General features: G+C 42.6%; 4 protein-coding genes, 1 long non-coding RNA gene and 1 pseudogene across 5 annotated transcripts; 3 read left to right on the forward strand and 3 right to left on the reverse strand.

The window, feature by feature from the left end:
• The first annotated feature begins 6,072 nt into the window (after nucleotides 1-6,072).
• psmc4 (proteasome 26S subunit, ATPase 4) lies at nucleotides 6,073-21,454 on the forward strand. Its single transcript, XM_029679863.2, has 10 exons — nucleotides 6,073-6,161; nucleotides 6,944-7,042; nucleotides 11,932-12,118; nucleotides 14,109-14,255; nucleotides 14,412-14,615; nucleotides 14,769-14,936; nucleotides 19,820-19,896; nucleotides 20,140-20,308; nucleotides 20,728-20,783; nucleotides 20,996-21,454. Exons 1-10 carry the CDS (start codon nucleotides 6,126-6,128, stop codon nucleotides 21,107-21,109), a joined length of 1,257 nt encoding a protein of 418 aa, XP_029535723.1. The 5' UTR covers nucleotides 6,073-6,125; the 3' UTR covers nucleotides 21,110-21,454.
• Nucleotides 21,453-22,789, reverse strand: LOC115141166 (uncharacterized). Its single transcript, XR_003865335.2, has 3 exons — nucleotides 22,441-22,789; nucleotides 21,893-22,148; nucleotides 21,453-21,772 (listed from the first exon to the last, which is right to left on the reverse strand). It is a non-coding gene; the product is annotated as an uncharacterized LOC115141166 (long non-coding RNA).
• Nucleotides 22,790-23,122: 333 nt separating this feature from the next.
• si:dkey-199f5.8 (beta-1,4-galactosyltransferase 3) lies at nucleotides 23,123-46,958 on the forward strand. The gene is made up of 7 exons (XM_029679864.2): nucleotides 23,123-23,212; nucleotides 37,333-38,656; nucleotides 39,695-39,930; nucleotides 42,328-42,515; nucleotides 42,742-42,864; nucleotides 43,053-43,157; nucleotides 43,383-46,958. Exons 2-7 carry the CDS (start codon nucleotides 38,368-38,370, stop codon nucleotides 43,618-43,620), a joined length of 1,179 nt encoding a protein of 392 aa, XP_029535724.1. The 5' UTR covers nucleotides 23,123-23,212; nucleotides 37,333-38,367; the 3' UTR covers nucleotides 43,621-46,958.
• Nucleotides 46,959-57,634: 10,676 nt separating this feature from the next.
• LOC115141168 (serine/threonine-protein kinase Nek8-like) lies at nucleotides 57,635-67,667 on the reverse strand (annotated as a pseudogene).
• Nucleotides 67,668-76,755: 9,088 nt separating this feature from the next.
• On the reverse strand, nucleotides 76,756-92,281 carry LOC115141167 (serine/threonine-protein kinase Nek8-like). Its single transcript, XM_029679865.2, has 5 exons — nucleotides 92,213-92,281; nucleotides 85,557-85,702; nucleotides 78,716-78,854; nucleotides 78,419-78,526; nucleotides 76,756-78,232 (listed from the first exon to the last, which is right to left on the reverse strand). Exons 2-5 carry the CDS (start codon nucleotides 85,700-85,702, stop codon nucleotides 77,024-77,026), a joined length of 1,602 nt encoding a protein of 533 aa, XP_029535725.2. The 5' UTR covers nucleotides 92,213-92,281; the 3' UTR covers nucleotides 76,756-77,023.
• A 14,185-nt stretch (nucleotides 92,282-106,466) lies between these two features.
• LOC115141169 (lipolysis-stimulated lipoprotein receptor-like) lies at nucleotides 106,467-115,804 on the forward strand. Its single transcript, XM_029679868.2, is given in 12 exon segments — nucleotides 106,467-106,720; nucleotides 107,945-108,274; nucleotides 108,463-108,582; nucleotides 109,095-109,151; nucleotides 110,486-110,632; nucleotides 111,322-111,525; nucleotides 111,739-111,798; nucleotides 112,115-112,243; nucleotides 112,648-112,987; nucleotides 113,106-113,179; nucleotides 113,182-113,573; nucleotides 114,827-115,804. Coding segments are annotated over 12 exon segments (1,929 nt in total). The 5' UTR covers nucleotides 106,467-106,680; the 3' UTR covers nucleotides 114,863-115,804.
• The last annotated feature ends 412 nt before the right edge of the window (nucleotides 115,805-116,216 follow it).

Genomic DNA, 116,216 nt, shown 5'->3' on the forward strand with positions numbered 1-116,216 from the left:
TAGATTTGTTTAAGCCCACCTAGAAACACCTGATTTATCCCACAGCATTTATGAATAAGCTGGGTATAAAATTATTCTGTTTAAGTCACAAGTAAAAGGCCTTTCGAAAAAGAGGCTGCCATGATTGACTGTGGCCCATATTTAACACGTATTGCTTGTTACAGAAGACTACTGTTGTACATTGAATATCCATTCATCCCTGTTACACCTTTATGTGTTGTCTCTCTATGTCTGTACATAGTGTGAAATGTGGTTTCCCTAAAGTTATTACCCCCTAAACCTGAATCTGAAATTACCTTTAGGATCTTTGGGGTTCTAATCTCCCCGGTGTACATGCACCAAACATCCATAGGCTGGAGCCACCTGGAAGCTCGGTGCATGTACATATAAAGGATAAGAGGATAAGATATATATCTGGATAAGAGCGTCTGCTAAATGACTTAAATGTAAATGTATAAAGAGAACTAAATAGGAAACTCAACAGTGTGTTAGGCCGAGAAACATTATTTAGATGGCTGTTTTATTGTTGTTGAAAGCATGAAATGTACACAATGTGAAGGGACCTTGTTTCTAACACCCTCACCCCACACACACACACACACACACACACACACACACACACACACACACACACACACACACACAGACATTCCTGCTTCATAGATAACAACCCTAAGGGCAATAAAGTAGGGGGTGTGGGGGCCATACTCTTTGAAATGTTCAAACACAGACCCTCCCAGTTCAAATAGGTCCCTACACATCAATCATCATGACTACTTCAATTGAATAGATACAATATATACATAATTTCAGAAACCCTCTAAGGCGTGAGAACAGGAACAGGATGTCGCGACCAGATGCCCAAATATGGGCACTCCCTAGAGCATGTGATCCTGACATAGGGTCATAAATCCTACGTTTGACCCTCCCTCTAAGGCGTGAGAACAGGAACAGGATGTCCTGGCCGGATGCCCAGATATGGGCATGCACACGTCATAAATCATACGTTTGACGTGTGCCGTCTACTTTATTCTCTCTCATGACAGAATTAAAAAGCAATTTTGGACTGACTAATGTAGACATTTTCAAATACATGCAATTTAAAAGTCTTCTATACCGACATTTCAAACGTAAATATTTTGGACATCAGAACAATGTTGAGGGATTCATATAATAGGTAAGATATACAAAACCTTTTTAAATTTATTTTTTTTACCTTTATTTAACTAGGCAAGTCAGTTAAGAACTAATTCTTATTTTCAATGACGGCCTAGGAACAGTGGGTTAACTGCCTGTTCAGGGGCAGAACGACAGATTTGCACTCGGGAATTTGAACTTGCAACGTTTCGGTTACTAGTCCAACCACTAGGCTACCCTGCCGCCCCTTGCAGAAAGCCTATATAACTGACAATCTCTTAGAAAAAAATATGAAATATTGGAACTAAGACCTAAAAATAACTGATATTGGCACAAGATGGAGGGAGTGTTGGAGCATAACAAACAAATTACAGTTAACAAAAACGTAACCTTAATCCAGGATAAAGTAATGTACAGAATTTATTATACATGACAACAACAAAAAATCCCTAAATCTATAGCACAATGGCAGAGTCATGATTTAAGTGTAAAACTAACTGCGACTTGTGGGGGTGCTATAAAGTCCAAAAGTTAAGGGCGAAATTAGAAAGTTGGGTGTCAGAAGGTTTACAATATAAATGTACTTTTAATATGTCTATCCGCAAATTTATAGACATGGTATATGACGGTGCGCTGAGATACCCAATGGGTTGGACTGTACTTTTCTCGTCAATAATTTTGAAAAAACGTTTGCTTAAAAACTGGAAATCAAATGAGCCTCCATTGTTAATACAGTGGATGAATAAAATGCATTATTTTTTCAATATGAAAAAAATATGGGCTACGGAGAGAAATAGAATACTGCAATTTGAGGTCATATGGTATAGAGTCTTACAAGCACTGGAAATTGAAGCAGTGGGAACATGTAGGTCTGAGCATGTGTGACATCATAGATGTTTGTGTGTGTTTGTCTGTTGTCTTTTGTATGGTTTATGTATTTGAAAAATAAAACATTTATCTTCATAACATTAAGTTCTTAACAGTCAAGTCATAACAAATGAAAGCACGACATTTTATTTTTACCTCAGTTGTCATCTTCCTCTTTTTGTCTCAATTCTGCACCCTTTACCCTTAGGCCTGGACTGTGATCCAGCTCATCTAGGTGAGTGTATGGTGTGTTCTGGTTTGTCTGCTCTGCTACGCATAGATCCACCCGATTGCGACGATAGAGGGGGCTACCAACATCCACCAGGTAAGAACGTGGTGCAACTCTCTGCAGGCACGTGCCCAGCCTCCAAAGTCCTGTGTGGTCTCCCGGCAGCGGTTTCATCCTTATCGTTTCACCCACCTCCAGCTCTGGTAGGTCTCGAGCAGTCCGGTCGTAGTAAGCACTTAGAGAGCTGCTTTCTGTGACGCAGTTCGTCCGTGACACCAACAATGGTGCAGGGCTCAAGTAGCTTGTTAGCTACGGGGATGGCAGGCTTCATACACCGGGACAGAAGACGTAGTGCTGGGCTGCTGTCCATGTTTTTGGTGGGTGTGTTCCTCCACTGTACGATCGCTTTCCATGGGTCGTTGCTGTCATGCAAGGCCCTGCTTAACAGGTTTTTTGCAATCTTGACAGCTGACTCTGCCTTGCCATTTGCTTTTGGGTGTCTTGGAGAGGAGGTCACGTGGTCAAACTCCCATTCTGAGACCAAACGCTTGAACTGTGCAGTGAATTGTTGGCCATTGTCCGTGATGACCTTGTCAGGCTGACCTTGCCTTGCAAACTGCGCCTTGCAGCGCTTTATGACCGTCTCTGCAGACAAGTCAGGGAACAGTTAATTTTCCCAAAAGTCAGAGTTGTGATCAACAATGAGAAGATAGTCATTTTGTCTGTGGCTGAATAAGTCCATGCTGACGATTTGCCAGGCCCTTGTGGGCAGTTCGTGTGACATCATGGTTTCTTTTTGCTATTCATGATCATGCTCGTTGCATGTGGTACAGCTGCTGACAAAGTCTTTAATTTCTGCTTGCATGTTTGGCCAGTATAATGTTTCACGAGCCTGGCGGTAGCATGCGTCACCTCCAATGTGACTGGAGTGTATGCGGGTAAGCATCTCTGGACGTAGTGATTTGGGAATAATGACCTTCTGACCTCTGAACAAGATACCCTTTTGCACGCTGATCTCATCTCGAATGGTCCAGTATTCTCTCACTGTGAAAGGTGTCCCCTCTTCCAGGTATGGCCAACCTGCGAGAGCCATGGACTTCAGTGACTGTAGGTGTTTGTCCTTGTCAGTGTGTTGCCTAATCTGGGCTAGGTGGTGATCTGTGACATTTAAGTAGTCTGCCTGATTGATCTGTTGTAGCGAACAGATGGCATGCCACTGATAGGCAGTGCCTCTGCCTGTACATTGTGCTGTTGCCCTGCTCAGTGTGTCGCTGATGTACATCTCTGGTCCTGGCTTGTAGATGACCTTCAGGCTGTAGTTTTGCAGAGTCAAGAGCATGCTTTGATGCCCCTTGGGTGCGTTGTGCAGAGGTTTACTGAATATAGCAATGAGTGGTTTGTGGTCAGTTTCAGCGGTGACCAGTTCTCGACCATATAATAGTGATGGAAGCGCTGGCAGGAGAAGACGATGCTGAGGCACTCTTTCTCAATTTGTGCATAATTTTGTTCGGTGGGAGTGAGCGCTCTCAGGGCAAACGCAACGGGCTGGCCTTCGTGCATAAGGCAGCATCCAAGTCCCCTTTGGCTGGAGTCGCTTTGGATTGTGACAGGCTTTGTGACGTCATAGTAGCGCAACACTGGCATGGATGAAGTCAGAGATTTCATCTCCTGCATTGCGGCCTTGTGTTTGAGTAACCAGTGCCATGGTGTGTCTTTGTCCAGCACCCGGCGCAGAGGCTCACAGACTGCTGATAGGTGTGGCATGAACTTTGCAAGATAGTTTGCAAAGCCAATGAGACATCAGACGGGTTTGGCATGTCGAGGATCGCTCTGACTTTTCTGGGTCCGGCTTTAGCGGGTGGAGCGTGTGGAGACGGTTGGCTTCATCCTGTGGGGAAATTGAGGCCGAAAGGCCAAGAGGAGAAGTCAAGCTTTGGCTTTGTTGGCGAAGAGGCACTATATTACTCTGTGCCCTGTGTAATCCCTTATTCCCCAACCCTGACTGTCTGACCATTACTCCCCAACTGGCTGACTGTATCTAAACATATAATTTTTTATCAGTAAGATGTGGTCTTTTGATATAGTTGATGATTTTTAATACAGTCAGTATTTTTAATACCTATCTTGTTGTCGATACACATCAAATATGAATATTTGCCAATGGTTGACATTGTACTTTATTTATTGATTGCATGTTTGGATTTCTGTGACTTTAAATGTTAATACAATTCATTTGTGACTTTACAAGTTTGCTACCCAATCTTTATTTGTATTATTATTATTATTGTTAATATTACTATTATTTATAATAGAATACATTGGACAGGAACCCGTGAAGGAACATTTTATGTTTGTGCTTTTCGAATAACCAATTTGACTGGGTTCATGCAAGTGAATGATTGAGCTTGCCTGGGAGGAATCCTCACTATCAGTATAATGCAGTTTGGCAGTACGCCTAGAACATTGTTTTGAGAACCAAAAGGGATGTCTCAGTTTCAAGGTCTCAGCTTAGAGAGAATAAGCCTTGTGAGGTATTGGTCAGTCACATGCATGAACCAAAAGTTAATGATGAATTAATCATGAATAATGTAAATCATACAAATATAACTTGTCTCTGTAAGCAAGTATATAAGCAAACTCATGGGACTGCCCCGACAGAGCTCCTGGCAGACTTGTTGCATTAAGTTTGTTGGAACCTCTCATGCTTGCTGATAATAAATAATTATTTAAAATTGACTGTGTCCCCTGTGTTGAATTTCCACAACAAACCTTAAATCCCTACATTCCGAGAAGGTTCTTTAAGGAACCTTTTTAAAAGTTTCCTCAGGGAAAAGGTTCCACTGGTGTTGCAATCTGATGAACCCCTAAAGGTGCCTCCAGGAACCTTTTCATTTTAGAGCCCTCAAACCCAACTCTGGACCTCGAAGCCAGTTCCTCTGCATTGTTTTCATTGTTCCCCTCTAATCAGGGACTGATTTAGACCTGGGACACCAGATGTGTGCAATTAATTATCAGGTATAACAGCAAACCAGAAGGATTCGGACCTCGTAGGGTAATAGTTTAGTACCACTGTTTAGAGTATACTGTTTGCGCAATACATTTTCATAACTAAAATACTAATTCAGGGCCTTTCCGACTGTAGGCAATGCGATTTAAAACAATCCACATCTTATTTATTTCAAAGACACCAATGACCCTCTGTGGCCAAATCATGCTTTCTGGTGTAGTAGCCTAATTAGAAGTATTTTATTTGTTTCTGTATAGACAGGAGTAGGCTAATTAGGCTATATAATTTTGGCAATTTTAATTTAATTGCCTTTATGGGAAGCTTAGCCTATGGGGGACAGTGATCCATCGAAAACAACTGAATGTCGTTGTGATAGATTTGGTATAAAGCATTTTTTTTTCATCTGTGAATAGATTTAATACAAGACAAAAATGAAAAGCAATGCAACAGAGGAAAGGTGCAAACAGACTATGCAGCAGCAGTAGAGTCATACAGCCTATTATAGCTTCCAGCTAACTGTCAGGAAATACACAAACCTCACCTAACCTATTGAACGTCACTGTCAACATAATTTGCCAAACTGTTCTGTACATAAAACTACGATTCTGCTAAAGAGAGCGTGAGCAGTCATTCACCTGCTGTCCATCATATCTATCATTACTATTCATCTTATTCATAGTGATGTGAGGGTGTTTGCTTACTATAAGGTTTAGAAAACAAATTACTCCGAAGAACACAAATCATTGTATTTGTGGAGCAATCTCTCAATTCATTTGCATTTGTTGATAATGCTTGTCCACAGAAACTTCATTACCCATGAATCCCACAAATGTCGCCTGGGTCCTTACGTAGAACGTCCGTACGTCGCATGATAGGGAATTTAACATGGAGGACATTGGAGTAACTGTTGAAAAAATTCAGGTATGATTCATTTAGACTGTGTACATTTTTACCGTTGTTTTTGGTTATACAAAACTTTAAAAAGTACAAACAACTTAAAACGTACTATCTTTAATTTAAAGTGTTCTCTGAATACATTTAATTCGTCCGTCATCCAACTAAACGTGCCAATTCATTCACGGCACTGTAAATGCTCTGTCATGTAAGCTAACATGCTATCTCAACTGGCAGGCTAGGCAACTTTAGCCATTTAGCTAAACGTTTGTATTTTGGTGTAGCTACGTTAGCTGACATCTGCCTTGGCTAATAATTAATAATAAGCCATTTAGAAAAGGCTAACATTACAATAGGCTCTGTCATATCCAATCTAATTTACCGCGCTAGCTATTTAACTACTTCGCTAGTTCTACATTCGGTTGTTATCTGATTTGTTAACTTAGCTAACTAACCTTAGCTGCCGGCCGTTGACTTGTGTTATTCTGTTTGTTGTAGCTTCAAACGTACCAATACTACACTCACAACATGAATAGTTAACGTTACCTACCGCGGCAACGTACTTATCCTTTACGGAACAGCACTGAAACAATGTTGTGGATTGAAATATCTTCCAATCCGTTCCACTCACTTTTTCTATCGGTCATCTTTCACCCATCATTAGGCAAGTAAATTAACAAGCTAGCTAACACCACAAACAGTTAGCTAGTAGCTAACGTTAACATTTGCTACAGCGTTTTCACATGTTTGGGGTTATGCTTACAACGTCGAATTTGTGTAAATGCTTGTGTTGTCTTATGTCTACACAGGACGAAGTGCCTGTCATGCTGAACTCACGACCCCAGACGGGGCTTTCTTTCTTGGCCCCAGAACCAGAAGATCTTGAAGACCTTTACAGCAGATATAAGGTCTGTACTGGGAACAGCTTCTGTCTATGCTTGACTGTTGAGGTCTATTTATGTCAGCACAACAAGAAAAGCACAGATGTTAACTATTTCAGTGCCTAGAGAAAGTATTCACACCCCTTGACTTTTTCCACATTTTGTTGTTACAGCCTGAATTTAAAATGTATTAAATATAATTTTTCTTCTTCTCTGGCCTACACCCAATACCCCGTAATGTCAGTGTAATTATATTTTGAGTTTTTTAAACAAATTAATAAAAAATGAAAAGCTGAAATGTATTGAGTCATGTATTCAACCCCTATGTTATGGCAAGCCTAAATAAGTACAAATGTGCTTAAGTTACATAAGTTGCTTGGACTCTCACTGTGCAATAATGGTGTTTATCAGGAATTCTGAATGACAACCTCATCTCTGTACCTCACACACAATTATCGTTAAGGTCCCTCAGTTGAGCAGTGAATTTCAAACACAGATTCAACCACAAAGACCAGGTAGGATTTACAATGCCTTGCACAGAAGGGCACATATTGTAGATAAACAAATACGGACATTGAATACCTCTTCCAGTAAGGTGAAGTTATTAATTACACTTTAGATGGTGCATCAATACACCCAGCCACTACAAAGATACAGGCGTCCTTCCTAACTCAGTTGCCGGAGAGGAAGGAAACCGCTTAGGGATTTCACCACGAGACCAATGGTGACATTAAAACAGAGTTGAAGGCTGTTTTAACTGAGGAAGGATCAACAATGGTGTTATTACTCCACAATACTAGCCTAATATACAGAGTGAAAACGAGAGCCTGTACAGAATAAAAATACTCCAAAGCAGCATCCTGTTTGCAACAAGGCGTTGAAGTAATACTGCAAAAAATGTGACAAATCAATTACCTTATTCCTGAAAACAAATTTATGTTTGGGGCAAATACAACACAGTACCACTCTGTATTTTCAAGTATAATGATGGCTGCATCATGTTATGGGTATGCTTGTAATCGTGAAGGACTGGGGAGTTTTTCAGGATAAAAAAATACATGGAATGAAGCTAAACACAGGCAAAATCCTAGAGGAAACCTGGTTCAATCTATTTTCCACTAGATACTGGGAGATTAATTCACCTTTCGGCAGGACAATAACCTAAAACACAAGGCCAAATCTACACTGGAGTAGCTTACCAAGAATACAGTGACCAAGTGGCCAAGTTACAGTTTTGACTTAAATATATGGCAAGACCTGAAACGGTTGTCTAGCAATGATTTGACAGAGCTTGAAGAATAAAAAAAGAATTAAAAAAAGGCAAATCTTGCACAATCCAGGTGTGGAAAGCTTTTAGAGACTAACACAGAAAGACTCACAGCTGTAATCACTGCCAAATGTGCTTCTACAAAGTATCAAATCTAATCAAATCAAATTTTATTTGTCACATACACATGGTTAGCAGATGTTAATGCGAGTGTAGCGAAATGCTTGTGCTTCTAGTTCCGACAATGCAGTGATAACCAACAAGTAATCTAACTAACAATTCCAAAACTACTGTCTTATACACAGTGTAAGGGGATAAGGAATATGTACATAAGGATATATGAATGAGTGATGGTACAGAGCAGCATACAGTAGATGGTATCGAGTACAGTATATACATATGAGATGAGTATGTAGACAAAGTAAACAAAGTGGCATAGTTAAAGTGGCTAGTGATACATGTATTACATAAGGATGCAGTCGATGATGTAGAGTACAGTATATACGTATGCATATGAAATGAATAATGTAGGGTAAGTAACATTATATAAGGTAGCATTGTTTAAAGTGGCTAGTGATATATTTACATAATTTCCCATCAATTCCCATTATTAAAGTGGCTGGAGTTGGGTCAGTGTCAATGACAGTGTGTTGGCAGCAGCCACTCAATGTTAGTGGTGGCTGTTTAACAGTCTGATGGCCTTGAGATAGAAGCTGTTTTTCAGTCTCTCGGTCCCAGCTTTGATGCACCTGTACTGACCTCGCCTTCTGGATGATAGCGGGGTGAACAGGCAGTGGTTCGGGTGGTTGATGTCCTTGATGATCTTTATGGCCTTCCTGTAACATCGGGTGGTGTAGGTGTCCTGGCGGGCAGGTAGTTTGCCCCCGGTGATGCGTTGTGCAGACCTCACTACCCTCTGGAGAGCCTTACGGGTTGAGGGCGGAGCAGTTGCCGTACCAGGCGGTGATACAGCCCGCCAGGATGCTCTCGATTGTGCATCTGTAGAAGTTTGTGAGTGCTTTTGGTGACAAGCCGAATTTCTTCAGCCTCCTGAGGTTGAAGAGGCGCTGCTGCCCCTTCTTCACGACGCTGTCAGTGTGAGTGGACCAATTCAGTTTGTCTGTGATGTGTATGCCAAGGAATTTAAAACTTGCTACCCTCTCCACTACTGTTCCATCGATGTGGATAGGGGGGTGTTCCCTCTGCTGTTTCCTGAAGTCCACAATCATCTCCTTAGTTTTGTTGACGTTGAGTGTGAGGTTATTTTCCTGACACCACACTCCGAGGGCCCTCACCTCCTCCCTGTAGGCCGTCTCGTCGTTGTTGGTAATCAAGCCTACCACTGTTGTGTCGTCCGCAAACTTGATGATTGAGTTGGAGGCGTGCGTGGCCACGCAGTCGTGGGTGAACGGGGAGTACAGGAGAGGGCTCAGAACGCACCCTTGTGGGGCCCCCGTGTTGAGGATCAGCGGGGAGGAGATGTTGTTGCCTACCCTCACCACCTGGGGTTGGCCCGTCAGGAAGTCCAGTACCCAGTTGCACAGGGCGGGGTCGAGACCCAGGGTCTCGAGCTTGATGACGAGCTTGGAGGGTACTATGGTGTTGAATGCCGAGCTGTAGTCGATGAACAGCATTCTCACATAGGTATTCCTCTTGTCCAGGTGGGTTAGGGCAGTGTGCAGTGTGGTTGAGATTGCATCGTCTGTGGACCTATTTGGGCGGTAAGCAAATTGGAGTGGGTCTAGGGTGTCAGGTAGGGTGGAGGTGATATGGTCCTTGACTAGTCTCTCAAAGCACTTCATGATGATGGAAGTGAGTGATACGGGGCGGTAGTCATTTAGCTCAGTTACCTTAGCTTTCTTGGGAACAGGAACAATGGTGGCCCTCTTGAAGCATGTGGGAACAGCAGACTGGGATAAGGATTGATCGAATATGTCCGTAAACACACCAGCCAGCTGGTCTGCGCATGCTCTGAGGATGCAGCTGGGGATGCCGTCTGGGCCTGCAGCCTTGCGAGGGTTAACACGTTTAAATGTCTTACTCACCTCAGCTGCAGTGAAGGAGAGACCGCATGTTTTCGTTGCAGGCCGTGTCAGTGGCACTGTATTGTCCTCAAAGCGGGCAAAAGTATTAACTCAATGGTGTGAATACTTACAGAAATATAACATTGACATATTTCATTTTCAATTGGCATTTCATAGCCGATCATTCAGAGTTGGAGACAGCAGGTGCGGTAGAGAGAGAGAGTTGAAAACAGCACGTCCGGTGAATAGGTCAGGGTTCCATAGGCGGAACAGTTGAAACTGGAGCAGCAGCACGACCAGGTGGACTGGGGACAGCAAGGAGTCCTGAGGCATGGACCTAGGGCTCAAGTCAGAGAGAGAGAGCGCATACATACTCAATTCACACAGGACACTGGATAAGACGGGAGAAATACTGCAGATATACGGACTGACCCTAGCCCCCCGACACAAACTATTGCAGCATAAATACTGGAGACTAAGACAGGAGGGGTCGGGAGACACTGTGGCCCCGTCCGACGATGCCCCCGGACAGGGCCAACCAGGAAGGATATAACCCCACCCACTTTGCCGAAGCACAGCCCCCACACCACTAGAGGGATATCTTCAAACCACCAAATTACTATCCTGAGACAAGGACGAGTATAGTCCACAAAGATCTCCCTCACGGCACGGCACGAACCTCGAGGGGTCACCAACACAGACAGGAAGATCACGTCAGTGACTCAAGTGACGCACCCCTCCTAGGGACGGCATGGAAGAGCACCAGTAAGCCAGTGCCTCAGCCCCCGTAATAGTGTTAGAGGCAGAGAATTCCAGTGGAGAGAAGGGAACCGGCCAGGCAGAGACGGCAAGGGCGGTTTGTCGCTCCAGTGCCTTTCCGTTCACCTTGTATTTAAACAAAGCAGCAGCTTCTCTTCCTGTGGTCCAGCAAAATTAAGGCAGTTTATACAATTTAATTTTTTTTACAATACATTCACAGATTTCACAACACACTGTGTGCCTGCAGGCCCCTACTCCACCACTACCACATATCTACAGTACTAAATCCATGTGTATTTTATCGTGTGTGTATGCATGTGCCTGTGCCAATGGTTGTTGCTTCACAGTCCCTGCTGTTCCATAAGATGTTTTTTTTTATCAAAGTTTACTGCTCTATGTAGTACTGTGTGCCTCCCATAGTCTGTTCTGGGTCAGACTACACTCAATCACAGCACCTACTGAAGAGATGAGTCTTCAATAAAGACTTAAAGGTTGAGACCGAGTCTGCGTTTCTCACATGGCTAGGCAGACCATTCCATAAAAATTGAGCTCTATAGGAGAAAGCCCTGCCTCCAGCTCTTATTTGCTTAGAAATTCTAGGGACAATAAGGAGGCCTGCATCTTGTGACCATAGCGTACCTGTAGGTATGTACGGTAGGACCAAATCGGAAAGATAGGTAGGAGCACCCAATGTATTGCTTTGTAGGTTAGCAGTAAAACCTTGAAATCAGCCCTTGCCTTAACAGGAAGCCAGTGTAGAGGCTAGCACTGGAGTAATATGATTTTAAAAAGTTGGTTCACCATGATTCATCAACAAACATACATTCTCCATGACACTGTTCCCACCCTCTCCTTTACTATTGTAGAAGCTGCAGCAGGAGCTAGAGTTTCTGGAGGTGCAGGAGGAGTACATCAAAGATGAACAGAAGAACCTGAAGAAGGAGTTCCTCCACGCCCAGGAGGAGGTGAAGAGGATACAGAGTATCCCCCTGGTCATCGGCCAGTTCCTGGAGGCTGTGGACCAAAACACAGCCATCGTGGGCTCCACCACAGGTACAGTATTTTTACTCTTGTCTGACCTCACATAGATTGTGTAGGTAAGCCTCTGGTTGTTGCCTCCAGAGACTGGAGACTTGAGTCCGAGTCGATATATCGGTCCGATTATTGGCCCTTTTATTGGCACTTTTCTAGTCTATCGGCCCTTCTCTATCGGTTTTGCTGATAGTCCCGCTGCATAGCAATACTGCTGCTATGCCAGCTGCCACTCACTGCCTGAGCCACAAGCACTGCACAATGCTGATGAATGTCTAACTGGAAAAATCAGCAGCAGCAGCGGCAAGCTTGCTCATCCTCTAACAGAAAGGTGCAGTATTGAGAAACAGATTAATTGACACGGTGACCAAAATTGCAGATGCGCTTCCCTGAGACTCTTCAGTTGTGTAAACCCACAGTTTCATCAGCTGTCCGGGTGGCTGGTCTCAGACAATCACGCAGGTGATGAAGCTGGATGTGGAGGTCCTAGGCTGGCATGGTTACACGGGGTCTGCGTTTGTGACGCCGGTTGGACGTACTGCCAAATTCTCAAAAATAGCATTCAAGGCGGCTTATTGTAGAGATATTAACATTAAATTATCTGGAAACAGCTCTTGTGGACATTCCTGCTGTCAGCATGCCAATTTCCCCCTCCCTCAACTTGAGACAGCTGTATAATCAGATTATTGATATTCCACACCAGTCAAGTTGATGGATTATCTTGGCAAAAGATAAATGCTCACTAACAGGGATGTAAACAAATTTGTGCATACTTTTGAGAGAAATAACTTTTTGTGCATATGGAACATTACTGGGGTCTTTTATTTCAGCTGATGATACGTGGGACCAACAGTGTATTTATCATAGTAGCAGTAAACAGCAGCAAGTGATATGAGAGATGTGAAAGGGAGCGGAGTTACAGCCTCGCTCTATCCAAATGTAGCAGTAGAATCACGTTATAACCCACCCATTTCTTGACAGATAGCTAGAATAGCCAATTGAGTTGTTTCAAATTTCGTCCTGAGTTCTTTGGAGAGAATACTTTTCTCCCGATCCCAGAAAATAACAACTTCTATTTTCGTAAACATCCGTGATCACAAAACATAACGTTTCCTTTGTCCCATTTGCATTAAATAGATGTTATTTTATTTTCTCAAACTAACAGCAGTGCCTATATGTCATTCCATACAGGCCTGGTACATTCATGCGAATGTTGTTGATCAGTTGGCTAATATACTCTTAAGTCCAAAATGAAGGGCAAACAAAGTGTCATCTTTAGCGTCAAAGACTCTACTGACCAGCCAAAACAAGCTCAAAAACTCAATGCATGCAAACACTCCTATTGAATATGGATTCACCTGTATTGTGAGTATGCCTATGACATCTTCATTTACCATTCAAATACAATTACCATTATGTTATTTAGTTTGGTCAAAAACAAAGTCAAATTTATTGGTCGGTTTTAAAATTGATGCATTATTGCATACATGGCTGTCTGGGAAATTTTATGATATTGTATATCTGCCTAAAATATTGGTATTTGACCCCTAAAAAAATCCATATTGTTCATTCTCTAATAGCCACACCCATAAGGCGGCACGGTAGCCTAGTGGTTAGAGCGTTGGACTACTAACCGAAAGGTTGCAAGTTCGAATCCCCGAGCTGACAAGGTACAAATCTGTCGTTCTGCCCCTGAACAGGCAGTTAACCCACTGTTCCTAGGCCGTCATTGAAAATAAGAATTTGTTCTTAACTGACTTGCCTAGTAAAATAAAGGTTAAAAAAATAAAAATAAGCACCCATATTTTGCACAGTAACACCAATGCCTCATTCTTACTGTAATGCTAAATATGTGGCTCTAATATTCACTAATGACATTTCCCCCTCTTTCCCTGTGCCACCCTCTTTCTCTACTCTCTGTCCACCCCCTTTTCTGTCTCTGTCTACCCCCTTTTCTGTCTCTGTCCACCCCCTTCTCTGTCTCTGTCACCCCCTTTTCTCCTTGACTCAGGCTCAAACTACTATGTGCGTATCCTAAGCACCATCGACAGAGAGCTGCTGAAGCCCAATGCGTCGGTGGCCCTGCACAAGCACAGCAATGCCCTGGTGGATGTGCTCCCCCCAGAGGCTGACAGCAGCATCATGATGCTCACATCAGGTACACATGCACACTATTCTACCCCCTGGTATACATATCCCTTTGTAATATATATTGCACAGTCATGAGTGGAACAAACATGCATTCATGCGTGCTTACATACATTACATGCATAGTCCACTCATTGATACCATTTTCCTGTATCTCTCCGTGCAGACCAAAAGCCGGATGTGATGTATGCTGACATCGGAGGGATGGATATCCAGAAGCAGGAAGTGAGGGAAGCAGTGGAGCTTCCACTCACACACTTTGAGCTTTACAAACAGATTGGCATTGACCCACCCAGGGGGGTTCTGATGTATGGGCCTCCTGGCTGTGGGAAGACCATGCTAGCCAAGGCTGTGGCTCACCACACAACAGGTAGGCCATTCACCATGTTCACCATTATCTATAGGATGCACAGGTGATTAGAAAATGTCATTTTTTTGTTAGCAAAAAATTGTCATGTTACCATATCAGTATTTGGTTATTGACCAATGCATTTGATTTAATATCTTGGTCTCTCTCTCTCAGCGGCGTTCATCCGCGTGGTAGGCTCCGAGTTTGTGCAGAAGTACCTGGGCGAGGGCCCCCGCATGGTGCGTGACGTCTTCCGGCTGGCCAAGGAAAACGCACCCGCCATCATCTTCATTGATGAGATCGATGCCATCGCTACCAAGCGTTTTGATGCACAGACTGGAGGTATGAGCCATTGTGTACCTTTTAAAATCAGCTGCACAGAATAGGCTATGGAATGGACTGGTCATTGGCTAATCACTAGCATTGCACATAGCAACCAAATCCAATAAGACAAGCAAAATATAGCAGATTTACAGATTGGCATTCCTGATATCAAATGTCTCTACCTGTGATCTTCAGGGTTCTCACAAGGTGCTTAAAGTACTTGAATTTGGTACTCTGAAATTCAAGTACTGGAAAACCTTGAAAATCTGACATTTTGTCAAGTTGGTACTTGAAAAGTACTTGGAATTAAAATGAGAGTAGAGGGCCTCCCGAGTGTCACAACAGTCTGTGATCGGGAATCCCATAGGGCTGCTCACAATTGGCCCAGCGTTGCCTGAGTTAGGGGAGGGTTTGACGGTGGGGGGGTTTACTTTTCTCATCGCGCTCTAGCGACTCTTGGTGGCGGGCCGGGCTCCTGCAGGCTAACCTCAGACGGTGTATCCTCTGACTCGTTGGTGCGGCTGGCTTCTGGGTTAAGTGGGCTGGTGTTAAGAAGCGCAGTTTGGCGGGTTATGCTTCAGAGGACGCATGACTCAACCTTCGCCTCCCGAGCCTTTTGGGGAGTTGCAGCGATGAGACCAGATCAAAATTGGGGAGAAAAGGGGGGTTCAAAAATATATATTTAATTGATAGAACAGATAATGATCAAATGTGTTTATCAAATCAAATGTTATTTGTCACATACACATGGTTAGCAGATGTTAATGCGAGTGTAGCGAAATGTTTGGGCTTCTAGTTCCAACAATGCAGTAATAACCAACGAGTAATCTAACCTAACAATTTCACAACAACTACCTTATACACACAAGTGTAAAGGGATGAAGTATATGTACATAAAGATATATGAATGAGTGATGGAACGGCATAGGCAAGATGCAGTAGATGGGATCGAGTACAGTATATACATATGAGATGAGTAATGTAGGGTATGTAAGCATTATATTAAGTGGCATTGTTTAAAGTGGCTAGTGATACATTTTTTACATACATTTTTCCATTATTAAAATGGCTGGAGTTGAGTCAGTATGTTGGCAGCAGCCACTCAATGTTAGTGGTGGCTGTTTAACAGTCTGATGGCCTTGAGATAGAAGCTGTTTTATCAGTCTCTCGGTCCCTGCTTTGATGCACCTGTACTGACCTCGCCTTCTGGATGATAGCGGGGTGAACAGGCAGTGGCTCGGGTGGTTGTTGTCCTTGATGATCTACAATGTGATTTTCTGGATTTTTTCCCCTAGTTTTGTCTGTCATAGTTGAAGTGTACGTATGATGAAAATTACAGGCCTCTCATCTTTTCAAGTGGGAGAACTTGCACAATTGGTGGCTGACTAAATATTTTTTTGCCCCACTGTAGGTATTCCTGTTGTCCAGATGGGTTAGGGCAGTGTGATTGCGATTGCGTCGTCTGTGGACCTATTGGGGCGGTAAGCATATGGGAGTGGGTCTAGGGTGTCAGGTAGGGTGGAGGTGATATGGTCCTTGACTAGTCTCTCAAAGCACTTCATGATGATGGAAGTGAGTGATACGGGGCGGTAGTCATTTAGCTCAGTTACCTTAGCTTTCTTGGGAACAGGAACAATGGTGGCCCTCTTGAAGCATGTGGGAACAGCAGACTGGGATAAGGATTGATCGAATATGTCCGTAAACACACCAGCCAGCTGGTCTGCGCATGCTCTGAGGATGCAGCTGGGGATGCCGTCTGGGCCTGCAGCCTTGCGAGGGTTAACACGTTTAAATGTTTTACTCACGTCGGCTGCAGTGAAGGAGAGTCCGCAGGTTTTTGCTAGCGGGCCGTGTCAGTGGCACTGTATTGTCCTCAAAGCGAGCAAAGAAGTTGTTTAGTCTGTCTGGGAGCAAGACATCCTGGTCCGCGACGGGGCTGGTTTTCTTTTTGTAATCCGTGATTGACCCTGCCACATACCTCTTGTGTTTTAGCCGTTGAATTGTGACTCTACTTTGTCTCTATACTGATGCTTAGCTTGTTTGATTGCCTTGCGGAGGGAATAGCTACACTGTTTGTATTTGGTCATGTTTCCGGTCACCTTACCCTGGTTAAAAGCAGTGGTTCGCACTTGTAAGTTTTGCGCGAATGCTGCCATCAATCCACGGTTTCTGGTTTTGGAATGTTTTAATAGTTGCTGTGGGTACGACATCGCCAATGCACTTGCTAATCACCTTGCTCACCGAATCAGCGTATTCGTCAATGTTGTTGTTTGACGCAATGCGGAACATATCCCAATCCACGTGATCGAAGCAATCTTGAAGCGTGGAATCAGATTGGTCGGACCAGCGTTGACCGACCTGAGCGCGGGAGCTTCCTGTTTTAGTCTCTGTCTATAGGCTGGGAGCAACAAAATTGAGTCGTGGTCAGCTTTTCCGAAAGGAGGGCGGGGGAGGGCCTTATATGCGTCGCGGAAGTTAGAATAACAATGATCCAGGGTTTTACCAGCCTTGGTAGCACAATCGATATGCTGATAGAATTTAGGGAGTCTTGTTTTCAGATTAGCCTTGTTAAAATCCCCAGCTACAATTAATGCAGCCTCAGGATATGTGGTTTCCAGTTTACATAGAGTCAAATAAAGTTAGTTCAGGGCCATCGATGTGTTTGCTTGGGGGGGAATATATGCGGCTGTGATTATAATCGAAGAGAATTCACTTGGTAGATAATGCAGTCGACATTTGATTGTGAGGAATTCCAAGTCAGGTGAACAGAAGGACTTGATTTCCTGTATGTTGTTATGATCACACCACGTCTCGTTAATCATAAGGCACACCCCCCCCACCCCTCTTCTTACCAGAAAGATGCTTGTTTCTGTTGGCGCAAAGCGTGAAGAAACCAGGTGGCTGTACCGATTCCGATAGCGTGTCTCGAGTGAGCTATGTTTCTGTGAATCAAAGAACGTTAGTCTTTTATGTCTCTCTGAAATGCTACCCTTGCTCGAATTTCATCAACCTTGTTGTCAAGAGACTGGACATTGACGAGTAGTATGCTCGGGAGCGGTGCGCGATGTGCCTGTCTCCAGAGCCTGACCAGAAGACCGCTTCGTCTGCCCCTTTTACGGCGTTGTTGTTTTGGTTCGCCGGCTGGGATCCGATCCATTGTACTGGGTGGTGGGCAAAACAGAGGATCCGCTTCGGGAAAGTCGTATTCCTGGTCGTAATGATGATGAGTTGACATTGCTCTTATATCCAGTAGTTCATCCCGACTGTATGTAATAAAACTTAAGATTGCCTGGGGTACCAATGTAAGAAATAACACGTAGAAAACAAAATACTGCATAGTTTCCTAGAAACGCGAAGCGGCCATCTCTGTCGGTGCCGGAAGTTGGATATGAAAAATATAATAATGTATTGGTCTTGCAAATTAATTTCCAGACAGACTACAGAGTTGTATTTCCTCACATGTTTCACGCTGTGGTTGCCAGGGGAGCTTGCTCATTCCATCCACACTGCCACTCATCCAGTTAGGTACAGAACTGACTGATTAGGCGCCGCCAAACATCACTTCGATGGCTAGAATGCCGGGAAAATGTTGATTCAAGCCGGCCTTTTGTGCATATGGAACATTTCTGTGATCTTTTATTTCAGCTCATGAAACATGGGACCAACACTTTACATGTTGCGTTTTATATATTTTTTCAATATAGTTCACCCACCTTTTTTACCACTACATGGACCCAACCAACTGACACCATTGTAAGGTGCAAAAAATGCGTCAGACTTTGACATTGCGAGCACGGGTAAATCGGCCCTGAAGAGCCACATAAAGGGGGAAAGACAAGTGGCAGCTGTGCTCCTGCTGTTCTGGTGGCCGTTTACTTATCGTTTTTTTCTGACACAGCCCACCCGACCGGCGACCCTAAAGCTGCCAGTCAGAAGCAAGACTCTTTTTCGTAGCTATTAACTAGTAGATTCCCAAAGGCCCAATAAAAAAAGTCATTAAGCTGGAAGTTGGTAGTAATGCGAATAGGAAATGTGTGTTCACCAGTATTCATCTCCCAAAACTCTGCTCATCGGTAGTCAAATGACAAAATCATCAGTACTGACTTGCGTATCTCGTGAAACAATGCGTTATTGAGTAGAACTTGTAAGGTAGTGATGAATACTATGTTTTTTTTTTAGGTTGTGGTGATATACTGCCATTTGGTGGCAACTAGAAACAATTGAGTAGTATGAAATACTACGAATTGATTGTCCTTAAAAATAAACATTAGTGCTTGGAAAAATATTTAAGTCATTGAATTTGACTTGCCACTGTCTGTACGAACCCTGGATCTTATCATGCCAACACACATTTGAGCGGTTTAAATTGCAGTATTTCAATCAAACAATGTTCAAATCGGCCTCAACTAAGCAGGTGAAACATGTTTCTGTAAAGGCCCCCTAGTTGCTGTGAGTGTTAGCTAGGCTATGGTTTATCCTTGGCCCAGATGGAGACACAAGGACACAACAGACCCATGGTCCGTCAGCTTATCAAGTTGAGCAATGGGGAAATAAATAACCTTCATATTTTTGTGTGGCCAAGTGATTTGTTTTGACTGCCACCACCATAGAGTTAGGGTTTTTAAGGACAGGGTAGTTGCAGATAACTTCAGGTTAGAGTTGGGAATCGGAATTTACCTTCAAAACAGAACAACCTGTAACGATGTCGGTAAATGTCATCATTGTTTAAAGCATCCAGGCAAACAGATTCACAGAGATCTACAATAGAGACACACTTGGTTGTGGCCTTATTATCTTGAGTGGGATTGATTATTAGGACTGAAAACAAGACCAAGCAGTTAATGGTGTGGTTGAACCCTGACATTGATAATCCCTCATTGTATTCTCTCCTTCCCAAACAGCGGACAGGGAGGTGCAGAGGATTCTGCTGGAGCTTCTCAACCAAATGGACGGCTTTGACCAGACCGTCAACGTCAAGGTGAGCAAAGTGTGAGAGCGCTATGGGCTTTGCCTCCGTGACATACTGTCTCTAGGGCTTATTGTATGTTGTATTCTGATTAATGCAGCTAACCTGTAACCTTGTGTGTCACATTGAGAATATGTAAAAAAGCTAAACCTATACAGTGAGTGATGTACTACTATGGGTCTTAAAGCCTCTGGTTAAGCCTTTGTCATATGACGTCCTGCCTCTGTCTGATCCACCTGTTTGATCTGTTGTCAGGTGATCATGGCCACTAACAGGGCCGACACCCTGGACCCCGCCCTCCTGCGCCCAGGCCGTCTGGACAGAAAGATTGAGTTTCCCCTACCTGACCGCCGGCAGAAACGCCTGGTCTTCTCCACCATCACCAGCAAGATGAACCTCTCGGAGGAGGTGGACCTGGAGGACTGTATCCTTATTATGCCCTACCTACAACAGTCTCTCATGACGTGTGTGTGTGTTAATGGGTGCAGGTGTGCATTGTATTAACTTTCTATCAATGTGTCAAGAAAAACCTAGCGGCATCATGCAATATTTTCCTTCTCAGATCAAGGCACAGGAGCACAAATCCTTTTCTGTGTCCGGTTCATTGTGTGCTGTAAGTTTTCATTAAATATTTACTTCCTTGAATACAGCTCTGATCTGGAACAATATTCTCAATTAAAAGTCAAATGAACCATGACTTTTAGTACTCTACCTGAATGCCTTCTTTGTATAGTCTAATGCACTTTCCCATAACGTCCCTTGGTTGCTAAGTAACCGAAAGAACACTACATTGTTCAGTGTCGTATGCGTTTGTATTTGCGGTTGTCCTTAACCAGTGTGTAGATGTGGCCAGACCAGACAAGATCTCCGGAGCAGACATCAACTCTATCTGCCAGGAGGTGAGTGGCACCCCGTACTGTTGGGAAGAATTCTTCCATGGGGGGTCAACCTACTCTAAAAGACCCAATGTCAAAGAGTAGCAAGTTATTGCGTTCACTAACTCTTGTTCCAAAGATAACTAAATATCCTCTGTTACATCACCTGTTGTCGTTGTGAGAAGTGGAAAGGCTCTGATAAATGTGCTTATAATTCTTTCATTCCTCTCACTCAGGCTGGCATGCTGGCTGTCCGTGAAAATAGGTACATCGTCCTGGCCAAGGACTTTGAGAAGGCCTACAAGACTGTTATCAAGAAGGATGAGCAGGAGCATGAGTTCTACAAGTAGAAAGTAACCCCACCCCCACTTCTCCATAAAAAAAAGAAAAAGGCATTTAGACACATTTTGTGACTTGTGTGTGTTTGTACTACCTTGTCCGTTTGTGGTTTCACAGACTCTAACATTGACCTTGGACTGAATTTTGCTTAATTTACTAAAGGGCCATTGTCAACTCAGGGGCTGTGATTCCAAACTTGAACACACACATAGTGAATGGAGGGTCTTTTTATGTGCTCTGCAGGTTCTTAAGTATGACTGTAGCTAGTATAATGGCATAGAGTTTGTACCTGTAATGTACTCACTGATAAAACAGTACTCTAAAAATAAGTTTTCCATAAAAATGTAAGAAAAGTATGCATAGTCTGTCTTTATTTTTCACACGGACAGAAATATATTGGTTTAAAGTCTAATGATGTGACAAGACACACATTCTAACATGCCCAGGGTCACCTGCAGTGGTAGCCATACATTTGATAGATAAACTGACTGTTGGTCATAGATCCTCTACTCTCGCTTGGCGTTCCGTTCCTAGTCAGTCTAGACAGGCAGGCACCACTGATGCGGGGTCCTCCGTAAGAGGGGACATGGTGGCTTCTCTCCCTCCCTCTTTCCCTCTCGCTCTCTGGGTCTGCCCATGAGTCAAAGCAGTTCAGCCTCAGGTTGAAGTTCAGCCTTACACCACAAGGGGAGAAAGGCTTTCTGTTAGTCAAGCTCTCTGGAGATAGACATTTACTATCAATGGTAAGATTTTGGTTTAGATAGTAAAAGTATATCAAATGGAATAGTACCCACTTGTGTCCCAATGGGAAACTGTTGGGCAGGTGGTCAGTGACTGGGTCAAAGTAGTTGGTGTAGAGGGGCATGGTTGCAGACTCCAGGTCCTGTGACAGCTTGGTGAAGATTGGTCCCAGATCATGGTTTGGTAGCATCCTTTGACCAGGGCAGAGACTGCACCACATTGCTGATACTACAGCATCCAAGGTGGACTGGGGCTTCCAGGGATGGAATGGAGGAAGGTGAGGTGGAAGCTTGGACATTCTGAAGAAAGCTTTGGACAACCAAATTAAAATTTGTCTGTGATCACTAATGGCCATAACTATTTTTCCATGAACATACAGTTTGAGGATCAATCCATCACCTTAGTGGCATGTAGTTATTTGTCAGAAATATATTTAGCTTTAGATACGTTATTGATCATGAAAAAGCAATTCAGTTTGGTAACCGCTTCATTGCTTTTGTTTAACTGCTGCCAGTGGACCAGTAACTTAACCTACATTTAACAACTACCCAGTCCCATAACTTTGAATACTGAAGTACCGTGGAAAAAAATAATTCCTTACCTTTTAAATACGATGTTTTGTTGAAATATGGCAAAAAGTCAGTACTTTGGCTTTGACTGCAATTTGTTTACACTTGATTGTCAACAGAGATGAGTGATGCACCATTCTAGAATCTAGAACACATCTATTACAATAGAATACTTTGTCTCCCAGCTTGGATGTACCATTTGGTAAAAAATCGATACTTACAAGTACAATTATTACATTAAAGCACAACTCAGAACGTGTACGAAAGATACAGTAGTAGGTCTAAATAAACAAGTAATTTGTATAACACAATTTCTGTCATTTATCTTTGCCATGTCTCATCGACTCAAGCATATCGTGTTTTCCTCGTTCTATGTTCAGTAAGACATAACACAAAAGAATGGTTATGTCACTGGGTACTCAACGTCACCCCATTCAATTGTATTGCGGGTGCATTCATTCCTGTGAAACCAAACTAGCAAGTTGTGCTGAAATTCAGGATATGCATACAGCACGAAGAGGGTGGACGTGCGCTAAACTAACTCTTAAAGTCTCTGCCGACCATACTATTCATTACTGCAAGCAACAGCAAACATCTGTGTACATCACTTCCTGTACTAATTCTACATGTGAAGTGCGGCTGAAGAAACTGCATTTCAACTCCGAAACGGAACCCTGGTGCAACTCGAATTGTGAAAGTGATGTTTAACAATGCCGTTGCCTGGAATAAATTAGTAAAGGAACCATTGCGCTATCCCCGAACAACAGGATTGGATTGGTAAACACAATTTCCTGCATTTAGTTGGTAAGCTGGCCACAGTTTGTGTATCTAGCTAATAATGCTAACTAGATAGCCAGCTAACGTTACGTTAACAAATCATGCCAGTGTATGAAATAAGTTAGCTAGTCGTTAGCAAGCTAGCAAAGTAGAATGAAATGGAGTTAGCGTTAGTTTGCTGTATTTTACAGCTTGTTTCTCCGTCACAGTTGCTAGTTGGTGCGTAGCTAACGTTGTCTATCTAAAATGTTAAGTATTTATTGTGGCCGCTTTAACAATAGTTGTTTAGGCAAGGCTCGAGCCCAGGTAAGTTAGCTACACCAGAAATGGTGGAGTCTTTGGTTACATCATCATGACTCGTACAAAATCTAAAGTAAGACTTGAATGGTCTAATGTAAAAACTGATTAGTCTACTGGACACCATAGTGTGTGTGTCTCTGTCTGTAGGGTACATGCTATTGTTGCATCTGTTCATGTCCGTGACCAAGTAAGGAATTCTTATTCCAAGGGAATAGCTGGGTAATTTCCTTTATTTAACCAGGCAAGTCAGTTAAGAACAAGTTCTTATTTACAATGACGGATTTAGCAAATACGTTATGGTCAGATTTTAAAGAATGTTTTATTTTATTAAACACACTTTAAGTTAAGACTAAAACATGTCTGGATTTTAAGTCAACTGAAAACTATATACATATGTGCATAAGCCATTTGCTACCTCTTAAAAAAAATGTTTACACAAAATATTCTAAGTATTTTGTCATTACCACCGCGACAAGCAAATTATATTAACGTTTTTTCAAAAGTGTGTGTGCGTGCTTGGTTACTATGTAACGTTATATGAATAGTGACAAGCGGAGCACATGGAGGGAAATTCACATTTTGATGCCGGGAAATTATAGAAAAATAGAGGGAAATATGACTTGAGAATATATTTTTATTGAATGTCATTACCAAGTAGTCTATAATTTAAGCAAATTATGTAGTCCTTTTTATTTTATGTATTTAGGATACATTGTATGTTAGCTATTCAACTGGAGTTAGCATGCTAGAATCCCTGCTATTTATGTAAAAATGTCATTACCACCACATAATGAACTGTGATGTTCAGGAAAGCATGTGGTGGTAATGACAAGGTATTAGTTCATACATGTTTACTAACCTTAAGACCTGAAAATACATATTACATATGATCATAATTTAAGTTGAAATTGGACACGTTTGCTAAATTAGACCATTATATTTTGTATTGTGTTAGGATGATTGAGGGATTTTGATGTCTATTTATGTGACTTAATATGGTTATTACTGACTAATGATTTATTCCATGAGATGTCCCCTAAATCAACCAAGGAGAGGACAAGGACATACACTATATATACATAAAAGTATGTGGACATCCCTTAAAAATAGTGGATTTTGCTATGTCAGCCGCACCCGTTGCTGAAAGGTGTATAAAATTGAGCACACAGCTATGCAATCTCCATGGACAAACATTGAAAGTAGAATGGCCCTTACTGAAGAGCTCAACAACTTTCAATGTGGCATAGTCAAAGGATGCAACCATTTCCAACAATTCAGTTCATCATATTTATGCCCAGCTATAGCAGCACTGGTCAACTGTAAGTGCTGTTATTGTGAAGTGGAAAGATCAAGGAGCAACAACGGCTCAACCGCAAAGTGGTAGGTCACACAATTTCACAGAATGGGACCGCCGATTGCCGAAGCTTGTAAAAATTGTCTGTCCTCGGTTGTAACACTCATTACTGGGTTCCATACTGCCTCTGGAAGCAATGTCAGCACAATAACTGTTTGTCGGGAGCTTGATGAAATGGGTTTCCGTGGCAGAGCAGCGGTGTAAAGAGTGGTGTAAAGCTCGCCGCCATTGGACACTGGAGCAGTGGGAACACGTTCTCTGGAGTGATGAATCATGCCTCACCTTCTGGCATTCCGACAGACGAATCTGGCGGATGCTTGAAACGATACCTGCCCCATGCATAGTGCCAACTTCAAAGTTTGGTGGAGGAGGAATAATGGTCTTGGGCTGTTTTTCATGGATCGGGCTAGACCCCTTAGTTCCAGTGAAGGGAAATCTTAACACTCCAGCATACAATGACATTCTACACAATTTTGTGCTTCCAACATTGTGGCAACAGTTTGGAGAAGGCCCTTTCCTGTTTCAGCATGACAATACCCCCGTGCACAAAGCGAGGTCCATATAGAAAGGGTTATTTTGAGATTGGTGTGGAAGAACTTGACTGGCCTTCAGAGCCCTGACCTCAACCCCATCAAACACCTTTTGGGATGAATCGGAACAATATATCTTCAACAAAATTAAACATGTACAACTGTGACATTTAAAATGTTTAATGGCATTTTTCATGAAATGCCACCAGTGTCATTACTGTTACAGTACATATGAGGCAAAGATGTATTAATTAGAATTGATATAGATTACTTTTGCCATATGTGAACCTTATATGCTTGATCATTCCTAAAATGTAAAATATTACGATTTTGATGTGGTAAATACATCTTTCTGAGTATCATCAAGGCCTATATGGACATTTAGACATGACAATGATAAATACATGTAATCAACTTCTAAATGGTGAAAAACTCATTTTATTTTGAAATGTTATATAAACCCTTAGGCACAATTTCTGTAATTTTCTTTAACTAAAATAGCACATTTTTTTGATGTGCTGGTAATGACATTAACCCTCGGGTATTTGTGGAAACCAATAAATATGTTTATTCTTTAAATGGTATGGTCTCAGCCACTATTAGATCTTGTTTCCAGATAGTGAAGAAAATATTCAGAGATAAAAAGCAGTTGGTTTCATTTAAAAAACATTTAACATCCAAAAGTGCCCGTATTTACAAAATCAACCAGCTATGATGGAAGACTTGTATACTCAAGGTTTAGGAGTGTCCTGTGTACAGTTATATATTCATCTAGCAGCCCCTCTGCAAACAGGATTAGGAGGGTGTGAATGTAACTTAAACAACAGTGGTTTGTGTAATCGAGTCTTTTTGCGTTCTATATTTGCCCAGCCATGGCCGTTCGCCATCTGTTGAAGGTGTACACCTGTTCTGTAATCCGTTTGCTTTGGGCAGCATCATTTGAGCTGGGCAAACCTTCCTCCCTACTCTCCTCTCTGTTTTTAAATAGTTACCAGAGTGAGGAAAAATAGCCACAAAGACCTCGTCACAAGAGCTGGCAGGTTGACTGAGTGGATTCTGGCTCTAACATTAGACCACAGTGTTTATGGGATAAGAGCCTGACCTTACCAACGCAGACGTCTGCTGAACAGCTAGATCCTATTTTCTGTCACAGGGTTTCCAAACTTGGTCCTGCCCTAGCACTACACAGCTGATTTCAAATAACCAACGCATCACTCATTGATTATTTGAATCAGCTGTGTAGTGCTAGGGCAAAACCCAAAACGTGCACCTATGGGGGACCCCAAGACCGAGTTTTTGAAATCCTGTTCTGGTGCGTTCAGTTCGCTTGAACGTTTGCTACGTCGCATAACTGTTTGTACTGAACGACACGTTTCCCCAAAACGTTCTTGAACAGACATTGAGGTACGTTTGCTCCTGTTTTGGAGGGTGTGATTTGAAGCAATAAGTTGTGTATTTAAAGGACAGTGGCCATGCTGCCCTTTTCCTGAACCCACAACCCAACCCCTCCCTGTTTTTCAACTGGTTGTTCAGTACAGCACCGTTTATGACCAATTTAATGTTCCAGAATGTAAAAAACGTACTGAGCTCTGGTCTGTACAGACATGCATGCAATGTGATACTTGGAGGTGTCTCTCCGTTTGTGGATGAGACTGCAATGACATGCTTCACCCATTTGGGCTTTGATGCCTACAGTTTCATGCTAAACATGCAAACACATGCATTACACAAGCAGCCAACCAGTGTGATCATTCAATTAATTTCAACAGGTATATGACACCTTTTTTTAAAGGGACCCTTCAGTATTTTGGCAACGAAGCCCTTCATCTACTTCCCCAGAGTCAGATGGATACCATTTTTAAGTCTGATGCAGAGGCATCCAGTATTTAAATTTTTTAACCTTTTATTTAACTAGGCAAGTCAGTTAAGAACAAATTCTTATTTTCAATGATGGCCTAGAAACAGTGGGTTAACTGCCTGTTCAGGGGCAGAATGACAGATTTGTACCTTGTCAGCTCGGGGATTTGAACTTGCAACCTTTCGGTTACTAGTCCAACGCAACCTTTCGGCTACCCACTAGGCTACTCTGCCACTCAGTATGAAGGAAGTTGGAGGTAGTTTTGTGAGCTAATGCTAACTAGCGGAAGCGCAATGACAAAGTCTATGGTATCTTCTAGTATGCTAGCAGTTACCATAGACTTCCAGTCATTGCACTAACCGTAGTTAGCAATTGTGCTAATGCTAGTTAGCAACTTTCCAACTGAACACAGAGCCATAGAAATGGTATCCATAAATTCATGGGACTCTGGGGAAGTAGATAAAAGGCTATCCCTTTAAAGTCTGAAGTGTACTTGCCCATTAGCCAAGTAAGGAGTAGGCTATTGGCTGCCTGTCAGATATGATCACTTGCATGCAGAAATGAAATATTATGTCTTTTATGTGAACATAATGAAAGAACCACACATTTTTATGTTGTGTGGTTTTCAGTATAAACTGTCACATGCCCAATGGAACAACCACAGAGCAGGTTCAACTTGCACGACTACTCAGTTCACTTGCCCCAGGTGATAAGGCAACCTGTTATGTCAGTTCCTGTTGATTCTTGTGGCTGTTTCATTAGTGTTAGCCTTCCTATTTGTTGGATCCATTGCTGACCCTGCTCCCTTTCTGTCCAACCAGGGCAAGACGTTACATTTTGCCCCAACACAATCTAACAATGATGTTGAATCTGTCCCAGGCTGCCATCTATTTGTTTTCTGCCCAGAACTCTGGAATGATAGTAGCGGTGGAAAGGCAACACATTCGCCGTTCATGTGTCTGTGTGACTCTTAGTGCTGTTTTTGTTATATGTTTACGTGGTTATCCTCAGTTTTTTCTGGTTGGTCCCTATGGTTGTCATTGCTTAGCTACTGAGCCCCTATGGTTGTCATTGCTTAGCTACTGAGCCGTGCAGCTTGTCATCACGGTTGCAATGAGGGCTGTCCCAGAGGTGTGTGGTGTGCTCGAGCCACAAATGAACTCTGCACTATGGAAACTACTCAAACTAGTAACTACCCAAGCAGCAGCAAACGGTGAAGGAGAACCAGAAGAAGCTATAGAGATTTTTTTATTCTCTTTAGCAGTGAGCCTGTCCCAGTGGACTCAGACCTGAGGGAGCAGCTAAAGAGACATGTACCAGCTGCACTGACAATGAATGGCCAGTGTGTTGCCGTGGGTTGCTATGACAAGGGCGCTAGCCCTCATTAATATGCTGACACTTTTTCACACTGTGTATGCTAATGTTTTAATTGCCTGGACCTGTTTAGTTGGAAGAGCTAGCTACTGTAACTTTGGATTTAATTTTTTTTAGAATATAGGCTTGGCCTTTATAAATTAAGTGGTTATTCAAGTATAAACCGTTTTCCCTCGTCTTGGCAGTCAAGTAAAGATAATGCTGTTGTCACGAAGCACATTTTTCTGGTGCATATTGATGCTCAGGGCAGTGCAAACTAAGCTGGTCTGGCTCAAGCCTCTTTTCTTATGTTGATACCACAGACTCTGGGAAGGAGCCTACGTTTTCTCATGTCCTAGGCTAGCCTATATCACAATGGTCATATCACATCCTCAGGAGTCAGGAACCATCCTCAAGGATTTCAGTTGAGTTTAGTAATTGAATACGGATAGCTTGTTGTGTCGTCACCTTACACCTGAGAGTGGCAGTGAGCCGACGGGGGAGAGCTGTTTCTTCTACTCTTTCCCCTCACATGGTTTCTGTTAGCTTTGTTCAGACCAGTAACTTCATCAGACAGGCTTGACAGGTATAGTATTTGTGGCAGTTTGCTTGGTAATGGAACGCTGGCGGCAGGTGATATGTTGGTACGGTTCTTTTAACAATCTGAGGTGAAACGTTGCAGAAGTCTACATGACTCTCAGTGGAGCCTATCTTCAGTGCCGAGAACTGAATAATTCTGAATAGAGTGCAAGGATTTGATGGCCTTTTCTGCCCAAGTTCCAAAGCTATATTGGAGCAGATTTGCAGACTACAGAGAACACAAGGTTAAAGCTGGAGAGCACAATCTTGCACAGCTGATGTATGAATGTATCGATAGATGGATGACTATAGTACGCATTCCCCTAATCAGCCGAAAATGGCATCTCTCCTCACCCTTCTCTTTGTGTCTGGCATCCCGCTCTGCTCCGGCGGGTTAAGGCTTTGATTCACAGGCGGCAGACTCTAACGCAAGGCCTATCAACTGTTTCTACCCCATCCTCTTCCTCCCACTCTTACACCCCTGCTGCTGCTCTGCAGCTCTCCTTTGGGACAGATGCACACCAGATGTTTTCAAGTACTTGGCTACATATTTCCACTTTCCTCCACTCTCTTCTCCTAATGCTCTGCCTGTCTTAGTTTTTGCTGGGGGGGGGGCGTGTCGTCGTCCTATATTTCCCAGCAGTCTGTTGAGCTGGCTGACTGCGCCCCTCCCCGGGACTGCCTGTCTCTCAGTGGGTCCCCTGTGCCTGACCGGCTGGCTGCCTGGCTATGAGCCACGCATGCGTGGGATCCTGAATAACCAGCCACACTGACAGATTTCTATATACATTTCGCATACTTTTCGCTCTCCCTTTGCCCCCCTTTCCCACCTCCCCATTTCTCTCTCTTCCCTCGGCCCCCTCGCTGACTACTATTCTCGCATCCATTCCAGTGTGTGCGAGTATGCATGTGTACATACAGTATACATGTAATATTTATGGCTCCAGGCAGAAAAGGATTGTCCCATATCTGACCTGTACTCTTTCATAGCTGCCATCACTCAGCCTAAAGCGTGTGCTGCACAGTCTGAAGAGGGGCGATGTGAGGAGGTGAAAGAACACCGGAGGGAAGATGTTTGTTTTGGCTGACTCGGGCCTGCATGAGCTTGTCATGCCAGTTCTACCTCTTTGACTTTCAAATGTCGAGACTCGAGAGGGAATGTAGCCTGGATTGAACGCTGGTGAGACGAGGGGAAAAAACGAAACTAGCCAATTGCCATGGGCCTACTCTCTGCTTCCTCTTTCCCTCTCCTCTTGTCATTCTCAGATTCCCTCACATAACATCACATAGCCTAAGGAACAGGGGCATCTAAATCAAGTCACTGGCTCTTTTTATATGCATGCTAAGAAGGCAAGGCCCTGGCTTTGTCAAGAGAGGTGCCATCTGCCAAGTTGTTCTTCTACACTATATCCCAGGCAGCAACCCTATATCCCATTTCAAGTCGGTACAGCCCCCGAGAGCCTTAACCGGGATGGAATGATACTATACAGACCCTGTTGATCAGCTGATTTTATTCATGTAAACACCTGTGAAACTGCAGTAGACATTGGACATACGGTGGTATAGTATGCATTTAAACCATAGTAAATGAATGGTATCATGTTTGTTCTAAGGATATAGCCACTACACCTATATGGTTGCTGTCTATATGATGCTGCTGGCCACTTATTTGAGAGGACTGACCTGAGAAGTTCAACCTTTCATCTGCTCATATTTCCAGTTGCAAAAACAATAACTCTTCTTCCTCTCCTCACTCCCTCTTTCTAGCTCTCTTCTTCCAGTCCAGTATCTCCTCATTTTGCAGACTCCTTTTGTGCTCGCACCCTCATGTCTTTCCATTTCTCTCTGTATTTAATGAACTTGTTTCCTCTGAGTATGAGGTGACTTGACTGGGGATTAAGGAGTATTGAAGCTGAAAAGGCGGGGTAAGGGGGCGAGCTGTTGAAACTGATGTGCTCACAGTTTCAGATCACACACACTCCCATATCAGGGTTTCCGTTATGAAAATGTGGCGCCGGACATTTTGACCAGCAGCACGTTAATTTACCAGAAATTTGAGAAATGTACCAAACCCATATGCATTAACCTGATTAGGGCGACCACCCACGGTGCTCAGAATGACATTCATATTTAGAATATGGTAATATTAATAATAATCTTAACAGAGAATATTAATTGAGGATGCAAGGACGTGTGTCCTTACCGTGCAATTTGAAGATGTTAGAATAACTGTCCACATTTACTTTTCCTCAGCCAATGAGATGAGAAACGAACAGAACGTTCTGCTGCCTGCAACATCCTCCAGCATGACCGGTTTGGCGGTAGGTCAGTCATGGTGTGGGGTGGCATTTCTTTGGGGGGCCGCACAGCCCCCCATGTGCTCGCCAGAGGTAGCCTGACTGCCATTAGGTACCGAGATGAGATCCTCAGACCCCTTGTGAGACCATATGCTGGTGCGATTGGCCCTGGGTTCCTCCTAATGCAAGACCATGCTAGACCTCATGTGGCTGGGAGTGTGTCAGCAGTTCCTGCAAGAGGAAGGCATTGATGCTATGGACTGGCCCGCCCGTTCCCCAGACCGGAATCCAATTGAGCACATCTGGGACATCATGTCTCGCTCCATCCACCAACGCCACGTTGCACCACAGACTGTCCAGGAGTTGGCGGATGCTTTAGTCCAGGTCTGGGAGGAGATCCCTCAGGAGACCATCCGCCACCTCATCAGGAGCATGCCCAGGCATTGTAGGGAGGTCATACAGGCACGTGGAGGCCACACACACTACTGATCCTCATTTGGACTTGTTTTAAGGACATTACATCAAAGTTGGATCAGCCTGTAGTGTGGTTTTCCACTTTTAATTTTGAGTATGACTCCAAATCCAGACCTCCATGGGTTGATAAATTTGATTTCCATTGATCATTTCTGTGTGATTTTGTTGTCAGCACATTAAACTATATAAAGAAAAAAGTATTTAATAAGAATATTTCATTCATTCAGATCTAGGATGTGTTATTTTAGTGTTTCCTTTATTTTTTTGAGCAGTGTATAAATATGACATCCATCTAAACTGGAGGATTTACCAAAAACTTAAGTGGCAGTGACCCAACAATGAGAGTGAATATGCACGGTGCACACTCACCGGGGATATGGCTGATGCTCTCCACTGGTCCCAATAAGATTAGGCTATGGGTCTACTGTTGTTCGCTCAACTAAAAAACAGCTTCGTCTTTTCATTGTCTTTACAGCATTAGCCATTTGCTTTCTACACTATTTTCCCTCAATTTGTATTTTGAAATATTGTGATATCCCTGGCTGGGCTCCTACCTTTCACTGACTGTCGCAACTCAACAATCATTTTTCCTTTTAGTTAGCACATTTTTCATACTTTTTTGAAACTCCGCATTGTTGGTTAAGGGCACGTGAGTAATCATTTCAATGAAGATGAAGTCCTACACCTGCTGTATTTGGATCATATGATGAAACATTTGATCTGAAATGATCTATTTGGTATTTGCAGCACGCACTGCCCAAATTGGGCGGGCTGCCTTCCGACTGTAGGCAATGCGATTTTAAAACGACCTACAAATGTTTTTTTAAGGCTCGGTTCAGCTAATGATCCTCTGTGGCCAAATCATACTTTAGTAGCCTATTTTGAATTATTTTATTTCTGGAGAGGAGTATGGTTCTAAGGCTACATAATTTTGGCAATTAAATGTATTTATTTTAGGAAAGCTTAGCTTCCCCTAGACTTATGGATGTGCTGCCTTTTGATATAGGCTCAATCTACCATCCACCATAGTACAAAAGTTGACCTATTTCATTGGTCAGCTTGTCGAAAGAAATAGCCCAAACAGACTCTGGGACAGTTGTGGGATGATGGATCCTAAATCCTAGACTACATAGAACAATGTTAAAAAGTAATGAATCTAATGCAACGGATGAGAACGTTTTAGTTTTAAAAATTTGATAAACCTATCCCCCCCCACCCCACCTTAACATTATTAGTGCAGCAATGCACACAAGACAACGTGCGATTGTGCATTTGGCTACCAGACAATGAAACAAGGTTGATGACCAATAGCACATGAGAGAAATAGGCTACTAGTTTCAATGGCATGTGGATGTCTGTATAAAATAATTGCCTCCACGGATATGGTCAGATTTTGTCTAGGCTACTTTAAAGCAAGCTAAAACATGCCTGATATGTAGTAAAACGTTCAGGATTCAAGCAATTACGGTGCATTCGGAAAGGATTCAGACCCCTTTACACTTTGACACATTTTATAATATTACAGCCTTATTCAATTTTTTTTTACATTGTTTCCCCCCTCTCAATCTACACACAATACCCCATAATGACAAAGCAAAAACATTTTTAAAAATTAAAAAATTGCAAATGTGTTACATTACTGAAATATGACTACATCAGACCCTTTACTCAGTACTTTGTTGAAGCACCTTTTGGTAGTGATTAGTCTTGGGTTTGACACTACACGCTTGGCACACCTGTATTTGGGGAGTTTCTCCCATTCTTCTCTGCAGATCTTCTCAAGCTCTGTCAGGTTGGATGGAGAGCATCACTGTACAGCTAAATTATTTTCAGGTTTCTCCAGGATGTTTGATTGGGTTCAAGTCCGGGCTCTGGCTGGACATTCAGAGACTTGTCCCGAAGCCACTCCTGCGTTGTCTTGGCTGTGTGCTTAGGGTCGTTGTCCTGTTGGAAGGTGAACCTTCGCCCCACTCTTTCTGTACTTTGCGCTGTTCATCTGTCCCTCGACGCTGACTAGTCTCCCAGTCCCTGCTGCTGAAAAACATCCCCACAGCATGATGCTGCCACCACCATGCTTCACCATAGGGATGGTGCCAGGTTTCCTCCAGACGTGACGCTTGGCTTTCAGCCCAAAGAGTTCAATCTTGGTTTCATCAGACCAGAGAATCTTGCTTATCATGGTCTGCGAGTCTTTTAGATGCCTTTTGGTAAACTCCAAGCGGGCTGTCATTTGCCCTTTTCACTGCTTCTGTCTGGCCACTACCATAAAGGCCTGATTGGTGGAGTTCTTCAGAGGAGCTCTGTCAGTGACCATTGGGTTCTTGGCCACCTACCTGACCATGGCCCTTCTCCCATGATTGCTCGGTTTGTTCGGGCGGCCATCTCTAGGAAGTGTTTCTTGGTGATTCCAAACTTCTTCCATTTAAGAATGATGGAGGCCACAGTGTTCTTGGGGACCTTCAATGCTGCAGACTTTTTGACCTGTGGATGGACAAATCCTTCGACCTCATGGCTTAGGTTTTGCACTGACAACTGAGACCTTCTATAAATGTGTGCCTTTCCAAATCATGTCCAATCAATTGAATTTACCACAGGTGGAAACAGGATGCACCTGAGCTCAATTTCGAGTCTCAAAGTAAAGGGTCTGAATACGGATGTAAATAAGTTATTATATATTTTGCAAACATTTTTAAAATCCTGTTTTCACTTTGTCATTTATGGGGTATTGTGTGAAATTAGGGGGGGGGGGGGATTCCATTTGTTTTATTTTTTATAATGCTGTAATAGAATTTGGAAAAAGTCGAGGGGTCTGAACTTTCCGAATGCACTGTAAGTAGCTATACATTTTCAAAATACATACTGCCTCCAGCTCATTGCATAGTGGTGCGTGATGCGCTGATGAAGCCTGCCTTCCGTTGCCTATGCATTTGATTATCATCTTTTTTTTACGCCCCCCCACTCCCGGTCAAACGTTTTAGAACACCTACTCATTCAACAGTTTTTGTACTTTATTTTTTACTATTTTCTAATAGTGTATAATAACAGTAGTGAATAATAGTGAAGACATCAACTATGGAATGGCACATATGGAATCATGTAGTAACCAAAAAATATATACATATATTTGATGTTCTTCAAATAGCCACCCTGTGCCTTGACAGCTTTATACACTCTGGGCATTCTCTCAACCAGCTTGATGAGGTAGTCCCCTGCAATGCATTTCAGTTAACAGGTGTGCCTTAAGTTGTGGAATTTATTTCCTTAATGCATTTGAGCCAATCAGTTGTTGTGACAAGGTTTGGGGGTGTATACAGAAGATGGCCCTATTTGGTAAAAGACCAAGTTCATATCATGGCAACAGCTCATATAAGCAAAGAGAAATGACAGTCCATCGTTACTTTAAGACATGAAGGTCAGTCAATACGGACAATTTCAAGTACTTCAAGAAGTGCAGTTGCAAAAACCAAGCGCTATGATGAAACTGGCTCTCATGAGGACCGCCACAGGAATGGAAGACCAAGAGTTACCTCTGCTGCAGAGGATAAGTTCATTAGATTTACCAGCCTCAGAAATTGCAGCCCTAATAAATGCTTCAGAGTTCAAGTAACACACCCATCTCAACATCAACTGTTCAGAGGAGACTGCTTGAAACGGTTCTTCATGGTTGAATTGCAGCTAAGAGACCATTACTAAAGGATACCAAAAGAAAGAGACTTGCTTGGGCCAAGAAACATGATCAATGGACATTAGACCGGTGGAAATCTGTCCTTTTGGTCTGATGAGTCCAAATTGGAGTAATTGGAGGTTTCAACCGCCATGTCTTTGTGAGACGTGGTGGGGGTGAACGGATGATCACTGCATGTGTGGTTTCCACCATGAAGCATGGAGGTGTAGGTGTGGTGGTGCTTTGCTCGTGACAGTCTGATTTATTTAGAATTCAAGGCACATTTAACCAGCATGGCTACCACAGTATTCTGCAGTGATATGCCATCCCATCTGGTTTGAGCTATCATTTGTTTTTCAACAGGACAATGACACATGACACAAAACACGCCTCCCAGGCTGTAAGGGCTATTTTATCAAGGAGAGTGATGGAGTGCTTCATCAGATGACCTGGCCTCCACAATTTCCCTACCTAAACCAAATTGAGATGGTTTGGAATTGAGTCGGACCGCAGAGTGAAGGAAAAGCAGCCATAAAGTGCTCAGCATATGTGGGAACTCCTTGAAGAATGTTGTGAAGCTGGTTGAGAGAATGCCAAGAGTGTGCAAAGCTGACATCAAGGCAAAAGGTGGCTACTTTGAAGAATCTCAAATATAAAATAGATTTAGATTCGTTTAACACTTTTTTTTGGTTAATACATGATTCTATATGTGTTCATAGTTTTGATGTCTTCACTATTATTCTACAATGTACTTTTTTTTTATCCATTGAATGAGTAGGTGTTCTAAAACTTGACCGTGTGTGTATAAAATATATATTTTTAATTGTGGCCAAAAACTATTTAACAGGTTGCATTAAGACATTTTGTGCAATGATTGGGCTTAAAAGTGCTACTTAACAGATTTTCCACTAAAAGGCTGTATCTGTATGTTGTGCGTATGATACAATTTAATTCTACGAATTATGAAAGTTAACCCATAGACCAATAAACATGACTGGTCAAATGTTTTACCATCAATGAATAGGCTAATAGAATAGGGGGGGGGGGGGTACGACGACAATTCAGTAATTTAATTGATCAGTGTTTCAATTTATTATTATTTTTTATTACGGCCAAAAGCCAGCTATCAGAAACCCTGTTACATATATCATTATTATACACACACACACACTCTTGTCCGTTGACTCTCATCCTGTTTTCTGTATCTCTCTACCATTCTGCCAATCCCCGGGCTCTCCATGTGGGATTAGGATTAGAGTTAGTCTGAGGCTGGCGTCTTTAATGAGCACTAATTGATCCATGAGTGCCGGCGTGTCGGGTATTCTCCAACGGCCATCGCAAGGACGGAGGATTACGTGAGCACAAGTAGCAGGACCGTTTAACGACCCACGATCGTTCTATGGTCTATCTGAGGAGGTAGTCGTAGTAGTAGTACCTAGCGCTAGAACAACCACTGCTTTTTAACTTGATTCCCTTCAGTTTCTATGAGCTTGTTTCTTTCCGCTCCTCGGTTGCTTTCAGTGGTCTGTCGACGAAGGCGTCCGTATTGGAGCCCCTGTTATGCCTGAGTCCTCCTGGCTCTGTTTAGCTGAAAACAAACAAACTGTTTTGTTCCGGCTGTGCATCATTTGTGCTAAACAGTTAGTCTAGTTGGGAAAGATGCAAGCAGCAAGAATGGATTGTTTATAGGATTTAAATCGTAACTTCTTAACCACCTACCTCTCTCATTGTCTTTCAGAGCACCATTCTCGTGATTTGGTCTGAGCCCCTGTCTGTCAGGCCCGGTGGACCCCTTCCCCTTGGAAGTGTCTTTCAGCCCAGTGTGTCAATCAGAATGGGACAATAGTCGCAGTCGCCATCGGACCTCCCCCTTTCTCTCTTTGCTCTCTGTCTGCCCCGTCCCCACACCCTTCACTTAACACTCGCACATATATATATATACACATACACACACACAGACCCAGCCAGACCCTGACCACTCCTCCCACTGTACTGGTTTTGGTCCACTCCCTCTTCCTACCGCTCTAGGCAGCCAGCCTTGTCAAGCCAAACGAAACCATAATCCTCTGTAAAAGATAGGCAGCTTTATAGGCCTCTATCCTCCCTTTGTTGGTGGCTTTTTGTTTAGAGGGCCCCCATGAGAGTAGCGGCTAGAGAACACAAGGCAGCACAACAGCACCCAGTCAGCCGTTTTACTGGAAACAAACGAGCTGTGGTGGTGGTTGGGACACTGATGGAATTCTAATAGCATGATGTTGGGCTGGCATAGCCACCACACGCCATCAATGAACCAGAGGGCCACCAGCAGACTTTGGAGATTGACACATCTCAACTTGTGGTGGGACAAGAGGTTGAAATAAAAACATTTTTATTCAGGATATTTTTTTGCCTCCTTTTTTTTGCTTCTCCAGTGATCAGCTAAACCAAAGTGCCTTTCTTGGTTTCTCACTGTGCTTTTACTATAAACTTGATCTAACTTCATATTACACTCTAATATCTGAAAATAATATCTAAGAAACATTTCAAGGATTTTTCACTTTTCATTCATACACCTCCATACCCATTGCCTGTTGCACGTCATATCATACAGTTGCACAGTACCGACAGTGCACACGTGTTTACAGTAAAAACATACACCCCCGTACCAACTTGACAATCCCATCCTATTTCACCCAACCACAGCGTTCCTCTAGTGTAGGTTGCTAAGACTAACGAAGCCAAACATATCACCAAACCGCTCTCCAAGGTCCTTTGTTGTGACACAGCCGGTGACATGGCGACGTGGCTACAGTCAAAATGGCGCTACCTGTTCATGTTTCTGGGTGTTCAGCTGGTTGTCATGGCGCTGCTGTCCCGTGAGGGCTACCACAAGCGAGTGTCATACTTCATCAGGATTTTCCGCAAGCTGGAGACCACTGCGACGGGGACGTTCGGTGCCGGCTCTCTCCACGCAAGCAATCACACGGGCGGTGACGTCTACGCCAACTTGTCCCTCCTGGCCAAGGCCCACCACGGCCGGGGCGAGGACATGCCCTACTGCCCCAAGACGTCTCCCCTGATAGGTGAGTTCACACACACAAGTCAACTTGTCCCTCCTGATGGCAGCCCCATCTTATTTCTCTTGAGTTCACCAGCCACTGTCTTCATTTGTCCAGCCCTCCCCCTGTATCTCTTACTTCATTCCCTCTTCAGAATGAAGGGAATGTTTTTAATTTTTTTTATAATGTACGCCAGAACAATACTTTCTCGTAAAAATAGTGGCTCAGATACTTGATTAGTGTGCCAGAAAACCTAATGTGAAATGTGGGCAGTCAGTAGCCTCGGTTGGTTTGTTGTGGAAGAGAATTTCCAAATAATTCCACTGTCCCTGCTAGTTAGCTACTGATCCGACCAGGTTGGGTGGGTAGTGGGCTTGCCAAATCCTAGTTGGAGAATTCTGTATTTCCTGCTTATTCTGTTGTGATTCCGGGAGGCCTTCAACTAGGATTTCTGGGATAGTTACCAGAATTTTGAGTAGACATGATATGGTGGAACCTTGGCTTCACCTATACAGTCAGGTTTGGATCAATGTTCAATGATTGCCCCGGATTAGAGAAGGAAGGATGTGATTTGACTTTGAGATCATTCAAACTGAGCTGAGACTTGGTGGCGGCTGACCCAACAGGAGAGTTTGTTGTACGCTTCCACTAGAGGGACTGAATATACTTGTGTTCAAATGGTCAGTTTACCTTGTGTCCAACTTCCTACTTTTTTTCATTGAAAAAAAAAAAGTGACAAACTTCAAAGCACAGCCTACGCTCCCCTAAGTATTTATTTGGACAGTGAAGCTAAAACTTTCTTTGTCTCTACTGAAGCATTTTGGATTGGAGATGCAATGTTTTTGAGACGACAGAACAGCATGGATAAAAGGGGGCACGCTGCATTCTGTGCTGTCGCCTCATGTAAAAGTTTTGCTCTCGAATCCAAAACATCCTGTTAGAACGAGCGTACTAGTATGGACAACTTACTGATTTTTTATTCATTGGTGTGTGTTATGATATAGGTATAGCAATAAAATGCTGTTTTGACATCTGGCTTCCTCACCCCGTTTCTCTTTTCAGGTGGACCAATCCACGTCATCTTCCCCTCCGGGTTGACACTGGCCCAAGTGGCGCGGAAGAATCCTTTGGTGGTCCGCGGGGGGCGCTACAGGCCGCCTGATTGTGAGGCGCGGCACCGCACCGCCATAATAATTCCCCACAGAAACCGGGAGCACCACCTGAAGTTCCTCCTCTACTACCTTCACCCATTTCTACAGCGACAGCAGCTCAACTACGGCATCTACGTCATCCACCAGGTGAAATGCATATGTGCAGCCACACACACTTTCAGAAGGTTCATTTTTAAAGGGGCAGTCTTCAGTTGCTACATACATTTTTAGGTGTATAAATGAAGATGTACCCATTTGATTCTTGAACAATATAACTTATAAATACCTGACGAGCTTAGTTCAACTGTCACACTCCATGAGAACTGAAAATATAAGCTTGTTTTACTCTAATGTTTGTAAACAAAGTAAATGTAAACAAACACTGTTTAGCCTCAAAACATGGTTAAAACTATGTCATGAATGGTCAGTCCTTGCATCCATACCTCTATGAATTGGAGTGGTTACACACTTCACCAGCCCCATCCTTCAGCCTTTTACCGAAATGGGTTTGTGAAAAACACTATTGTTTCAACTGCTGATTGCTGTTTTTAAAGACAACATGAATGTTATCAATTGTTTGTGCAATCTGTAACACAGCCTATCCGTATGAAGATGTTCTTTACACTTCTTACAATTGACCAAAAAACATTCAATTGGACTACCTTCTAGCTGTAGTGGTGAGGCCAAGTATACATTCAGCCTAGATCAAAACCACCCTCTGGTGTCCTAACCATGGAATCACACACAGCCTTGTGGTTGAAAGATGCTCTAATTTTGTGAATATTATTAAACCATTTGAGTATGCTGTACTATTGTATCGATTTACAGGTGATCCGTTGTACTGTAAATGATCAGACTATTGATTTCATTGTATGTAGACGACACAATTCATTTCCATGTTGAATAGTTGCAGGTGACTAGGGTCTGGTTTCAATGATGGACTCTTCTGGCATAGGCATTGAATTACTAGTTCCTCTATGTCGATAAGGGAAAAATATATGTACTTCCGGACACTCCCCCCAACAAATCACGAGGCAGACATGCCAGAGCGCTGTATATCATTAATGGATAATTTCACTGCTCTCAGGGCAGGTCTGCCGGATTTGACAAGAGGAAGTGACTTTTCATAGCAGGTTAGGAGCATTATTAACGTAACAGGTTAGCTAAAACGTAAAAATTGTCTCTGACGTGACTTGAAAATATGTAGCTACAACCAGCCCTGAGACCAGTCTTGGTTTCCACTAATGCGATTCAAAACCAAAGTTTGCAGGCAAAACCTTTTGCAGTGGTTTTATTCAGGCAGATAAAGTAGTAACCTAGGCAGTGACGTAGTTCCTCTATGCCAACAGAGACATTGTAACAAGACCTGTGTTGCCTAGGGTTGGCTTTACGAGACCACTAACGGAGAGTAAACTGCATTAAAAAAAACATTATTGTTGTATGGACACTATGTCATTGTGTTGTGGAGACCCCTTCAATGTGAATTCGCCTATTTCAGCCACACCCATTGCTGACAGATGAAATAATATCGAGCACACAGCCATGCAATCTCCATAGACAAACATTGGCAGTAGAATTGCCTGTACTGAAGAGCACAGTGACTTTCAATGTGGCACCGTCATAGGATGCCACCTTTCCAACAAATCAGTTCATCTATAGAGCAGTGGAAACGCGGTCTCTGGAGTGATGAATCACTCTTCACTATCTGGCAGTACGATGGACGAATCTGGGTTTGGCGGATGCTACCTGACCCCTAATGCATAGTGCCAACTGTAAAGTTTGGTGGGGGAGGAATAATGGTCTGGGGATGTTTTTCATGGTTTGGGCTAGGCCCCTTAGTTCCAGTGAAGGGAATTCTTAATTGGCAACAGTTTGGGGAAGGCCTTTTCCTGTTTCAGCATGACAATGCCCCTGTGCAAAAAACAAGGTCCATACAGAGATGGTTTGTTGAAATCCGTGTGGAAGAACTTGACTGGCCTGCACAGAGCCTTGACCTCAAACCCATCAAACACCTTTGGAATGAATTGGAATGTTGACTGCGAGCCAGACCTTAATCGCCCAATATCAGTGCCCGACCTAACTAATGCTCTTGTGGCTGAATGGAAGGAAGTCCCCGCAGTAATGTTCCAACATCTAGAGGAAAGCCTTCCCAGAAGAGTGGAGGCTTTTATAGCAGCAAAGGGATGACCAACTCCATATTAATGCCCATGATTTTGGAATGTTTGACAAGCAGGTGTCCACATACTTTTTGCCATGTATATCTTTATCTAGCTATCGTTCTGCTGAGACGAGCTTTTAAATGGATAGTCATTAGCTCAATGACTGGAAGTCTATGGGAACAGCTAGCATGTCATTGCGCTACCACTTGCAGCATGCTACCCTTGCCACCGCTGCTAAAAAAAAATCCTAGGGGAAATACTGAACATTCATATTGAATAACCTATTGTTATTTGTATAGAAACCATGTCAAGATTGAATATTTTTTTGGTTGTTGCTGGCGTAAGGGTCTCTAAAAATAAATAACTGTCTGTTGTCCCTCTTTAGGCTGGTAACTACACATTTAACCGGGCCAAGCTGATGAACGTTGGGTTCCGAGAGGCCATGCGGGAGGAGGACTGGGACTGCCTGTTCTTCCATGATGTGGACCTCATCCCTGAGGACGACCGCAACACCTACATGTGCGACGCCAACCCCAAGCACACCGCCATCGCCATGGACAAGTTTGGATACAAGTCAGTCTTTTCTCTTTATTTTGGCTTCTTTTTCCCCTCGTGGTTTATTAGTTCCTCTTTTGACTGTAAGTCTCTCTTGGATTTTCACAAGTTTATTCAACACAATGTATTCCATTTGAATTGTGAATACTCTAGTTCTTTCATTGTGTGGCTTCACTAATTTCTGATTTCACTTGTTCCTTATCTGATCCTTCATTTTTGTTTGAATCTGCTGTCATTCTCCTAGGCTGCCATACAAGATGTATTTCGGAGGGGTGTCAGCGTTGTCTCCACTGCACTACCTGAAGATGAACGGCTTCCCCAACAACTACTGGGGCTGGGGAGGAGAGGACGATGACATTGGAGTCAGGTGAGAGGGGGTCCTTGGGTGTTTTGGGGGTGGAACATTGAGCCAATTCATTGAGCTATGGACCCATTGTGGTTTGTTCTGTCAAAATGACAAAATGATACAATTTAAAGACACTGAATAACCCTATTATTAATAATTGATAAGAACTAAATTAAAACTCCTTTCCGATCCCTCTCTCCCATTCTCAGAGTATCCCTAGGAGGGATGTTCATCTCTCGTCCATCGGTGAAGGTGGGCCGATACAAGATGATCAAACACAAGCTGGACAAGGGAAACGACGTGAACCCCAGGAGGTATGGTACAGGACTGACACACACGTGTGTGCATTGCATGCATGTGTTTGTGTATGGCTGGGGTCCATTCAGTAGGGTGACAAGTTCAGATTATTTTAAATAGAATGTGCTGCCTATCTGTACATTTCCATCTGCTACCTCTGAATGTTGCCCTCTGTCGAATAAGACCGAGGTCTGTTGAATAAACCCATAGTCCATCACTAACCTCTCCCTGCCTCCCCCTAGGTTCAACATGCTGGCTAAGACGCGTCAGACGTGGAAGCTGGACGGCATGAACACGGTGGAGTATGAGGTGCTGTCACGTGACTACTTCCCCCTCTACACCAACATCACTGTGCACATCGGCACAGAGGCAGGCCTGCATGCCACGGCTCCGTCCCCCAAGATCCTTGCCAAAGCCCCAGCAAAGCCGCCGGTCGAAGCTCCCGCCAAACCTCTAACCAAGCTCCAACAGAACCACTGACTTGGACCAACTTTACCCACTCCACTCCCATCCCCCACCCTCCTGCCGCCGACTCTCCCCTCCTAACTTATGCCTGGGAGCAGGGATGTGACAGAGGGGCCCTGGGCCCTTAAAGCGCTCCTTTCTTTGCCTTCACCCTTCAACTGAACCTCATATCAATGCCTATAGGTGGCAGGTAGCCTAGTAGTTAGAGCGTTGGGCCAGTAACCGAAAGGTTGCTAGATCGAATCCCCGAGCTGACAAGGTAAAAATCTGTTGTTCTGCCCCTGATCAAGACAGTTAACCCATCAGCCGTCATTGTAAATAAGAATTAGTTCTTAACTGACTTCCAGTCGGGAGAGGTGGGTGGCTCCCCCTATTGGACTAGAAGCCATGCCTTTTTCTTCTGTTCCTTCCTCTGATCTGATCAGCATTCTCAACTGAAACTTTATCAATAGTATAGCAGACTTTGAACTTGAAGACCAATGCTCTCCACTGCCTAGATAGAATCTGTGGGCCGAGGCTTTGTCTGTCTGAATGAATTACTGTAGCATTCTCCACCCTAGTTCTGATTTTCCAGCTATATCTCACCACTCCACTGACTTTGACTCTATGAAAGGGACTTATGGTAGAGGAGAGGAAAAAAGACGGACTCTATGAGTTTATATCGCTGCCGAAAACCCCCGTTGCCTTAGAACACCTGTCTTGTTCTATTTTTCCTTTTTAGTAGAACTTCAGGTCGAGAGTTATGAATGGAACCGGTTTCTAGTGATAGATAGCGAGATTAGGGGATAGAATAAATAAATGAAAAAACATTTTATGCTACTGATATTGCAATGGCATATGGGTCTTTCTGCCAATTAGGTGCCTTTTTTGAGTAGTGTAAAACTTGATTTCACCCAATTTTAACAATCTGCCATAAAGAGCACGTGTTCAAAACACGTTTTCCCATCTTGAGGTTAAATAAAATAAATGACCATTGTAAGTGCCAAATAAAGTAACAGGGTTGACCGTAACAGGGTTAAATCAGCCATAAATCCCCTTGTGACAGAGGAAATGGAAGTTTGTTGTGTGTGTGCAACAGGGAGGGGCAATTTAATGCAAATTAAATTGTTCAAACATTTCTAGCCTGTCTATTTATGGGTAACAGGGTAGACGTGTTATGTTCAACCGGCTCTGTTTTCCACAAAAAAACACCAGAAAATTGCCAAAAAGAGTAGAACCAGCTCACCTGCTTGTACGCCATGATTTGACTAGAGAAATATTTACAAAGGAATTTCACCATATTAAAATGAGAGTTCAGTTTGTTTTTAGTTTCTTTTTTTTTTTTTTTTTTACTTTAAAATGAATCACTAATCACATGAAATAATGAACTCTTCAGAAATTACTTTGTCAAAGCAACAAAATAACTAGGGCTTTCAAATTAAGTGGGTTAAAATCTTCCTAGGAGTCACAGGATGCTTAGAGGGAAATGTCAAAATGCTGAATTTTGGCAGTTTAAATGGTCTTTATAAATCTGATTTAATATGAATAAAAGGTTCCATGTGGTCAGTATTAAAGGGCACTTCACTTAATATAACAGGCTTTTAATATTTGTAACTGGCACTAATTTCGGAACGACCCATATGTGACTTTTTTTACAGTTTAATATTATACGAAGTGAAGCTGCTCTCCTGAATATTGACAGGGGTATGTGCTGTTTGCAGTTAGCATGGTAGTCACCTCCTGGGCCCAATCTTCATAAATCGTCTGAGTAGGAGTGCAGATCTAGGATCAGGTTCTCTGTGTTCATATCAAATTCATTATGACCTTAAAGGCAACCATGATCCTAGATCAGAACACCTAGTCTGAGGCACATGCACAATACAGGCCCTGAATATCAGGCTGGTTTATTGAAGGATTTTCTCACAGTAGGTTCACAGTTCGGGCACAGCTTTTTGGTATGGTTGGGTTTCATCTTATCGCTACAATCAGAATGTGTCTTTTCTCCAGTTATCTCCTTCAATCCCTAGATTGCATTGATGTGGGGTTGCATTTTGCCTTGTGTCAAATAGAATAGGTGCGGGTAAAATGGTCAATGCACTACCTTCAGGTGGGCTGGCTATATTCACATCAGAATGGTGGTTTGTCTTTTCCATTTGTGTTTTATGTTATTGTTCATTACCTTATGGAGCTTTTATGTTGGTTTCCTATGATTGTCAATGTAGCTTAAAACTGAGGGATTCAAGTCCTAGTGGACTCTCCATAGTCAGAGACTTGGGATCTATCTCCATACTCTAAATTGGCTGAAAGGTTTGAAAACTATGAACTTTGTCCATGGATGACCAGAAACCACTATAACTAATTAGGTCTATAAACGGAATCAGGCACTGGTAAGTGACATGAGAACTGATGCCTGTAGACTGTGTAGTACACTCATTGGTTGTACTGATTCTGCTGAACCACTGATTTAAAGATTGATATAGGTACACTGGGTTAGCATTTACAGCATTACCCCACTAGCCATTCTTTCATTTTGTGCTGTCTAAAATCTGTCACCCCTAGAATTCCCCAGTGCAATGTCCTCCTCACTGCATGGCTTGTCCTCTGACTTTCCTCTTTGCACACCGTCTCGACCCCATGACCAATATGATTGTTTAATCTAGATCCCTACTGGGAATTGAACCTCTGTGTGTGCATCACATAGAGGACTCGTGCCACTTGGCTGAAACCAAAGATGGCTTAGAGAGAAAGCATTGGACGCCTGATAGTTGTGCTGGCGGATGCATGCTGACATGGGAATAGATGGGATTCCACTTACTCCGGGTATGCTGAGTTTTGTGTGTGTGTGTGTGCTACTATCTGATCTAGGAATCTCTGGGATGACCTTCTTCACTATGTAGGCTGTCTTTACCTTTTCTACTCCATATGAAGCCTGATTATGCATGATACACAGACCCTGTATAAGATGAGTGGGATGTACAGAGAACCACACACAGGCCACCACAGCAGGACTTCACATTTGAGTTTCCTGAAGCATGCTAAAAGCGTATGCTTGTGTAGTGATTCGTAAGACATATGCTACATGCACCATGTACTTATTTAACACTTCATGCAGTGGTTTATTATGTCATATCATGTCTATTTGTACTCTTCAGTTTGCTTCAGTTGATGTATAACTTGACTTTTACTCCATTATGATGTGGATATGCTGTCCAGGGTGACTGCGCCAGGAGATGGAGCTCACCGCAGGGCATTGAAAATGTAACAAGGACAATGTGATACTGTATTTCTGATTTAATTCCTCCTCTCTGAATGAAGTCTGCACAGTCCAGAGTGGCCTTATACAACGATTAATAAACAAAAAGATTAGTCAAACACTGGTGAAGTGGATAAACTGAGTGTGTTACCATTTCTGTTGCTGAACATGGCTCTGGTTAACTGTCTTGCAAGAGGCCATTTTGTACACTATTGTAAATAGTCTGGCTAACACAGCTCTCGGTCACAGCTCTTCGCTGTGTAGTCACGTGGGTCGCGTCAGCCAGGCTAGTTGTAAAGAGGATATAACACAATCTATTTGTGGAAAGTGACTTATTCTTAAGAGTAATAACTTCTTGTCATAAATTATACAAAACAAATGCTTTTTACAAGGGCAACAGGGTTAGAGATTCATGATGTACAGAGTCAAATCTATGACATGGTGCTAAAGATGCAACTGATTTAAGAGGAATAAGATTCCCAGAACGGATAGTTTTTTTCACTCCAATTGCCTCTGTACACTGTCACCTAACCAGATGTGCAACATTGTAGCCATACTGTAACATGATGTAGCATTAGAAGAAGTGATAGTACTTTCAAGATCATCCCTAAATCCTTACTCAACTTTATCTCACTCCAAGGTTTCCTGCTTGCCAATGCAAGAAAGCATTTATTGTTGAATTATTTTCTTTTGTCTACTGTAGTGGTAAATTGTCACTTTTGGATCCGTATCGTTTCACTGGACATTAGAATGATTAGATTCCTTAATCCCACCTCCCAAATATAATATTCGCCCCCTCTCCATAAACATGTCAGATTAAGGGGAGTGGCCCACCCTCTGGAGAAGCAGTCAAATCACTATTTCACAAACACTCATAACCTTCTTATGACTTGTTAAACATCACATCCTCAAACTTCACTACCCTCCCTCCTTTAGTCGTCACCTCGTTCTGCTCTAACTGAACAGCGTTGCATATATCCAGATTATATACCTGTCCCAAACAGTAGCCCCCCCCCATCTAAAATATAAACACATACCTAGATAGGTGTTGTCATGGATACTGATACAAAGGGTGGCTCAGAATCGCTCTGTTCAAGCCAGTCCTTAGCTTCTGCCACTTGTCAAGAATTATCCACCACTGCTCACTGATAGGCTACATTCTAATCTGAGGGAGGCAATAGGGCAAGGGGTTGGTTTGAGACTCACCCTTTGTTCCCACCCCTAGACACCTCTTTTAGATCTGAAAGGATAATATGGATGTGTACACGATATGGTCATGGCTCCAGGAAGGTGGCATTTCCCATCTTATTAGCTATCCATACATAGGGAAAAGGTCTGCTTCTGGTCAGGGGTCTGTAAAGACTGAATGGGTACACAGTGGATTGGATGCACACACGCACAAGTGGTTTGATCAACATTTAAATAGATGAATTGATTATCATATGGCATGAATATGTAATGATCCTTCTCCAAGATAATGAATGAGGACCTTTCACCAAAATAAGCAGGATGAAACAAAAACTGAAACTAACAGTAACATCCCTCCCCTTTTCTGTTGGCAATTGTAAAGTCACTGGATAAAAAACTGGATGAGCTCATTTAGAGTTTCCTATCAACGGGACCTGAAAACGGTAATATCCTATATTTCTCAGAGTCGTGGCTGAACGAGGACATGGACAATATACATCTCACTGGTTTTTCATTGTCAAGACCAGAGAGCAGACCCGGGCAAGATGGCAGGAGGCTGGGTAGTGTCTGTTAACAACAGCTGGTTCGAAATCTGTAATGTTATGAAAGTCAAGTTTTTGCTCGCCTGAGTTAGAATACCTCATGATTAATCTGCAGACCATACTTTTTAAGAAGCGACCCACATGTACAAATTCTACAGTTTGCTATAGAAGACTATAGTACTTATGATAGAATACGATAATAAACTAATATACAGTACAATACTATACTACACACTGTAGTATCCCTCAATCATGTGTAGTACTTACTATAGAATGCTGTAGAATACTATATCAAATACTGCAGTACTTACTATAAAAGCACTGTATTCAATTCTACAGTAATGTCTGCAAAAACACTACACTTTTTCAACTACAGTATTTAATTTGCATATACACTGCCAATTCCCCTCCCCCATATCGCAATTTGTGCCACCCATATGTGAGAAACCAACATACGAAGTAGAGATGATATATTGTGTTCCCTACAGTTTATATAAAAGAGCAGAAGTGCTGAACAATCTGTTTAGACCCCAGTCCTACATAGCTACAGATTATAGAAAAGGTGTTTTTACTATTTCTGCTGAAGGTTTCCTGAAGCAGAAAGCCTCCACTTCTACAGTGCCTTGGGAAAGAATTCAGACCCCTTGACTTTTTCCACATTTTGTTAAGTTACGGCCTTATTCTAAAATGTATTTAAAAAAAATCCTCAGCAGGGTTCACACAATACCCCATAATGACAAAGTGTAAACAGGTTTTTTAACGTTTTTACAAAAGTATTAAAAAATTAAAAACCGATACATACAGTTGAAGTCAGAAGTTTACATACAACTTAGCCAAATACATTTAACCTCAGTTTTTCACAATTCTTGACATTCAGTCCAATTAAAAATTCCCTGTCTTAGGTCAGTTAGGATCACCACTTTATTTTAAGAATGTGAAATGTCAGAATAATAGTAGAGTGATTTATTTCAGCTTTTATTTCTTTCATCACATTCCCAGTGGGTCAGAAGTTTACATATACTCAATTAGTATTTGGTAGCATTGCCTTTAAATTGTTTAACTTGGGTCAAACGTTTTGGGTAGCTTTCCACAAGCTCCCCACAATAAGTTGGGTGAATTTTGGCCAATTCCTCCAGGTTTGTAGGCCTCCTTGCTCGCACACACTTTGTCAGTTCTCCCCACGGATTTTCTATGGGATTGAGGTCAGGGCTTTGTGATGACCTCTCCAAGACCTTGACTTTGTTGTCCTTAAGCCATTTTGCCACAACTTTGATGGCATCTATTTTGTGAAGTGCACCAGTCCCTCCTGCAGCAAAGCACTCCCACAACATGATGCTGCCACCCCGTGCTTCATGATTGGGATGGTGTTCTTCGGCTTGCAAGCCTCCCCTTTTTTCCGCCAAACATAACGATGGTCATTATGGCCAAACGGTTCTATTTTTGTTTCATCAGACCAGAGGACATTTTTCCAGAAAGTACGATCTTTGTCCCCATGTGCAGTTGCAAACTGTAGTCTGGCAATTTTTATGGTGGTTTTGGAGCAGTGGCTTCTTCCTTGCTGAGCGGCCTTGCAGGTTATGTCGATATAGGACTCGTTTTACTGTGGATATAGCTACTTTTGTGCCTGTTTCCTCCAGCATCTTCACAAGGTCCTTTGCTGTTGTTCTGGGATTGATTTGCACTTTTCGCACCAAATTACATTAATCTCTAGGAGACAGAACACGTCTCCTTCCTGAGCGGTATGACGGCTGCGTGGTTCAATGGTGTTTATACTTGCGTACTATTGTTTGTACAGATGAACGTGGTACCTTCAGGCGTTTGGAAATTGCTCCCAAGGATGAACCAGACTTGTGGAGGTCTACAATTTTTTTCTGAGGTCTTGGCTGATTTCTTTTGATTTTCACATGACGTCAAGCAAAGAGGCACTGAGTTTGAAGGTAGGCCTTGAAATACATCCTTAGGTACTCCTCCAATTGACTCAATTATGCCAATTAGCCTATCAGAATCTTCTAAAGCCATGACATGAAACTATTTAATCAATTTTAGAGTAAAAAAGTCAAGGGATCTGAATACTTTCCGAAGGCACCATATGTCAAAGATAATAAAACAAAAACAGTATAGTAAATATTACATTAATGTCTGAAAAACTGTCCAGTTAATACTACAGTCCACAAAAACACTCCAGTAAACATTAGTGTATTACAGTCCGCAAAAACCCTACAGTAAATATTAAAGTATACTACAATCCACAAAAACACTACATTCATTACGGTAGTATATACTAGTTTCCTTTTAGTATAGTTATTGAAGAATTTTTAAAATAATGGGAAAATATCGTACAATCCAGGTGTGCAAACCCCATGAAGACTTACCCCAAAAGACACTCAGCTGTAATCACCTCCAAAGGTGCTTCTACAAAGTATTGACTCAGGGGTGTGAATAATTATGTAAATGAGATTTTTCTGTATTTCATTTTCAACAAATTTGCTAACATTTCTAAAAACATATTTTCATTTTCTCATTCTGGGATATTGTGTGTAGATGGGTGAGAAACTATATATTTAATACATTTTGAATTCAGACTGTAACATAACAAAATATTGAGTGGGATGAGTCAAGTAGGATGAATACTTTCTGAAGGCAGTGTGTGTGCCTGTGTGTATGTTTGTATGTATGTACAGTGAGGCAAAAAGTATTTAGTCAGCCACCAATTGTGCAAGTTCTCCCACTTAAAAAGATGAGAGAGGCCTGTAATTTTCATCATGGGTACACTTCAACTATGACAGACAAAATGTGAAAAAAACATCCAGAAAATCACATTGTATGATTTTTTAATGAATTTATTTGCAAATTCTGGTGGAAAATAAGTATTTGGTCAATAACAAAAGTTTATCTCAATACTTTGTTATATTCCCTTTGTTGGCAATGACAGAGGTCAAACGTTTTCTGTAAGTCTTCACAAGGTTTTCACACACTGTTGCTGGTATTTTGGCCCATTCCTCCATGCAGATCTCCTCTAGAGCAGTGATGTTTTGGGGCTGTTGCTGGGCAACACAAACTTTCAACTCCCTCCAAAGATTTGCTATGGGGTTGAGATCTGGAGACTGGCTAGAACACTCCAGGACCATGAAATGCTTCTTACGAAGCCACTCATTCGTTGCCCGGGCGGTGTGTTTGGGATCATTGTCATGCTGAAAGACCCAGCCACGTTTCATCTTCAATGCCCTTGCTGATGGAAGGAGGTTTTCACTCAAAATCTCTCAATACATGGCCCCATTCATTCTTTCCTTTACACGGATCAGTCTTCCTGATCCCTTTGCAGAAAAACAGCCCCAAAGCATGATGTTTCCACCCCCATGCTTCACAGTAGGTATGGTGTTCTTTGGATGCAACTCAGCATTCTTTGTCCTCCAAACACGACGAGTTGAGTTTTTACCAAAAAGTTATATTTTGGTTTCATCTGACCATATGACATTCTCCCAATCTTCTTCTGGATCATCCAAATGCTCTCTAGCAAACTTCAGACGGGCCTGGACATGTACTGGCTTAAGCAGGGGGACACGTCTGGCACTGCAGGATTTGAGTCCCTGGCGGCGTAGTGTGTTACTGATGGTAGGCGTTGTTACTTTGGTCCCAGCTCTCTGCAGGTCATTCACTAGGTCCCCCCGTGTGGTTCTGGGATTTTTGCTCACCGTTCTTGTGATAATTTTGACCCCACGGGGCGAGATCTTGCGTGGAGCCCCAGATCGAGGGAGATTATCAGTGGACTTGTATGTCTTCCATTTCCTAATAATTGCTCCCACAGTTGATTTCTTCAAACCAAGCTGCTTACCTATTGCAGATTCAGTCTTCCCAGCCTGGTGCAGGTCTACAATTTTGTTTCTGGTGTCCTTTGACAGCTCTTTGGTCTTGGCCATAGTGGAGTTTGGAGTGTGACTGTTTGAGGTTGTGGACAGGTGTCTTTTATACTGATAACAAGTTCAAACAGGTGCCATTAATACAGGTAACGAGTGGAGGACAGAGGAGCCTTACAGGTCTGTGAGAGCCAGAAATCTTGCTTGTTTGTAGGTGACCAAATACTTATTTTCCACCATAATTTGCAAATAAATTCATTTAAAATCCTACAATGTGATTTTCTGGATTTTTCCCCCTCATTTGGTCTGTCATAGTTGAAGTGTACCTATGATGAAAATTACAGGCCTCTCTCATCTTTTTAAGTGGGAGAACTTGCACAATAGGTGGCTGACTAAATACTTTTTTGCCCCACTGTATGTATGTGTATATGACTAAAAGTATTTGGACACCTGTCATCGAACTTCTCATTCCATAATCATGGGCATTAATATGGAGTTGGTCCCCCTTTTGCTGCTAAAACATCTTTCACAACAGCCTCAACTCTTCTGGGAAGGCTTTCCTCTAGATGTTAGAACATTGCTGTGGGGACTTCCTTTCAATCAGCCACAAGAGCATTAGTGAGATGGGCACTGATGTTGGGCAATTAGACCTGGCTGGCAGTCTGCGTTCAATTCATTCCAAAGGTATTCGATGGGTTTGAGGTCAGGGCTCTGAGCAGACCAGTCAAGTTCTTCCACGCCGATCGCAACAAACCATTTCTGTATGGACTTCACTTTGTGCACAGGGGCATTGTGATGCTGAAACAGAAAAGGGCCTTCCCCAAACTGTTGCCAGAAAGTTGGAAGCACAGAATCGTCTAGAATGTCATTGTATGCTGTAGCGTTAAGATTTCCCTTCACTGAAAATAAGGGGCGTAGCCCAAACCATGAAAAACAGCCCCAGGCCATTATTCCACCTACACCAAACTGTACATTTGGCACTATACATTGGGGCAGGTAGCGTTTTCCTGGCATCCATCAAACCCAAGTTTGTCAGTGAAGCTGATGCTAAGCGACAGGACTATATCGCTAGCATAGACTGGAATATGTTCCAGGATTCATAAGATAACATTGAGGAATTTACCACATCAGTCACCAGGTTCATTAATAAGTGTGTCAATGACATCATCCCCACAGTGACTGTACATACAAACCCCAACCAGCAAAAATAGATTACAAGCAACATCCGCACTGAGCTAAAGGCACTAATCCGGACGCTTATAAGAAATCCCGCTATGACCTCCGATGAGCCATCAAACAGGTAAAGCGTCAATATAGGACTAAGATCGAATCCTACTATGCCAGATCTGACATTAGACAGATGCCCACAGGTCCTCAAAATGTTCTACAACTGAAACATTGAGTGCATCTTGACTGGCTACATCACGGCTTTGTATGGCAACTGCAAGGCACCCAACTGGAAGGCGCTACAGAGGGCGGTGAGTACGGCCCAGTACATGACTGGGGCTGAGCTCCCTGCCAGCCATACCAGACTGTGTCAGAGGAATGCCCCAAAAATTGTAAGACTCCAGCCGCCCAAGCCATAGACTGCTCTCTCTGTTACTGCAAACTAGTGGTACCAGTATACCAAGTCTGGAACCAACAGGACCCTGAACAGCTTCTAACCCCAAGCCCAAAGACTGCTAAACAAGGCGGCTTAATAGCTAATCAAATGGCTACCCAGACTACTTGCATTGACCCCTTTTGCACTAACTCTCTTGCATTGATTCTATGCACACACACGCTGGACTCTACCCACACAATCACACATACTTACACTACCACCCCAACACACACAAACACACTAAATACGCCCACACACGCATACTGATGACACACACACACACACAAATAACAAAAGACCAAGTCCATATTATGGCAAGAACTGCTCAATAAGCAAAGAGAACCAACAGTCCATCATTACTTTAAGACGTGACGGTAAGTCAATACGGAACATTTGAACATTTCTTCAAGTGCAGTCGCAAAAACCATCAGGCACTATGATGAAACCGGCTCTCATGAGGACTGCCACAGGAATGGAAGACTCCTCTGCTGCAGAGGATAAGATAAGTTCATCAGGGTTAACTGCACCTCAGAACTTGCAGCCCAAATAAATGTTTCACAGAGTTCAAGTAACAGACACATCTTAACATCAACTGTTCAGAGGAGACTACTTGAACCAGGCCTTCATGGTCGATTGCTGCAAAGAAACCACTACTATATGACACCAATAAGAAAAAGATACTTTCTTTGGCCAAGAAACACGAGCAATGGACATTAGACCGGTGGAAATCTGTCCTTTGGTCTGATGAGTCCAAATTTGAGATTTTTGTTTCCAACTGCCGTGTCTGGTACTGTACTTACTCTGACACTTCAACACATATATACACACACACATATGCACACTCACACATAATACGTACACACATTTGCCACACACACTTACACACTCTATCCTGTTGCCTAGTCACTTTACACCTACCTATATGTGCATATCTACCTCAATTTCCTCGTACCCCTGCACATCGCCTCGGAACTGGTACGCAATGTATATATCCAAGCTATCATTGCTCATTTTGTATTTATTTCTCATGTTAATATTTTTCTCATGTTAATATTTTTTCTATAATCATTTTAATTGTTTTATTGTATTCTGAATTGAAGGGAAGGGCTCGTAAGTAAGACTTTCACAGTTAGTCTACACCTGTTGTTTACGAAGCGTATGACAATTTAAAATTTATTTGGTTAGATTTGTATTAGATGAGAGGAATGTATAGAAAACCACACATAGACCACTATGAATTCACATTTGAAAATGCTGAAACATGCTATAGTGTTTGTGTACTAATTAATTAGACATACGCTATACGCACCAGTGGAGTCTCTTCAGAGGAAGGAGAGGACCATCCTCCTCAGTGAATTTCAGAAAATGTTTAATAGTGGAACATTAAAGTTGTTATTTTTAGATAAAAGTTTACTAAATATATTCACGTCACCAAATAATTGATTAAAACACTGTTTGAGAATGAAGGCCTACAGTAGCCTCAACAGCACTCTCTGGGGTAGCACCATGGTATAGCCGGAGGACAGCTAGTTTCCATCCTCCTCTGTACATTGACTTCAATACAAAACCTAGGAGGCTCATGGTTTTTAGCCCCTTCCAAAGATGACAACTTCTGGAGGACGTTCTCCAACATATCAGAGCTCTTGCAGCATAAACTGACATGTCCACCCAATCAAAGGATCAGAGAATAAGTATAGTACTGAATCTATAAGCTACAGCTAGCACTGCAGTGCATACAATGTGGTGAGTAGTTGACACAGAGAGAGAATGACAATAGTTGACCAGTTAACAAAATAATTTTGTCAAAAATGAAGGAAAAGCAAGAGAGTAATATATATTTTTCCCACTTTCACTTACTTAGCTAGTGAATACAGCTAGCTAGTTTAGCCTACTCAAACACCCGTGTCAAACAGAGAGGAATGCTATGTTAGTTAGCTGGCTATGGCTATCCAACACTGGATTGATTTATTGTCACCGGGCCCATCGGTGTAACTACTAAACTGCTTGCTGTACTGCATGATTGTAGTGGGTTTCTAACACGTTAGTTCTAGTAGCTACGTTGACTATGACGTTAGCTAATATGGTGACACAACGATGTAGGCTGTGTATAGGGGTTAGTGATTATGGTATGAAGGTTTAACTTGGAAATATTATTTTGCCTGGTCACAATGAAGTCCGCAAGCAAAGGAAAAAGTTGAGAGGAAGAGAGTGCGTAGGTGCGAGATAGAATCATACAATGAGCAAAGTGATCATGCCGTTTGTATGTGGCGGATATGAAAGTGAACCGTGTTTGCTGGTGATCAGGGGTGTATTCATTTCGCCGATTCTTAAACGGAAGCAAATGGAACAACATTTGAATAAAAATACCTGAATTTGTCCATTAGAAACTCTAGTTTGAAACTGTTTGGACTTATGATTACACCCTCGATCACCTAGATGCATGCAAGAGTGTGCAAGGTGGTATTGAATGTGTCACTTTCTGTCACCTTGATTAAACAAAATGTTCTCTCGGCCTGTGTGCACCTATATTGTAAACTAGTATTCATAGTCTAAGTTGTAGCAACCTTCATGATGGCTATAGGGAATATTTGATTATCATGTAGTAGCCTAAACCTATTGATATTACATTGAGCTGGGTGAATGGAATATGAATGACAGTCATTCAATATGCTGCCTGCACCAGAAGATGGAGCTCACCACAATGCATTGTCAAGGACAATGTGATACTGTATTTCTGATTTAAATGATCCTCTCTCAATGAAGTCTGCACAGTCTAGACTGGCCTTAATACAGTGATTAATACAAAAAAAAATTATTACTCAAACACCTGTGTTGAAGTTCCTTCTGACGGGATGAAGTGGATGAACTGTGAGTGGGATACCCTGTCTGGAGCTGAACACAGCTTTGGTTGACAAAGTCTTGAAAAGAGGCCATTTTGTACACTTTGTTGTTGTGGTGGTGGTTAATTTCCTTACTATCAAATGAGGAGAGACAAACTTATCACCCAAGTCAGAGTTATACTTAAACTAAAACTTTAACCACTTATAAATAAGGGAGCAGGTCAATACAACACACACATATAAAGTGAATAGATTAAGTGCTCTACGATAATGATGGCTGGTCGACGAATCACCCTCAGATGATTCGTTGAGAGCCCCGAGACAAAAGTAGAAAGGTATTTTATAGCGAAGATACACCCCTTTCAACCTACATGACGAACAACAGATATATAGAATGGGTCACAAGGTTAAGATCTGTATGAAAGATACCTAGAATACATAGCAGTCAGTATCTGCTGTGTCAACAGTTTTCGTTGTATAGAGAGTCTGGCCCTCCGACTCCAAACTAGAACCATCTCTCCCTGGTACGGTAAAGAACAGAAACATTAACTCGTGCTCTGGAATGCTCTTTAGGTTTTATCACCCAAAAGACATGGTAAATCTCCTGTCAGTGTTATCTCCCAGAGGTACATCCTCAGTAGAACACACACACACAATAGTTAAGAATACTCTACTCTGTTGCATAAAACAACCATTTGATGCAATAAAAGTATTATAACATAATCTTGCAATTTTTCCACCATATTGTAAAGAGGATATAACACAGCATATATTTGTGAAAAGATGACTTTAATTCTTAATTGTAAGCTAAATGTAAGATCTCTTGTCTTAGAAGATACAAAAATGTTTTTTACTATGTTCACAGTCAAATGAATGATATCAAGCTAAAGATAAAACTGATTTGCAAGAGGGATGAGATTTCAGAAACATTCACAGATAGTTATTTGACTCCAGTTTCCTCTGCAAACTGGCACCTAACCAGATGTGCAACATTGTAGCAATACTGTAGAGTGATATAGTCCTTCAACATCATTCATGAATCCTTACTCAACCTCAGGTTTCCTTCTTAATAGTGCAATACAACTTTTATTGTTGTTGCTCTGGAGAAGCAGAGGCAAATCAACTCCCTACTATTTCACAAACTGTCAATAACCTACTTACGACTTCTTGTTAAACTTCCCATCCTCAAACTTGACTATCCTCCCTCCTTCAGTCTCCACCTCCTTTTGCTCCCAAGTCTCCACTTTCCCATTCCTTTGCTCATAACGGCGGATACGCACCCCGCCTGTTGTTGCGAGTGGGCATGGGAGATCCCTCGACGCCTCTTTGTAGAGAAGCTGTTTCATGACATTTTGATTGGGTTGATGGAACCAGAGTATTACCATGGTCTACCTTTTGGAAGGGGAGTTGGTGAGTTCTTGACCTCAGGCTTTGGCAAGGCTGCTCGCTCCCATCTTGACGGGGAAGATGAACGCTGTACGGGTTGTGGTTGCAGTGTCGCCTTGACCTCAAACTTCAACTCAGTCTTTGGCAAGGCTGCACGCTCCCATCTCGATGGAGAAGGTGCTCGCACAGGAGCTCGCACTAGCGTCTTGACCTCAGGCTTTGGAGAAGCTGTACGCTCCCATCTCGATGGAGAAGGTGCTCGCACAGGAGCTCGCACTAGCGTCTTGACCTCAGGCTTTGGAGAAGCTGTACGCTCCCATCTCGATGGAGAAGGTGCTCGCACAGGAGCCCGCACCTGCGTCTTGACCTCAGGCTTTGGAGAAGCTGTACGCTCCCATCTCGATGGAGAAGGCGCTCGCACAGGAGCTTGCCCTAGCGTCTTGGCCTCGGCCTTTGGAGAAGCTGTACGCTCCCATCTCGATGGAGAAGGCGCTCGCGCAGGAGGCCCCACTAGCGTCTTGGCCTCAGACCTTGGTAAAGCATTGCGCTCAAATCTCGATGGAGATGGTGAACGCTGTACAGGAGCTTGAGGACGTGGCAAGGTGACTTTTACCTGAGTGTGAGGAAAGGGTGTCAGAAGATGTCCTCTTTTTTCCCCCCCGGTGTTGCCGCCACCGCTATCTATCCCTGCCCTTTGTATCTCCGGCATGATTCCGGCCATGGTGGCCCGCACTGTGGGGTCTCTCTGCACCATCCTACAGACAGCGTTACAGTACTGCTGGCCTTGGAGACTGAGGATCTCCTGGATCTTAGTTGGACAGACACTGGGGGTGTACAGCCTGACTCTGGCATAAAGTTCGGTAATGATTTTACCCATAGCCCACACATCCGAGCGCTGATCTCTCTGGCCCCTCCTCTGCAGGACCTCAGGTGGAGAGTAGGCCTCATTGCCCATATCCATGGCAGAATTTAGGCCATTGCGGAAGAATTTGGCAAGTCCCATATCAATGATCACAGCTCTGTGAGAATCATGCTCTACCTGGAAGAGATCATTTGAGAGGGGTGGAGAAATATAGTTTTATATCTAGTCTATTTATTTACAGTGATAATGTGATAGTGATAAATAACAGATGGACAACTGCTTCTAAAGTCTTGCATCATTAATAACGAACATCAGAACAACAAAAACAACTTTATTGCCTTTCTCACCATGATGTTCTCGGGCTTGAGGTCCTGATGGACGATATCTTTGCTGTGTAGGTGAAGCAGTCCTTCACACATGCCTGTGATGATGGTGGCCTTTATAGATGGAGTCAACTGTGGGGAATAAAGGCTTTGATTATCAACCGATGAGCTAACTTGCAAATAGAAATGTTTTAATAAAGTTGGGAAGGCCCCCTGAAAATCCTGTAGGCATAGATACTTGTTAAATCAGATATTTCAGACAAACATTTTGCTATGTGAACTTTCATCAACACTGTCACATGTGTGTTTGGTGGCAGCAGTGGGATCCATAGGCCTACCTGTATTTTAGATTTTTGTGATTTGAAGATGGTTGTCTCCAGTTCCTCTCCAAAGATGAACTCCATGGGGATGATCCACTTAGAGTCCTTGAGTGTTGGATTACCCAGAAGCTTCACTATGTTAGGATGAATTGCCTTTCTGGTGTCCCAGGTCACAGAGGGGGTGTGAAAGAAAACGGAGAGAAAGGTTTATGAGAGGCATTGGACTACAGCAAAACCAAGCACTTCTGTAATGCACTTTTCATCAGCACCCTCATCAACACCATCTCTGACGTCATCACCTTTTAGCAACATACCATGATAGCACAGTGTCTGTCACACTCACTTGTATACTTGACACTCTCTCTCCAGGTCTCTCCTATTGATTAAGTGTTGTGGCACCTTCTTGATTGCAGCCCAGGTGTCATTGTACTTCTCCTGGTATACCTTCCCAAAGCTGCCAGCAGCAAGAGTTTTGGTGGAGTACGCCATCTAGGGGTTTGGTGGGGAGTGGGCAGTGAGGTCAAGATCCAATAGAAATGTTAAACATTGTGACCAAAAACAACAAAAGCATTCACCTCTGCATAACATTTTATCGTATTACTATTGTTAGGGTAAGTAGCGGTAAGTACACCCTACAGAGTCACTTCTCTCAAAGTTACAAAGGGAGAATTCCAAACAGAAAATGATAATGAAGTGGGAGAGAAGGGTGTGCATGTTGACTACAAATTAATGCAAATTGTGCTGAAACTGTAGAACAGAGGAATTCTACGGACAGTTTATCATATAGTAAGGTGGAAAATCTGTTGAAAATCATACTGGTATTCTAATCCATAAAAAAACAACCAACTCTGAGGCATTCCTAAATCCCTGTTAGCACTATTTATGCCAGCACAGTCAAATGTTGTCAAACTCTACATGGGAACAAAAAAGTCACATGCTGTGTTATGTGTCGTTGGCATAGTAGCAATACAGTGCCTTTGGAAAGTATTCAGACCCCTTGACTTTTTCCACATTTTGTTACATTACAGCCTTATTCTAAAATGGATTAAACAAATACAAAATCCTCAGCAATCTACACACAATACCCCATACTGACAAAGTGAAAACAGGTTTGGAGAAATCTTTGCAAATGTATAAAAAATAAATACCTTATTTACATAAGTATTCAGACCCTTTGCTATGAGACTTGAAATTGAGCTCAGGTGCATCCTGTTTTCATCAATCATCCTTGAGATGTTTCTACAACTTGATTGGAGTCCACCTGTGGTAAATTCAATTGATTGGACATGATTTGGAAAGGTACACACCTGACTATAAGTTGGCATTGCATGTCAGAGCAAAAACCAAGCCATGAGGTCAAAGGAATTGTCCGTAGAACTCAGAGACAGGCATGTTTTGAGTCACAGTTCTGTGGAAGGGTACCAAAACATTCCTAAAGCATTGAAGGTCCCAAAGAACACAGTGGCCTCCATCATTCTTAAATGGAAGACGTTTGGAACCACCAAGACTCGCCGCCCGGCCAAACTGAGCAACTGGGGGAGAAGGGCCTTGGTCAGAGAGGTGACCAAGAACCTGATGGTCACTCTGACAGAGCTCCAGAGTTCCTCTGTGGAGATGGGAGAACCTTCCAGAAGGACAACCATCTCTGCAACAGGCCTTTATGGTAGAGTGGCCAGACGGAGGCCACTCCTCAGAAAAAGGAACTTGACAGCCCGCATGGAGTTTGCCAAAAGGCAACCTAAAGACTCTCAGACCATGAGAAACAAGATTTTCTGGTCTGATGAAACCATGATTGAACTCTTTGGCCTGAATGCCAAGCAAGGAAACCTGGCACCATCCCTACAGTGAAGCATGATGGTGGTAGCATCATGCTGTGGGGATGTTATTCAAGGGCAGGGACTGGGTGACTAGTCAGGATCGAGGGAAAGATGAACAGAGCAAAGTAAAGAGAGATCCTTGATGAAAACCTACTCCAGAGCACTCAGGACCTCAGACAGGGGTGAAGGTTCACTTTCCAACAGAACAATGACCCTAAGCACGCAGCCAAGACAATGCAAGAATGGTTTCGGTACAACTCGCTGAATGTCCTTGAGTGGTCCAACCAGAACCCGGACTTGAACCTGATCGAACATCTCTGGAGAGACCTAAAAATAGCTGTGCAGCAACACTCTGCATACAACCTGACAGAGCCTGAGAGGATCTGCAGAGAAGAATGGGAAAAATTCCCCAAATACAGGTGTGCCAAGCTTGTAGCGTCATACCCAAGAATACTCAAGGCTGTAATCGCTGCCAAACGTGCTTCAACAAAGTACTGACTAAAGGGTCTGAATACTTACACTACCATTCAAAATGTTGGGGTCAATTAGAAATGTCCTTGTTTTTGAAAGAAAAGCTGCATTTTTTGTCCATTGAAATAACACTAAGTTGACCAGAAATACAGTGTAGACATTGTTAATGTTGTAAATGACTATTGTAGCTGGAAACAGCTGATTTTCTATTTTCTATATCTACATAGGTGTGCAGAGGCCCATTATCAGCATCCATCACTCCTGTGTTCCAATGGCACCTTGTGTTAGCTAATCCAAGTTTAGCATTTTAAAAGGCTAATTGATCATTAGAAAACCCTTTTTCAATTATGTTAGCATAGCTGAAAACTGTTGTCCTGATTAAAGAAGCAATAAAACTGGCCTTCTTTAGACTAGTTGAGTATCTGGAGCATCAGCATTTGTGGGGTCGATTACAGGATCAAAATGTCCAGAAACAAATAACTTTCTTCTGAAACTCATCAGTCTATTCTTGTTCTGACAAATGAAGGCTATTCCATGCGAGAAATTGCCAAGAAACTGAAGATCTCGTACAATGATGTGTCCTACTCCCTTCACAGAACAGCGCAAACTGGCTCTAACCAGAATAGAAAGAGGAGTGGGAGGCCCCTGTGCACAACTGAGCAAGAGGACAAGTACATTAGAGTATCTAGTTTGAGAAACAGATGATTCACAAGTCCCCAACTGGCAGCTTCATTAAATAGTACACGCAAAACACCAGTCTCAACGTCAACAGTGAAGAGGCGACTCCGGGATGCTGACCTTCTATTATTTGTGGCTGAATGGCAGCAAGTCCACGCAGCAATGTTTCAACATCTAGTGGAAAGCCTTCCCAGAAGAGTGGAGGTTGTTATAGCAGCAAAGGGGGTACTAACTCCATGTTAATGCCCATGATTTTGGAACCTTTCAGTGACCATTTGTGGCCTGCCATCAGATATAATGTGGCCCCTACTTCTGTTCTCAACACTACAATGATTTTTTTTTAAATCATGTTGGGAATGACAACATATTACAATAATGAATTCAGAGCTTATGCTACAGTATTCAAACAAAGAGGTAATTGTTCAACTATGAACATGCAGAATCTGAAAATGCCATTTATTTCCCGCAATGTGCAGTTTTCCTAACATTAGCTTTTACAGAAATGGCCACATTTGGCAAATTACATTGACACCTCTAAAATAGAGCAATAACTTGTTCAACCCTCTTTACATGACATACATTTCATTCAGTGGAGGCTGCTGAGGGGAAGACGGCTCATAATAATGGCTTGAACGGAGTGAATGGAATGACATGTGTTTGATGTACTTGATACCCTTCCCCCATTCCACTTCAGCCATTACCACAAACCTGTCCTCCCCAATTAAGATGCCACTAACCTGAGTTCATTGGATACTGATACAACACACAAAATCTCATTTGTTCTATTTTACAAAAGCAACGTTGATTAACTTCATGCTTGTTATACATGGGAAATAAATATCCTAAACCTAACCAGCTAGACAGTGTTATCCGCATGCTAAAACTGGGGAGAGAGGGAGGAGAGAATTCACTTTCTGTTTCGTCTGCTGTTGGCTTGATAGCGTTCACGCAAATGTTTTTCCACATGTTATTGCTGAAATAAGATTGTAATTGTGTCAATATGTTGTGAATATTTTGGAGGAAAAACCCCCCAGCCGTTTTCCATAACTAAGTGAAATGAAGTGCCACATGGTGTGTACCAGGTTACCATGTACAGTAGGCTACAGGCAATATGTTCCTCTACTGTGTGAGTCATAACAATTACCATTTTTATATGCGGGTCGCATAAACTGTAAACTAATAAATCATTTTTCAAGTAGGAACCCATTTATTTTAGTTAAATTAATATACAGCACCAACTACATTAATGTCAGATAAGGTCCATTATCTGCTACCCGGAATTTAAGATCAAATCCTATTAAATTATCCTTATCTCTGTCAGTTTAGTTCAGGTATGGCTGCTGTCTTGCTGTGTCAGGTGTAAACATAAAATTACACAGCTGGGTGTTTTTTTTTTTTTACCTCTCCTCTGTGCGACCACTAAAGTAATCATGCTCCTTTCTCGGGAAATGACAGAGAATGTGGTCAGTCTGTCATACACAGAGAAAGTGTGCGAGGCATATACTATTGTTGCAGTGGCGATTTTAGCATGTAAATCTTGGTGGGGCAAACTCCCCAAAATCATTTTAGATGGATGCCAGCAAAGCCACTACACAACTAAACAATACATTAATTGGACTATAACGGTGACAAACGGTGCCCACATTGTTAGGGCCTACATAAAGATGTCCTAACTGCAGTCCCAACACCTTATCACCGCTACACATGGCTATCAGCGGAGCCTTGACTGGCAGAGAAACAGTTCATTCAACCTCATTCACTGCTTTTTTTAAAAACATACCTGATATGGATGACTTGCAATATGGTTTCTACTGACAATTGAGATGTACACGCTATGGCATAAGGGGATGAAGAGTGGATAAGAGGCCGTCTGTAATTTCGATTAAGACATTAATGAGCGAGCCTGGCCAGACGTTGTCAATATAACTATTTGTTCAGCACTTTTGAAATGTACAGCACCAGATTTCAGAACATGAACCATTCTTACAGTATTATCCCTGTACACCAAGTCAGAACCGTAGGATAAATAAAGGGGGCATATAAGCAGACAATGAAAGCTCTTACAATGTTCAATGATAACATTTATCAAAAAACAGGTTAAAGGCTACATGTGCACCACCAAGTCAGAACATTAGGCTAAATTATGAGGGGAACAGGGACCAAATTATTAGGGTGAGGCACATGGGCTACTAACAGCTTACTACACAACATACACTTAGTATTACTTTCTTAGCTACAGTATACATATCTCCCTGGCATATAACATAATTTATGTAGCAGATTACAAGACATTTTTTAATTTACGTTCTTGTGCTAACTTGAAGTGGAAGGTGGCACGGCGGTCCTTCGTGGGTAAATTTTGTCATAAACTTTGTCATCAAAGTCTGGCATTCTATGGATTTCAAGACAACTGGAGAAAAAATGTTGAATCATGCCGTTAGTGATCTTCAGGTTGAAACTTGAGTTCCCGACTTGGAAATCCGAGTTGGATGACCATTCAAAACTAATTTTCTCAGTCGGAGCCCATTTTTTCAGAGTTCCCAGTTGTCTTGATCTCTGGATTGACAGCATAGCCAATGTTGACTGTTTATCCTTTTAAGCTTGGAAAATAAGCCATTAAACCCAGACTTGGACCACACATCCACTCCACTGAATAGAAGGCTAGTGATTGCTTTGCAATGCTTGCCGTTAGCTACTGATTCCTTCCAAACTACTCAATGTTGAATTTGCGATTTCAAAGTTGTTGTGTAATGTTTATGTCAAATGGCCAATAAGCACCGATACGTTTTATCTATAATGTCTCTTCATAATTGATACATAATGATAGCTTTGAAAGTATGATGTTGACATGATCAGTCCAAAGCTACTGTAGATATAACGGGATTTGATGTAATTTTATCTGGCCAATGACCTTATAAGAATATTTTGAAGATAAATACACCATGCAGAGGATGAGAGGACTAAAACTAGAGTACTAATGGTCAATAGGGAATTGTAAATAGGAGTTGGGTTTCAGTTCAACAGCTGTTTAGAATCTGTGGCATGCCACTCCTGAACGCTACGTGTGCGACGTTCTGTACATTGAGTCTGGGGCAGGATACTTGTTATTTGGCTATTGTCCCAGTTGTACTGCAAGGACTTCTGATTGGTCAACCCCAGGCTAGGGTGGTGGGGGGGTGGGGGGTTATAAATGGCATCCTGTTCCTTTGTTCTGTGGAGAAAAGCTGAGGACAAGGGAGACTGAACATCTATCACTCAACATAACATCTATGATTTGTCCTTCTCAAATAAACCTATTTTTCTCCGTTTGTGTTATTGAAGAATAACATCAACTGCTAACAACCTTGACCTTTCTTGGATAGCCACTTATAATATAACTCTATGGCAGCACCCAAGGGGCTTGAATTTTCCAGCTCTCCCCGTAGATTTTGCGGTAACGTAGTGTACCCATGAGTGACAGAACACTGAGCCAATCACGACGCAACTAGAGAACATTACCAACCCGTACTCGCCTTATTTTCCGCTAGCTGCCCCACCACCACTGAAAGCACTGAGCTAAGCTGAAACACCTGCATTTTGGAGCTGCCTTACTCAAGAAAGCAAAAAAGAGACCATGTTTGTATGTGGCTTTATTAACTCAGTGATTTTTATTTTTTTACATTGTTTGCAAACTGATATGTGACATGGATTAATGCCAAAATAACATGCAAAACAGGTAATTTTGCTAAACAGGTGGGGCTCAAAACAGATGGTCCTCTGCGGTAAGTACACCCTACAGAGTCAATTATCACAAAGTTACAAAGACAAAGAGAGAATTCCAAACAAAAGATGATAATGAAGTGGGTGAGAAGGGTGTGTCTGTTGACTACAAACTAAAGCAAACAGTGTTGCAACTGTAGATCAGAAGAATTACACATACAGTTTCACACATAGTAAGGTGGACGTTCTGTTGAAAATCTAACCTGGTATTCTAAACCATTCAAAACCAACCAACTCTAATTGAGGAATTCCCAGATCCCTGATAGTACAGTACCCTATTTATGCCAGCACAGTCAAATGTTGACAAACTACAAAGTCACAAAAAAGTCACATGCTGTGTTGTGAGTCAACCATTTGTCATTCATTGGCATAGTGTCACGTTCATTATAATGATTGGACCAAGGCGCAGCATGCTTAGAGTTCCACATATTTTAATAAACGGAAACCGAAACTCAAGCAAAAACAATAAAGCACAAACAAAATGTGAAGCTACTGGTGTGCACACAGGCAACTAACTGTAGACAAGATCCCACAAACACAATGAGGAGAATGGCTACCTAAATATGATCCCCAATCAGAGACGATAAACAGCTGTCTCTGATTGGGAACCATACCAGGCCAACATAAAACATGAATCACCTAGATGACCCACCTTAGTCAATATCACGCCCCAACCAACAGAGAATAAACAGCTCTCTATGGTCAGGGCGTGACACATAGTATCAATATAGATTAGACACAGAGACACAGAAAGATACAGAGCAATAGTCACAGCAAGAAAAAGCAAGAGTAAGAATTCGAAATGTAAAAGTCAGAGATGATGAATAGGAGCAAAGCTGTCTGAGGGAGAGACATTAGTATATCAAGAGAGGTAGATACCTTTCAGTGACCATTCGTGGCCTGCCATCAGACATAATTGGTCCCCTAATTCCCAATACTCAAATTATATGAAAATATTTGATGTTGGGAATGACAACACATTAGAATAATAAACACTGCCTCTAACAAAGAATATTTCTAGTTTAAACCCATGTGGCTATATTAGTTAAATTAATATACAGCACCAGATGTCCATTATCTGCTACCTGGACTTTAAGATAAAATTCTATTAAAATATCCTTACCTCAACCTCTGTCAGTTTAGTTCAGGAACGGCTGCTGTCTTGGTGCGTCAGGTTTAAACATAAGAGAATACCGCTGTCTGTGTTTTTTACGTTTCCTCTGCCCCACCCCTAAAGTAGTCACGCCCATTTCTTTGGAAATGACGGAGAATGTGGTCTGTCATTCATAGAGAAAATGTGCCAGGCGCATGTTTGTATAGGATGCATGGGGAGTGAGTACATCTGTTTTGTACCGACAAAACTGTGGTTATATGTAGAAGCCAGACAACAAAGTTCAAATTAAGCGTCTATAATCGATAAATGGAGTTGCGCAGCGGTCTAAGGCACTGCATCTCAGTGCTAGAGACGTGACTACAGACACCCTGGTTCGAATCCAGGCTGTATAACAACCGGCTGTGATTGGAAGTCCCATAAGGCGGCGCACAATTGGCCCAGCGTCGTCCGGGTTTGGCCGGTGTAGGCCGTCACTATAAATAAGAATTTGTTCTTAACTGACATGCCTAGTTAAATAAAGGTTCAATTAAAGAAATGTTAATAATTCTCCCAGAGCAAAAGACAAGGAACAACTTGGAGATGCAAATGAGAGTAATAAACAGTTAAAGATATCCAGGAAAACATGCTCACCAAAACAAACTAACTGCTACAATCTGTTGTCAAACTTTGGAACTATCCAAGTCAACATGGGGGAAAGGAGATCAAAATCCAAGGCCAGTCCATTTGATTCGTCCAGGACCTATCTGCTAGGCTGAGAAAAAAAACACAAGCGATACATTCTGTTTCAACAGTCAAGGAGGAAAAAGAGGAAGAGGGAATCAAATCTCAACCCCCGCTTCCCGGCAGTACTGTAGGTATGGAAGGGAACGCAAAGGATGGAATTCACAAGCGCATATGAAGCCCTAATCAAGCTACAAGAAACCTTCCCAGTTGGAAGGGAGCACCCTGCTCTGAGAAGAAGTCGTAAGAAATAACGATGAGCGCATCAGGCTACATACAGTGATGTCTTAGACCAGCTTATTGTAAGTTGAGACAATATCATTTTCTCCTCCCCCAAATTCAATCTATACTTTACTTTCCCCAAATAACTGTTCTTCTCTATGAAGTAACGATAGAAGTAGCCAATGCCATGGACTACATGGACACTGAAAAGACAATTCAAAGGGGGAAATATAGCATGTGTCAATAACTGTTCTATGGATGAGTGTGTGTGTGTGTGTGTGTGTGTGTGTGTGTGTGTGTGTGTGTGTGTGTGTGTGTGTGTGTGTGTGTGTGTGTGTGTGTGTGTGTGTGTTTGTGTATATGAATGGACAGATTTGGGAAGAGTGTGGGATGGTGAATATGAATATGTGTAGGAGGATGGGAGAGAATGGGTGTGCGGATGCAAGCTTCCTTGTATGACTCTACAAGCTTGGCACACCTGTATTTGGAAAGTTTTTCCAATTCTTCTTTGCAGATCTTCTCATGCTCTGTCAGGTTGGATGGGGAGCGTTGCTGCACAGGTATTTTCGATCTGGTTCAAGTCCCGGCTTTGGCTGGGCCACTCAAGTACATTCAGAGACTTGTCCCGAAGCCACTCCTGCGTTGTCTTGGCTGTGTGCTTAGGGTCATTGTTCCATTGGAAGGTAAAACCTTTGACCCAGTCTGAGGTCCTGAGAGCTTTAGAGCAGGTTTTCATCAAGGATCTCTCTGTATTTTGCTCCCTTCATCTTTGCCTCAATCCTGACTAGTCTCCCAATCCCTGCTGCTGAAAAACATCCCCACAGCCACCACCATGCTTCGACGTAGGGATGGTGTCAGGTTTCCTCCAGACGTGACGCTTGGCAATCAGGCCAAAAAGTTCAATCTTGGTTTCATCAGGCCAGATAATCTTGTTTCTCATGGTCGAGAGTCTTTAGGTGCCTTTTGGCAAACTCCAAGCGGGTTGTCATGTGATTATTACTGAAAAGTGGCTTCCGTCTGGCCACTCTACCATAAAGAGCAGTGGTTCCCAAACCTTTTTCAGTCCCGTACCCCTTCAAATATTCAACCTCCAGCTGCGTACCCCCTCTAGCACCATAGTCAGCGCACTCTCAAATGTTTTTGCCATCATTGTAAGCCTGCCACACACACAATATACAATACATTTATTAAACATAAGAATGAGTGTGAGTTTTTGTCACAACCTGGCTCGTGGGAAGTGACAAAGAGCTCTTATAGGATCAGAGCACAAATAATAATATAATAATAATCAATCATTTTGCTCTTTATTTTAGCCATCTAACATATTAAACTTTATTTGTTCATTGAAAATTGTGACGAACTCACCACAGGTTAATGAGAAGGGTGTGCTTGAAAGGATGCACATAACTCTGCAATCTTGGGTTGTATTAGAGAGAGCCTCAGTCTTAAATCATTTCCCACACTCAAGCTGTGCCTGTATTTAGTTTTCATGCTAGTGAGGGTGGAGAATCCACTCTCACATAGGTACGTGATTGCAAAGGGCATCAGTGTCTTAACAGCGTCTTTTACCAAGGCAGGATACTCTGAGCGTAACCCAATCCAGAAAACCAATTTTACATTTTCACAGAACCGCTTGTTGCAATTTCGATGAGGCTCTCTTGTGGCAAATTTCGATGAGGCTCTCTTGTTCAGATATTGGTAAGTGGACTGGAAGCAGGGCAGGAAAGGGATAACAAATCCAGTTGTTTGAGTTAACCGTTTTGGGAAAGTACTTGCATAATTGCGCATCCAACTCACTCTGGTGCTTCGCTATATCACATTTGACATTGCCCATAAGCTTGAGTTCATTTGCACACAAGAAATCATACAATGATGGAAAGACCTGTGTGTTGTCCTTGTTATTGCAGACCGAGAAGAGCTCCAACTTCTTAATCTTAGCCTCAATTTTGTCCCGCACATTGAATATAGTTGCAGAGAGTCCCTGTAATCCTAGATTCAGATCATTCTGGCGAGAAAAAACATCACTTAGATAGGTCAGTTGTGTGAGAAACTCGTCATCATGCAAGCGGTCAGACAAGTGAAAATGATGGTCAGCAAAGAAAACTTTAAGCTTGTCTCTCAATTTAAAAAAACATGTCAATACTTTGCCACTTGATTAACAGCAAACTTCTATATGTTGTAAAAGTGTTAAATGGTCGCTACCCATATCATTGCATAGTGCAGAAAATACATGAGAGTTCAGGGGCCTTGCTTTAACAAAGTTAACCATTTTCACTGTAGTGTCCAAAATGTTGTTCAAGCTGTTAGGCATTCCCTTGGCAGTAAGAGCCTCTCGGTGGATGCTGCAGTGTACCCAAGTGGTGTCGGGATCAACTGCTTGCACACGTGTTACTACTCCACTATGTCTCCCTGACACGGCTTTTGCGCCATCAGTACAGATACCAACACATCTTGACCACCAAAGTCCATTTGATGTCACAAAGCTGTCCAGTACTTTAAAAAGATCCTCTCCTGTTGTTCTGGTTTCCAGTGGTTTGCAGAAGAGGATGCCTTCCTTAATTGACCCCCCATAAACGTAACAGACATATACCAGGAGCTGTGCCAGGCCCGCCACGTCTGTTGACTCATCCAGCTGTAACACATCGAATTCACTGGCTTGTATGCGAAGCAGTAATTGTTTCAAAACATCTGCTGCCATGTCACTGATGCGTCGTGAAACTGTTGTTTGATGAAGATAGTCTATATTTTTTGGGGAGCCTTTTCCCCAGCATTGTCCCAGCCATATCCGTGGCAGCAGGAAGAATTAAGTCCTCCACAATAGTATGGGGCTTGCCTGTCCTAGCCACTCGGTAGCTCACCATATAAGACGCTTCTAGCCCCTTCTTATTAATGGTATCTGTTGCTTTTATACATGTCTTACTTCTCGAAAGTCATCTTAATTCTCGCTCCAAAATGTTTTGTTTCTAAATGTCTGCGCAAGAGTGAATGTTTCATCGAGTTGTGATAGTACTTTTTGATAGTACACACTGTAACATGCTGAGGAAAGGCACTACTCCCAATATAAGTGAACCCCAAAATCAATATAGTTCTCATCATATTTGCGTCTCTTCGGTGGTCCAACGTCCCTGTCTGTTGTTCGGTGCTTTCCCGGGTAAGGGGGCAGTAGCTCTTTGGCTGCTTCGGATTCACAACTGTCAGTGTCCATGCTAGCTGGGCTAACAACAAATATAGAATTACTGATGCTAGCACTTCATGTGCTCGTAGAAGCAGAACAACTTGTGTTGTCGACAGGTGCAGGTGTAGTACTGCCGGTAGTAGCAGTACTACCAGTAGAGCTGACATGTGTCTCTATGGACGTGGGTCTTACTTTTTAAAATTATTTATGCATTTTCGAGCAAACAGGAATGAGCAGCAGCTACGTTTGGCTACATACGGACCATTAATGGAATTCCCGCGAGAGAGTAACAGTTAATGTGATTGGTTGTTAATTATTTGTCTAAGCTACCCGTATTTGACATTGTGTTGTTATTTTGCTGAACACTAGATGGTTTAATTGTATTTTTGGCAGTGAAACGAGGCTACTCATGTGAGAAAAAAGCTCACCCAAATGTATAGCCCCGTTGGAAAATATGAATGGTCTTAAAAATAAATAAAAATGTTGATCACATTTTTATTTGGCGTACCCCCGACAGCATTGCACATATCCCTGTTGTTACCTGGTCTATAATAACTAGAATAATATCTATTCTGATCAAAAATATAAACGCAACAATTTCAAAGATTTTACTAAGTTACAGTTCATATGAGGAAATTAGTCCATTGCAATAAACCCAGTACCCCGGTTTGGGATACCTGGCGTAGAGGATATGGAACCGCTATCAGGTGTGCTGTTTAGAATGGTGCTTTATCATGTGCGCTGTTTATAATGGTGTTTTTCTGCAAATTACATTTTGAGTTATGCACCCAGTGCACATGGGTCTGGTAAATTTCTCAAATGGCCAGTAAATGTTATCCGGTGCCACATTTTCCTCACGGAAACCCTGGACCATATGTACATACCCCAAACAGAAGCCATGGATTACAGGCAACATCCGCACTGAGCTAAAGGCTAGAGCTGCTGCTTTCAAAGACCATAACACTAATCAGGACTCTTATAAGAAATCCTGCTACGACGTCCAACGAACCATCAAACAGGTAAAGTGTTGATACAGGACTAAGATCGCATTCTACTTTTCCGGCTCTGATGCTCGACGGATACGACGGAAACTCAGTCACGAGCTGCCCAGCGACGCAAGCCTACCAGAGGAGTGAAATGCCTTCTAATGCTTGCTTCGAGGCAAGCAACACTGAACCATGCATGAGAGTACTAGCTGTTCTGTGTGATCTCGCTCTCCGTAGCCTATAAGAGTAAGACCATTAACCTTTCTAGCGCAGGCGTTCCGCTAGCAGAACCCCTCAACAACATTCCACTGAAAAGGCAGTGATCAAAATTCTAAAATATTTTTTCGAAAATGTAACTTTCACACATTAACAAGATGAGGTGAAGGTTGGCCTTGAAATTCATCCACAGGTACACCTCCAATTGACTCAAATGATGTAAGTTAGCCTATCAGAGGCTTCTAAAGCCATGACATCATTTTCTGGAATTTCCAAGCTGTTTAAAGGCACAGCCAACTTAGTGTATGTAAACGTCTGACCCACTGGAATTGTGATACAGTGAATTACAAGTGAAATAATCTGTCTGTAAACTGTTGGAAAAATTACTTGTGTCATTGGTTGAAAAACAAGTTTTAATGACTCCAACCTAAGTGTATGTAAACTTCCGACTTCAACTGGCACTACATCCATTTCCTCATACCCCTCCCTGCACATCACGTGTATGACAAAACATATATTTTTACTACTCTAATTCAGTTGGTAACCAGTTTATAATAGCAATAAGGCACCTCAGGGGTTTGTGGTATATGGCCAATATACCATGGCTAAGTGCTATATCCAGGCAACCCTTAGCCGTAGTATATTGGCCATATAACACACCCCCTCAGGGCTTTTTGCTTAAATATACTGTATCTACAGCACCAGAGTTGCTCCTGAAAACACTGTTGCCTTAGAAACCCTGTCTTGTTCTATTTGTCCTTTCACTTTACTTTTGATTAAACTTCATGTCGAGATTTATGAATGGAACCGGTTTCTAGTGATAGCAAGACTAGTTGATAGAATAAATACATGAAAAACCTCTTTCAGCCACTGATAATGCAGTAGCATATGGGTCGTTCCACCAATTACATTGCCTTCAGAAAGTATTCATACCCCTTGATTTATTCCACATTTTTGTGTTACAGCCTGAATTTAAAAAGGATTCAATTGAGATTTGCTACTGGCCTACACACAATACCCCATGTCAAAGTGGAATTATGTTTTTTGAAATGTTTACAAATTAATTAAAAATTAAAAGCTGAAATGTCTTGAGTCAATAAGTATTCAAGCCCTTTGTTATGGCAAGCCTAAATAGCGTCAAATAACGTGAGAAAGAAACATTGGATGTCTGATAGCTGTGCATGTGGTTGCATGCTGACAATAGGGATAGATGGGCTTCCACTGACTGCAGGTATGTTGAGTTTTGTGTGTGCGCTACTATCTGATCCAGGAATCTCGTGGATGACCTGCTTCACTATGTAGTCTATGTCTTTACCTTTTCTACTCCATATGAAGCCTGATTATGCATGACACAGAGACCCTGTATTAGATGAGTGGGATGTACAGAGATCCACACACAGACCACCACAGCAGGACTTCACATTTGAGTTTCCTGAAGCATGCTAAAGCGTATGCTTGTGTAGTGATTCGTAAGACGTATGCTACATGTACTGTACAGTATGTACCTTTTATCACTTCATGCCATGGTTTATTATCATATCGTGATGTCGTATTATCATGTCTGTATGTGCGCTCTTTGGCTTCAGTCGATGTTGAACTTGACTTTCACTCCATTATGATGTGGATATAATGTCCAGGGTGCCTGCGCCAGAAGATGGAGCTCACTGACAATGTGATACTTCTGATTTAATTTTTCTTCTCTCAATGAAGCCTGCACAGTCCAGAGTGACTTTATACAATGATTGATTCACAAAATGATTACTCAAACACCATTGAAGTTCCTTCTGACGGGATGAAGTGGATGAACTGTGTGGGACACTGTTTCTGTTGCTGAACACAGCTCTGGTTAACAGTCTTGCAAAAGGTTATTTTGAACACTGTTGTTGTAAAGAGGATAACACAGTCATTTTCATAAATATATGCTTTAATTCTTAAGAGTAAAAAAAATGTAACAACTTTTTGTCTTAGATGATACAAAACAAATGCTTATTATTATAGTACCAGTCAAAAGTTTGGACAACTTACTCATTCAATGGTTTTTACATTTTTTTAAACTATTTTCTAGAATAACAGTGAAGACATCAAAACTATGAAATAACACATATGGAATCATGTAGGAACCAAAAAAGTGTTAAACAAACAAAATCTATTTTTTATTTGAGATTCTTCAAAGTAGCTGCACTTTGCCTTGATGACAGCTTTTCACACTTGGCATTCTCTCAACCAGCTTCATGAGGTAGTCACTTGGAAAGCATTTCAGTTAACAGGTGTGCTTTGTTAAAATGCAGGAAAGAAATTCCACAAATTAATGCGTTTGAGCAGTTGTGTTGTGACACGGTAGGTGTGGTATATTTGGTAAAATGACCAAGTCCATATTACTGAAGGAACAGTTCAAATAAGCAAAGAGAAAGGACAGTCCATCATTACTTTAAGACATAAAGGTCAGTCAATTCGGAACATTTCAAGAACTTTGAAAGGTTCTTCATGTGCAGTCAGTCGCAAAAACCATCAAGCGCAATGATGAAACTGGCTCGCAGGAAAGGAAGACTCAGAGTTATCTCTGCTTCAGAGGATAAGTTCATCAGAGTTAACTGCACCTCAGATTGCAGCCCAAATAAATGCTTCACAGAGTTCAAGTAACAGACACATCTCAACATCAACTGTTCAGAGGAGACTGTGTGAATCAGGCCTTCATGGTCAAATTCCTGCAAAGAAACCATTACTAAAGGACACCAATAAGAAGAAGGGACTTGCTTGGGCCAAGAAACACGAGCAATGGACATTAGACTGGTGGAAATCTGTCCTTGGTCTAACAAGTCCAAATTTTAGACTTTTGGTTCCAACCGTCATGTCGTTGTAAGATGCAGAGTAGGTGAACTGATGATCTCTGCATGTGTAGTTCCCGCTGTGAAGCATGGAGGAGGAGGTGTGATGGTGTGTGGGGGTGCTTTGCTGGTGACACTGTCTGTGATTTATTTGGAATTCAAGGCACACTTAACCCGCATGGCTACCACAGCATTCTGCAGCAATACACCACCCCATCTGGTTAGCAATTAGCGGGACTATCATTTGTTTTTCAACAGGACAATGACCCGACACACCTCCAGGCTGTGTAAGGGCTATTTGAGCAAGAAGGAGGAGAGCGATGGAGTGCTACATCAGATGACCTGGCCTCCACAATCACCCGACCTCAACCAAATTGAGATGGATTGGGATGAGTTAGACCGCAGAGTGAAGGTAAAGCAACCAACAAGTACTCAGCATGTGTGGGAACTCCTTCAAGACTGTTGGAAAAGCATTCCAGGTGAATCTGGTTGAGAGAATGCCAAAGCTGTCATCAAGGCAAAGGGTGGCTACTTTGAAGAATCTCAAATATAAAATAGATTTTGATTTGTTTAACACTTTTTTGGTTGTTACATGATTCTATATGTGTTATTTCAAAGTATTGATGTCTTCACTATTATTCCTCAATGTAGAACATAGTAAATAGAAAAGATAAACCCTTGAATGAGTTGGAGTGCCCAAACTTTTGACTGGTACTGTATGTACACAGTCAAATGTATGATATAGAACTAAAGAATCAACTGATTTGCAACAAGGATGAGATTCCCAAAACAAAAAGTTTTCAAAAACATTCACAGATAGTTATTTGACTCCATGTGCCTCTGTACACTGTCACCTAACCAGTTGTGCAACATTGTAGCCATACTGTAACATGATGTAGCATTAGAAGAAGTGATAGTACTTTCAAGATCATCCCTAAATCCTTACTCAACCTTAACTCACTCAAAGGTTTCCTTCTTACCAGTGCAAGAAAACTTTTGTTGTTAATAGTCTTTTTCGGGGGGGGGGGGGGGGGGTCTCAAGTTGTGGGATATTGTGCCACTTTGTTTTTAGGCACAGTACATCTGGTATAGTTTCACTGGATGTTAGAATTCTTACATTAGTTTGTCCCATCTCCCAAATATACTCTTCCCCTTCTCCATAAAAATGTCAGACTTTTACAATGAAGGCTATAAGGGGAGTGACCAGAGTCAAATCAACTCCCAACTATTTCAGAAGCAGAGTCAAATCAACTCGCAACTATTTCACAACCTCTCAATAACCTACTTATGACTTGTTGTTAAACATCACATCCTCAAACTTGACTATCCTCCCTCCTTCAGTCTCCACCTCCTTTTGCTCCCAAGACTCCACTTCCCCATTCCTTTGCTCATAACGGCGGATTCGCACCTTGCCCGTTGTTGGGAGTGGGCATGGGAGACCCTTCAAGGCCTCTTCGTAGAGAAGCTGTTTCATGATATCTTGACTGGGTTGAACCATGCCTGATGGAACCAGTGCATTACCCTGGTCTACCTTTGGAAGGGGAGATGATGAGTTCTTGACTTCAGGATTTGGAGAGGCTGCACGCTCCCATCTTGACGGGGAAGATGAACGCTGTACGGGTTGTGGTTGCAGTGTCGCCTTGACCTCAGTCTTTGGCAAGGCTGCACGCTCCCACCTTGACGGGGAAGGTGAACGCTGTACGGGTTGTGGTTGCAGTGTCGCCTTGACCTCAGTCTTTGGCAAGGCTGCACGCTCCCACCTTGATGGGGAAGGTGAACGCTGTACGGGTTGTGGTTGCAGTGTCGCCTTGACCTCAGTCTTTGGCAAGGCTGCACGCTCCCACCTTGACGGGGAAGGTGAACGCTGTATGGGTTGTGGTTGCAGTGTTGTCTTGACCTCAGTCTTGACCTCAGTCTTTGGCAAGGCTGCACGCTCCCATATCGATGGAGAAGGTGCTCGCACAGGAGCTCGCACTAGCGTCTTGACCTCAGGCCTTGGTGAGGCTGCGCACTCAGCTCTTGATAGAGGGAGTGATTGCTGTACAGGAGCTTGAGGACGTGGCGATGTGACTTTTATCTCAGTGTAAGGAAAGGGTGTCGGAAGATGTCCTCTTTGTTGTTCCTCGGTGTTGCCACCTCCCACTGCCTTTCGTATATCTGGCATGATCCCGGCCATGGTGGCTCGCACTGTGGGGTCACTCTGCACCATCCTACAGACAGCGTTACAGTACTGCTGTCCTTGGAGACTGAGGATTTCATGGATCTTAGCCGGACAGACACTGGGGGTGTGCAGCCTGACTCTGGCACAGAGTTCAGCAATGATTTTACCCATAGCCCACACGTCCGAACGCTGGTCTCGGTGGCCCCGCCTCTGCAGGACCTCAGGTGGAGAGTAGGCCTCGTTGCCCATATCCACGGCAGAATTTAGGCCATTGCGGAAGAATTTGGCCAGTCCCATATCAATGATCACAGCTCTGTGAGTGTCATGCTCTACCTGGAAGAGATCATTTGAAAGGGATGGAAAAATATAGTTTTATATCTAATCGAAGCATTTAGCGTGATAATGCTAAATAATTTAGCGTCCTTTATTCCCAATAACAGATTAACTACTGCTTCGGAAGTCTTGCATAATTAATGAAGAACATTAAAACAACAAAAACCATTATAATGCCTGTCTCACCATGATGTTCTCAGGCTTGAGGTCTTGATGGACGATATCTTTGCTGTGTAGGTGAAGCAGTCCTTCACACATGCCTGTGATGATGGTGGCCTTTATAGATGGAGTTAACTGTGGGAGATCAAAGGCTTTCATTACCAACTGATGAGTTAACTTGCACTTTTTTGTGATAATGTTTGGAACACCCCCTGAAAATCCTGTAGGCTTAGATATTTATTTATCAAATATGAGTTTTTCTGTGAACTTCATCAACACTGTCACATGTGTGTTTGGTGGCAGCAGTGGGATCCATAGACCTACCTGTATTTTAGATTTTTGTGATTTGAAGATGGTTGTCTCCAGTTCCTCTCCAAAGATGAACTCCATGGGGATGATCCACTTAGAGTCCTTGAGTGTTGGATTACCCAGAAGCTTCACTATGTTAGGATGAATCGCTTTACTGGAGTCCCAGATCACAGACAAAGTGTGAAAGAAAATGGGGAGAAAGAGTTGAGGGCATTGGAGTCTACAGACAGCACAACTAATCACTTCTGTAGTGACCTTCATCAGCACCATCTCTCCTATAGCAAAGCAAAGTCCAAGAAGAGACCATCTTTTCCCCCTTTGTTTCTCCTAGACACAAATTATATCTCTTTAACACCAAAATGAGACTAAGAGCATTTTCTTACATTTCAAAATGTCTACTTAACCTCTACAGGATCGGTTGGTCCCCGCGGATGGTTGAGCTAATGTAGGCTAATGCGATTAGCATAAGGTTGTAAGTAACAAGAACATTTCCCAGGACATAGACATATCTGATATTGGCAGAAAGCTTAAATTCTTGTTAATCTAACGGCACAGTCCAATTTACAGCAGCTGTTACAGTGAAAGAATTCCATGCTATAGTTCGAGGAGAGTGCACAGTTAGGAACTTATTAATAAACCATTTAGGCACATTTGGGCAGTCTTGGTACCAAATTTTGAACATAAATGAAATGGTTCATTGGATCAGTCTAAAACTTTGCACATACATTGCTGCCATGTATTGGGCTGGAATAATACATAATGGCCTTTCTCTCGGGTGGCTACTTTGAAGAATCTCAAATCTAAAATACATTTTGATTTGTTTAACACTTTTTTGCTTACTACATGATTTCATGTGTTATTTCATGGTTTTGATGTCTTCACCCTTATTCTACAATGTAGAAAATAGTACAAATAAAGAAAAACCCTTGAATGAGTAGGTGTGTCCAAACTTTTGACTGGTATTGTCTATCTTTTTTTCTATTCATTATGATCACAATATTAAATGTGGCAACTTTTGTTTAATCTAAACCCTCTTTCTGTCATTGTGTTTCTGTCAGACATTCCAGATACAGCGCTGGGCTGTTGACCGGCTGTCTCCTCCTCAGTGGGGGCATACAACATTTACATTTACATTTAAGTCATTTAGCAGACGCTCTTATCCAGAGCGACTTACAAATTGGTGCATTCACCTTATGACATCCAGTGGAACAGTAGTGCATCTAAATCTTTTAAGGGGGGTGAGAGGGATTACTTTATCCTATCCTAGGTATTCCTTAAAGAGGTGGGGTTTCAGGTGTCTCCGGAAGGTGGTGATTGACTCCGCTGTCCTGGCGTCGTGAGGGAGTTTGTTCCACCATTGGGGGGCCAGAGCAGCGAACAGTTTTGACTGGGCTGAGCGGGAACTGTACTTCCTCAGTGGTAGGGAGGCGAGCAGGCCAGAGGTGGATGAACGCAGTGCCCTTGTTTGGGTGTAGGGCCTGATCAGAGCCTGGAGGTACTGAGGTGCCGTTCCCCTCACAGCTCCGTAGGCAAGCACCATGGTCTTGTAGCGGATGCGAGCTTCAACTGGAAGCCAGTGGAGAGAGCGGAGGAGCGGGGTGACGTGAGAGAACTTGGGAAGGTTGAACACCAGACGGGCTGCGGCGTTCTGGATGAGTTGTAGGGGTTTAATGGCACAGGCAGGGAGCCCAGCCAACAGCGAGTTGCAGTAATCCAGACGGGAGATGACAAGTGCCTGGATTAGGACCTGCGCCGCTTCCTGTGTGAGGCAGGGTCGTACTCTGCGGATGTTGTAGAGCATGAACCTACAGGAACGGGCCACCGCCTTGATGTTAGTTGAGAACGACAGGGTGTTGTCCAGGATCACGCCAAGGTTCTTAGCGCTCTGGGAGGAGGACACAATGGAGTTGTCAACCGTGATGGCGAGATCATGGAACGGGCAGTCCTTCCCGGGAGGAAGAGCAGCTCCGTCTTGCCGAGGTTCAGCTTGAGGTGGTGATCCGTCATCCACACTGATATGTCTGCCAGACATGCAGAGATGCGATTCGCCACCTGGTCATCAGAAGGGGGAAAGGAGAAGATTAATTGTGTGTCGTCTGCATAGCAATGATAGGAGAGACCATGTGAGGTTATGACAGAGCCAAGTGACTTGGTGTATAGCGAGAATAGGAGAGGGCCTAGAACAGAGCCCTGGGGGACACCAGTGGTGAGAGCACGTGGTGTGGAGACGGATTCTCGCCACGCCACCTGGTAGGAGCGACCTGTCAGGTAGGACGCAATCCAAGCGTGGGCCGCGCCGGAGATGCCCAACTCGGAGAGGGTGGAGAGGAGGATCTGATGGTTCACAGTATCGAAGGCAGCCGATAGGTCTAGAAGGATGAGAGCAGAGGAGAGAGAGTTAGCTTTAGCAGTGCGGAGCGCCTCCGTGATACAGAGAAGAGAAGTCTCAGTTGAATGACTAGTCTTGAAACCTGACTGATTTGGATCAAGAAGGTCATTCTGAGAGAGATAGCGGGAGAGCTGGCCAAGGACGGCACGTTCAAGAGTTTTGGAGAGAAAAGAAAGAAGGGATACTGGTCTGTAATTGATGACATCGGAGGGATCGAGTGTAGGTTTTTTCAGAAGGGGTGCAACTCTCACTCTCTTGAAGACGGAAGGGACGTAGCCAGCGGTCAGGGATGAGTTGATGAGCGAGGTGAGGTAAGGGAGAAGGTCTCCGGAAATGGTCTGGAGAAGAGAGGAGGGGATAGGGTCAAGCGGGCAGGTTGTTGGGCGGCCGGCCGTCACAAGACGCGAGATTTCATCTGGAGAGAGAGGGGAGAAAGAGGTCAGAGCACAGGGTAGGGCAGTGTGAGCAGAACCAGCGGTGTCGTTTGACTTAGCAAACGAGGATCGGATGTCGTCGACCTTCTTTTCAAAATGGTTGACGAAGTCATCTGCAGAGAGGGAGGAGGGGGGGGAGGAGGATTCAGGAGGGAGGAGAAGGTTGCAAAGAGCTTCCTAGGGTTAGAGGCAGATGCTTGGAATTTAGAGTGGTAGAAAGTGGCTTTAGCAGCAGAGAGAGAAGAGGAAAATGTAGAGAGGAGGGAGTGAAAGGATGTCAGGTCCGCAGGGAGGCGAGTTTTCCTCCATTTCCGCTCGGCTGCCCGGAGCCCTGTTCTGTGAGCTCGCAATGAGTCGTCGAGCCACGGAGCGGGAGGGGAGGACCGAGCCGGCCTGGAGGATAGGGGACATAGAGAGTCAAAGGATGCAGAAAGGGAGGAGAGGAGGGTTGAGGAGGCAGAATCAGGAGATAGGTTGGAGAAGGTTTGAGCAGAGGGAAGAGATGATAGGATGGAAGAGGAGAGAGTAGCGGGGGAGAGAGAGCGAAGGTTGGGACGGCGCGATACCATCCGAGTAGGGGCAGTGTGGGAAGTGTTGGATGAGAGCGAGAGGGAAAAGGATACAAGGTAGTGGTCGGAGACTTGGAGGGGAGTTGCAATGAGGTTAGTGGAAGAACAGCATCTAGTAAAGATGAGGTCGAGCGTATTTCCTGCCTTGTGAGTAGGGGGAAGGTGAGAGGGTGAGGTCAAAAGAGGAGAGGAGTGGAAAGAAGGAGGCAGAGAGGAATGAGTCAAAGGTAGACGTGGGGAGGTTAAAGTCGCCCAGAACTGTGAGAGGTGAGCCGTCCTCAGGAAAGGAGCTTATCAAGGCATCAAGCTCATTGATGAACTCTCCGAGGGAACCTGGAGGGCGATAAATGATAAGGATGTTAAGCTTGAAAGGGCTGGTAACTGTGACAGCATGGAATTCAAAGGAGGCGATAGACAGATGGGTAAGGGGAGAAAGAGAGAATGACCACTTGGGAGAGATGAGGATCCCGGTGCCACCACCCCGCTGACCAGAAGCTCTCGGGGTGTGCGAGAACACGTGGGCAGACGAAGAGAGAGCAGTAGGAGTAGCAGTGTTGTCTGTGGTGATCCATGTTTCCGTCAGTGCCAAGAAGTCGAGGGACTGGAGGGTGGCATAGGCTGAGATGAACTCTGCCTTGTTGGCCGCAGATCGGCAGTTCCAGAGACTACCGGAGACCTGGAACTCCACGTGGGTCGTGCGCGCTGGGACCACCAGATTAGGGTGGCGCGGCCACGCGGTGTGGAGCGTTTGTATGGTCTGTGCAGAGAGGAGAGAACAGGGATAGACAGACACATAGTTGACAGGCTACACAAGAGGCTACGCTAATGCAAAGGAGATTGGAATGACAAGTGGACTACACGTCTCGAATGTTCAGAAAGTTAAGCTTACGTAGCAAGAATCTTATTGACTAAAATGATTAAAATGATACAGTACTGCTGAAGTAGGCTAGCTGGCAGAGGCTGCGTTGTTGACTATGTAGGCTAGCTGGCAGTGGCTGCGTTGTTGACACTACACTAATCAAGTCGTTCCGTTGAGTGTAATAGTTTCTACTGTGCTGCTATTCGGGGCTAGCTGGCTAGCTAGCAGTGTTGATTACGTTACGTTGCGTTAAAAGAACGACAATAGCTGGCTAGCTAACCTAGGAAATCGCTCTAGACTACACAATTATCTTTGATACAAAGACGGCTATGTAGCTAGCTATGTAGCTAGCTACGATCAAACAAATCAAGCCGTTGTACTGTAATGAAATGAAATGAAAAATGTGATACTACCTGTGGAGCGAAGCGAAATGCGACCGGATTGTTGAGTGCGGAAGTTCTGTTCGGTAGACGTTGGCTAGCTGTTGGCTAGCTAGCAGTGTCTCCTACGTTAAGGACGACAAATAGCTGGCTAGCTAACCTCGGTAAATTAAGATAATCACTCTAAAACTACACACTCTAAACTACACAATTATCTTGGATACGAAGACAGCAAAGACAACTATGTAGCTAGCTAACACTACACTAATCAAGTCGTTCAGTTGAGTGTAATAGTTGTGCTGCTAATCGGTAGACGGTGGACTAGCTAACGGTGGACGTTAGCTAGCTGGCTAGCTGCAGGGCAGTGTAGACTGCGTTAGGACGACGAAATACGATAATTACGCAATTATCTATGATACAAAGACGGCTATGTAGCTAGCTAAGAAGAAATTGCTAAGATTAGACAAATCAAACCGTTGTACTGTAATGAAATGTAATACTACCTGCGGACCGAGTGCAGATGCGACCGCTCGCTCCAACCCGGGATAAAGATCCCCTTTATCTGGAGGACCCCCATGCACCTTCTGAAGACCCCTATCACAGGGGTCACCCACCTACTGCACCCTTCCGTCCTAACAAGCCCCCTGCTCTACCCCGCATATCCTAACGCTGAAGGGGCTGAACAGCACATGGCACAGCACCCTGAAATGCCTTCTCCACCCCTTGCAACCCAGGCCGACAGGGACAGAGAGTGGGACAGCGACTCAGGTGGGATCGTCTCTAGAAGGTGATCTTACCAGGAGGCCAACTCTTCCTCTAAGTATTCCCGCCACTCAGAGCGAGGGGAAAGGGTCTACAGATGAGTCAGCTTGGGCTACAGAGACCACGGCAGACCCTGTAACCACTACTCACACAACCACAGCAGCTACCACAGGCATATATTTGTGCTATTTGTGAATAGCGTGAAGTAAAATTCGGAGTTATATTGATACGAGATGTGAATATCAGTGACAAAAAGGCTTTGCAGTGGTATCGTGATACTTTCACACACATTGTTTTGTGGGTAATATTTTGGCATCGGGACAACCCCAATAGTGATGTGGCAAAAAATATATACAGTTACATATCAGGATATTATCTTTGACACTATATTGAATCATTATGAAAATGCCACAATATTATTTTTTTGCGCTAGTTGGCTGTACCTGCACAAAAAGGGATTCAATTTGTTTTCGGCATTTATTTCTATGACGGATCAAAACTTCTCTTCTCATGGCTCACTCGTCTCACTGTAGCAGACGTATGGTCATGTTTGGAACATTGAATCACAATAAACGCTGTGTTAAGAAGCAGTGCGGCTTGGTTGGGTTGTGTTTTGGAGGACGCATGGCTTTCGACCTTCCTCTCTCCCGAGCCCATACTGGAGTTGTAGCGATGAGACAAACTAGTAGCTACTAAAAAACAAAACAATTGGATACCATGAAATTGGGGAGTAAACAGGGTAAAAAAAAGAAAGATATACTGTATCACAAGTAAAAGTATAAATAATTTCAATTTAGCAAACCAGATGGCACCGTTTTCTTGTATTTTTTATTTACAGAAAGTCACCTGCACAACATTCAGACATCATGTGTGTTTAGGGAGTCCGCCAGATCAGAGGTAGTAGGGATGACCAGGGATGTTAGGTTGATAAGTGCGTAAATCCCTTACTGCTAAGCATTCAAAATATAACGAGCACTTTTGGGTGTCAAGGAAAATGTATGGAGTAAAAAGTACAATATTTTCTTAAGGAATGTAGTGAAGTAAAAGTAGTCAAAAATATAAATAGTACCCCAAAAAACTACTTAAGTAGTACTGTAAAGTGTTTTTACTTAAGTACTTTACATCACTGTGTATATATCTCCTTGATGCTCAAAAAGGCTTTTCTGGCGCAATAAATGAGACATTAATGAGCTCATGTGGAGACAATGATAAGATCTCATCTATTTCTCATGCTTCTCAAATGGAAGTCTCAATTCAAGCTCATTTGTCTCCTGAAGATTTCAAGAATGAATTATCTTAGGAGAAACCGTTCATATATAAGGGATCACTAAATTATACAAAATTGAGATTTCCCATTTTTCTTCAGAGATGAAAAAAAGACCACTGATCAAAATACTTTCCCTCTGGGCTGATATCACCCTTTTAGCAACATACCATGATAGCACATTGTCTGTCATACTCACTTGTATACTTGACACTCTCTCTCCAGGTCTCTCCTATTGATTAAGTGTTGTGGCACCTTCTTGATTGCAGCCCAGTTGTCATTGTATTTCTCCTTGTATACCTTCCCAAACGAGCCAGCAGCAAGAGTTTTGGTGGAGTATGCCATCTAGGGGTTTGGTGGGGAGTGGGCAGTGAGGTCAAGATCAGAAATTAGAAAAATGTTGACCAAAAAACGACTAAAGCATTCACCTCTACATAACATTTGTTATAGTACTGGTGTTAGGGTAAGTAACTGTAAGTACACCCTACAGAGTCAATTCTATCAAAGTTACAAAGACAAAGAGAGAATTCCAAGATTATAATGGAGTGGGAGAGAAGGATGTGTCTGACTAGGAACTAAAGCAAACAGTGTTGCAACTGTCCAAAATAGTAGGCTGTTTGAGTATGTGAAAAAGTCAAGTTTAATAGTAAGCAACATTTTGAAAATCGATTATACTTTAAATGCCTAGATGTCATACTCATTTGGGCTTTGACAAATCAATTAGATATGGGCATGGTGGAAAAATAACCCAAATGTCATACTTGAGTAAAAGTAAAGATAACTTAATTTAATAGAAAATGTCTCAAGTAAAAGTGAAAGTTACACAGTGAAATACTACTTCAGCAAAAGTCTAAAAGTATTTGGTTTTAAATTCACTTGTTTCAAAAGTAAATACCAATGCTAAAATATACTTAAGTATCAAAAGTTCAAGTATAAATCATTTCAAATGACTGATATTAAGCAAACCAACCAGTACAATTTTCCTGTATTTATTTTATGGATAGCCAGGAGCACACTCCAACACTTATACATATTTGGCAAACAAAGCATGTGTGTTTAGTGAGTCCACCAGATCAGAGGCAGTAGGGATGACCAGGATGTTCTGTTCCTGTCTTGTCAAGCATTGAAAATGTAACGAGTACTTTTGGGTGTCAGGGAACATGCATGGAGTAAAAAGTACATTATTTTCTTTAGGAATCTAGTGTAAGTAAAAGTTGTCAAAAATAGAAATAGTAAAATAAAGTAAAAATACCGCAAATAACTACTTAAGTAGTACTTTAAAGTATTTTTTTTACTTACTTAGGCTACTTTACACCATTGTATATATGGGAATGCCCTAGCGAAATCAACAAATAGCGAGGAAACAGCGCAGTCGCACATGAGGCATTGTCAGTATTACAAAATATGTTTTAATATGTGCATTTGTGAAAATCGAGTATGGTTTATATACAATCCACTCTTTTCCACAATGCATTGGAAGAGGTGGGCTGCCAGTGATAGGTCCTAGTTCTCTTCAGGTAGCCAAACAACAAAACTAGGATACCTAATTGTGAAGATGCCAAAAAGCAAAGCCTCTGTGGTAGTGTTCAAATGTAGGCAAAGTAGTTTTTGTTCTCCTTAAAATGATCACTGTATTGCATCGTAGGTTACATCTTTGAAAACAGAAGCTTTATCTTTTATTAATTTTTAAATCCAAAAAGTGGATTTCTGTTTTCTCACTGAAAAGTTTTTATTTTTCTCTTGACCTTCCTCAGAGCTCTTTCTGAATGTGTCTGCACCGGGGACTCAGCATGATGTCATTATTGATGTCATCGTTAAATCAGGCCTTTTGATTTTGAACATATGGATTGTTTTAGTTTTGTAGGCTAGACTACCTATTTATTTACTTTATTGATCAAGCCTTAGCAGTCCTTCTGATCTTGTTCCCAATGATAAGTGCTTTTGTTAATTATGTTGCTGTCCAGTGATTCTGAATTTGCGATGCACCTGACTATCCACGTTTTTCTGTGCAATAGCCTTTTGATTTGAACATTTGAAATGTTTTGATGTGTGTACTAGGTTACTTGGTTTCACTAATAAATATGTTGAAATGGAACCAAATGATATTTTTCTGTCTTCAGTCCTTTCTAAATAGGATAGATGCTATATGGGCTACGGGGTCGAATGCGATAGTCAGCCTATAACTAGCAGAGGAGGCTTATAACTCCACTCCTATTCAGAGTTTACAGAAATTAATCAAATTGGAAATTATATAAAATAGCTATTATCAGGCTGGTTAAAGCATGCATGTCTGTTGAATTTGGAAAAATCTACCCGCACTCGGTCCCACCCCACCTACTCAGCCAATCAGGAGTCACTACTACACTGTGGCGGTGGCATATGGCATACTTTTTACTAAATGGTATGTACTAAATAGCATGCAACGATGAGTACAAAGTATGCAGTTTAAGCACAGCTGAAGTCAGAAATGTACATACACCTTAGCCAAATACATTTACACTCAGTTTTTCACAATTCTTGACATTTAATCATAGTAAAAATTCCCTGTCTTAGGTCAGGATCACCACTTTACTTAAATGATGTGAAATGTCAGAATAATAGTAAAGAAAATGATTTATTTCAGCTTTTATTTCTTTCATCACATTCCCAGTGGGTCAGACGTTTACATACACTCAATTACTATTTGGTAGCATTGCCTTTAAATTGTTTAACTTGGGTCAAATGTTTCAGGTAGCCTTCCACAAGCTTCCTACAATAAGTTTGGTGAATTTTGGCCCATTCCTCCTGACAGAGCTGGTGTAACTGAGTTAGATTTGTAGGCCTCCTTGCTCGCACATGCTTTTTCAGTTCTGCCCACAAAAGTTCTATAGGATTGAGGTCAGGGCTTTGTGATGGCCACTCCAATACCTTGACTTTGTTGTCGGTAAGCCATTTTGCCACAACTTTGAAGTATGCTTGGTGTCATTGTCCATTTGGAAGACCCATTTGCGACCAAGCTTTAACTTCCTGACTGATGTCTTGAGATGTTGCTTCAATATATCCACATAATTTCCTATCCTCATGATGCCATCTATTTTGTGATGTGCACCAGTCCCTCCTGCAGCAAAGCCCCCCCACAACATGATGCTGCCACCTCCATGCTTCACAGTGGGATGGTGTTCTTCGGCTTGCAAGCCTCCCCCTTTTTCCTCCAAACATAACGATGGTCATTACGGCCAAACAGTTCTATTTTTGTTTCATCAGACCAGAGGACATTTCTCCAAAAAGTACCATCTTTGTCCCCATGTGCAGTTGCAAACCGTAGTCTGTCTTTTTTATTGCGGTTTTGGAGTAGTGGCTTCTTCCTTGCTGAGCGGCCTTTCAGGTTATGTCGATATAGGACTTGTTTTACTGTGGATATAGACACTTTTGTACCCGTTTCCTCCACAGCATCTTCACAAGGTCCTTTGCTGTTGCTCTGCGATTGATTTGAAGTTTTCGCACCAAAGTACATTCATATCTAGGAGACAGAACGCATCTCCTTCCAGAGTGATATGACGGCTGTGTGGTCCTATGGTGTTTATACTTGCGTACTATTGTTTGTACAGATGAATGTGGTACCTTCAGGTGTTTGGAAATGTGTAGACTTGTGGAGGTCTACACATTTTTTTCTGACGTCTTGGCTGATTTCTTTTGATTTTCCCATGATGTCAAGCAAAGAGGCACTGACGTTGAAGGTAGGCCTTGAAATACATCCACAGGTTCACCTCCAATTGACTCAAATGATGTCAATTAGCCTATCAGAGGCTTCTAAAGCCATGATGATGTTTTCTGGACTTTTCCAAGCTGTTTAAAGGCACAGTCAACTTAGTGTATGTAAACTTCTGACCCACTGGAATTGTGATACAGTGAATGGTAAGTGAAATAATCTGTCTGTAAACAATTGTTGGAAAAATTACTTGTGTCATGGACAAAGTAGATGTCCTAACCGACTTTCCAAAACTATAGATTGTTAACAAGAAATTTGTGGAGTGGTTGAAAAATTAGTTTATGACTCCAACCTAAGTGTATGTCAACTTCCGACCTCAACTGTATGTAGTATGGGTATCTGGACAATTTCAGTTTCTCATATAGTAAGGTGGAAATTCGGTTAATTCTAAACTGGTATTCTAATCCATTCAAAATCAACCAACTATAATTGAGGCACTCCCAGATAGAGCAGTACCCTATTTATGCCAGCTGGGTAAAATTGTCAAACACGTTATTTCATACTCTACACAGGAACAAAAAGTCACATCCTGTGTTGTGTACCATCCATTTGTCATTCATTGGCATAGTAACAATATACACTGAGTGTACAAAACGGCTCTTTTCATGACAGACTGACCAGGTGAAAGCTATGATCTCAAGGTCGACTGTTAAATCCACTTCAAATCAGTGTAGATGAAGGGGAAGAGACAGGTTAAAGAATGATTTTTTTTTTGCATTGACACAAATGAGACATGGATTGTGTATGTGTGCCATTCAGACAGTGAATGGGCAAGATAAAATATGAAAGTGCCTTTGAAAGGGGTATGTTAGTAGGTGCCAGGTGCACCGGTTTGAGTGGTGTCAAGAACTGCAATGCTGCTGGGTTTTGCACACTCAACAGTTTCCCGTGTGTATCAAGAACGGTCCACCACCCAAAGGACATCCACAACTGTGGAAAGTATTGGAGTCAACATGGGACACCATCCCTGTGGAACGCATTTGACACATTGTAGAGTCCATGCCCCGACGAATTAAGGCTGTTCTGAGGGCAAAAGGGGGTAAAACTCAGTAGGAAGGTGTTCCTAATGTTTTGTACACTCAGTGTAGATTATGATGTATAGGAGCAAAGCTGTCTGAGGGACATACATCAAGATAGGTAAATACCTTTTAGTTACCATTTGTGGCCTGCCATGAAATACAGTATATTTTGGTCCCTATTTCTGTTCCCAACACTACAATTATTTGAAAAGATCTTATCTTGGGAGTGACCACACATTACAATAATGAATTCATAGCTCATGCTATTCAAGCAAAGAGGGAATTTCTAAACTATGAGCATGTACAGTGCCTTTAGAAGGTATTCACACTCCTTAACTTTTTGTTGTGTTACAGCCTCAAATTTCACCCATCTACACACAATAGCCCATAATGACAAAGTGAAAACATGTTATTTTTTAATTTTGCAAATGTATTGAAAATGAAATACAGAAATACGCATCTCTAAGTATTCACACCCCGGAGACAATTCTTTGTAGAATAACATTTGACAGTGATTACAGCTGTACGTCTTTCTGGGTAAGTCTCTAAGAGCTTTCCACACCTGCATTGTGCAACATTTGCCCATTAATCTTTTCAAAATTCTTCAAGCTCTGCCAAATTGGTTGTTGATCATTTCTAGACAACCATTTTAAGGTCTTGCCATAGAATTGCAAATAGATTTAAGTCAAATCTGTAACTCAGCCACTCAGGAACATTCACTGTCTTCTTGGTAAGCAACTCCAGTGTATATCTGGCCTTGTGTTTTAGGTTATTGTCCTGCTGAAAGGTGAATGACTCTCCCAGTGTCTGGTGGAAAATAGATTGAACCAGGTTTTCCTCTAGAATTTTGCCTGTGCTTAGCTCCATTCCGTTTCTTTTTTTATCCTGAAAAACTCCACAGTCCTTAAGCATACACATAACATGATGCAGCCATCACTATGCTTGAAAATATGTACTCAGTATTGTGTTGTATTGGATTTGCCCCAAACAAAATGTTAATTGCTTTGCCACATATTTTGCGATATTACTTTAGTGATTTGTTGCAAACAGGATGCATGTCTTGGAATATGTTTTATTCTGTACAGGCTTCCTTCTTTTAACTCCATCAATTAGGTTAATATTGTGAAGGAACTAAAATGTTGTTGATCCATCCTCAGTCATGTTCCCCTATTATAGCCATTGTTTTAAAGTCACCATTGGCCTCATGGTGAAATCTCTGAGCGGTTTCCTTCCTCTCCAGCAATTGAGTTAGGAAGGATGCCTGCATCTTTGTAGTGACTGGGAATATTGATACACCATCCAAAGTGTAATTAATAACTTCACCATGCTCAAAGGGATATTCATTGTCTGTTGTTTAAAAAATAAAAAAAACAATAGGTGCCCTTCTTTGCGAGGCATTGGAAAACTTTCAGGGTCTTTGTGGTTGAATCTGTTTTGGAAATTCACTGCTTCACTGAGGAAACTTTCAGATAATTGTATGTGTGGGGTACAGAGATGAGGTCATTCAAAAATCATGTTAAACAATATTATTGCACACATAGTGAGTCAATGCAACTTATGTGACTTAAGCACATTTTTACTCCTGAACATAATTGAATAGTTATTGACTCAAGACATTTGAGCTTTTCATTTTTTTATCAATTGCAAAAATGTCAAAAAACATAAATCCACATTGACATTATGGAGTATTGTACGTAGGACAGTGAAAAAAAATCTAAATGAATCTATTTCAAATCCTGGCTGTAACACAACAACATTTTGCAAAAGTCAAGCGGTGAGAATACTTTCTAAAGGCACTGTAAAGTATGCAGAATATGAAAATGATTTCCCCCCCACCAATGTGCAGCTCTCCTGACATTGCCTTTACACAAATGGCCACATTGGGCAAATAACGCTGACACCTCTAGAAACCGGATATAGATGTGTTTTTAATGCCTCATGATAGGCAATAACATTTGCAATCCTCTCTAGTAGATACTTACATTTAATTGGACATTGATACAACACGCAACATTTCCTTAATGCTTGTTATAAATGGGAAGTTAATCAAATACAGTTTATATCATCTTAAAATAAAAGGATCCTTACCTATAACGCCGTTTGTTTAGCTCAGGAATGGCTGCTGTCTTGCTGTGTCAGGTCTAAACATGAGAGAACACAGTTGTCTGTGTTTTTTACCTCTCCTCTGCCCCACCCCTAAAGTAGTCACGCCCCTTTATCTGGTGTCATGCTGTGATGAAACTGTAGGACAGCTTGCAAGGAAAGACATGTCCAAATAATGAACTAATTGCTCGTACCTGTTCCTGCTTGCTAAACTCTGCCCGGGACTCTGAGAAACTGATATAAGGCAGAGCCGAGAGCGCATGGAGGTCTTGGCGGGGGAGCTGGTGCTTTGATGTATATTGGGCTCTTTAACCCTTGCAAGTTTCCACAGTTTAAGTTTCGAGCTTTTTATGCCACGTGCACAAGTACAGTGAAATGCCTTTCTTGCAAGCTCCAAACCCAGCAATGTAGTTAGTAATCAATATCAATGTAGCACAAAAACATTTAATATGGTAGAAAAACACACAATAAATAAAAATAATAAATGAAAACAACTGGAGAAAGTAAGAAGCTATATACAGTTGAAGTCGGAAGTTTACATACACTTAGGTTGGAGTCATTAAAAGTTGTTTTTCAACCACTCCACAAATTTCTTGTTAACAAGCTATAGTTTTGGCAAGTCAGTTAGGACATCTACTTTGTGCATGACACAAGTCATTTTTCCAAAACAAAACGTTGGTTGTAGCACTAAGCTACTCTGCTCAACCCAGTTCGTGTCCCACCTCTCGGGTGGTCCGCCAGATGTATTATAATACATAGAGAAAGTGTGCCAGGAGTTGAGCCATGGATTCAAATGCGACATGATCAGCTGAATGTTTTTATGGGACAAAAATGTTACATGATTCAGTTATTGACCATCCTAATGCTGCTGCTCTATAATACATACACTGCTGGGTTCTGTTCTTCACCCAATTAGGGGTATCTCTTGGTATCCCTTCATTAGTGCACATGACAACACTTTATGACTGCAATGAGCCTTTATTGTTATGTGCAGCCTAACGGACAGCCTAACTTGAAGAGTGACTAATAATCAGTGCCATCAGAAAGTATACAGACCGCTTGATTTTTTCCCACATTTTGTTGTGTTACAGGCTGAATTGTAAAATGATTCAATTTAGATGTTTTTGCCACTGGCCTATACACAATAACCCATCATGTCAAAGTGGAATTATGTTTTCGATGTTTTCTTTCTTCAAATTGATAAAAAAAAGAAAAGCTGAATTGTCTTGGGTCAATAAGTATTCGACCCCTTTGTTATGACAAGCCAAAATAAGTTCAGGAGTAAAAATGTGCTTAACAAGTCACATAATAAGTTGCATGGACGCACTCTTGTGCGTAATAGCAGTGTTTTACATTATTTTACAATGACTGCCTCATCTCTGTACCCCACACATACAATTAACTTTATGGTGACTCATTCGAGTAGTGAATTTGAAACACAGATTCAACCACAAAGACCAGGGAGGGTTTCCAAAGCTTCGCAAAGAAGGGCACCTATGGGTAAAAAAAAAAAAAAGCAGACATTGAATATATCCCTTTAAGCATTAAGTTATTAATTACAATTTGAATGGTGTATCAATACACCCAGTTACTACAAAGATACAGGAGTCCTTCCTAACTTTCTAGAGAGGAAGGAAACGGCTCAGGGATTTCACAATGAGGAAAATGGTGACTTTAAAACAGTTACAGAGTTTAATTGCTGTGATAGTTTTCTCCTGAGGATGGATCAACAACATTGTATTAACTCCACATTACTAACCTAATTGACAGAGTGAAAGCAGATAGCCTGTATAATACAAATATTCCAAAACATGCATCCTGTTTGCAACAAGGCACTAAAGTAATACTGCAAAAACAAATTGCAAAGCATTTAACTTTGTCCTGAATACATGTTATGATTGGGGCAAATCGAAACTCTCAATATGTTCAAGCATATTGGTGGCTGTGTCATGTTATGGGTATGCTTGTAATTGTTAAGGACTGGGGATTTTTTCTGGATAAAAAATAAACAGAATAGAGCTAAACACAGGTAAAATCCTAGAGGAAAACCTGGTTCAGTCTGCTTTCCACCAGACAGACACTGGAAGATGAATTCACATTTCAGCAGGCCAGGCACGACTCCAACACCATCATTACGTTTGCCAATGACACAACAGTGGTAGGCCTGATCACCGACAACGATGACACAGCCTATAGGGAGGAGGTCAGAGACGTGGCTGTGTGGTACCAGGATAACAACCTCAATGTGATTAAGCCAAAGGAGATGATTGTGAACTACAGGAAAAGGACGACCGAGCACACCCCCATTCTCATCGACAGGGCTGTAGTGGAGCAGGTTGAGAGCTTCAAGTTCCTTGGTCCACATCACCAACAAACTATCATGGTCCAAACACACCAAGACAGCCGTGAAGAGGGCACAAAGCCTATTCCCCCTCAGGAGACTGAAAAGACTTGTCATGGGTCCTCAGCTCCTAACATTTTTTTTTTTACAGTTGCACCATCGAGAGCATCCTGACTGGTTGCATCACTGCCTGGTATGGTATGGGAACTGCTCGGCCTCCAGCTGCAAGGTACTACAGAGGGTAGTGTGTACGGCCCAGTACATCACTGGGGCAAAGCTTCCTGCCATCCAGGGCCTCTATACCAGGTGGTGTCAGAGGAAAACCAAGGGTCCAAGGGTCGTTCAGCTTGTCCATGTAGAAGAACCCTTTATGGTTCCAGGTAGAACCTTTTCACCTAACAAAGTTTAGCAGCCTTTATTCCTTGCCCCTGTAGAAGAGCCCTTTACAACTGCTTTTCTATATGAAATACAGCTGTATTTGTAGGCTAATCTGAATAGACCTATTATGCCCATGTACATTTGAAACACCAGGAGGAGGAGATGTTTATCAAATTTCAATCAAGTTAAATAACTCTTTATATAAGGATCAAACAATCTCCCCCCCCCTCACACACACACACACACACACATCAGAGTCAAATACTTTCTGTGACACACATCAGAGTCAAATACTTTCTGTGACACACATCAGAGTCAAATACTTTCTGTGACACACATCAGAGTCAAATACTTTCTGTGACACACATCAGAGTCAAATACTTTCTGTGGCACACATCAGAGTCTAATACTTTCTGCAGAACAAACTTCATGTCAGGATAGGCAACCGAAATGAATAATTCATGTATGCATGTTCTGGTATGTTATATTAAACACATAGGAGGGAGAAAAATGTTGGCAAGCAATTTCAGAACACTATAGCTGAATTATTATCCATACACTTTCAAAAATACTAGTCGAATAAGACATGGGAGAGATGACGAATTTTGGCAAAGAGATTTATTTATAGACTAATACAAAATCAGTAGCGGATTTAGGTACGGGCAACATGGGTAGCCACCCAGGGCGGCATCTTGCCAGCGGAGGCACGGGGCGCCCTCTGGTGCGGGCGTGGAAGGGGGGGTTAAAAGCGAGAACCGCCACATACACTTGGAACAAATAGCCAAACTAAGATCAGTGAAATGTAGGCTAAACTGACAACGGAGTGAAGAGCAGAAATTCTGGCAGGGGGGAGATTTTCGCCACAACATCTGTATTGTCCGGTCCCGCATGTCTATTTCCTTGAAAGTAGGTTAAAGCATACTGTAGGCTGTACCTGACAATTGACACGTACTGGGCTCACTCAAACTTCGCAACAATGCGTATTATTATTATCACAAAGCTGACTAAGTCTACATTCAAATATGTCATCTAACTTAACTTGTATGATTTTAATGTTCATTATCGTGCTCGGAATAGCCTATACGGCCTGCTAAGCTATTTCTGAACTTTGTAGACATGTTGCACGCAGAAGCCCGATAATTTTCCTCCGATAATACTGTCACAGAGGAAAGGTGAAAACTAACCCCATAAAGTTAGCATAGTCTTTGATAATGCTATCTAGAGTAGCCTATTCTAGCCTACAAAATTGGATTGAAGTTTAGACCTTTTCAAAGCGGAGGTCTCGGTCTCCATCGAATAGCCTAAACAGTTTTTTTTTTTAGGCTTCGCATGATAAACCGAGGTCATAAAATAATACGTTTATGGTGTTTTTCATTAAAATAAAATGGTCTATGAACTTGGGTGCCAGTCAGAATTGCAATGAATATTATTATGCTAATTAGGGTGTATCAATAATGGTATAGCCTGGGGCTCCCAGAAAGCCTGAAAAAAAATCAATAGCCTGATAGATTAATCAATTACGGAATCCAATATTGGGGAGATATCATTCCATTCCGAAACAATTTGGCAGCTAAGCGAAATCTTGAATAAATGATGAATAGTTTGCAAAGCCAAAACGGAACATTAAAAAATGTAGCCCGTGCAGAATAGCCTGTATTTCTTGGGGTATGCCTATATTAATTTTAACCTGCCTTAAACTCGTAGTTTTAATACGACTTAAAGTTTGATTCTATCAAATTTGATAAGATTAATGATTCATTCAGCTTAAACATTATCCTATTTAGTGTGTGTAATTGGTTAAATATAAGCTATTATAGTAGGACTTTGTATTTATATTATGCTGTGCTATTTCTCTTGGCCTGTTCTTTAAAAAGAAAGAAAATCAGATAAGGCGCGTGTAATTCCAATAACGCGTGACATAGACTTTTACAATCCCAATAGTTAGTCGCCTAAATAAAAAAGCCTTGTCCTCAGACATCACAAGGTCCATGACGCAATTCATACCCTAGAAAAACGTAGCGTTTTATTTTGCTTGCGGTTATTTGGCAGTAGATTATTAACGTGGTAGCATTTAACGGCTGATTAATTTAACTAGGCCTACATCATATTCTCCAGGCCCCAATTTACGTTTTCCCAATGTGAAGAGAATGATTCAGAATTACTGTTTTTATTTACCCCACAGGTGGATCATTGCAGCATGTTCAGGATAGTAGTTAGTTGTAGACTTACCCAATCTTGTGTGTGTGTGTGTGTGTGTGTGTGTGTGTGTGTCTGCACACGTTTGCTTAGATCATGGATTGGCATTGACCATGGCAGGTTAACCCGGAATATTCATTTATTAAATGTCTTTGTATAGGTGTGCTGGTTTCTTAGCAGATATGCAGCACAGCATCTGGACTGATCATTACCCTGAGAAAACATCACTTAACAAGTTGAGAGCAACAGCTTTGTAAGGCCTATCCCTGGCAAAACAGAGAATAAAATAACTCAGCTACAGGACACCAGCAGTGCCTGTTACTTGTGCTAATCTACTCGTGCAAGTGTCTGAAAGCCCTGAGGATCATCAAGTTATCTGGTCATAATAATAAGAATGGTCAAGTGGATGATTTCTCCACTCACGAGACTGACCAGAGATCCACCCACCCAGTTGGTGTCTCTATAGTGGTGAAGAAAATGTATGAGTCTCAGGGGATCACCCCCCCCTGATACCTCTCTGATGGCACCTCACGTTAGCAAACCCATGTCTGCCATTGAACCAGAGACCAACCCTGGAAAAGATGCTGAGGTAGTCCATCCCGACCATCATACAATGAGGCTCTGGATCTAGCTCTGGTACCAAAGACAAACCCAGCAATAATGGATGGTGCAACAGGGTACAAGAGAGATGCAAAATGGACCATTGTTACCAACAGAAGAGATGAAGAGTCTCCAAATCTTAAATCTAACATGGCTCAAGGTCAGGAGGAACCCAAAGGCCCCCCACATCCTGTCACCCAGGGTGTGAGTGAATAAGCTCCTCGTCAACGAAATAAAACAACATTTTACAGAAGAAGAGGGGCTGGGATGGAGCATGTGAAATATACTGGTATTTATTTTTCTTTTAACTTGCATTGTTATGTGTTTTCTGTAGCAGTGTGCAGTGGTGTAAAGTACTTATGTAAAAATATGTACTAGTACTACTAAAGTCATTTTTTATGGTATCTGTTCTTTACTATTTATATTTCTGACAACTTTTACTTTACTACATTTCTAAAGAAAATAATCTACATTTTACTACATATATTTTCCCGGACACCCAAAGGTACTCGTTACATTTTGAATGCTTAGCAGGACAGGAAAATGGTGTAATTCACGCACTTATCAACCAAACATCTCTGGTCATCCCTATTGCCTCTGATCTGACAGACTCACTAAACACAAATGCTTCAATTGTAAATTACGTCTGAGTGTTGGAGTGTGTCCCTGGTAATCTGTAAATAAATAAAAAGCAAGAAAATTGTGCTGTCTGGTTTGCTTAATGTAAGGAATTTGAAATAATTTGTGCTTTTACTTTTGATACTTAAGTATGTTTAAAACCAAATACTTTTACTCAAGTAGTATTTTACTGGTTGACTTTCACTTGAGTCATTTTCTATTAAGGTATCTTTACTTTTACTCAAGTATGACAATTGGGTACTTTTTCCACCATTGGCGGTGCGTGGGGTAAAATCACTGGGGAAGCCAAGCCATGTATTGTGATAATTGTGTTGTTTGCTCTATAACCTGTTAGTTCATATGCCTTGCGACAGTGATATATAGGCCTAAGGCCGAGACAATTAGAAGACAGTGGCAGAATAAATTCAACCACACCTTTGTTTCGTCACAAAACCAGAGTGCAACATCTGTCCGGTGAAGTCCACATAGCAAGCATATTGCATGTAACAAACAGTTACATGACCTACAGCATGGTAAAGCAAATGAACGTTTCCAAAATGTTCTGACCACTAAAACAACTATTGATTTAGAACCACGGAGAGTTACTGCAAATTGCAAAGAAAACAGGAGCTGCCTCCACTCTTCCAGCACTATTTCAACTTCAAACTCATCAAACCACCTATGCTTAGTCTAATACAGTGACAACAAAAAGATACCAAAAACAATTTAGTCCAATCAATGTAAGCTAAATATCATGTGGCTGTCCATGGTTCTGATTTCTCTGTGTGTGTGTGTGTGTGTGTCCGAAGGTGCGCGTTCGTGCAAGTAGAAAAATACTTGTTGACTCACCCTACTTGTAGAGAAACACCAATGCCATCCTCCTCTCTTTCATGTTGAAACAGTATCACTCTGTCATGCAGTACACTGTGTTTGCAGTACTTCTGAAATCAATAACTATTTGACTATTTGAAAGCACCTATTTGAACAAAATAGGTGCATTTGGTACTTGTTAAAACAATTAAAACAAAAATGAACCTCAATTTCCTGTGTTTCCAGTGTTTCTCCAGTTCTTAATCATCAGTGCACTAATTCAAGACTGCTGGTGAGCTCTGGCTTTTTGTCAATGTTTGCTCTTTAAACGTTTTGAGAATTTTTTTGCAATGAAAAGCTCGATACATTCTGATATGTGTTTAAATTGATAGAGTCATGTCTTTACAGTCATGTAAAGAGCTCTACTTGACTGACACACATGCAGGAAGTGGAACACTCTCAGGAACACTCCTGTAAGTGAGGCTGTGTGATCAGTTTAAACCAGTAGAGGGATTTTCTCTCTCCCTATGTCTCTTTCCTTCTCTCTCTCTCCCACTCTGTGTGAGATGTGTATTGCTTTAAACAACTAATCAACCACGGATGTTTAGTTGTGTGGCTTTTAACTATTATTTTTGGATCAACCAATAAAAATGTAATGGAGATTAAAAAAAGTTAAATCCATCTAAACTCAGTAAAAAAAGAAACGTCCTCTCACTGACAACTGCAACAACTACATTCAGCAAATGTAACATGTGTAAATATTTGTATGAACATAACAAGATTCAACAACAGACATTAACTGAACAGGTTCCACAGACATGTGACTAATAGAAATGGAATAATGTGTCCCTGAACAAAGGTGGTGTCAAAATCAAAAGTAACAGTCAGTATCTGGTGTGGCCACCAGCTGCATTGCATCTCCTCCTCATGGACTGCACCAGATTTGCCAGTTCTTGCTGTGAGATGTTACCCCACTTTTCCACCAAGGCACCTGCAAGTTCCCGGACATTTCTAGCCCTCACCCTCCGATCCAACAGGTCCCAGACGTGCTCAATGGGATTGAGATCCGAGCTCTTCGCTGGCCATGGCAGAACACTGACATTCCTGTCTTGCAGGAAATAAAGCAGAGAATGAGCAGTATGGCTGGTGGCATTGTCATGCTGGAGAGTCATGTTAGGACGAGCCTGCAGGAAGGGTACCACACGAGGGAGGAGGATGTTTTCCCTGTAACGCACAGCATTGAGATTGCCTGCAATGACAACAAGCTCAGTCCGATGATGCTGTGACACACCGCCCCAGACCATGACGGACCCTCCACCTCCAAATTGATCCCACTCCACAGAGTACAGGCCTCGGTGTAACGCTCATTCCTTCGACGATAAACGTGAATCCGACCAATCTGAGACAAAACCGCGACTCGTCAGGGAAGATAACTTTTTGCCAGTCCTGTCTGGTCCAGCGACGGTGGGTTTGTGCTCATAGGCGACGTTGTTGCCGGTGATGTCTGGTGAGGACCTGCCTTACAACAGGCCTACAAGCCCTCAGTCCAGCCTCTCTCAGCCTATTGCGAACAGTCTGAGCACTGATGGAGGGATCGTGCGTCTTGGTGTAATTCGGGCAGTTGTTGTTGCCATCCTGTACCTGTCCCGCAGGTGTGATGTTCGGATGTACCGATCCTGTGCAGGTGTTGTTACACGTGGTCTGACACTGTGAGGACGATCAGCTGTCCATCCTGTCTCCCTGTAGCTCTGTCTTAGGCCTCTCACAGTACGGACATTGCAATTTATTGCCCTGGCCACATTTGCAGTCCTCATGCCTCCTTGCAGCATGCCTAAGGTACGTTCACGCAGATGAGCAGGGACCCTGGGCATCTTTCTTTTGATGTTTTTCAGAGTCAGTAGAAAGGCCTATTTAATGTCATAAGTTTTCATAACTGTGACCTTAATTGCCTAACGTCTGTAAGCTGTTAGTGTCTTAACGACCGTTCCACAGGTGCATGTTCATTAATTGTTTATGGCTTAATGAAGATCTGTGTAATTATTTGGATTTTTACGAATGATCTTTGAATGACAGGGTCCTGAAAAAGGGACATATCTTTTTTTTGCTGAGTTTATATGATCAAGCTGCTCAGGAAAATGTAATATTCCAAATGTGTTAATTTTCCTACTTGCTGCCTTTGTGTTCATCCATGCCTCCTTTTTGTGTTATCTCAGGAAGTTGTTCAGCCTGCAATGACGACGGATGTGCAAAAGTGCAGACAATATATGGATCGAATGACACCCTATTGTATCAGAGAAGTAACCCCATGGAAAACCTCACAAGTTGTTCCACCACCTCTGCACCACCTCCTCAGAGTCGGAGATGCATTGTGTGTCTTGCTGATACCAGAGCTATGGTCCTCTTTTGCTCAGAGAGCGGGGAAGCAGCTGGGCCACTCGACTGGGAGGTTGATGGCATCCGATTGAAAAACATCTCTATGGTTGGTAAGTATAACATATGGCTGAAATAGGACTTAATAGTGAATTAAAGCAATTTGACAAAACAGATTTTGATATACCATTCAACCGTCAGGATGGGAAATCTATCTTCAAAGTTGTATATTGTCTTATGTTTTTAAAATGTGATTTGTTATTCTATAAATAAGTCATTCAAATACCCTTCCCTCGATTGATGTTTATAATCATGAACTGTTTTAATGACAGACTGCCCTGCCATGAAGACTGTCCCTCGTACAATAGGTAACTGCCTTGCTGATCTTCTATCTGGAATTTTATTCCTCATCATGTCTTCTCTACTTTTGGTGGCCTTAACTTCATGTTGTTTTGCAATTATAATATTGACAAAGTTCCAGTGAAACTTTCTGCTTTTCATCGGCAGGTTTTCTTGTCATGGTCCTTAATTTATAAACACAATTTTTCTCCACACAGATATTATATATGGAATGATCGGGATATATTGTATAAAAATACTTCTTTGTTTTTAGAATATTGGTTCTGAAATAATATCAAATCAAATCAAATTTATTTTCAAATCAAATGTATTTATATAGCCCTTCGTACATCAGCTGATATCTCAAAGTGCTGTACAGAAACCCAGCCTAAAACCCCAAACAGCAAACAATGCAGGTGTAAAAGCACGGTGGCTAGGAAAAACTCCCTAGAAAGGCCAAAACCTAGGAAGAAACCTAGAGAGGAACCAGGCTATGTGGGGTGGCCAGTCCTCTTCTGGCTGTGCCGGGTAGAGATTATAACAGAACATGACCAAGATGTTCAAATGTTCATAAATGACCAGCATGGTCGAATAATAATAAGGCAGAACAGTTGAAACTGGAGCAGCAGCACAGTCAGGTGGACTGGGGACAGCAAGGAGTCATCATGTCAGGTAGTCCTGGGGCACGGTCCTAGGGCTCAGGTCCTCCGAGAGAGAAAGAAAGAAAGAGAGAATTAGAGAGAGCATATGTGGGGTGGCCAGTCCTCTTCTGGCTGTGCCGGGTGGAGATTATAACAGAACGTGGCCAAGATGTTCAAATGTTCATAAATGACCAGCATGGTTGAATAATAGTAAGGCAGAACAGTTGAAACTGGAGCAGCAGCATGCCCAGGTGGACTGGGGACAGCAAGGAGTCATCATGTCAGGTAGTCCTGGGACATGGTCCTAGGGCCTAGGCCAGTTGAAACTGGAGCAGCAGCATGGCCAGGTGGACTGGGGACAGCAAGGAGTCATCATGTCAGGTAGTCCTGGGACATGGTCCTAGGGCCTAGGCCAGTTGAAACTGGAGCAGCAGCATGGCCAGGTGGACTGGGGACAGCAAGGAGTCATCATGTCAGGTAGTCCTGGGGCATGGTCCTAGGGCTCAGGTCCTCCGAGAGAGAGAAAGAAAGAGAGAAGGAGAGAATTAGAGAACGCACACTTAGATTCACACAGGACACCGAATAGGACAGGAGAAGTACTCCAGATATAACAAACTGACCCTAGCCCCCCGACACATAAACTAATGCAGCATAAATACTGGAGGCTGAGACAGGAGGGGTCAGGAGACACTGTGGCCCCATCCGAGGACACCCCGGACAGGGCCAAACAGGAAGGATATAACCCCACCCACTTTGCCAAAGCACAGCCCCCACACCACTAGAGGGATATCTTCAACCACCAACTTACCATCCTGAGACAAGGCCGAGTATAGCCCACAAAGATCTCCGCCACGGCACAACCCAAGGGGGGCGCCAACCCAGACAGGCCGACCACAACAGTGAATCAACCCACCCAGGTGACGCACCCCCAGGGACGGCATGAGAGAGCCCCAGTAAGCCAGTGACTCAGCCCCGTAACAGGGTAGAGGCAGAGAATCCCAGTGGAAAGAGGGGAATCGGCCAGGCAGAGACAGCAAGGGCGGTTCGTTGCTCCAGAGCCTTTCCGTTCACCTTCCCACTCCTGGGCCAGACTACACTCAATCATATGACCCACTGAAGAGATGAGTCTTCAGTAAAGACTTAAAGGTTGAGACCGAGTTTGCGTCTCTGACATGGGTAGGCAGACCGTTCCATAAAAATGGAGCTCTATAGGAGAAAGCCCTGCCTCCAGCTGTTTGCTTAGAAATTCTAGGGACAATTAGGAGGCCTGCGTCTTGTGACCGTAGCGTACGTGTAGGTATGTACGGCAGGACCAAATCAGAGAGATAGGTAGGAGCAAGCCCATGTAATGCTTTGTAGGTTAGCAGTAAAACCTTGAAATCAGCCCTTGCTTTGACAGGAAGCCAGTGTAGAGAGGCTAGCACTGGAGTAATATGATCAAATTTTTTGGTTCTAGTCAGGATTCTAGCAGCCGTATTCAGCACTAACTGAAGTTTATTTAGTGCTTTATCCGGGTAGCCGGAAAATAGAGCATTGCAGTAGTCTAACCTAGAAGTGACAAAAGCATGGATTAATTTTTCTGCATCATTTTTGGACAGAAAGTTTCTGATTTTTGCAATGTTACGTAGATGGAAAAAAGCTGTCCTCGAAATGGTCTTGATATGTTCTTCAAAAGAGAGATCAGGGTCCAGAGTAACGCCGAGGTCCTTCACAGTTTTATTTGAGACGACTGTACAACCATTAAGATTAATTGTCAGATTCAACAGAAGATCTCTTTGTTTCTTGGGACCTAGAACAAGCATCTCTGTTTTGTCCGAGTTTAATAGTAGAAAGTTTGCAGCCATCCACTTCCTTATGTCTGAAACACATGCTTCTAGCGAGGGCAATTTTGGGGCTTCACCATGTTTCATTGAAATGTACAGCTGTGTGTCATCCGCATAGCAGTGAAATATCCTATTGGTGAGCCAACTGGTAAATGCAGAGAGTCTTTTACTCAGTTATAAGGAATTCCTATCACTTTACAAGGTCCCTGTAACACCTAAAGATGTTGCAATTGTTTTAGAGGCCATTCCCTCAGGTGTTGCTCTGTTATTCAGGAACGTGTCAAGACCTAACTCTCAGAGCCTACCTTCTATTGACCATGTTGACACATCAGTAGGAAAGATTGGTTTCTCTTTTGGTCCATGCAACAACAGAGCGATACGAACCTTGTTTCAGCAGGATGTTGTATCTATACCTTATGTCATGCCTTATTGGAATGGATTTATTGATAATATCTGTTGGAAAAAGTTTGGATTTTGCCACACACATACCCACTTGTTAACAAAATGAAGGAAGTTTCCTTTAAAATTATTCCTAAATTTTATCCTGCCAACCACTATATGAAGTAGTTTAAGGAAAACATCAACTCAAATTGCTCCTTTTGTAATGACCACCCAGAAACAGTGTTGAATCTTTTTTGGCATTGTATTCATGTAAGAAAACTGTGGCAAGACATCAGTAGATTTATAATTGAACACATTTATGAAGATTTTACACTATTGTGGAGAGATGTACTGCTTGGATTCTTTACATACAATAGAAATAAGCTGAAACATTTTTATGTACTTAATTTTATTATTCTTTTGGCCAAATTTCATATACACAAATGTAAATTTACAAACAAAAAAACAGATTTTCTTACCCTACAAAAATAAATTGAACTGTATTTTAAGACAGTGAAATACTCCTAACAAAAAAGCTGTATATATGTCCCATAAAAGTGTATGTATGTCCCTTAAGATCCTTGTGTAATTGTAATGTGATATTGTACCCCCTAGCTCGATTGTCCATTGTATATAATCTATATATACTCGTGTTCCCTCATGTACTTTCTGTATTGATTTGTTGTTAATAAAAAATAAAAATAACTGCCTTGCTGATTAACTGTCAGCTTGGGGATTCGATATGAGGATGGTTTGTTGATAAGCAATATACCCTATGCGTGAAATGCCAGTAAAGCATTTGTGGGCTTCAATTATTAAGCCATAATGCCCGAGGAGGGTGATCAATATTCCGCGGCTAAGGGCTGTTCTTAGTCACAATGCAACGCGGAGTGCCTGGACCCAGCCTTTAGCCGTGGTATATTAGCCATATACCAACTTATTGCTATTATAAACTGTAGAGCAGTAAAAATACATATTTTGTCACACCCATGGTATATGGTCTGATATACCATGGTTGTCAGCCAATCAGCATTCAGGGATCGAACCACCCAGTTTATTTCTATTTGAGTTGGTTTCTGTTTGAGTTTGATTTGTGGACTTCCAAGTATTTCATTTTCCTTGAAGAAAGTTTGTTTTACATGGTTTTCACTCTGAATGTCCTTGGCGATGGTATCCTACAAGTTTCACATAATTTTGATTGGGATTCCTGAAACCACTTCATACAGATTCTTACATCAGTGTTTTAACAGATGTTTACCTATCCCACTGTTCCCGGGCGCCGAAGACGGAGATGTCGATTATGGCAGCCCCGCACCTCTCTGATTCAGAGGGGTTGGGTTAAATGCGGAAGACACATATCAGTTGAACGTATTCAGTTGTACACTGACTAGGTATCCCCCTTTCCCTCAAAACAGTGTTTTACTAGGCCAGAAGCTTGAGATCGCAACATTTCTAATGCTTAGTATTGATGGGGAATAAGAACTAGTTTCGAGCTGGGCAATACCAACTATCACTCCCGGTAGTTTGAAGTGGAACGGGTGTATCCCAGGTCACGTTCAAATGTACATTATCAATGCAGAGGGCGATAAACTGTAATTGGTTAAAAAAAAGTATTCATGTTTTTTTTTCTCAACCCAATTCACATTCAAATCTTAGGGGTGGCCAATGGAAACTAGTTTACAACGGCCACCCCTAGGATTCACATCGAACGTCCCCCTGTTGTGCCAGAGGCTTGGCAGTCTCACCTGTCAGGTCCGCCTCCTACTCGCATACCTACACCGCGAGACAAAATGTCGGAAGTAGGCCTATCTAGTTAAGAAAAAAAACAATACATGGTTGCGGTTCTACAAGGTTTCGAATGGCTTTTATGCAGGTCTTGAATTCATTACTATACATAGTTTTTTAAATTGAGGCTTTTAAATTGAAACTAAAATTATATTCACTTCGGATCGAAAAATGTTCCTGACTTTCGTCGTGACCGTCCTTATGGCAACAGGTAGGGAGAGGAAATGGAATGTTTTTCAAGGCAGGGTCGGCCCAATTTAATCAATAAGTTTGTTACTGATGTGCGTATTTATTCATACTCCTTATTTTAAACAGTTTATATGATCTAATGTTGACTTATTTTGATGTCGAATTCGTAGGCTAAAGTAGCCTTGGGCTCGAATGTTTTTGTTATCGTAAGAGGTAACCTGGATCTCTGGAGTTCGTTGTTTTATCAGGTGTTGGCCACCAAATGGTTAAATCTGTATTCACTTGAACGTTTATAAATGCTAGTCATCTGTTGGCTTCATGACGTGCCCGAAATACTATGTTTATGTATTTTTTACAGTTCTGTGTAGGCTTTATAGAATCATCACCTATAAGAAATATTGAGTGTTTTTCCTAAAGAAAGAGAATAGCCCTATGTATTCAGATAATGGGTGATTTATTAGTTAACTCACAGATTTCCAGTATATTTACATGTCAGAATATAATACATTAAGGATTACTAGAGACTTTCATTTTTAAGCCGGAATCATAGTCAAAGCCTTTAAAAAAAGGCTTTACTTTCAGATCAAGTATTCATCATATCATTGCTATTTTTTTTGTCTCCTGACATTTTTTTGTACTCAAACATGGCCTGGAATAAGATGAAGGGGTGTAATTCCACAGGAATGCTGCCTTTTTGACAATTGAAGAACAGTGAAGCAATCTTAGCAAGTTGAAGTTTCTGATGGAGCCAAGTAACAGCATCTAATATGTTCATGCCAAATGCCCATGTCTGCCTTATACATTTGATACAATTTGACCCCCTATGAAATGTAGAATTCAGTCAAAGCTGAACTATGACATCATCTCACTGAGTCTAGGGCTATGCTATTACTCAAATGTGGAGTTTTGTTGATGAAACATGCCCAGCTGAAGGTCTTGGTGACTCATTGCATCTACTCTCTATGATACCAGTCTTTAGTTATGAAATACCTTTGTGAATGTCACTTACAGACTGGTCAACTTCCTGCCACACCCAGAGTGCCTTAAATCTCACTCAAACAGAGCTGCTGAATTACAAACTAAGTTAGAAAATGTAACAATTAATGTACTCACAAGAAAAGTTAGCTGCCTTCAGTTAACAACAAACACTTTCTTGCGCACTGTTATGGGTGGTGAAGATATCGACCTCTACCTGCATGCATTGAGACAAACTATCCTCTTTAAAGACCCCCTATTCTCTCTCCAGGCTCCACTATGGCCATCTCTGTCCAGTGTCCTGTCAAGAGGTATGTGGTCATCCTGTTCCAGCCGGTCACGCTCACCTGCAACTTCCAGACGTCTTCCACGCAGCCGCCCGTCATCACTTGGAGGTACAAGTCCTACTGCAGGGACCCCATCCAGGCAGCCCTGAACCCCAGCAGTGCTGACAACATCCTGTCCCAGAACAACCCTAACTACAACGCCAACATTGAGTGTGCCGACAACTTGCGGACGGTGCGCATCGTGGCCTCCAAGCAGGGCAGTGCTGTTACTCTGGGCCTGGAGTACCAGGGGCGCAAAGTCAGCATCTTGAACAGTGAGTTTGGCTTTGAGTGATTTCAAATGTAATGTGTGTGTGGGGGGGCGGGCAAGCGCACCGGTGTGTGTATATGTGCCTGTCTCTCTCTGTCTGCGTGTTACTTCCATTACAAGACTCCTATACCACAAGGAGTCTTGTCTGTTGCCAGTGTCCCCTCATCAAACCCACCCTACTTGTCTCTTTAGACGCAGACCTGAACCTTGCCCAAACGGCGTGGGGAGACAGCGGCGTGTACGTGTGCTCTGTGGTGTCTTCTCAGGATCTGACAGGAAACAGCGAGGACTACACAGAGCTCATAGTGCTGGGTGAGTGGCTCCTATCCTCACAGACCATTTTTAGAGCTCCCCTGACCTGTTGTCATCTATCCACCCTTCCACCACCACCCCTCCATCTCTCTACCAAGTCCTATTCTACTGCTCCTCACTCCTCATTTTCTCTGTGCTAGTTTCCCCTTAGTTCGCTTGGGTTTATTTGATGAGTTAGCTGGACACCGTGTGGAGCAACACAACATCTGATAGCAGTAGCAATCAAATGTAAAAGATCTTGAAAAGCCAAGTCCAATTTTCAGGCAGTTCCACAATTTCCAAATTTGCTATTTGATTCCTGGTTGTGCTTAATGAGACTGCTCAGTGACGTTTATTCGGAAGGATCCATGGCTTCTATTTTGAAGTGATTCGTGAATCATGGACCACTTAGCAGGGACTTCCAAGAAGGACAAGTTGTTGTGAGGGAGACTCAAGAGGGCAAAGGTGTAGTCATTTATTAGAAATATATAGTTGGGGCTTTTAAAATAATTGTGGCTTTCTTTCTTTCACAGAGAGAAAGTCAAATACCACTGATCTCCTGCCTGAGATTGACTTACTGGTTATGGAAGGTACTTTCCAATTTGCCCCTTATAATCAGTAGAGCCTAACCCTAGCCTAAGAGCCCTGTTTTTTAAGATATGTCAACTATGCCACTGTTTTATGTTCAGTTTCCGGTGAATAACATTTGGCCTGAACCCACAGCTTTGAATGGGACAACATATGGTCAGGGTGGTTAGAAAATGTAGTCTGAGAAGCAGGCCTCCCTTGAGAAAGGCTGACAAAAACTAAAGTTTTGCTGGTTTACTTTATCAAGCCTGGTTTACTTTAACAAGCTTGTTGATGTTTTTATCAAGGTAGTTCGTGCAACGATTTTGGCTGTACTAAATCAAGCCTTGGTCAATTTTTAAACATTACAACACCTTCAATGTCTCTACCTTTTAGTATGAGGAGCCACATTGCTTAACATCTCAAAGTAATGCTCAACAGACAGCTAAAAAGATTTAACCCCCCCACCTCTTTACAATTATCTTGTTTTGACTTGTCCTTGCATGGAAAGTCCCCTCACAACAACTTAAAAAACTGATTGTTAACCCTTGAAATATACAATTAGTTGGTTGCGTTGATTAAAAAGTGATATTCAACTCTAACTTGCTTTTTCTCTCCTTCATGGTCGAGACTGCAAAACTCTCAGCAGAACATAACTATAGCCCTAAAGGCTGTGACATTGTTGCAATATGAGGCCACTCAGCACATAGCTCTGGTCTGTTTTGTGTCTGCTCAAACCGCAAATGAACTCCTTTTCAGTCAGACTGCAGCCTATGACATTTATAGGCGATGTGTGGTTGAAGTGAGTATGTCCTCTTTCACTATATTGGCATATAATTGTTTTTCTTTCCCGTGCAGCTAGCTCCCTCATCTGACAGAATGACTCACGTGAAATCTGGTTTCTCTGATGTCTGAAATGAACCACTCGTGTAGATGCTCCAATGTTTACTGCTTGTCATTGTGACTTTTCACCCAATGCATACTGTAGCTTTTGCATACTAGACTGACCATTGGACTAGCCAAGCTACAGGTTATAATACAAATGTTTATTTTTCTATACAAGGGCTCTGTTCTCAAGTGTTCTTGATAGACTTGTAAATTGTCATTTTCTGGTCCACATTTTTGAAGAAATTAGTGTTTGTCAAGTTGGTTATTTAAACAGTAGAAGTGTTCCACTTCTCTGGTTTAAACAGAGCCAAGGGAAACCTAGAACTGCCTGAACAAGTGCTATGTGAATACAGAAACGTTAACATTCAACCACGCTGATAGTCACCCAGAGAACACAGAGATGTTTCATTTTGACTGAATGGCACACACATTAGCTTGCCCATACATCTCTACTCTTCTCTGTCTACAGACTGGTTGTTGGTGGTACTGGTAGTGTTTGGCTTCCTGCTGCTGTTGCTCCTCATAGCGATCTGCTGGTGCCAGTGCTGCCCCCACACCTGCTGCTGCTACATCAGCTGCCCCTGCTGCCCTGAGAAATGCTGCTGCCCACGGGCACGTAAGTACCACTCTCCACCGCTCTGTAGAAAACCCCTGCCACCACCAGCCCTACATGTTCCTCTTCCACTGGGCACAGAGCATCCTGCTTCCATGCCACCTTCACATTAGTATGCCCATTCCATTCAACCAAACTCCCTTTTCTCATTCAGTTTCACTTTGCCAGTTTGTGACCCTGGCACTGTTTACCTTTCATTTGCCATTCTCATGTACATGTTATTTATACAGTATGTGCTGCTACTCTTATCTTCTCGGGACTCCCAAGTGGCGCAGCGGTCTAAGGCACTGCATCTCAGTGCTAAAGGTGTCACTACGGACCCTGGTTTGATTCCAGGCTGTATCACAACCGGCTGTGATTGGGAGTCCCGTAGGGCGGCGCACAATTACTGTTAGGGTTTGGCCATGGTAGGCCGTCATTGTAAATAATAATTAGTTCAGAACTGACTTGACTAGTTAAATAAAGGTTAAATAAAAATAAATACAATACAGTTCATAGAAAGACATAAGGTTTTGCTCACAACACACTAGTTGTATTGAATTTCATCATGACTTACAATTAAACACATTTTAACAGACCAATAAAGTAAACCCCGGCAAATGAAGTGAGGCCTCCAGAATATGCATTTACAGTATGCGACCTAACTACTGCATTAATGTGTCGCAACACTGAACTGACTCCTCTCAATTCAGTATACGAAGCAGGCAAGGCGGTGAAGTCGGGCATCCCCAGCCACTACGCCCCCACGCTCTATGCTCCCAGCATGTACCCCCAGCCACCCTATGGAGGGGGCATGCAACAGCCCGGCATACCCATGCTGCCCCTGCCCCAGGGAATGGGCGGCCCCCCACTGCACCCCAACGGCTACGGACGGGAGTACGACAGAGCCAGCTCAGGTGACTTTACAGCCCCTCTCCAGTTTAAAGTGACAATTAGCTAGATAAAATCAAGGTCTTGATGTGTGACTTTCGTTTCTCAGTTTTGTTTGGACTGATGCTCCTCTTGCTCTCAGATCTCACTACTGCACGTTTTCGCATCAATGGGGTTTTCAACGCTGGTGTGAGGAACATTTTGGTTGATAAATCTCTGTTTTTGTTTTCTGTTTGTAGTTGGACAAGGCTCCCAGGTGCCTTTGCTGCATGACCAGGACAGTGGCGCAGGAGACCAAAGTGAGTAGTCAAAATGGTTACTACAAAATCCTCAGTCTGTTTGATTATTTGTGATAATACATAAGTCTAACCAGACCTATAGCTCAGCCCCGAAAGCATCTTGGGGGGGCTGAGAAATGTCAGCATATTTCATCTTGTCACTAGGGTTGGGCTCAGTACCATTTCCATTCAGTCAATTCACAAAGTAAACTGAAATTCCCATTCCAATTTTCCTCATTGCTTTTCAAAGGAATTTTAGTTTACTTCCTGAATTGAAATGGAATTGAGACCAACCCTGCTTGTCACAATGTCTCATGATTTACTCCCTCCTCCTCAGCTCGGAGTGGCTACCGTATCCAGGTGGACCCAGATGGGAACGCAACGCGGGCCATCTACTACATGGAGAGACAGCTAGCCAACCTGGACCCCACACGGTCTGGTGATGCCGGTGGGAAGTACAACCGCTGTGAGTCTTACATCTACACATAAACACACCCAGGTCAACTGTACTGTACTGTGGAGTTTTGGGCCTGTAATCACAAAGAGCCTCAGCGTAGGAGTGCTGTTCTAGGATCAGTTGAAACTTTTAGACCATAGGAGACGCTTTTTGAATATGGTCCCTAGGCTCGTCTCTTAATCAATGTTGTGTTTTGTGGTTGTTGTTCAATTGAAAGGGTCAAGTTTTCGTTCATTTCACATGGAGCCTTCAACGGGCTTCATCAACTTTAATGTGTTGTAATGTCCTTTGATAGGGCTTTTTAACTCTGACTCGTGCTTGATCTATGTCTGTCTTTCTTGAGCGTTTCCCCATCCTCTTCCTTTTTCTTTCTGCTCTCCACCCATTTTTCTCTCTCTGTCGCTCTCTCTCAGTGGATGGGGGGATGAGCGAGGTGAGCTCCCTACACGATGACCCCCGGGTCCGTGGTGGCGGCCGCTCCCAGGCCCCGCCCCTCGCCACCGTGTACGACCAGGATGAGGCCATGAGCACCATCAGCAGCGTGTCCGCGCATGGCCAGCGGGGGCGTGACGACTACCAGCGGCGAGGAGGTGGGCCCTCCCCCCACATGGGGGCCCAGGGACGCGCTCGCTCCATGGACAATCTGGATGACATCGCCCGCCGAGACCGCTACCCCAGAGACCCCCGGGATCCCCGCGACGACTACCCTCCCCAACGCCGTGACGGAGGAGGAGGAGCCAGAGATCGCAGAGGGTGAGGCTCTTATTTGGTGCCTCTCTCACTCTTTCTCCTTCTAGTGCATGAGCCTTACCTCTCAGAGGTCAAATCTGGGGAAGATAATGATTCGACCCACTGTTTTTTCTCCTCTCAGCTCGGATGATGACTTTAGCAGCCGCGGAGGCTACGACCGCGGCCGTAACTTTGACGACCGCAGACGGCGCGAGCCCTCCCTGACGACCGTCGCCGCGGAGGCAGCCCGGTCAGCGGTCTCCAGGGGAGACGTAGCCGTGATGACCTGATGGCCATCGAACGTGATCGGGAGCGTGGTGGCGGCCGTGGCGGTGGGCGGGACGCCTACGATGATAGCTTTCTGCGGGAAGCCATGGAGAAGAAGCGTCTAGGTGAGCAGCAGAGGGCGAGGAGCCGCGAGCGCCTGGACAGCGACAGCGAGCGCTCGGACCGAGGCAGGGCCCCCCGCGGACCCCCTCCACTCCCCATGTCCCCGCCCTCCGCCTACCCCGTCCGTCGCTACGATGACAACTACCCAGCCCCTCCCCCGCCCCCCTACATTAGTGATGACGAGAGCTTGACGTCCTGCAAGAAGAGCAACCTGCGCAAGGTCAGTCATCAGAGTTTTGCATATGGACATTGAGCATTCAGGGTGCCACTCAAGGCCATTGCCAAAATGCCTCATTGATTGTTTCATTCATAGAACTACTTTCATCAACATAGTTAAAGGGATACTTCGGGATTTTGGCAATGAAGCCCTTTATCTACTTCCCCAGATTCAGATAAACGAGTGGATGCCCTTTTTTTTATGTCTCTGCGTGCAGCTTGAAGAGAAAGATAGCATGCTGTTCCCATAGCATTTCAGTCATTGCGCTAACGCTAGTTAGCATTTGCTCGCGAAAATACCACAAACTTCGTTCATACAGGATGTCGAGACATAAAAATGTTATCCACGAGTTTTACCTAAACATCAGACTGTTACCATGGTTATTCCATGGATAATCAGTCAAAGAAGTCACTGTGAAAAGACGCAATAGTCTCTACACACCAGAATGTTGACTAAATTGGTTGTCCGTGCTTTTGGTCCTTTTGCCGGAAGGTAGTGGAGATCAAATGTCCACAGTAAAGTATTGTTTCTCCAACTTTTTGCGGCGCCGGTAGGTTTATGTCGCATGTATTTTCCATTTCCTGATGCAGTTCACGTGATGCACAATATGTAAAGAATAGTCGAATGTAACCGAACGTTGTCGACTGAAGTCCATTCCCTCACAATCATTTGGAAGTGCTTGTGAAATCTGCTAGCTGATTGCGTGCGATAACGTTCGGTCTCTGCTTCGGTTTAGCTCGGCCATTGTTGACATATTGTGCAAGTAGCGTGCGAATTGCATCATAATTGAAACTACAAACCGATATACAGACCAGCATAGTGAAAGTCGGGTTAATAACAATACTCTGGGTATTTTGTGTCAGATTAAGGTAAAGTACGTTCAAATAAAGTTTATTCAGCATTCTTACTTGGGATGGGACTGTTCACAAAAGGGAGTCTATATGTTAGAGACGAGAGAAGAGTCTTCCACTCGGATTTGTAGAGGCTACAACGAGTTCCTCTGACTCTGGGGAGGTAGATAAAGGGCTTCATTGCCAAAATCCCCAAGTATCCCTTTAATGCCAGTTACAAAATAGTATAATCATATTCAGCAGAACAAACAAACAAATATCCAGATCCTAGTTTTGCCAGAATTGTGGTGGTATGTTTTAGCAGGTTTTTAGCTTGTTGTCTCTAGATTGATAGTAATGCTTTATAGTACAGTATCAGGCCAACTCATCGTTCTGTTTGTTTCAACTCTCTTTCTTTTCTGACAGAATGGAGCCGTGAGTCGGGAGAGTCTGGTGGTGTGAGACGTTCAGTATCCCCCAGCGTAACTGTTCTGTCCCGTAACACAATGACCAATTGTCTATGTAAATAGTACTAATGTTGCAAACTTGCTACCGTGATTTTATATTCGATGCCTAAACTAAGATATCAAAATTTGACGGTGCAAATATATGTACAAATGACCTTATTGGGGTAATTTAGTAATTGATTGCTTCATATTTACTGAAAACATTGTCAGCCTTATGTCCTCTCAATTCATTTGAATGTACAGAATAGCTCTAACTGAAGTGCTAAGTGTAGCGTGTGGTTGAACATACCGAGGACTTAATTAAAGTAGACTATGCTGGAATGGCAGTAGCCAAAGTAAACCAAAAAGGGGTTTTCCATTCACTCTTTTTAACCATTCATTTTCACTTTACAGTCAATGTGAGTATGAATGTGAGTAACCCGGAGCTTTAAGTTTCTAAAGCAAGTATTAATTTTAACTTTTAATTACTTACTGTGAGAAGTCATGGATTTATTTTATTGAAAATTAGATCATGCTGTACATTTGAAATGGAATAGATTTTGTTAGGGCGGGAGGTAGCCTAGCGGTTAAGAGTTCTTCACTTAGTCGCAGTGCCGACTAAGTGAAACATCTGCTAATGTACCCTTGAGCAAGGCACTTTACCTTAATTGCTCTGTATAAGAGCGTCTACTAAATGACTAAAATCGAATAATAGCCATGTTATTTTTACATTGCGTTTATCATCGTATTTAGAGTATTGGATTAGTTAACTGTCTGTCCAGCATGTATTTGTCATGAATAATGTCAGCCATAGGCAGATTATATATATTTTTTTACATTGCTATGAAAAATGAACTTGCTGCATTGTTGTACAGTCTACTTGTCATACCCACTGTCCGTGCTGTGTTTACTGTGATTTACAACAGGCGTCATTTTACAATAAATCTTTTTCAAAATGCTCAGTGCTTTTTTCTCTCTATAAAATACATTCTATGGGGCGAACTTCTACTTAAGTCAAATATTCAATGTCAATTGGAAACGAAGTGAAAATTCAATAAGAAGCGATCTGACATGCTGTTCTAGGAAGTACCACTGGACGTCACTGTCTTGTTTCTGTGGCATGAAGAAGAGCTGTTCGCTGAGGGAGTATCATGCAGGGTACACTGTATGACATACAGAAGGCACGATAGTATTTCAATATTTGTTTCTGTCTTTATGGGTATCTACTATTTGACCACATGACCATATGTTGTCTTTCCTATTTTCATAGATTGAAATCTTAAGGCCTTTTGCTATTGCTTGTCCGATTTCCATGTTTAACATCTGCCAATATGCAAACATGATGGATGTGGTGTAACGCTGTGTCTGCC

Source organism: Oncorhynchus nerka, linkage group LG14, assembly GCF_034236695.1.
Source record: "Oncorhynchus nerka isolate Pitt River linkage group LG14, Oner_Uvic_2.0, whole genome shotgun sequence".
NCBI classification, from domain to species: Eukaryota; Metazoa; Chordata; class Actinopteri; order Salmoniformes; family Salmonidae; genus Oncorhynchus; species Oncorhynchus nerka.

Coding starts and splice junctions, on each gene's coding strand:
- si:dkey-199f5.8 (XM_029679864.2), top strand. CDS start 38,368: ATGGCGACGTGGCTACAGTCAAAATGGCGCTACCTGTTCATGTTTCTG. Junction 38,657..39,694: donor CAAGACGTCTCCCCTGATAG/GTGAGTTCACAC, acceptor TTCTCTTTTCAG/GTGGACCAATCCACGTCATC. Junction 43,158..43,382: donor AACGACGTGAACCCCAGGAG/GTATGGTACAGG, acceptor GCCTCCCCCTAG/GTTCAACATGCTGGCTAAGA.
- psmc4 (XM_029679863.2), top strand. CDS start 6,126: ATGGAGGACATTGGAGTAACTGTTGAAAAAATTCAG. Junction 14,937..19,819: donor TTTTGATGCACAGACTGGAG/GTATGAGCCATT, acceptor CTTCCCAAACAG/CGGACAGGGAGGTGCAGAGG. Junction 19,897..20,139: donor ACCAGACCGTCAACGTCAAG/GTGAGCAAAGTG, acceptor ATCTGTTGTCAG/GTGATCATGGCCACTAACAG.
- LOC115141167 (XM_029679865.2), bottom strand. CDS start 85,702: ATGGCATACTCCACCAAAACTCTTGCTGCTGGCTCGTTTGGGAAGGTA. Junction 78,855..85,556: donor AGAGAGTGTCAAGTATACAA/GTGAGTATGACA, acceptor CTGGGACTCCAG/TAAAGCGATTCATCCTAACA. Junction 78,233..78,418: donor TCAAGCCTGAGAACATCATG/GTGAGACAGGCA, acceptor GATCTCTTCCAG/GTAGAGCATGACACTCACAG.